The 110,013-nt window shown below is 38.5% G+C and overlaps 2 protein-coding genes across 6 annotated transcripts; one reads left to right on the top strand and one right to left on the bottom strand.

Moving 5' to 3' along the window:
- Nucleotides 1-2,876: 2,876 nt before the first annotated feature.
- TGFBRAP1 (transforming growth factor beta receptor associated protein 1) lies at nucleotides 2,877-39,003 on the top strand. 5 transcript variants are annotated; one of them, XM_085558324.1, is made up of 13 exons: nucleotides 2,889-3,006; nucleotides 4,569-4,697; nucleotides 5,612-6,313; nucleotides 13,040-13,234; nucleotides 14,180-14,334; nucleotides 19,806-19,888; nucleotides 25,382-25,723; nucleotides 27,087-27,144; nucleotides 28,355-28,498; nucleotides 29,459-29,605; nucleotides 30,899-31,058; nucleotides 32,636-33,069; nucleotides 33,690-39,003. In XM_085558324.1, the coding sequence occupies exons 3-13, from the start codon at nucleotides 5,629-5,631 to the stop codon at nucleotides 33,876-33,878; spliced, it is 2,592 nt and encodes an 863-aa protein (XP_085414450.1). In that variant the 5' UTR covers nucleotides 2,889-3,006; nucleotides 4,569-4,697; nucleotides 5,612-5,628; the 3' UTR covers nucleotides 33,879-39,003. The 5 variants fall into 5 exon arrangements, with proteins under 5 accessions (XP_021393840.1, XP_085414450.1, XP_085414442.1 ...); XM_021538165.3 differs by lacking the exon at nucleotides 4,569-4,697 and having other exon boundaries at nucleotides 2,877-3,006; XM_085558316.1 differs by lacking the exon at nucleotides 2,889-3,006 and having other exon boundaries at nucleotides 3,072-4,697.
- On the bottom strand, nucleotides 32,634-98,776 carry MRPS9 (mitochondrial ribosomal protein S9). The gene is made up of 11 exons (XM_031506188.3): nucleotides 98,695-98,776; nucleotides 91,855-92,034; nucleotides 83,434-83,496; nucleotides 83,314-83,344; nucleotides 81,022-81,101; nucleotides 74,703-74,785; nucleotides 71,920-71,995; nucleotides 69,094-69,262; nucleotides 67,571-67,679; nucleotides 66,589-66,758; nucleotides 32,634-65,211 (listed from the first exon to the last, which is right to left on the bottom strand). Exons 1-11 carry the CDS (start codon nucleotides 98,758-98,760, stop codon nucleotides 65,120-65,122), a joined length of 1,119 nt encoding a protein of 372 aa, XP_031362048.2. The 5' UTR covers nucleotides 98,761-98,776; the 3' UTR covers nucleotides 32,634-65,119.
- Nucleotides 98,777-110,013: the final 11,237 nt, after the last annotated feature.

Here is a 110,013-nt window from a genome sequence, read left to right as displayed (position 1 = left end):
CAGGGCTGGTTCTCCTGGCTGCCAGGGCACTGCTGGCTCACCTTCAACTTGCCACTGACCCCTGGGTCCCTTTCCATGGCACTGCTCTCCAGCCTCTTGCTCCCCAGTCTCTCCATACATCCAGGGTTGTCCCATCCCAGGTGCAGAATCCAGCACTTACTCCTGTTAAGCATCATACAGCTGGTGATTTCACAGCTCTCTAATGTTTCTAGGTTTCTCTGCAAAGCCTCTCTGCCCTTGAGGGGGTTAGGTGTTGCTGATAAGGTGAGGTCACCCCCCAGCTAATAGCATGGAACTGGGAGAACATCTGTTTTATTGTCATTCTGTCACCACATAAGAGTAGGAGAGCTTTGTGCTGCTGTATGCCAGAACTTTGCTATGAAATCAAACACGATCTCCGTCCTGCCCATGGTTGCAACACCCACTGGTAAATACTGCTTGATAGGCAACAACAAAAGTTGCTTTGTAATTCCAAAGTACAATAGCTGCCCGCCCATTGGAGGTTATTGCCTGCTTACATGTTTAAAAGCAGAATAGAGAATAACAAATGGTTATATGTGTAAATAACCATGTAGCTTTTAAAACATAAAATTACAAGTAATTTGAGGTACTTGATGCATTTTACAGAATTGCAAGGCACAGACAACAATGTAACACAATAAAGTACAACCACATGGAAGGAGTTGAAGACACTTGACTATGTCACTTTGGAGCCTACATATATGCTTCAAGAGGCATAAATTCAAATATCCAGTATTTAAAAATCATTTAAGTGTACAAGTAAGTAATAACATTATATTATATGGCTTCCTCACAAGTGTCTTCTGGCAGTATATACAATTTGTTCCCTTGTGTTTTTTCTCTTCAGGGAAGTTGCATCCAAGGGGAAAGCATGGGCTGGGTACCAGGGCTGCCCAAAGCCCCAGCTTTGTAGTTCTGTGCCCAGCAGGCACACAGCTATCGACTAGTTCTATTTTCATTTTCTCATTCATTTCTCACTTCAGCCAATTATGTCACAAAATCAACTGAACTCAAGTAATCTTGTAAATGAATATAGCTTCTAGGGTGAATGTTCAGCCTGTATTTTGGTGCTTATTTCAATGAATTAAATTACTTTCTTGTAAATTACATGGATCATCTCCCTCTTCCTAAAGTACCTTGCAAGTTCTGCCTCACAGAAACATATCCCTGCTAACTGAATTAGTTGTGCTGATCAAGACATTTACCCTGTGATTTTCTTGTTACTATTTACTTTGTAGGCATTTGTACAAAATTATAGTTCCTCTTTGATTACCCAAAGCATGTCCTCTCACAATAAAGTTCTGAAAGGGATGAAATGCAAGTGTCTGATAAAAATATACTATTTATTTTCCAATTGCTGTAAAAATAATAGAATTTTAATGATCTATGTTGTTTTCATGGATTTGTTGAGTGATCCTATTGCATTTCTTAGTAGTTATTTCTTTTGTATTTTTTTTGTTGTTGATGCAATAGGGTAATTTTAAATAAATTATACCAGGTATGGTTTTCTATTATTTTTCTTTTTAAGATTTTACAATTAGAAAAAATGCTTTACATCATTTTTGATACATTCCTCTTTACTTTGTTCGTTATCTGTATGTGTTGTCCCAAAATTGCTTCTTTCACCCAGTGTGCAAGAGGCCAATCCACACAGAGAATTGAGATATTTGAATTGTTTACGGTTCTGTGCAGAAAGATGTGCTGGGCAGCAAATCCACAAAGCCAGCATGACGACTATCAAAACTTACCATTTACCTATTTTAGCAAACAAAGGCATTAATGTTCATTGGCTACAAATTACATAGTTCTTTCAATAATTAGACTTCTATGGTCAATGATTCCCTCACTTCTCATGCTGATTAATCTGCACAGTTTTCCTCTTCTCTTGAGCCAGTGGCTGTGAGTCAGTGATTGTAGAGCTCTTCCTTCGGGAAATGCCTTTTATCTAGTTGGAGCTGATTCCAGCAGAGTTGATGGGAAGGCTTTGTTAGTTTCTTCCTTATCTTGGGAATTTTGCCAGATGTATTTGTGGCCCACAAAGTCTACATTCTTTGTGTCCACTATCAGTAGCACACCCTTCTCACCAAGCTGTGTTAACCTCCTCCTAGGTCACTGAGGCATGTCAAGCCCTAAACTTTAACAAGGAAATTCTACCGTTAACTAATTTTTTTTTTTTTAACATTTCATAGTTGAGAGTTTTATATATAAAAATGTCTATTTATATATATTATTATTATATACTAGATTATTATATATTATAATTATTATTCTGTATATTATATTGTTATATTACTATAATATATATAAATAATAGTAATAAATCTCTTATAAGAGATTTATTATAATATATATATAATATATATAATATATAAAATACTATATGCAAACAGCATTACTGTAAGTCTCATAATAGATATGACACTTATACTATTACTAAGTCAAATTTCAGTGAGGGCACTTTCTGGGAACCCGAAAAAAGCATTCCCAATATATCTATATATATCTATCTATATCTCTATCTATCTATCTATCTATCTATCTATCTATCTATATATATATATATATATATATATGTCTGTGTGTATGTGTGTATATCCCAAGGCTTTGGACTCTCTTATATAAGCAAATAAATATCATAAATATAAAAATATTAAAATAAAATTATTAATATTATGAATAAATAAACAATTAAATACATAATATATATATGTGTGTGTGTGTGTGTGTGTGTGTGTGTGTGTATAAAAGTATTCCTCCCTCCTCCCGGCCGCGAAGCCGCCGTGTTTCCCGCACGTGACCGGACGCGGCCCCGCCGCTGCCCGGGCCCGGTGACGCGGCCGGGGCGGGCCCGGCGCCGCACCGGAAGCGGCGCGTTCCCCCCGCCCGCCGCCGGCGGACCCCAGCGCGCCCCGAGGCGGCTCCGGCCGCCGGCACCGCACCGCGAGGCCTCGGAGCGGCGGGCCCGGCTCCGCCGTGCGGCGGCAGGTGCTGGGGAGGGCGGCGGGAGAGGCTGCGCGTCCGGCCGGGCGGAGGCGGGCGCGCCGGGCCTGGCTGGGCGCGGGGAGTGCGGGGGGACGGGGGGACGGGCAGCGCATCCCTGGGCTGCCGGGGGCTCCGCGCTCGGGGGAGTTGTAGCCGCGGGTTAATTGGAGCCCGCGGAGGGAGGGAGGCAGGGTGCTGCTCTCCGAGGCAGGGCAAGCACAGTGTAATGCAAGGTTATTGCCTAACTGCTAATTGCCTAGCTGCTTCCCACTTCTTGCAGGAAATGAGTGCGTGCGGGGTTGTTATTGCACTTAAAAATCAGTGTCTACTAGACTGATCGTTTTCTTGAATATTGCTTTATTTTTCTTTGACAGGAAAACATCCCCATTATCTTGTTTTCCGGGCTTCTTACATCTAAATGTAGTATAAAAATTACTATCTATAACTATGGGGTGGCCTCTTGCACTTCAGAGGAACAGCATGTTCTGCAGAACCTGTTCCTTTACAGTGCTCACTGGCCCCTAAGGTTTCATAGATGAGAACAAGATAAATGCTAAAAAAGACGTTATGTCCAGGTCATGCATGTTGGCATTGTTTATTCTTAAAAGCTTTTTCTCATATATTTTTTTATTCTATTCAATGTTTTCATTTCTTTGTAATCAGACTTATGTAGTACTATAGATCTATTGTTGTTTTCTGTTCAGGAGTCATGTATCTGTTAAGATTTCTTTCATACTTTTAATTTTCGTGAACTTTGATTTAGGAAACTCTTTTGGACTTTTTAACACATCTTGGTCAGGAGTAAAATTCTGCATTTCTCTCAGTGGCAGATATTAACATTTTTAGTTTGGGCTGCAGGAACATGAACCAAATCCTTGGCAACTTCATGTATGAAAGCTGCCTGTCCTCTGCAGATGGTAGTTTATCACTTCAGGCTACAAACGGGCTCTTAAGAGCTGTTGGAGTTGTTTTGGCAGTCAACCTTTGGACAGCCCTCTCTAAGTTAAAATGCTGTGTTTCTTTTGATCATGTGGAAGGTGGCTGTGTTGCCAGACTTGCATGATGATTTTACCCTCAGGTGTTTCTCTAGTGCTTCCTGGGTTTATTTGGTTAGTTGTTTTTTTGTTTGTTTGTTTGTTTCTTTGCTTGTTTTTTGTTTTGTTTTGGTTTTTTTGTTGAAGGTCATAACACTAATTTACACTCCAGGTGAGGATGGAACTTGAAAATGCCATGGAAACTCAAACTAAAATATTTTAAACTTCTGATTACAACCGAAAAAATGAACTCTGAAGTATTTGGTACTAACATTTACCTGGCAATATGGTTTGATTCTAGCCATAGTCTTAGTTTTATATAATTTTCTTTCATTATTACCTGCAAGTTGTGTTCCTCATCTTTTCTAACTCAGTTATAGAATTTTTTGACCATGGTTTTTACTCTTCTTTTGTAAAAACAAAGGGTTTTGTTAGATGTAGTAATGGAAACTGAATTTGTTTTGACTGTTTTAGTTTCAATTTTGCTTACAGGAGCTTTTTGTTGATGTTGGTTTCTCTGTTGGTCCACAGAGATTTCATTTGATGTTTTGTACCACCACTGTACATGTGGAGTAGAAGCAATTGTGTATGTGTGAGATGTTTAATGTTGTGCCTGTGTGGCTAAGTGACCATTACAGACAGGTCATGACAAATTAAAAGGTGATTAAACCAGGTCAGCAGTTTCTCATTTGCTCTTCTTTGGACAGTATTATCTGCTTCATAAATTGCATCTGTCTCTTGACTGTGCTTGATTGGAGAAGGGTAGGTATAATTTGTTGAAAAGTATTAGAAGTGCTGGTTAGCACTTAAAGACAGACATTTGGAATTATTGTGGTAGTGGAAAACAGAAACACTCTGAATTTCTGTGATACTGGATCTTGAACTTAGTGAATGCTTTATGGGCCATGCACTCTGCATATGTTTAAAAAAATAGATACAGACCCAAAACAACAACTTTTATTATGAGTTGGATGATACCTTGTGTAAGTTAACTGGCTTGGAAACTATGCATTTCTGATTGCTGGAGACTAAGGAATGTAAAATATGTGTTAATGAAATATACTTGAGATATTTTGTGAAAGGACTGTGTATTAAGGCCTACAGTGGAGTGTAAAGCAACATGACATGTTAACTAATAGCACTAAATGCCTTATAGCCTCTTAGGAAATCTAAGACCTGAAGCTTGTCTGTTTTCATGTACAGGTGATAGAAACCTGTGCATTATAGGTTTATAAGTAACTAGGTACTGGCAATAACCTCTTGTAGTCCCAGTGTCTGAGAGAGCCAATAATATGCTTGGTACTGGTGGAGAAAGCATCACTTAAGACTAGCTGGATGCTGTTGTGAATCTGTTTCAGAATAGGTTAGAAGTAGAAGCATACAATTTTATTAATTTCTGTGGTTATTAATGTGATTGCTCTAGTTTGTAGTTGGGTTGGAAATAGAGTATAGACTATTAAAATATTAAAATATGCAGTAGTTAAGTTTTTGTATCAGTGGATGTTAAATTGCTATCTCTGATATTTGATTCTATGTTCAGAGGTAAATAGTGGTGTTTTTTTCTCTTTAAGTAGATCACCCAGAAGACACAATGAGCGTTAAAGCTTTCAAGCTCGTTTCTGCTGTTGAGCGGGAGATGTTAATGGGAGACAAAAATTACATTAACATCGAGTGCATTGAGTGTTGTGGGAAGAACCTCTATATTGGAACCAATGACTGCTTTATCTATCACTTCCTGTTGGACGAAAAGGTATCGACAGCTGGAAAAATAACTTTTGCTGCCACCAAGCAACTACACAAATACCTGGGTTTGAAGAAGCCTGTGAGCGAGTTGAAAGCAGCCTCTGCCCTCACCAGACTGCTTGTGCTTTGTGACAACACGATAACACTAGTGAACATGATCAACTTGGAACCTGTCCCCACTGGTGCTAGGATCAAAGGAGCTGTGGCATTCACACTGAATGAAAACCCTGTGAGTGGGGATCCTTTCTGCGTTGAAGTTTGCATTATCTCGGTCAAGCGTCGGACCATTCAAATGTTCATGGTGTTTGAAGACAGAGTCCAGATAGTGAAGGAAGTGTTTACTCCAGAACAACCCTGTGCTGTGGCTGTAGATGGTTATTACTTATGCCTTGCCCTTACTACACAGTATATAATTTTGAATTACAATACTGGCGTCTCCCAGGACCTATTTCCTTATTGCAGTGATGAGAAACGGCCAATTGTGAAAAGAATAGGCAGACAAGAGTTTCTGTTGGCTGGCCCTGGAGGCCTAGGTGAGACTAAGGATTTTAATTTTTTGCAATTTTTATAACTTCTCTTTATTTCTCTGAAGTAAAGATTTACAAATGAAGTGTTATGCATAATAATGATGATTTCCTTCACAGGTCTGTGTTGGAATGCTGAGAAAAAAAGGGGGTTGATAAATTTTTGATACTTAATACTATTATAACTATACAAAACCACACTGGTTTTTTTTAATGCAGAAAATTTTGTGATTATTTTTATTCTAATAATGTGTTTTATTTTAATCAAAGCTTCACTGCATTGTATCTTGCAGTACCTAGCAAAAAAATTGTTGGGTACCAAGTGAAATTTCAGAGATTGATAGTCTCTAGTGACTAGAGGGACTGGGTTTGTGGACATTGCTACAAAATTGTTCAATTAGTGTAGATGAATTATTTTTGTCCTCAGTTGCTATTCAGAGGAGCTCATATGAAGTCCATTTAATAGCTTTTAACAGATTCACAAGAAGGTATGTTGTACTACAGTACAGTAAGAAATTTTAGTGGAAGTAAGTTGCATCCTACCTCCTATAATAGTAAATGCTGTCCTGACTGTAGGTGTTATCAGATACTACCCAGTTTCTGTGCTCTCATTTGCTTAATATTTTAGTAGTATTTTTCAGCTCTGTGTTAGAGAAAATGATAGTTTAAATATTGCAAAACCAAAGTTAAATAATTTAAAATCAAGCTCTTGTCTAAAAGATGACTGTAAGGACTACTGTAATCTATCAAAATGGACAATATGCTGTGAGGTCAGTAATCTTGAGCTTTTTTTGGAAAAGCTGTAATATCCCAGAGCTGACAGGCCACAGGCAGAATGCTTTCATGCTGTTTGCCATATGACTCTCCTTTCAGGGGAAACTGTTCATGTATTTTCCCTGAAACATTAGGAATAGTATGGCATAAAGTTCACAGCTATTTAGGTTCGTAATTCAGTTTTGGTTTTTTAATATAAATTCCAAAAAAATCGGTTGCTTGTACCGAAGTTTTGCTTTGTGAGTAGAATGCACATCTACTCACTAGCTTTTCTCTAAAGAAGTAGATTCTCACTAGAATTTGAGTTTATGTGAGTTAAAGATGTTTCTAGGTGAGCTTGGGTTTTTTTTTTCTGATACAAGGCTTTTCTAAGTCATTTTGGCTGTCCACTTCCTATTAAAGCTCTTAGTTATTTTAAATATGGACATATATTTTTGGACATTAACTGTGCTAGAGAAGTTAAAATTTGTCAATTAGCTGATTTTATGAGAAGATTCCATTCTTACTTTAATTTTTAATTTTTTTAGGCATGTCAAACCAGATGCCATTCAACTAATTTCTCTTTTCTTTTTTTTTTTTCTTTTAAGAATATAATTTCAAAAGCATAATTGTATCTAGTTAGGAATCAGAATTTTATTTAGCCTTTTGTTTTTGTCTGGTGTACTATAAGAGATATACTTGAAAGCTACTTATGAAGTCCAACATTCTTGTGTAAGTACAATGTCAGGTATGGGAGATCTTAAGCAAGGGTACTAGTGCTGCTGTAAACATGCTATAAACCACTCTTATCATCCTGATACAGGCAAAGTCTTTCTTCTTCTGCCTCAGAGACCTGTTAGAGTATTTGCTCTCAACTGTATAGTTTTTCCTTGCTTAATTAATCTTTTTTTTATCTCCTGTTCTCTATTCCCTCCCCACTGATGTTTTGATGAAGTATTATCCATCTTGCTGTTCTTCCTTGGTAGAATTCCTAGTGTCTTTAACAGTTGTCTCTTTGAAGTTATGAAGATGGTTGTGCACCTTTATAAGTAGATAAGTGTTGTGTATCTTGGTATTTCAGGTGAGGCTCTGCTGTGGATTGCATGAACTTGAAAAGGCTTGATGTAAATCTTCAGTTCTAATTTTATTTTGTTTCATAGGTCTCATTAATCAGGGCATACTGGTTTGGCACTTGGTAGAGCATCTATGCTAAGTTCAACCTCTTTTACAGAGGTGGAGATATTCTGCATTAATTTGGCTTTAGAGTGTTTGAAGTGACATTTATCTGTATTTATTTTCTTTTGAGTTAACACTGGAATTTAGATTGGCAAAAAGCAAGTGCTTAAAATTATAATCAGTGTAAAACATCTCTGAATTTATTGTGTATGTAACCTTTTTCTTTATCTGTACCTTGGATTTTAAACTGATTGTCAGAATTGTTCATAGCAGATCCTTAGCCATTTGGTACTTTGTTGTCTTGCAATTAGTATTTAGCTCTTTCTTTCTAAAGCAGGAGGAGCTTCATTTTTGGTGCTCTTCATTCTGTCTACTAATTAGTTAATTTACAATTGAAAATTAGTCCTTTCTGATACGTATGAAACTGCTTACCAAAATTCAGTTTTTTAGTTGTGAAGCTCTTGTTTCATGTTTTTAATCAGATTTCCTGCTGTACAGAGGTTTTAAGTGTTTAAAATTACAGCAGACACTTCTTGGTATTGGCATAGGATATGCTTCCCTGCACCAGCTGGAGCAACTGCCCCCAAAGGTCTGAGGTGTTGACTCAGGCTGAGCTCCCAATGGAGGGTGCAGCTCCTCACAGCTTGAGCTGAACAGAGTGCCTCCTGCCTCTTGCTGAGACTGGACCAAGGAATAAATATTGTCCTTGCCTGTATATGTGCTCAGTTGAGGATTTCTGTTGCCAAGTAAACAAGATACACTGGGAGGTCAGCAGAGTACATGGCACCAGAGATGGCAAAAAGGAAATTGAATCTTCTCCAGGACCCAGGCAAGCGGCTTCAACCTCCAGCTGTACAGAGGGGAAGGACAGGCTGGGTCTCTGCTGCTCTGTGATGGCTGACACCAGAAACTCATGACTTCTCCTAATGAGAAGAATTCTTTTCTGCTTGCTGATCTACATCTATATAATATGCTCAGTGCTTATAGTAGCAGATGGAAAGCAAGAAGTTCTTTCCAACAAATTATCAGAGCCTGTACAATGCAGTAGCACCAGGAGGAATTGGCAAATAATAGTAGTGGGAAACTCCCTTATATTGGAGATGAGGCTTTTCTCATTAATCCTGCTGGTAAGGAAACATCTTGAGGAGGAGTACCTGGATTGTGCAGATTGTATAGTCTGTGCTGATTGGTTTTGTCATTTAGGACTGTGGATCCCTGTTTAAGGAAGAGATGGGATCCATCAGGTCAAGTGAGGCAAAAGTGTTTTTGCCATCTTGAGCAACATGGTGAGTTGGATTTAGATTAGGCGTGGTGGTGGTGGTGGTAGCCTGTATTGGCAAACAAATCAGTGCAAGGTGGTGTGATGAGACTTCATAAGCAGCAAACAGACCTGAAGAAGTTCTGCTTCAGACATATGCAGAGAAAGAAATCTTTACAGAACATTGTAGTAGTGGAAGCTCTCTCATGTTTTCTGGGAAATTAGCACAGCTGTGTTTTAACAGCTGCAATGGGGGTTACCCTTTACATGGGAGCAGTAGAAAGATGTGGTAGGGTGCCTTGGAACACAGGAGGAGGCAGATCAGAGTTTATGGATTTGGGTTAGAGCATAAACTAACATGGGTGAGCAGACTCATTGTGGTGAGTGCCCGAAACAGACCACTTCATCAGGAAAAAGATGTAGGTAAGACCCTCTTTAGGTAACTGGAAGAAATCTACATTTGCAGGCCCTGGTCTTTAGGGTACATTTGAACCACTCCAGTACCTTCTAAAGGGGCAGCACAGCAGCAGACAAGGAGGCCAGGAGTTTTCCAGAGTCCACTGATAGTGACTGAGATGATGAAGGGGTGTGCTTTGTTGAACATCAATGTGTTATCAGCATTGTTCTACTCAATCCAAAACATGAGCTTCTAGGAAGAAAATTAACTCTGTTCAAAACCAGGGCAGAGGCCAATGTTCATCTGGCATTGACTCTGCTGAACACCATGAAAGGCAGCAAAAAGAGCTTCTACAAGCATATCAGCAGCACAGGAAGGCTAGTGGAAGCCTGCTGTTAAATGGGGTGGAGGACCTGATGCTAAAGGGCATGAAAAAGACTGAGGTGCTTAATGCCTTCTTTATGTCAGTCTACTGGTATGACCTTCTTTCAGGAATCATCAGCCCTTAGGAACAGTGGGAAAATCTGCTCTCAGCAGAGAAGGATCAGGTTATGGAACATTTAAATAAACTGGACAGACAAATCCTTGGGACCTGATGGGATGTTTTCATGAATGCTTGAGGGTGATGGTCAATGTCATTGTGAGGCCAGTTTATTATCTTTGAAATATCATGTTGATCAGACGATGTTTGTCAGAACTGGAAGAAAACAAATGTTTTCGCTCCTGCCTTAGGTGATCAAGAGAAAGGAACCAGGGAAGTACAGCTGGCCCTATCCTGATCCCTCAGGAAGGTGATCTGAGAAAATCCTGGAAGGTGTTTCCAAATATACAAAGGGCAAGAATGTGATTTGAAGTAATCCATGTGGATTTAAAAAGGGGAAATTGCCTGACCAGCCAGGCTTCTGTGATTAGAGGCCAGCTTGGCGAATGAGAGGAGAGCTGTGATCCTGCGAAGTTCAGCAGGGCTTTGACGCTCTCTGCCATGACATCTTTTGTAGACAAATGGATGAAGAATGAGCTGCAGAAACAGCTGAGGTGGATTGAAAGCTTGGCTGAAAGATTTGTAGTCAGCAGTGCAGAGCAGAGCTGGGGGCCAGTCACTAGTCTTGTACCCCAGAGAGTCAATTTGAGGTCAATACTAACCTCATTTTAGGTAGGGAAGGGCACACCTTCAACAGGTTTGCAGATGATACAGAGTATTGCTGTATCTTTTGGTGCTGATAACAGTGTAACTTTGTTTCAGGTAACTCTTGTGATTAGTGGGTAGCCTGTGCAATTTTTAATAGGGAATTGGTTGCCGGCCTCATTTCAGGTTTCATCAGATGCCTGTATTATAAAAAGGCTGTGGTTCCTGGTTGTAGTTACATTTATTATTGTTAGGTGAGAGCTGGATGAAGACAAAAAATGCATCATTCTGTCACAGAAGCTCTAGCTATTGAAGGCAGAGGGATGTAGAGAGACATGGACTGTAATGCGTATCTTTTCACTACCATAAAGGATTTTTGTAAATTACCTAAAAAGGAGCTTTTTAATTAAAAAAAAAAATTGGGGTTTATAATTATGTGTTAGAACATCAAAGAAATAGAAAAGCCCAAGAATTAGTCGTTCAAATATAATAAACCCTAAGTTTACTACTGGTTACCATGTATTTAGTACAGGTTTTCTCCCATGTTTTGAAGTGGGATTATATCATGGAGTAACAACTGAAAACCTTTAAAACTGGACAGTACATTTTGTCTGACATAAAATTTTACTGCTCAGTCGTAAGAATATCAAGATCTATAAAGTAAATTAGGAATTCTATATTACGACTTAGAAATTTTCTATAAGGTGGCTGTGGTTGAAGAGCTGATCAGTGTAGTGAAAAAGAACCCTTAGTCAAGGGAAAAGAGCTGATCATTTGAACGCCGCTCTAAGGGATCCAAAAGCTTGGTCTCTACACTGTAGTTCTATAAAAGTCTACAATATTTTGTTTTGTTTTCTCTGTTTTCCTTTTTTTTTTTTTTCCTTCCAAGAAGGTCCTTGTACCCAGCTCGCCTTGCCTCATTATCTTCTGTTTGGAAGACATTTTTTAAATTGAATAACATAATCTTTTAATCTCTTCTGTTCTTTAGAGCTCAGACTTATTCTGCCAGCTGTCAAGTGGCTCAATGCTGCCAAAGATCAATTTTCAAGGGCTTGTCTTTTTAATGGCATGGGAATTCTTGGTTTAAAGGGTATGAATTCATATTTAGAAGAGAAGTTTACACTGTGCTGGTAAATATTTATGGAACTAGGCCTGAAAATTGCGACTCAAATTTCTCTTTAATCAATGTCTCAGAATTGGGAAATATCTATATGAATAGAACCTAAAGCAATTTAAAAGTTTATTAAGCTAGGAGAGGAATGGGGGACAGAATAGGCATGAAGAAAGGTAATGACAAAAAACACCCTGCAAATTAACTGAAGCTTTAATCTGGTTATTCTGAAGACAGCATAGGCATTGTCATTGTATTAATAGAAAGTCTTTACACAGCCTCTGCATTTTTTCAAATGATTGGAAATGCAGATGCTTTACAGGAAGTGACTCACCACAAGGAGCTGGGCCGTTGTTCTTTGAAAAGGTTGGCTGTAGCAAAAGTGAAAAAGTGTAAGTAAATAATTGTGTCTACTAAAATGCTCTGTAGACATTGGACACTACAAAGACATTACACACTACAGGAACAAACACACCTATCTGCATTGCCAGATAAGTCAGATGCTGCAGGTCTGCAGCTCCTACTAAGGCAAGATTGTTTGAAAGCTGGATCTCAGCAAGTGTTACTGTTCTGGAATGAATTCAAACTATATGGCATAATTCCTTTAAGAAATCTCTTAAACTTACTAAACTTGAATAATTCTTGCTAGTTTGTTTCAGTAGTCATCTCTTCTCAGTTTTTGGCATTGTCTGTTCCCATGCTGAAGGAGAATGAAAAAAAAATGGAACTGAGTTAACCAACATATCTGTCAGGTCCAGGAAGGTGTGATGTGTTGTCATCATGCTCCCTTGATACTGCACCTGCTCTGAGACTTTGCACTGCTGTACCTTGATACCCTGCTTTGTGTTGGGAAAACAACAGTCTTTGGTCTTCAGCTAGCACAAGCCTCAGGCTTTGTTTTTCCCTTTTTCTAGGCATGTTTGCTACTGTAGATGGGATTTCACAGCGTGCCCCAGTGCACTGGTCAGAGAACGTGATTGGGGCAGCTTTGTGCTTTCCTTACGTGGTTGCTCTCGATGATGAGTTCATTACGGTGCACAGCATGCTGGACCAGCAGCAAAAGCAAACCCTGCCTTTTAAAGAAGGCCACATTCTACAGGACTTTGAAGGTATTAAGAAGGACACTTTGTTGCATCAGTAATTCTGGAACAACCACTGAAGTCGCTTTGGTTTGTTTTTTAAACAATCTAACAAATATGTTGACTGTTGAAACTTTTGTTGCAAGTGCTTTCCTCATTAGATTCCTTGCAGTCTGCAGTAATTCAATTCCCCATTTCTGACAAAATGTATGCTCTTTAAATGTGCTGTAATTGTCAAGTTAATTGTTGGGTAGGAGTCTATGGAGTTAGAGCTTTTTCTTGTAACTTGATTATTTCTTTCAAAGGAGCAAGGTTAATTTAATGCTACAACTTGGTAATTGTCCATTGACAATCCTGACAAAATTCTTACATATTAGAAAGGAATACAAAAAATAAATATTTTTTTAAATATCTGTGTAAGAGGTTTAAAATTGGATCTTTCACATAGAATTGCTACCAAAAAAATACAAGAATTTCTGTTGATCTGTTCTTCAGTTGGGAACTCTTAAGTGTGGAATATACTATGCTACTACTTTTTTTTTTTCCCAGAAAAACTACAAACTCTAGCACTGTGAACTGTATAATTCTTGCTAGATTTGATGCATGTCTTAAAATTTTCTAACATAAGCCCAGGGAAATACCTTTTAGTTAAAAGCCTACTCTCTGGAATCTGGACAATAATTTCAGTGGCCTTGCCAGCTTAGCTCATCATGAGTGAGTCTAACCCATTTCTCTTACTTTGAGTGGAAAAGAACCTGCTGTAACTGAATAAATTTACCATTATCTCTGTATTTTTGAGGTGGAATTAATTGGTAAACTGTACTGTCGAGTAAATGTGGTAGCAGCAAAGATCACTTTTGAGACCTTAACCCTATTTAAGTTCTTGTGTCTTAAATTGTGTATTTTAAAGTTAGTTCTGAAATTGCTTTTTTCTATACAGGCTGTTAATTGAATGTATCTGTTTGTCCTGTCCAGGAAAGGTGATTGTTGCTACTAACAAGGGTGTGTATATCTTGGTGCCACTACCTTTGGAAAAACAGATTCAAGATCTTCTAGCTAGCCACAGAGTGGAAGAAGCCCTTGTTCTGGCAAAAGGAGCTCGAAGGAATATTCCAAAAGAGAAATTTCAGGTTTGTTTTCCCTTTAATTTTCATGAAAACGTAAATTTCACAGTGGGGTTGTGTATTCCATTGGTCAAGTGATTGGAGAATGTGGGGGAGGAATGTATATTGCAGAGAAGTTGTAATACCTTTTATGATTTCAGCCTGAGGAAATAGGTGTTCTGCTAAACTGTCTTGTACTTGCAGAAGCTGTGACATTGGAAGGGTTGAATGCTATTGTTCTTCTGGGGTTTTGTTGAATTTTTTCAATTTGTAACTTGAGAGAATTGAAAACAAAGCAAAATCAGAAACTTAGTGGCAGAAAACCCAATGAATACTTCCTTGGTACTAGATTCAGTTCTCATTTGCTATTGCTGTTTAAAAATGTATACTTTATTTCACATTAGAATCTTGAAATTTTACTTTTTTTATTGAAGATTCTCACCATATCCTAGGTATATATCCACAGGTAGCACTTAACTTCAGAGTTAAGTTATGGGAAATCTTAAGCAAGTGCATTATGAGAAATCTTAAGCAAGTGCATCTTACTTCCAGGCTCTTACAAGTAATGCTTGTACTGCTGTGTAACTCAGATTTAAAGGTTTTTGTGTGGCGAAGTGTCTTACAAACTCTTTGATTACAGTGTGAATTAAAGATTTGTACTCATTCCCTTCTACCCCTGATTTATATTGCCTTACATATTCTACTGTATTTGCTCCTATTTAGAGACTTGTAAAAAGCAGCATGACATCTCTGCTCATGGAGTAGGTAAATTAATATTTGACTTAGTTTCTTTCCTATTGTAAAAGCAAAATTTGATCTGTAACCTGCAGAAAATCTATTGTTTTCCTTTTTTTAATATACTTTAGAGCATTTTGTTGCCATTAAAACAGTTGTTACTTTTGGTTTGTTTAAAAAGGTGTACATGACTCTGGAAGTTACAGGATTGCAATGGTTCAAAATTATTCTGACTGTCAGGATATTTTTTTTTTCCAAATTTCAAGAAGCTTCTAATTCCTTTTCATTTCAGTTTCAGTTAAGGTCTGAAATGCAATCATTAAATGAAACTTGTATCAGCTTTATTTTGATTCTTAACTCCTCTCTTAACTGAGCAGCTGGGAGACTGCTGGAACTGAAAACCTTGTTGAGAAAAGCATTCCCATCCTTTTGTGAAGGTCCAACTACCTGAAAGTACTTGAAGCTGAAAAGTATTTAGGCAAATACAGACTTCAGTTATCAGCACGATTTGCTTTGCATCTTCACTTCCTACTTTTCCCTTCCAATCTGTTTAAATAAGCAAACAAAAATCTTCCTGTGAAGGCAGGATGCATGATCTAAGCAATGTCTTCTATGTATGATGACCTATAATTTTCCAATTATTTCTTTACAGTTCATGTAGATTTAGTGTGGGAGATGACTTTCTGTATTATGCCACAGGATGAACTACACTTCATTATCTAAAATACATGATGTAGAATCTCATTCCTCCTCAGTTTTATTATATTAAGAATTTTTCAGCCTTTAAAATGTTGCTTTATTTTCATAAATATCTTAAGTGTGCAGGGTTGTTCTTCCTGAAATTAGTTTCCTAGAAGATTGGAAGTTCTTTCTAACTTAGTATGCTTTTAAGGGTGTTCAGTTACTTTAACTCAAGCATGCTTCAGCTGAAAACCAGAAAACATAGTACTTGTAAGCAAAATAGCTACTTCTGGGGTGTATTTGCAAACTGATATTAGCCAGTTATCAAATTCTTTAATTGAAGGAGTTTCCTACTGACTCCTACTAAAATGACTCAGCTTGGCCTAGTTGTTGAGACATTGCTCCAGGTTTTCAGAGCTTGGCTGTAGCTGGAAATGTAACATGTCGAGTTTGCTTTCTAAGGGGACTCTGATACCTGGTGTTGTCATTAAAGGTTTGTAACAGGCACATCAGTCTTGCTTTGCTGTAGTCTTGTGTAATAGAAGTCTGATGGACCTCAACCAAATTGCATGCCTTGCTTAAATTTTTGCAACATTTCTTTGACGTACTTTAACTGATCACACGGTCTCTCATTTCTAACTCCCTTCTGAGAGCTGTCCTTGGATAATACATATCTATTAGAAAATTGGTATTTTCTAATAGGTATCTTCTAGTATCTGTTTGCAGGCATTACTGAATCCTGAACAGCTCACACTTTCAAGGTCTTATTTTGCCATTTTGTACAAGCAGTAGGACGGGGTGCATAGGGTTGGCAGTAAGGTACTTGATCCAGCCACTATAATCTATCCTTTCATGACAGTGATTTTTATTGTATGGTTCATGAAGTATCGTGTTCCCTTTGTCACGTGTCCCTTTAGTTCTGCAGTTTGCAATGGTTGATTCCACCTTATGGGTCACTTGAGCTCAGGGCACTGCAGGGCAGATTTGAGGACTTGGGGTTTTTTTCCCCTACAGTTCAGTACTTGGTCACTGCATACATGGGTGCATGCTCTCTCTCTGTATAACAGCATAAATATATATATGTATACATGCTGGTAATGCAGAATGATGGTGGAATAGCAGCAGTGAAATACTGTACTCTCAGAATTATTTGTACAGTCAATATTTAGTTATTGAAAAGTAGCAGGTCACATCTTAGAAGCTCTAACCTGTTATTTAACTTGTGGTCCCTGCAGACTGCAAATTTAGCTTTGCCCTAACAGATGAAGATTTCTTTGTTTTTGAGCATCAGGAATTCCTGCTAGGTAAAAAACGCTAAGCCAAAGTGCCCCAAGGAGATGGCTCTGCTGGATGTAATTTTTGATGGAATACAGAGGCCTTTCTACCATGCTACCATGAAATGACTGAATACTACTTATTAATTTTTCAGGACAGCTGACGTTTGCAGAAATCATGGTTGATGGTAGTGAAGACCTTGGTTAGATTGACACACATCTTGCATAGGTATCTTTTTTTTTGTTTTCCTTCCTAATTCTTTTTAGTTTCTAAAAACAATAACTGCACCCAAATATGGCCAAAAGACAAAATGGCTTTCTATAAAAATTCCTTTGGACAATGTAATTGTTAATTCTGACTATTTTAGAAAGGACTTTTTTTAGCAGTTGGGAGAATTAAGGCTTTACTACAGCAATCACAGCTTCAGCAGTCATCTTTCTTTTTTCTATTGCTTTTTCAGTTGTGAATTAATACAAAACTTATGCCATGTTTTTGCAGCTACTGTTTTCTTATATGAATTCAGTCAACACTGCAGAATTTGCCTAAAGAATTGCAAGTCCTGTGGTGGTTCTTCAGAAATTATAAAGGACTAAACAATTTATTGCATTTTGTCTGGGTGTAGCTTAGTACCTTTTTAAAAGAAGCCTGTTACAGATCTGGAAGAACTGAAGGTTTTTTCCTGTCATAAACAGAATTTACTGTGTGTGTTCGACATATAGATCTAGCCCATTCCTAAAAATCTGTGACAAAGGGAATATTGGAGTTTCCATAATTTGCTCTATTTTCCTCCATAACCTTTACCCTAGGACATCCTTATATCTAGTGCTTCTACTGTCAGCTAAAAATCTACCTGGGTACTGCCTATCTCATCATGGCCCCTTAAAAAAAATAATAAAGTCTGTCTGTAGATTTTTGTTAAAAAGATGCTGTACAGACTAACCTCTGCAATTAAAGCAGTGCTTTCAGTGAAATTAAGTCCAGCTTTATTATAAAATCATAATTGACTAAATATATAAATTTTAGTGATCACTCTATCACAAAAATTGAAAACAGGCTTTGTGGGGAGAAAAATGCCAGCCTATGTACTTTTGATACTAGTCAGTGGTTGAGAAGTCATTCCCTGGAATGACAGGCTGGATTTTAATGTTTTTCTGCTGCCATAAGATGCAAATATTTGCAGAATTTAATCCTTCAGCAGTGTCATTAGGAAGGTGACCAGGTAGGTATTCACTGGTTCACAGGTTACTGTGTATTGGTGAAATTACACTGTCAGAAATCCAAAATATTCTGGATATTTGGTGAGTCAATCCCCTAAAGAAGCTTTACTTCGTAACTCTAATTAAATTCTCTTTCAGCTTTAGTTAACTCTATTTTTAATCATTGAATGTAAAGCATTAGTTAATATAAAGATGTCATGAATTATTGTTTGTTTAATTTTATATTATATTTGTCTGAAAAACTGTGCCTGATAACATTACTCTCTGTTTCCCCTTTTCTCCTATACACTGGGGAGGCAAGAAAAGGCTCACAACCTTACAAAACATTTTAGAGCTAACAGCAGAGATTAAATATTTCCATTAGACAAACCATTAGTAAACTACGCACAGACTAAATGGACTGAAACCAAGCTTTTCAGTTGGTAAATCCATAACCTTTAATCAAGGTGAAAAATCATCAGTCAGAGTATCAGTCTACTGTACTTGAGGCCTGGTGCTCTTCAGCAATTCCTTCCTGGAATATGTTCCTATTGTATTGTAATTTCTCTGGGAACTTTTTATTGAAAATGTTTTCTTAAGTCTGATATTAGTAACAGCCTTCACGTGCAGTGTGAACCATTAGAAAGCTGTGTATGCATGAGCAAGTTGAAGGGAAAAACTGAGGACATGAGAAAGTAGCTGGGTGTATTTGCCAAAATACCAGTGTTGTTACAAATGGGAATGCTCTGTAAAGTACAGTTTAGGTTCCTTGCTTTTAGTATTTCTCTTTTGCTGTTGGTAATAGTCTGAGAGCACAAGGATTTCATTTAATCTTGTATTTGGTTGACCATTCAGATTTAATAACTAGCTATCATTTAAAATAGTTTTTGTGTTCTCTTTCTACTGAGCTTTATTTAAACATTTTTTGTCTAGGTGTAACCTTAACAGTAAAGTTTGATAACAAATAACTTTACACATTATGGTTTTCTTGGTCTTTGACCATATTTTTATGGTCCATTGCACAATGTACTGCATATTAGATATGTTGAGTTGTTTTGGAAGAAATTTTTGTTTAAAAAAAAAATCAAAGTAGCAAAACTGGCAGGAAGTCAAAAATACGGCCAACAGCTGAGGATGACACTATGAGAATTGCCAGCAGTTTTGCCCCAGAGAGACAAGATAGGAAGGAAGTGTCTGTGTGTGGTCAAGTTGGGACCATCTTTATTTTTTGTGCTTACTGAATTGTGGGGAACTTCAAAGGTAATCATTGGCTTTTATGTTTGCAAATGACTCAAAAAACTTGAAGCAAGTCAGTGTGATATCAGATAAGTCATTATTTGAACAAGATAACTTAAACTTGCTGTTTGTTGACTCTGCTTTTAGTAAGTACTCATGAGCAGTGTTGTGTTCACACAGTATTTGTGTAAGAAATTAATCTGGGCATCAGATTCAAGATATGTAGAGGATAAAGGTTTATTTTGCTTGTGATTTGTCAGGTGTGGCTGAAGATCATTTGTTTGCTGTTAATGGCAGGTAGCTATTGCAGTAGTAACTAGCATTGCGTAAATACAAATATAATAAACCTTTTTTCCCCCTCCTTCTTTTTTATAGGTAATGTACAAACGAATCCTGCAGCAAGCAGGTTTTATACAGTTTGCACAGCTTCAGTTCCTTGAAGCAAAAGAGCTCTTCAGGTAATTGTGTGACAAGAAATTTAATAATTTTCCTTCTTTAAATAAGGAGTTAGTGTTCTTGGTTTGAAAAACTTAGTTGCTTGAATGTTTTTTGATGCAGATATGAGTTCACTGTAATAAGATGGTTTTGTTGGGTTTAAGAACAGAGTGACATTGAAACAACTTTTTAGCTGAAGAGTTAATGTAACTGATTTTTTTTTTGCGGGGGGGGGGATGCTAACACATAATGGCATTAAGAATTTGAGCGTTGTGTGTATGGAGTTTTTTTTTTCCTTTATGCCCATGAAGGTCAAGGCTTTATCACGGAGTCTGTGCTGTGATTTACAGCATGAACATTCCTTTGTTCTCTTTTTTTAATACTTTTAACAAAAGGTATAACTTAAACATTAGTTACTATTTAAATATTACTTACAATAATTGCACTATTTTGTATGAGGATGTTGATACTGAATTGGCTTTAACACTTGTTCGGTCAGACCTTTTCCAGAAGACAGATTTGTTCTTGAAGTCTGTACTAACCTTGCCAGTTTAGCCATTTCAGCAGTCACTTGTTTATAAATTGACCTTGATATTGCACTTTCATTCAGAAAATGCTGCTTGTTATCTTTATTCCACCTGATAATTTCATTTCTGCTAGCCATGCCTCATTCTGTGATGCGGCACTGTCTGTAGCTAGTGGAATGCATGCTGACCACATAAAATAACTCTCCTTGTTATCTGCTGAAATTCACTTTAAATCAGTTTAGAGTCTGTGGAATAGGATTAAGGTTAGAAAATGTTCAATATACCGTAAGCATATTTACAGTGTAGGAAAACAGTTGTCCTTGGATTTATGGAAATGCCTTGAGGAAAGTAAAGCTCTGAGGAATGTTGCTGTTAGTGAGGGGCTTTGCCATTTTTCTTCCTGCTCACCAGTATAGTGAGACACTGGGCTTGGATGAACAGTGTACACTGAGAGAAGATGTGGGAATGACAGAAAAGGTCTGAACAGCATTTAGATACAATTTGTTCTGGCCACAACCACTACCTCTGTCACCTAGTAATTGTTGTAATTAGTGAGAAACTTGCAGTCTTTCTCCACCCTTGTAGTCTTTCGGACACTTGTGTATCTGACCCCTGGGTTGCGGATCTGAAGCAGAAGTACAAGTGGTGCACAGTTAAGAATATTTTAAGAGCAGTGAAAAGAGAGAAATGTATCCTGTGAAGGGTTCTACCACCTTGTGGAAAGAGCCAGGATTGCTTATTGCTCCATCCAACTATCAGTCCATCTGACAAATAAGCTTTAATGAATAGAATTGCGGGAGCTCCTCTATAGCAACAAACATGCTTCATGAGAAAATGTGCTGTCCAGCCACAAATTTTGCAGCTCAGGCAGCATCCTAGGGTGTGCCCTTCCTCTAAAAGCTGCAACTCCAAAGCAGAACAACAGTTCTGCTGATGAATGAATTGCTGATGTTTGCTCAAGGAAGAAAGCCAGAATAAGTTTGTGTTTTTCTTCTGTCCAGCCATACATAAGCTTAGCAGATTATTCTGGTGACTCTGAACAAGCTTGTTATGGTAATTAGGTTCCTTGATTTTCAGCCCTGGTGGGCACACTGAGTTAGAGTAACAGCCGTGTGTGCCCTGATACAGTCTCAGTCAATCTTGTTTATTTTAAACTTGCTCCCAGGCAAAATGGGAAAGATAGTGGCAGTCTATGAAAACATGTCCTCCCATCCTAGTGTGTTGCTCTGCAAATGTTTCAACCTTGTCTTAGAAATCACTTCAATCTTAATGTCAAAGGGAGACTTGGTGCCTGTCTGAGGAAAGGGATTTAAGCAGTGAAGCAGGGTAGCAGCAGTACCTCAGAGATCTTGGTGTGATATGTGGGCCTACTTCTGGCTAAATATGAATTGAGATTGTCTCAATACTTGGAAAATATCTGACAGTTACAGCTTAGCAGGGGGAATTAGATTAAAGGTCTTCATTTTCTTGCATTATTGCCCTTCTTGTTAAGAAATAGTTCTATCTTATGCTTAAATTCATAGTTCTTAAAGACTGGAACTTTTAAGAGAATTAATTTGTCAAGTTCCTCCTGGCTAATGCTGATGCTTCTGAATACTGAATTAGGCTGACACAATGGAATAATGTGGTAGCTTTATTGAAACTCAAATAGTTCAACATAAGCAGGATCATTTTCTTCAGCTAGATTCATTAGCCTTGAAACAGAGTGAGAAATAACAGTAGGGCTTCTTTGGTCTGACAAATTCTGTTATAAGCAATAACAGAATTGTGATTGTGTTACATAGTTGTGATTTATAGTTATGCTATTCCTCATTGCTATCATCAAGGTTATACCAAACAGTGATTTTTAGGAGGTCATTTGCTGAATTTTCCATGCCTTACTGATATGTTTGGCAGAGGTCATAGGGAAACCAGTTCTCTTCAGTGTTTACTGGTTAGATATTACTTGCCTTCTGACCTCTGGATACTGGAACTTTTCTAAACTTTGTTCTTTTTAACAAATAAAAGTGTTAACTCTTTACACTGTATTTCTCACCTTGGGAAGCTGATAAAGAGAATTTAGGTATAAGTCTGTCCTACCCTGAAAAAAAATTGCTGGTACTTGTACTTGGAGAAATAAAAAATAGGAATTATGTAGGTTTTGCATGTTAAATGTGATTAAAGAATATGACCTTCCAATACAGCCAGTGGGATTTAGGCAAAATAGTAAACACTATAGGCTTCTTTGGCATCTCTGTTACGTGTAGATACAAGGGTCTGAATTTAGATCTAAGTTTCCTTAAAACTTGATTCTGCCTGTTGCATGGTTTATATATTTGAAGCCCAAAGAGAATTAATGCAGAATTGCTCAAAGGGAAGTTGCCTCACAACACTGATGTGTCAAGAGTTTGTTTTCTGCTGTGTGCTAAGTTCCTATCTGTATTTTGCTGAGCTTGAGATGCCAGAAGCTGAAGGCCCAGACATGTTTTTCAAAAGGGATGAGATGTTTTGTAGCTGCTCTAAAAGAGTTTTGTACAGATATGATGGCAAGATCCACTGGACATCCACAAATCCCAGAAGCCATAAGCCTTGAGCAGAATGTTAGCCATTTGTTAAGTGGGGTCATTGTTTAGTATTTTGTATTTTTCTGAAGAAGCTCATGGATGATATAGTGCTTTTAAGGAGGCTGCATGATTGCTGCTTACCACTGCTGTGGGGAGAACAAAACTGTTCAGCTGAGCTTGAGTCATACCTGCTGGGAGAACCACAGGTGATTCACAGCCCAGGCTCTGGGCTAGCCAAAGTTTGAAGTGGATTTTCCTTTTGGAAACAGATCATCATTGAGGCCAGAATCTGTGAAGTCAGAGGTAAGGTAGCTGACTACTTCCTTATCTAGGAAAACTTGGGTGTTAAGATGAAAGGACTCAGAAGCTACTGTAATTGAAAAATGTTTTGCAACTTATTAAAAGTGGCATATTAAATATAACATTTTTTAACATCATCTATTTCAATGGTCACAGTCTCGAAGTCAAGCTTAAGGCCATCTCCAAATATTTGACAGCATAGGTAGCAAGGGAATAGATGTTTATATTCTAATTTCTCCAGATTTATTTAGACTCCTTTTTTTGCACAAATTTTAAGCAGCCTGTGGATATTATTCAAATTATGGGTTGACTTTAATTCTAAAACAAATCAGGGAAGATTCGTTTGGATTGGAAGGGGAAAAAATCTCCAAATAGGATTAATTTTCTGGTGTAATGCATCTCATATAATATATTTTATCTTAGGACTTGAACTTTCAGAGTAGTTGCAGTAGCTAAAACTGCGGTTGGGTTACTGTGACAAGCTCATACTGAAGACTCAAATATTCTTGGAACCATCAGGTCATGCAACTGACAGAACTTGCTGCTTCTGGGTTATTCTGCCTCTTATCATAATGTAGATCTAAGAATTTCAAAGCCAAATCCAAAGAAGGATTAAAAGAAATTTCAACTGCAGAAATCTGTGAAGTAGACCTGAATGCTTTACCCTCTATTAGAGGTGGGCCTTTCTAGTGTGGAGCTGGGTTTTAGGCAGTAGGAATTCTCTGTACAAATTGGGAAAACCTGCTGTTCCAACCTCTCTTCAAAGGAAGGCTTCCCAATTTTGTATGTGGTTCTTCTCTATTGTCTGTGTTGCTACTCCTGTGCTTTGCAGTCACTAGGTTCTAGAAGAGAGGATGCTGCTTTTAAAATTGCTGTTGCTTCTTTCTCCCAGAATTTCTCTCTTCTGGTATAGATTTTTGTAGCCAAGGGACTATATTAACTTGAAAGCAAAGCTCTAAATGGGGATTGTCGTGGTGATGACTCCTACTAGTTCATATTTCCTGGATGGTTTTGGAATTGTCTCTGGCAAGAAGTGAACAATGCAGGGCATGCCTGTAGTGAAAGGATGAGCCTGTTTATGATAATCTTTCACACTTTATTGCCTGTATAAATCTGCTGTTTTTCTAATTCTGTCTTATCATTTGTTTCTTTTTGAAATTCATTCCAATCAAAGTTGTGAAGAGAAAGTCTTTGAGTTTGCTGATCACCAGGTAGAGAAGAATTATTTTTTAAAAGTTCTATTTGCAACAAGATAACTAAACAGGGCTTCTTTTGGAGCAATGTCGAGTTAATTTTGATTTTTTTTTTTCAGCAACAGTATTTTCTGTGCTTTAGTAATGTTAATTTTTAAATATGAATTCTGAATAAAACCTTTGACAGTAAAATAAAATATAAAATATCCTGATGTCTTGCCGTTCTTCTAAAGCAAGGCCTGTAAAGAGGGTTCACTCTAGCTGTGAAAATTAGGGATTGTTTGCTATGTGTGGGAAAAAATTCTTCTGTCACAACATATGTTCTTTAAAAGCTTGAGGAATTTCAATCTAGGCTGAAAGAAAAATGGTTTTTATGGCATATCCATGTTACAACTTGCTGCTGAGTAAGGATATAGGGTGTCCTTCACACCTGAAGTGGAAAAGCCACTCCAGAGGAGCCTCCATAAATGTAGACCCAAGGCCTCTGCCTGTACAACAGACTTACTGGTTAAATGGATGCATAATCAATATCTGTGGTTTGCTTACAGAACCTCTGTAAGAAGAGAGCCAAATTCCAAGAGGAATCTGGTGCTTTTCAGGCTTGGGGAAAATGTTTTTATCATGCATACACATGTTCTCTGAAAGCTTTAGTTGTATGGATGAAGTCTAGGTCAGTTCTAGGACTGCTGTAGGACTATTCAGCTGATTTTTGTATATACCAGAGAACAGCTGTAGAAGCTCAAAAGTAAAAAGCTGGCCAGTCTGAATTCTCAGAGCTTTCAATGTCTAGAGGAGGAAGAAGAATGATAAATAAAGATGTAGTAAAAAATACTCCAGAAACTGCCTACATGTTAGTGTCCTGACTCTAAGCATATGTGAGCACATTTTTTTTTTGTGCCTATGTATACTTTTTCTTTCTTTTTGCTTCATCTAGTTTGACACTGTAATTGCAGAAGCGGCCAGCTTGATGTCCGGGAGCTGATCTCTCTGTACCCCTTCCTGTTGCCTACTTCCTCTTCATTTATCCGGTCTCATCCTCCTCTGCACGAGTACGCGGACCTGAACCAGCTGACCCAAGGGGACCAGGAGAAGATGACAAAATGCAAGCGATTCCTCATGAGTTACTTGAATGAAGTCCGCAGCACTGAGGTTGCAAATGGCTACAAGGAGGATATCGACACAGCTTTACTCAAATTGTATGCAGAGGCAAATCATGAAAGCCTGCTGGATCTCCTCGTTTCAGAGAACTTCTGTCTTTTAACAGATAGTGCTGCCTGGCTGGAAAAACACAAAAAGTAAGTGGATTATTTTATTATTGCACCTTCTAGACCAAAGGGAGAATTGCCTTAGATGCCCTTGGTTTATTGAACAATGTGTTCAAGTACTTGTAGTTCCTGTGCTCACACTTGTCCAAAAGACAACTCAGTCTGAATTAACATTGTTAATATTTAAAAATGTTGGTGAAAAGCTATTGCTTGATAGTCTAAGGTAAAGTAAATTCATTCTCTTATCCTGTTAAATGCAGAATTCTACATGAAAGTTTCTGGATCCAACACAAAAAGAAAGAACTGGTACAAGTTTGGGAGAAGAAAACTAAATGAAATAATGAGATAATGGGAGAGTGGAATGGCAGCAGTAGTTGTACACAGACAGAATGAAAAGCTGCCTTAAAGCATGTGCTACCTTAGGTAAAAGCTGTTAGCCAGTTAGTGGCTTTAAAATTGTAGTTGCTTGTTCAGGGAAAGAACTCTTACTTCTGCATTGCAAGCTTTCTATATTCCACTGATTGACCAAAAAGAGGTTCCTTAAGATGACTGCAAATGGCTTGAAACAAAAAAAGCCAGCAGGCAGAGAATTAATCATTAAGCAGGAAACATTAGATAGTAAATGTGTAAAATACAAACTCCAGCCTTAGGTAGTATGTCTATTTTTGTTTTCATTTCTTTAGCTTTAAACTGTTTGGTGCAGTAGTAGCAACTATAGTGGTGAGGAAGATTCTTTAATCGTGGCTATATTTGGGGTGATTTCATGTATTTAACAAAACAGGTTTTGTTAAAACCTTTGGTAAGTGTGGTTTGCATGGCATACTTCTGCCAGTGTGAATTGAATGAATGCTAGAACATTGTTCCATGAGGACAGCCATTACAGAATTTCGCTTTATTTTTCTTCGAGTACACAAAAACCACTCTGAAATTGCATTATACAAAGCTCTTCTTTGCCTGACCTGACACCATGTCATAGTAAAGAAAAAAGTTTCTGACAGTAAAACAGAGTTTTAAATAAATACATAATAAAATATGATTTAACAACAGCTGATGAGCTATTGGAGGAATAGTTCTTGGAGGTGTGTGTAATGTCTGTACATGAAATAGACAAATTGACAGAACAGCATGGGAAACACTTCTAATTGGCCACATACTTGGTGTAAGTTGGATATGGTAACTACAGACTGTCTTGGGGACTCGCGTGATGGAGACACTTTCAGGGCAGAACTTCTCTGATTCTTAAAAACAGTTTACAGAGACTTGTTGAAGTGTAGACTTGGCCATGTACATGTCATTGTAAGCCATTATTTGTTGTACTCTGTGCTCATCAGTCTATAATGAAATTAGTGGGAAGGTTCTAGCAATTTTAATATTATCTTCTCTTTCTTTACAGGTATTTTGCACTTGGTCTCCTGTATCACTACAACGGTCAGGATGCTGCAGCACTTCAGGTTAGAATAAAGCTTTTAGTGTCACCTGAAAACCATTCCAAAATACCATTTTAGCTCTGAGATAAAAATCTGAGATCTTAATTTATATGTTTGAAAAGTTGTGATGTGTGTGTATGTATGTGTGTGTTTGTAAGAAATTTGAAACTTATGCTAAGACTTTCTTGAATAAATTAATATGCTAGATGTGAAAAGTCTGAGGAGCTTATTGAAGTTGACAGCTATTTAGATGCTTGTATGATCCTTTTAAAGCAAAACTGTACATACCAGAACATATGTTTATGCTCCTGAAAGATGGACAAAAGTGCTAAAATAATCAAGCAATCACTTTAAAAGATATTTATCCCCTGTGCTGATTGATCTTTATACACACAGGAAAACAGCATTGTATTCTCATGGCAGACACTGACAGCAACTGAGAGTTTGCTTACCTAGTGATGAAGAGTGAGCACATTCTGCAAGATCTGTGGGTTTCAGATGAGTTAGTAATCCCTTTGGGTACCTTCCATCTCATGTCAGTAATACTAGCAGTGGCCTGGACACTGCAGACTAAATATCCAGTATCTTAAGTTTGCCTTATTCTGCAGCTTTTTGAGCACATTATCAGGTCAGTTATATAAATAGTAATCACGGCCTGAGAAGAAAACAGGTAAGGGCAACAAAACCACATTTGTCATGTGCAAGAAATCTTGGAAGAATTTTGATGCTGCAGAAAACAAGGTTTATTGCTAAACTGGTCTGCTAGGTGTAGCACATTTTGATTCCAATTATAATGTATTTAAAAATAATATCACATGGCACTTGTAGTTCTTCAGTCAAAACGAAAGAAAAGCAGGAAAACAATTTTTTTTCTAATTTGCTTGTATAATTTGCTTTTAATCTTGCACACACAGAGCACATGAGAAGTATACCATGCATTGGAGAAAAGGACTTTTCATAAAAACTTTCTTTGTGATTAGTGTACCTCCTTTAGTCACTCTCAGAATGAGAGCCCACATTATATGGGGTCTGAGCTGGGTGAATATGGCAGGTTCAAGAGAAGGGTGTGATGGCAAAAGTGAGTGACCAGCAACGTTCCTTGCAATTGGTGTTATTGTCAACTCTTTCTAATTCCACACGCCTTGGACTAAGTCTTTTAGTAACTGACATAAATTTTGAGCTGGAAGAGCTAGTACATGTTTTAAGCACTTTAATCTGTGTATTTTTGTTGCAGTTATGGGTGAAAATAGTTGATGGAGACATTCAAGATTCTACACGTTCAGATCTCTATGACTACATAGTAGACTTCCTTACATTCTGCTCAGACCAAGAGCTAGTGTGGAAGTACTCTGAATGGATTTTACAAAAAAATGAAGAGGTTTGTGGTTGATACACTTCCAACAGAATATCAGTATTTCCCTGCAGTGGTGTTTGGGTTTTCCTTAATGTTAGTTTTTCTTGATAACTGATTGGACCTTTTGCAGAATATTTAATGCCAGTTAAATAGTATCAGCAGAAGAAAACTTGGAGGTTTTTCAATTCATCCAAGTCCCTCTATTAGCAAGTGCTAGTGATAATTGCCTCTTTTTATTCTGAACAAACAAACAAAGTTTAGGGTATGAAAAATACAGCATATCTTCTGTTTTCTTCATATTGAATAAGATAATTTTCAAATCTTAAATAAATCACATGGCAGGTTAGCTGTTGCTGCTGCTTCTTATTTTAAAGAGGATGGGTGGTGTCTGTACTTCAGGACATAAAATAAATAGCCTCCATTTAAGACAAAATTTCATTGCTAGAAGAATTAACTTAATTTGCCAAAATAAAGAAAACAACAAATTCTGTGATGTTTGATGCTGATAAGACAGTCTGTGCTGTTGGAACTTTTCACTGCCTGATTTATATTAATTTAAGCATAACTATTTTGTGCAGTGGCAGATTTCTAAACTTTTGGTACAGAAGTCTCTTGCTCTGTCTATATCATCACATGTGAAAAGGCTTAGAACATTCTGGTCTCTAATTTGAGCTTTCCTGCTGAAAAGGCTGAAGTTTCGTGTTCTATTGTGCAACTCCATTCAATATTTCTTGTGGAAATAGTGCCCAAGCCAAGGCTTATAGGTTGGACAATATGTACACTACAAATTGAGGTAGTACAGATAGGAGTGAGTGACATCAAGATAAGCATATGGTATTGTAATCCTGTGGTGTTGAGCAAGATTTTGTGGGTTTTATTTTCCTGAATAATGTATTAACAATAGTGCTATTCCTTTTTTATTTTAAATATTTATTTAATAAAATAGTTGCCACTGAGTTCCTAAATGCAATAAACTCTTTCTAGGTTGGTGTACAGATTTTCACTAAAAGGCCTTTGGAAGAACAGGAGAAAAACAACATTAATCCAGATGATATTATCAGTTGCCTTAATAAATATCCTAAAGCACGTGTCAAATACCTAGAACATCTAGTACTGGAAAGAAAAATACAGGTGAGTTCTGTGAGGATGCTAAAAGTAGGGATGGGATTTAGAATGCAGATTATGATCAACAGGCCTGAAAATAGGCAATGTCTGGAAGGCATAGGCATAATGAAAAGTCTTTCAAGTGTACTCAGAGCAGAGCCAGGAGTGTTTTTAAGATTAAAGTGAAAGATGAGGAGTGGATGCTTTCATTATTTTGAATTTTTCAGTGCTTTTGATAGCAAAATAATTGCTTATGTCCCCTCAGACTTAAGAGGTTTTTTTTTACATCTGGTTATCGCATACTTTTCTATTTCACTGATGAGGCTCAAACCTTCTTCTGGTAAGATCATAGAAAATGATCAACAATAGGTTGAGCAACAGCTGATCCTATTGCACTGTGGCAGCAATACATTAAAATTGCTGATTCAGTATTTTACAAGAATGTTTTATTCTTTCTAGAGAGATTTGAACAAGCAATAATCAAATCATGCACCCCTCACTAGAATTCCAAACCACTCTTGATGCTGAATGCCCAAAAAATGCATTCACAAGTCCTAAGTGACAGGGTATTACATTTTTGGGGGTTTTAGCTCAATGCAAAAGCAGCCAAATGTTATATTTGGATATGAAACATTTTAAGCACAGAAGTTCTTTAACCCAGAAATAAAGCAAGGAAACAAACATTGAAAGAACGCTGCAGAGCTGATGGTCAGTACACTAATTCACATTCTTCAAATGCACATCAGATCAGTGTTTTTCCCTTATTGGTGTTGCAGGTGTGTTACACCATGACTGATGAATATACTTGTCTCTGTCATAGATTTTTTTCAAACAAACATTTTGAGTTAAACACAGTACCTTGTTAAATATTTGTGAAAATATTTTACAATTAAATCTACCTGCTAGTAAAAGCTGCATTATAAATCAGTTTGGTCTTTAAGAACGACGAGGTTATTGTGAGTGATTTAATGAGAATGTTTAAAACAGATCATCAACCTATTTTCATAAGCTTTCATTTTTTGTGGATAACAAAAACAAGTGCTGTGCCTTCAGGGTGCTTTTCTACCTCTGGTGGCTCTCTCAGATTTTATTGCAGAAATAGAAAAGGTCAAATAACATATCTGAATATGAGGAATCCTGTATTTGCAATGTAGTTTGTGAGGCTTCTCTGAATTAAATTATCTATCCATATGGACAAAAAACTTTGTGATGAATTCAAATGATATAATTACATATCTATGTAATTAGGTAAATATTCACCACTGTTATTGCTGGGGCCAAGAGATTTGTAAACTGAGCTAACATTGTTCTTCATTGTAGAAGGAAAAGTACCATACTCATCTAGCTGTCTTGTACTTGGAGGCAATACTTCAGCTAAAATCTGTGACCACAGATAATTGTACAGAAACGACTGAACTGCTGTTGAAACTTCGCAGCCTGCTTCAGAAATCTGATCTTTATAGAATTCGCTTTATTTTAGGTAGGTTGCATGTTGTCTGTTATAAATGCTGTATGTGATTTCCAGCTGGAAACAAAATCATAGTCCTCTCAAGGATAGAAAACTAGAAGATCTAAGGTTTCTGTACAGTTTGTTTAGTAGGCTGTTTTTCTAACAAACACAGGTTAATTTAGAAGGCATATGTATTGGTGTTGTCCTTGGTCTCCGTAGCTCCAATGGCATGTTTGCCACTGCACCAGAGACAAAATACCAATTAGCCAGAACAAATACCTGCATACAATTTTCATAATAGTCACCTTCTTTTTAATGATGAGCATGCAACTTGTGCATGACATGACATGACATAACAACCTTTTGCAAATGAAAGACCTGCAACTTTATTTTTTAAGCAGCCTGCTTCTAGTGAACAGAAGTCAAACTTTGAAGAATCTAATTGCCAAGGACTTGTTAGCCATAACCGTGAAACTCACTCTGGAGTTCATGTTAAATAAAAATAGCATCTTTTAAAGTGAAAAGTGCAACATACATGTTACTGTTGGTATTAGGCAAGCAACAGTTGAGCTAAATATTTTCCTTATTCAGTTCTGATAATGGTTAATTTTTAATGTTTCATCCACTGGAATGCAAACAAGTGCAATTAAGCAAGCCAAGTGTTTAAATCTTCTCTGGTATGGAGGATTATGGCTGAAGAATGATGGAATAGTGGATGAAAGGGAAGTGACTCGTTATTGAACTGAAAGATGTGAAATGATTTTTTGAAATTCAGTGGGAAAATATCCAGTGTAAGTGGAAATAAAAATTGCTGAGTATCACCTAAAATAATTTACCAAAGTTTAATGTTTCTTTCCCTTTTCAGGCAGCAAAATGTTATGGGATGGATACTGTACAAATAGAGCACAGTCATTGAAACACTTGTTCATATTTTAGTCAGTTTTCAAACAAATTTTTCCAGGCAAGAGTTACAAAATGGATTATTCTCTTGAAATCCATGTTCTCCAAAACAAAGCATTTCTTACATGACAATTCTTATGTTACATGAAAGTGAGATCAGTGCAAGCTACCCGTTTTGGTGAAGAAACATTGTATTTCCATGCATTTTACATAGGCCTATGCCAAATCTTTATCACCTTTACAGTAATTAGATTATTTTCTACTTTATTTTGAAATGCCAGATGAACTTGCCATTCTGCCTGCCTATTGCCGACACTTAAACTGGATTAAGGTTTTGTAGTGTCCTTTTCTTAATGGTAGGTACTATTGGATTTTTATTGTATTTTATGGAGTTTATTCTGTGATCTCCTATAACACTGGGGAAAGTAGAGGTTAAAAATATTGCAGCTTCATCTTAACAGGTTTTTGTACATGGTAGGAGTATCTGCTAGAATTTAAAAGGTGTCAGTGACAGTGGTTGATCATCTATTATTTAGTCTTTTTTTTGTCCTGTATTTTGTGGTGCTCTTTTGTTAGAGATGTTTTTTCCATACATCTGAGCATTCCTGTATTTACAAGCATCTGCCTTCTCTGTAGTTGCACTGGCTAGGAGAGGGAGCAGCTGTCTTCTTCACTGAGCAAATATTGCCTTGTTTCTCATTTAACAGACAAAATCCAGGGCACAGACCTTCATATGGAAAGTGCAATTTTATATGGGAAACTAGAAGAACACGAGAAGGCTTTGCATATCCTTGTCCATGAGTTGAAGGACTTCCATGCTGCTGAAGAGTACTGTGTGTGGAACTCAGAGAGCAGAGACTTGCAGTACAGGCGGAGGCTGTTCCATATGCTGCTGTCAGTGTATTTAGCTCCAGGCTCTTCCGACTGTGCGCTCGTCATGGCTGCTGTGGATCTCTTGAATAACCACGCCACGGAATTTGATGCAGGTCTGGTTTTGCAGGTGGTGCCTGACAGCTGGTCAGTGCAGCTCCTGTCCCCATTCCTGGCTGGAGCAGTGAGACAAAGCCTTCACACAGAAAGAATGACTCAGGTGGCACTTGGGTTAGCACAAGCTGAAAACTTAATCTACAAGCATGAAAAGGTAGGTTACAGGAGTGCTTTTAAATAAAAGCACTTGAAAGCTTTACAGTTGAGTCCTTTGATATACAGTAATCAAAAGAAGTTGAAGAATTAGTACAAAGGCTGTCTTAGTGTCTTTGGCATTTATTAGGGTTTTTTTTTTGCCATGACTACTAGATTCAAAATTAATTGTATGTTTTCTCTGTAAAACAAAAGGGAAAGCAGGGGCCTTGAAATAGGAATAACCTTGGTGAGCTGCTGGGCTGAATATGAAGTGAATCTGGGATTTGCAGATTACAACAGTTCTAGCAGAAACTTTAAAAAGTGTCAGTTAGCATTTCTTTCACTAGGAGGGAGTGTCAGAATTTCTAATTCAAGTTTTTTTACAGTGTCACCTGTCAAAATTTGTTTAAAAAATTATCCAGCATTTAGTATTAATTGAAGCTGGTTAGTAGATTTTGTTAATGGTAAATTCAGTTGTGACTCTTCTATTCCTAGCTAGGACAGTGTTACTTAGAGTTCACAACAGATTCTTAAAATTATTTTTGTTTTATCCATTTGGTATAGTTGCAATTATGCTCCATCATTTCCCTTCCTTTCTTGTTAGATTCACATTTGGAATTCTTCCCCCCTCTCTTTTAGGTTAAACAAACAGGAGCCCCAATTCCTCTTTCAGACAAAAAGGTGTGTCAGGTGTGCCAAAATCCTTTCTGCGAACCTGTGTTTGTAAGATACCCGAATGGGAGTGTGGCCCACACGCACTGTGCTGCAAACAGACATCTCAATTCCAATGTGACTCATCACTCTCCCAGCTCCAGCAATCAGACTTGAAATATTCCCACAGCTCCCGTGACTTATACCCCATTGAAAGTGGGCTGGAGAGAAAAAAGTGCAGCTACTTTAAGTATAAATTGAGATGGACAGCTAGGTTTTGGGTAATGGGAAGACTTCCAGTAAATATAAAATACTGCTACTTATCTTTTTGATTTCTAATGAATGTAGATAGAAAAGAAAATTCACTACCACACATGGAGAGGTGCAAATATGGCTCTTCTGTGAATAGGAGTAAACACTTAAGAGAAAAGGAGCCTTTTCTTCACAGTGAGGATGAATGTTACGGAGTGAAGGCAGTCTTTTTTAGAATTGTCACTTTGCACTGACTGTGGTGTCGATAAATTTGTGGAGGGGAAGATGGTATTTATTGGAGTTGGAATTCTTGAAGAGTGATGGGACAAGACTGGCATCATGCAGCTTACAATGAAGACAGAGATGTGCATCGATTTTAGAGCTTGCTGCAGCATGTCTTCTTTTGGGCTGGATTATCTTCCACAGGATCACATTATCAACTTCCAGTTTTTTGCTCTACAAAATGTTGGCTTTTGATGCACTTTTTAGTACCTCCCTCCCATCCATCTGCTACATGGAATTTAAATGTAAGCACTGCTCTGTTAGGTTTCTGCTCCTCTGCAGTTACTGTAATGTACTGAGTGGAAACCAATAACCTCAATCACACAGGTGAGCTTGGAAGAAAAAAGAAAGTTTGTCTGGTCAGACTGTAGTCACTTTTCTATGGGGAAGAGGCCCTGACTTTAATACTGATTTATTTATTAATATGCAAATATGCTGTACATACAGTTGAATAAATTGATCTTGTCATTCTAGCATTTCTTTGGAGGATTAAGATGTAGCTGCTACATAAGTGTACAGATGATGTGCTAAGTGTTTGCTCTAACATAACTTAGGCAGGTTGGAACTCCACAAAAATAGTTTTTAGTGCTTATAGATGACTTTGTGCAATCAAAACCAGAGAGAGAAGGTATGAAATGGTAAGAAGTATACAAAAGTGCACTACAGGGGTACTGGGTTTTTTTATTTTCTACTAAATATTCTATGAACTAAAATTTTTCAAATAACACAAACCCCTTACTTAACTGCCCTCATATGTATTCACATTGCTCCATTCATGTATTCACATTCACCATTTTAAAGAAGTTGATTTAAAAGATGTAGCTTCCCCCAAGAGAGGTTAAAAAAATGACAACTTTAAATAAACTTAAGTACTGCAAAGTGAAAGCATTTCTTTGAATTCTGTAAAGCTCTAATAAATACCAGGCTTACTGACCTGCATGCACTTGAGTTAGTATGGCTGCCCCCTGTTTCAGAATTCCAAATCAGTGGAGGCTTTCAGCAAAATGTAGTGTCTGCTTGGTCCTTTCTGGAATCACAGAATAAGCTGAATTGGAAAGGATGCATCAGGATCATGGAGTCCTGGTCCTGGCCCCACACAGGGCGCTGCAGAGTCACACCATGGGCCTCAGGGTTGTCCTGATGCAGCCTCCTTGCACAGAAAGGCTGGCTTAGGAAGCTGCCTTCTATGTACAGTGCTGCCTCCAAGGAGGGGCAGCCAGTGCTCATCCAGGGGCAGAAGATATCCATCTCTTCTTATCGAAACATGCACTGGTTTGGGGTGACAGGGACCTTAAAGACCATCTATTCCAACCCCCTGCCATAGGCAGGGATACCTTCCACTAGACCAGGTTCTTCAAAGCCTCATCCAACCTGGCCTTGGGCACTGCCAAAGATGGGTTGTCTACAGCTTCCCTGAGCAACCTGTGCCTCATGACCCTCAGAGTAAAGAATTTCTTCCTGGTCTCTGATCTAAATTTGCCCTCCTTCAGCTTAAGACCATTTACCTTTGCCCTATGACTACATGCATCTGTACAAAGTCCCTCTTCAGCCCCCTTGCTGTCTCCCTTCAGGTTCTGGAAGGTGCTGTAAGGTCTTCCAAGAGCCTCTCTCCAGGCTGAACAGCCCCAGCTCTCAACCTGTGTTCACAGGAGAGGTGCTCCAGCTGTGATCATCACTGAGGCCTTACTCTCGACTCATTCCAACAGTTCATCTTTCTCGTATTGTGGGTCCCAGAGCTGTACTCAAGGTGTGGAGTACTTAGCTTTAAAGCAAAAGACCTTTGAATCTTTCTCCTTACTGATTTTGAAATTCAGAAAGTGTAACTGTTGTGCAGAATTTTATTTATTTTTGAAAGCCCAAGTAAGGAATTTTGTAATGCCTTATACTAAGACATGCAAGTCACATTTAGTGAGGCACTTCAAAAGAAGTCAAGTGTGGGCATTTCTGACTCAGTTCTGGCATGAGTGATTCTTATGTGGCACTGGTATAAGCAGATTATATTGTAGTCATGGATTTGGAACATTGTGTATACAACTGGCAGTAATGGTACAGAAAAATTTGTAGTCCCCTGTCCTCAAAATAATTCCTGATAAGGGTGGAAGCGATTTTTACAAAGACCCTATAAACCTTTAGTGTACACTAGCATGCATTTCTTAAGAAATACTTTCTTTTACTGCCAGCATCCTAAGTATGGTCTTTTTTTCTATTTAGTAAGGGGGTGCTAAAACAGACCCCTCTCCATAATTTAGAGCAATTTTAGCCACTTAGTAGTGATGAACTACTGCTGCAATGAACAAAAATCATATCATTCCAGACCTCAGGAAAGTTCTCAGTTGCTATTGCAAGAAAAAGTATGTCTATAAAAGATTAAATAGTTCTTTATTAATAGTCAATATCTTTTTGCAGATATGTACTTTGGCTAAAATGCAGCAAAACCAATAATTTTACATACAGAACAAATATAGAAATCAGAATAAAGCAAGTCAGCATTTTTGCAATCAAAAAATGTGATTGATATTTAAATTGGGAGCATCTTATTCTTTGAAGCCCAGTTCCCCAAAAATGTGGACTGGAAAATGGATACATTATTACCTGTTGCTTTGTTAAGTTTTATACTAGAACTCATTTGAATGAATTAATATGTAATCCCACAGTAACTAAAGGAAAAAGCAAAGAAAGCCAATGTGAGGCTGAGGCAGAGCAAAAGCTCAGCAGGGAGGTGGTTGGTGGATGATGCTGTTCCTGTGTGTGTCCAGCACATGAGCAACTGGGAATATTCCCAACCAGAGAAGATGTCAGCCCACATCAGAGTGCTCTGTGGTGTTCTGGGCTTTGTCACCAGGAAATTTATGAAAAGCCTACATTCAAATTTTCTTAGGTGGGACAACTGAACAGCCCTTGGGCAAGAGCTTCAAAGAGCTTCATTCTGGAGAGCCTGAGTTCAATCCTTCTTTTGTTTTGGCACTGTCAGTTTGGTGATTCTTGGCTTATGTACCTGAAATCCTGGGCCAGCATTGCTACTGTGGTAAGTTATGGCTGCAGCAGCACAGAGGGAGTGAACAGGGAAGGAAGCAGATTTGGGTACTAATTGCTGACTGCATATGTGAAGGAGGAGGAGAAGAATATTCCAGGAAAGAGGAATATTTCTCTGACCATTCTTCTAGTTTGGAAACAAATGCTTTTTGGGAGTTAAAGCTTGATGTGATCTTTTTATCTCCAGTCAGGGAATGTGGTGTCTAAGACCTGCCCTTGGAGAGTGGAGATTCTGCCAGAATATGTATCCTTAATTCAGCTGTTGCTAAATTATTTGAAATTCATCTCCCTCACTTTTTCCAATGAGTCTCCTTCAACTTTGTATGTGTCAAAACTGAAACAGTAGTACAGATTTTTTTTAAAGTGACATTGTGTCTGTGGTTCAGGTCATAATATATGAGATTAGTCTCTCGCACTGATTCCTCTGCAGATATCAGGACATGGTTATCTAACATGTAACCTCCAGTTACTGAAATATTGCAGCTCTGACCTTTTTTTTCAGTCATTCACTGCTACAGATGATGGTACATACAAAAAGCACTTGTTAAGCTTTCTTCTACACTTTCATATCTCCACACTTCCTCACGTAAAAATGACCTATGATGTGTGTATGTCATCATATGCTATTTTTCTCTCAGTCAATAAAAGGAAAAATCCTAATTAAAAAAATTACTCAGAATCTGGCACTTTGCTCAAAATAAGATTAATGGCTGTATAATCATGAGAAAGAATTCAGTTACATCTTAATTTCTTTTGTGTAAGTGGATAAATTGTCACATTGAGGTCAGTATTCTTGTAACATTGTGAAAGCCAGGGGAAGGATAAGCATTTGGGGGTTGTTACACAGTGCACACCAGGGATACCTATGAACTAACTTGTTTAGGCAGCCCATACTGAGGTGGCTCAGGTGTGCACAGGATTCCAGGTTACAATGAGAACTTGTCTCTTTGCTCCCCTTGCTCCCAATCTCCAGAAACTTTCCAGCCTTTGTTACCTGATTGTCACTCTTCTAGCACTTTACTGACATGGCTACAAATCTTGAGAGGTCTGGGGGACTCCTGAGCAGATCTGTCTTCAGCAAAATGTCACTTTATTACTCAGCCACACGAAGCCCTACTAATGTGAGCTGCGGAAAGGTGATGGTAGGGGTGGAGTATGTGTATGCTTTCTGAGAACTTTATTACATGTTTAAACACACAAGCATTATCCTGACTGCTTAGTCTTTATAATAACATCTGTTCTTCACAGGACTTCTGTCCTGAATGACATTAAAAATATTTTGTTTTATACAGGTCTATCAAGAAGTAAATTTTTATTTTATAACTCTTCCTGGTTTGCTGCAGTCTCTATTCAGCATGGCTCTAAGTGTTTTATTAACATCCTGCTGTTCATAACAGGCAGAACTAATACATTTTCATTGTGAGCTCTCTTCCTATTGCCTATATTAGCTAATTAATTTTTCTCTTGCTGTACAACACTTTGGGGCTTATGCCTTGTGAACACTGGTAATTAAATGTGCTGCTACTTTTTAAGGGAAAAGATGAAAAGTTAATAACGTTCTGTAATGTATGATTGATTTCAAAATTGAAGCTCCCCTGCAGTAAATTTGTTCAGATGGAAGTTTGTACCGTTAAGGCTTTTCGACTTAGTGGTTATATTGGTGAACATACACAGCAGTATGTGGAATGTAAAAATGTATAAATATGTCAATTTTTAATAAAATCTTTTAATTACATTTGTTATGGATTCATAGATACATAAACCCTGGAATGTGAATGTCCAAGTGAAGGGAAAAGTTTATCTATTGATGAATAGAGGATTCATCAGGGTGACTGAGAGAGGGGTCAGATCCCTGACATGTGGGTCTGGTGCTTACATACTCTGCAGAAGGCAGCACTGTTGGTGTTCCTCATCTTCCTCAACACTCAGGACTAATGGCCCTGGCTTCGGGGCCAAAGGACCAGCTGCTCCCCAGTTCCACCACAGTGGCACTGTAGGATAAGGAAGCCCCAGGAAAGGAAGGGTGGTAAGGGCTGGTAAAGAGTGTGGTAAGCCAAAGAAAGTGGTGTGATCTCTGAGGGGAGTGAGAGGAATGCAAAGGAGAAGTGCAGAAAAGGAGTGTTTAGGGCATGCAGGTGTGACCTAATTCAGCTGCTCTCCAGCCCCACTGTGCCAGGCAATGCAGGCACTGGCAAGGCTGCAGGCATCTCCTGGAAGCTGAGGGCAGGTTGTGTGCACAGCTTAACTGGGGATCCAGCAGGGAAAAATCCAACGCAGTCAGAGTTGCAGGGAAGTGCTCTTGTTTTTAAGTTCAGGTGTGTGATCACTTGGCAAGGTTTCTACAGCCCTATCAGGTGAAGTTTGTTCCTTTGGCTGAAGTGAAGGCTGTGGGAACATGGGTGGGTGCTCAGAATGGTCTCACAGAGGGTGTTTGGGATGCAAATATTGAGTGCAGCATGATGCTGGAAGGAATGAAAAACTGACATGCATTACTTGAACAACAAACATGACTTTATTAGGTCAGCCAGCAGGAAATGCACCCTGAGAGCTCTGGTTTGCATTTCCCCATCCATCCATCCATCCATCCGTCCATCCATCCATCCATCCATCCATCCATCCGTCCTTCCGTCCTTCCGTCCTTCCCTCCCTCCTTCGAAAGGTAACACAGAAAGCATTAAGCCCCGAACCCAGTCGTGACTCCAGCACCATGGGATTTCAGCTAGTTTTGCCTCTAGACAGTGGTTAGAAAATGGTCCATGATAATCATCCAGATGGCAACTCCTTCCAAGACAAATAATCAATGGAGTGTAGCTGAGTTTAGGCAGAAATGAGTCCCAAAGGTCCAGTTAACTGCAACAACTGTAGCTGCAGGACAGCATAGGGTCAAAGAGGCCAGGGCTGCCAGAGGAAAGCTGATGGCTTGAACACATGGCAGGATTTCAGTAGATAACAAAGCTGATTACAGTGCCTAAAAATCCAATAGCAGTCATGAACATCATTACCAATGCCTATAATTGCCAATAACCCCCTGAAGATATTGTCCCATAACCACCTGGTCAACATGGTATTTCCATTGATTGGGGCCTGACCATCCCAATGCAAGTTAAATCCTAGAAAAATCTAGGCTGGTTGGGTTCTTTGGGGATGGCGTGTTCCAAGCCCAACTTGATGCAGGATTGTCCTGTGTCAGGTTATTTACCTTGTTTTAAACCAGTAGACAAGCTTGAAACCAGATTGGCAAGGGTCCAAGTGTCTTCTTAGCATGTCTTTGCCAGAGGTATGTATTGTTTAAACTTCCAAAATACTCTCTGTTAAAGGTAAAAGGCTAAAAGGTACATTTGTTTTGAATAAATAGTTTCGTTTGTATTGTGGTTTGGTTTTTTTAGGGGTTTTTTTTGGTTGGTTGGTTGGTTGGTTTTTTGGGTTTTTTTTTGTTTTTTGTGGTTTTTTTTTTTTTTTTTTTGCTTTTGTTGTTTTGGTTTGGTTTGGTTTTGGATTTTTGCTGTTTGTATTGTTTTTGCTTTTGTTTTTTGCAAATATTACAGAAAGACTAAATAAGCAGGGAATATCTAAAAACTAGCAAGTTACTGGTGACAGCTTCAAGATAATGTACTTTGTGCCTCTCTAACCTGGAGAAGTATATTCAAATAAAATGCAAGTTCTTGATATCTGTTTGAAAGTCAAAGCAGGCAAAGATATTTCAATCCCTTTAGTCCCTCTAACATACAAGGTTACTCTGCAGTGTCATGCCAGAAAGCTCCCAGAGTGTGACAGAAGTAGGGGTTTTTCTACTTGAATCACAAGCAGTTGAAGATGGGGAGGGAGGAGTACAGGATGAATTTGTATCTGCTTTTTTAAAAGATGTCATTCACTGGGGATTTGTATTTGCAAAGCAAAAGAAGGTTTTCATTCCTGTCCTTTTTTGATCCATCTTTAGGTTTTAACTTGTCATATCTCATTTCAAAGCATCTCTGTGGCCTTTTGTGACATGCTGATTTGTCAAGCAGAAGTTTTAGTGTTCCTGCTTCAAAACCTTCCTGAAATCTCTTGTTCTGGATAGCAACCACTCAATACATCCCCTCCAGATACTCCAGTCAGCGTCAGGAGTACTTCTACTCACAGCTGCTCATTCTGTAATGTGAATGGCCATACAACTGTGCCATACCACTGTGCTGGTGTCATGGCTTAACCCCAACCAGCAGCCAGCCCCTGTGCAAGCCCTGCTCACTAATAACAAAAACATCTCTGTGTTATCAACCCTGTGTTCAACACAAATCCAAACACAGCCCCAAACCAGCCTCTGTGAAGAAAATCAACTCTATCCCATCCAAAACCAGCACAGATGGTCAAAACTAAAAACTACAAACTAAAGAAATTTCAATCCCGGAGGAGGGAGGAGTCTCTTGTTAAGCTGCTGTTAATTACCAATGCCTCAATACCCTATGCTTTCGTTTTTCTCATCTGCCTCATACCAAATCACAAGAGTGTGCAGTGTATCATACAAATAATCACTTGTGCTGATAACTTTTCTCCCTGTGGAGGAGAAAAGGGGAAGATTTTCTTGATTGAAGCCATGCCATGACAAGATTTGAAGGCAGCCAAAAAGAAGACCTCACAGGGCCATTTTCAAAGCAAGTGCCCTTAACAGCACCAAGTGGGCTCTGAAGGCACAAGCCAGGTTTCATTAAATCATGAACCAGAACAATTTTAAAATGGAAAAAGCTCAGGAGTTGAGTAAGGAGAAAGTTTTAGAGGTTTGCAAGCAAATTCCCCACCTTATGTCTTATCAAGTCAGGTTTTGACTTCTGTCAAAGCAGAACAAATATCAATGATTTCTTAAATTGCAGAGCTCCCTCCACCCAGCCCCTTCCATGCCTTGGAATGAGCCACACTCCTCCAGCTGTCAGGGGCTGCCAGGCTGCTCTGTCCCCAGACTTCTGTGGGTCCCTGTCAACCTTCCCTTACTTGGCCATACCCTGTTCTTCCATGTCTTCCCAGCTGCAGAGCTGTGTGGCTTTTGGGACAGTGCAAGTTGAGCCCTGCCTGGGTTCAATGAATTTTCCCCTCCAGTCTTGTATCAACTTCATACATTTTGATATTAGGCTTTTGTAAAATGCTAGAAGATAAAAATGAGGGAAAACTAAACAGAGATTCCTGACTTTATTAAACAATGTTGCATTAAATAAAAGCAAAGCAACAATTCATGGTCTCTTAACTTGGTAGCAATATGGTTTTGTTTTGAAATGTTTTTATACACCCACTACTTTAATGAAGTCTCTATGATGAAATTTTGCCTTTAATGATTTTACTAAGAAAGCAAGATCTAATACATTGACTTACTGTTTTAATACCAAAAAGAATCTGAAGGCATTTGTAAGCAGTCCTGTCACATTCTGTCCAGCTCTGCAGAGGTCTGAGGAAGCCAAGGGAACGGCCCTGTTGCCTGTGGACTTGTATCATACAATAAATACCAAGTCTCTCTGGTGAGGGTAATCTGGGGACTGTGGAGGAAAAGATGAGCCCTATCCATATTTATTCATCATGTCTTATCTAGGTACTCGAGCGCTGCATAACCCAGCACCTAAATGTTGTGTACTACCTGCAGCACCAGGTCAGATCCATCCCAGAAAACTGATAAAATGCCTTCTTCAGGTAGTCTCAGCAATGAAAATCATAAAAACCTAGAAGCTTTGATATGCTTATTTTATGCATCACTACCTGTTATAGTTTTACACAACTGCCCTCCTGCTGTCAGAGCACTGGCAATGGTCTGACATACAAAGATTTTTCCTGTTCTTTGTAACATTTAAGGGGAAGAAAACTGTACCCAAGGTAGAAAATTCCCTCATTTCTCCTTGAATACTGCCATGGCTTACCTGTGAAGTGATAGTGGTGGTGCTAAAACTGTGCTCCCACTGATTGTGCTTCCCACAGTGTAAAGAAAGCAGACAGCACCAGCACAAGTGTGAGTTCTCACCAGTATAACCAGTCCGTGCCAGTATAACCAGTTCTCTCCAGCATAACTTTGCTCCCAGCAGATGCTGGGTGTTGTGGAGAGAGTGAAGCAGCTCCAGCACTGTGGTGGGCACAAAAATGAGAGGCAAACATTTCAAGCTGTGCAGCAAAACCTGCTGGTTCCAAGGCTGTCCTTTACTCGTCCTTTTCCAATGGAGGCTTTCTTTGGCCAGGCCCAGCAGCAGGTGGGAGGCTGGGCACCCCAGAGGAGACAAGTACAGTACCCACCCTGCTCTTCCTAAAGTGCAGTGACAAGAGATGCATCACAGATGGGTACCAACTTTAGTGCCACACACCCTACAGCAGAACAATAATATTATTTAAAAAAGAAAGGCCATTCAGCATTCAGCTTAACTTGGTGATGCCCCAGACAGCTACTCTTGCACTTGAGCTGCTTTCACCATCAAATTACCCAGCCTGGCCTTAGGAGCAACACGTGTTGATGGCATCAGTGAAGGTCACCAAACAAATTCACAAAATAAAAAAGATGGCAGTTTTATCTTTCATGGCATAAGGAGGCAAGTACCACATAGAGGCAATATTTATTCAGGTCATGCTTGTCACTCTCTGGATTCATACCAGAAAATTTTAAAACCTGAATATGTTCCCCAAAAGATGAGTGCATTTTTCCTCTCATATAATCATGGAAAATAAATTTCCAGCCTTAGCTGGAAAAGAGCTCTAACACTGTGGACTTATGCTAGCAAGAAACCCCTCTTCTTGCTCCTTGCTTCTTGCCCTAGTCACCTTTTGGGCATTTCTATTCCATTTGCTGTCTCCACTACCATATTTTAAAGTGTGTGGTCTTGTAATAATGCAAGTTGCATTCCTGCACAGTCACACATAAAGCTAATTAATTCAGCCTTTCTGAAATTATGCACACTGCAACAATATAGTGTTTCACCCCTTAAATAGTGTTTTAAAAAAAGGTCACACTACATTCTCCCATCAATAGTACTTTAGAAACTCTGAAAGAAACCCCATGCCCACAGAAAATGTCAGGGGTCTCATTCAATGCCCTGAGCTTACAAGCCTGAGTTTAAAAATGAACTTGTACCCTAACAGTTGTCAGTGCTTTAAGTAGTTACATTTATTATTTAAGGTTCAGCACAATTCAAGTTGTTCTTTACAGAGACAATAGAGGAGAACAGCCACAACAGAGCAAGGGAAAGAAAAGAAAAGGCAGGGGAAAATTAAGGTTCCCTTGGTGCCCACTCAGCTTTTAGGACTACATTCAGGGCTGGAGGCACCCACGTATGCCACCAGGGCATGGAGAATGGTGGTCCAAACAGGCAAGTGAAGCCTCTCCCCTCTTTGTCTCCTCTCTTCCCCTTGGCTCATCCCATCTGCAAGTCTTGGGCTGCACTCTCAAACACAGGGATCCATCCTCTTGTCCCTCTGACCTCTCTGTGCTGGTGGCTGGGAGGGGACAGGGACCATACCTGACTCATGACATTTTTGTGCACAGCCACAGCAGCACCGTCTCAGTGAGATGGCAAAGTTATACCAAGCAAATTGACTAGAAAGGTGACTTATTTACAACTTTAAAATATATACAAAAAGGACAATAACGAGTCTACTTAATGATCACGAAACAGATTTAATGCCATTTAATTACTGCACCTGTATGAAAAGGCAGAAGGAAAAATATAATTAAACTCCAGAATTAGGAAGAACAGGAAAAACAGTCTAATAATAGCTACTTCACCAATAAACATAAAGGTTATAAGTGGAATCCCCAGAATTTCAAAGTCAAAATATATTTGTAAAAGTGAAAAGGTTAGAAGGCAAAAAAATAATCAGGCAGCAAAAGGTAAATAATCCATTAATCATGCACATCTGCTGCAGTGACTGAGCGAGCAGGATGCTCAGGCTGCGGGGCAGGATGCTCAGGCTGTGGGCAGGATGCTCAGGCTGCGGGCAGGATGCTCAGGCTGCGGGCGGGATGCTCAGGCTGCGGGCGGGATGCTCAGGCTGCGGGGCAGGATGCTCAGGCTGCGGGCAGGATGCTCAGGCTGCGGGCGGGATGCTCAGGCTGAGGGGCAGGATGCTCAGGCTGAGGGGCAGGATGCTCAGGCTGTGGGGCGGGATGCTCAGGCTGTGGGGCGGGATGCTCAGGCTGCGGGGCAGGATGCTCAGGCTGCGGGGCAGGATGCTCAGGCTGCGGGCAGGATGCTCAGGCTGCGGGCGGGATGCTCAGGCTGCGGGCGGGATGCTCAGGCTGTGGGGCTGGATGCTCAGGCTGCGGGGCAGGATGCTCAGGCTGCGGGCGGGATGCTCAGGCTGCAGGCAGGATGCTCAGGCTGCGGGCGGGATGCTCAGGCTGCGGGCAGCGGGCGGTGCCCAGCAGCAGGGAGCGCATCCAGCCCGGGAGCGCCGCCTGCCAGGGCAGAGAAACTGAGTCACGAGCAGCAGGCATGGAATGGCTCCTGCGGGAATGCCGCGCTCGCAGGGGAGAAGCGTGTGGTAAGAGGCAAAACCCAGCAAGCTGCACCTGCACAGATGCCTGTGGAAAATCACGGGTGGTGCAATGGGAAAGGCTGCAGGCAAAGGAGAGTTACCCAGTGTCATGGTTTGACACTGGCACAATGCCAGTGCCCCTGTGAAAATGTAACTTTTCTATTGAATGCTGTGAAGTGGAATTGAGAACAGAGCAAAGCAGGCCCAAGCTTAATAACAGGAAAAAAAAACTTCATTAAGCTACTACTACAAAAGAAAAAAAGAAAGGAAAAAGGAGAAAAAAAAAAAAAAGCACACAAAGATCAAAATGAAAACTTTGTAAAGCATTCCTCCTCTCACCACCCAGCTCTAGCAAACCACAGCGAGACACAATCTGGACCCCAATCAGGTTTCCCCTCTCTAGACAATTGATACTCAGGCCTTCGAGGGAGAGAAGAGTCTCTCCTGTGCCACAGACCCCGCAAGAAAACACAGCTGGAACATCCTGTGTTTCCATGTCACACATGGCACCGCCCGGAAAAAAAAAGTTTGCCATGGTGACTCTTCTCCTTTCCATGCACAGTGCTTTCACTAGCAATGCATGGATGGACAGACTGTTTTTAGGATTTTTCTTTTCAAGGATGCCCTGCCAAGAGGGGAGAAAACAACAGTTCAGTTTTTTATTTTTTGGGACTACAGTCTCCCCCATTTTTCCCATTTCCTCTGGGGCCGAGGGTCCAAGAACAGAGATCTTCTTCTCTTCTCTTTCCTTTGACGACAGGGGGCACCACCACAAACCCCCTAACTTTTTCTCTGTTTACTTCTGTTTTTCCCCAGCTGAAGCAGGCCTCTTGACTCACTGGCATCTTCCTAAAATACAGTCTCTCTTGGAGGAGAAGATTGGTTCAGTTTGTGGCCAACATGGAAAAGTCCAGCTAAAAGCCACTCCTTGTCCCCCTCCCATCTAGAATTCCTCCTTCTAACATCCCAGGGTCCAAGGTGTCCCTCTTCCTCTCTTTCAAACCGAGGAGGGGAAAGAAAAAATTCACAAAGCTTTCATTTCTCAAGGAAGGGTTAAAAGTCCAAACTCCCAGGATGACTCGATGCCCAGACTCCGGCAGCTCCCACATGACTGGGCACCTTGCAGCTCCCCCCGCACCGCTGCTTCTCCACTGCCGCTGTCTCTTTCTCTCTCTCTTTCTCGCGGGAGAGAAACTCTGGGGGGGAACGGAGACATCCCAGATTTCTTCCACCCTTCCATCTGCAGGGGGTTCCAGCCCCTCCACCCTTGGGCCCACCTCAGTCAGGCCATGGGCCTTCCCCTCCCCACCCAGCCACGGCCGGGCAGGGGAGAGGCTGCACTGCGGCTGACCGGAACCAAAGAGAGCGAGTTCCCCTGGGAATTCTGCTTTTAACCCCTCTGTGTTCTCAGAGGTGTGTCCACCTTCAACTAGTCAATATCCAAATTAACCTCTTCCTTCTGGAAAAAATTCTTTTTTCCATGTCAAACTACGACAGCCATCCTTTAACCACGGCCATGGCAGCTTCACTCTGCCACTCACCTCCTTCGGCTTCCTCCCTGCAAAAACAGTTTTGGGTCTCGGACATGCATGAAAAGAAGGGTGTTTTCTTTACACTGAGGTTGGCAGCTTGCTGCATTTCCTTTGGATACATTCGGGCTTTAGGTCTGTAAAACTCAGTGATCCCTGACACCTTGTGCAGCATGGTGCCAATGGGCAAACCATTTTAGATCCATGAAGGAAAACAGACTCCACTGACTTCATGCCTCAGCAGAGCATTGTCTGGCCCCACAGCACAGGCAGGGATGGGCACAAAAATGAAGCTCCCATTCACTTCCCACACCTGGGAACAGCTGCTGCTCTGATACCCACATTACTGCATCCCTGAGCGGTGACCGCCGGGGTTATGTGTCTGTTGAGGCACATCTCTCCTGAAGTGGTCCTGAGGTTGTGAAGGAACATTTGCTCCCTGGCCATTTGGATAACTGCATGTCTTGGCCCAAGGTATGGAATTGCTGTGATGTTCATTTTGCTCTGTGCTTGGGCGCTTTCCCCGGCAGCCCAACTGACTGCGCCACACCCTGTTCTGAGGAGGTTTGCAGATCATGTGCTTCACTTTTGGATGTCAGAAGGGATGAGATGCCACCACAAGCAGGGACCTCCTGATGCAGTAGGGCAGGAAAAAATGTTACCAAAAAGGATGATATTGAACAAGGAGTGAAATCAGGTGATACCTGGAAGATCTTGCTCACTAGGTCTTAGAGAATAATGCCTTTGGATGAATTAGAGCACATTTACAAAAAATGCTTCCTTGTGCCTATTTTTGGTCCAAACTCACAGAAGAAGGCTGATCCTTTCATAGAACTGCAATGCTGAGGTGCACAGAGGACCCTGGTTTAGCAAAGCTCACTTACATGGAAAAGCAATGTGATTTTACAGTGTTTTGATAACCATCATGGAGATTTTTCTCAGAGAGAGGTAAAAATCTGAACTTGGGAAGCAAAGGTCTTTGGCAAAAGGGCACACTTTGGCAAGAGGGGCTATTTTCCTGCAGAAAATAGCTCCTTTGAGTACTCCAGACAATGCAGAATAAAATATTTTTTCATCAAAATTCTCTGGACTCTTGAAAAGTGAAAAATGTGAAGCTGAGTTTCATGCGAGTTATTGAGCTGAAAATGTGCACAGGAAGCCATTGAGAATCATTTGGAGGAATATTTTGAGCTTAGACTATAAAATAAACAAAGAGGAAATGGGTTTGTTTCTCGAGGAAGAAGGAATTTAGTAGTTGTCCTGTAATTCTAACTGCACAGACAAGCTCCAGGACAGAACCATTCCACTGCAAGGACTCATACCAAGGCTACTCAAAGGCCCACAGAAATATCTTTAATTTTTCTTTTTTAAAGAAACTTAAAAAAAAAAAATACTTTAACGTCCAAGCTATTTGTAGTTTCGACTAAGCAGCCTGAAAATGTATCAAATTAATTGATGACTGCTAATTTAGATCCCTCTACTAGCACACAGACGTATTTGTTCTCAGTCTAGCTCCTGGATATTCTCCCTACCAATGCTTAAGGCAAATCTTATTATTGAATTGAAAGCTGAAAAGAAGCTTCATTTTTATCTTACAGATTAAAAAACAATTTGTAACCAGGAGGTGCCTCAATTTATCTACATTTCATCTTCAGTTGCAAGCAAGGCTTAATTAAACAGCCATCCTAATTCAGGTGACATTAGAAAAATTATTTTTGAAAAAAAAATAGTTCAGATGATTTAGAACAAATAAGCTTACCTAATTCAAGGAGTTGATACATAAACTCTAATAAATGGACTAATTAAAAAAAAATCATGCTCACTACCTTGAAAGTAAGATTGGTTTTTTCCTCTGTATTAGCATTGAGGTCCTAAGCTGGTTCTCCTTTCCAGAGAGGTGGAGCCATTGGAGGTTATTATTAATTAATAGTTTTAAAATATTTTAAATTGAAGATTCAGAATTAAAAAAAAAATCTATAATTTATTCAAAATACAGCTAGGAAATGCAGACCTGTGATGCAGTTATGTTAAAATTGCCATTGTTACAAAGCCAAAGGGGAACCTTTGATGTTCCACTCTGCTGTAGGGTGGCAAAGGTGCAACAGTGACCGTGGCAAAAAAAGGCTGATAACTGCAACAGCTGTGGTTTTCCTGCAAGCTTCAGATGACAGCTTCACACACAACTCCTGTGCTGCAAGCAGCAAAGTAGGACAGCGTGCACCTGATGTGCCTGTGTGTTCTCCTTCCCAACAAATTAATAGAAAAATATGTGCTGAACCAATTTAAGAGGAATCTGCTCCTCACTGAAAAATTCATTCAAATAACGGAAAGTTCAACACAAGCAAACTAACACGAAGAACTATTTTTTTCCATTTTCAAGATCACATGTCATAAACAGTTCACATGATTGATATCAGTGTAGCAGAAACTTGTTTCTATGGTGCTTCACTAGTACTCAACCACTACAATTTTATATTTAATAGTAATTCCTAAGCCTACTCCTCTACCTGTGAAAACACAGCAAGTCTGTTCTTGTAGCTCTGGTTATCTCTTCTGCTTCCATTAACTTTGCCCACTTTCCTATCACTTCTCTCCAAGTCCTTTGCCTCCGATGCAAATAATTCCCAGTGGAAGATGCCCTATGATCAAAACCAGCTTTCAATCCCTGAATAAGGGCTCATGCAAATGAGATGCTCAGCTAAATAAATCCAACCAGTAAAATAATGTAGTGGAAACAGACCCCCATAACCTGCCTGTGCTTTTACCCACCACTTGTCAGACATGATCACAACAATAGCAAATTAACTTTAGGGGAAAAAAAAGCCCTAACAGGGCAAAGATACTTGGGCAATATTCAAATGAACCACTTAACCTTTTGGAACTAAAAGCTTCCTGCAATAATGACACATTAGTCATTAACTCAATATGTGCTTTGTTAAATATTAGACAAGAGCTCACATTCAATTTAGCTCTCACATATACTCAGCAACAAAGAGCCATCTGTTCTGACTACAATCTCCAGGATGGGAAGTGTGCTGTGAATGGCACTCCAGCCTAGTCAAACTCTGCTGTCCTGGGGAAAAGTACACAGCAGCCAGTATAGCAGGGGAAAAGGTGATCCAGAAAGGAGAATAATCCTCTTCATGAGGCTACTCGCCCTCCTCAGTGCTACTGATCCTGTGCAAGCACAAAGGAGAACTGAAATAAAAGAGCTGAATGCAGCTCCTGGGCAAGCAAGGAAAAAGCTTTGCCCAAAGCAGGGCACTGCCTGCGATGCCCCAGGGCTTCACCAACAGGCTGCATCATCTCATTCCTTAAACTGGCAGCTGCCACTCACCAGATCACTGGATGGCACAAGCATCATACCAGAAGCAGTGCTTGCATGTGTCCTTGGGGCACTGACTTCCCCTGAAGCTGGGGAAAAAAAGGAGAAGAGAATGATGACTTTAAAATATTTGCCCAATTAAGTATGTAGACAAAAAGGCTGCATGATGGGACCTATATATAAAGTGTTTTGAGTTCCTCCACAAGTAAAGGAAAAAAGGCAGAGTAGATTTACTGTCTGTCAAAAATTAATTTTTGTCTTCTTGTGTTCAGTGCAGAAAATTGTTGTGTGCCCCCTTACCCTCTGGCTTTCACTTTCTTAGCCCTTCCTTGCTAAGTCACCTTGACTGATGTGCATTTGTCAGTTGAGAGATAAAGTCAGCTGGGCTCCATATCTTCTCCTATGCTTGACATGAGGTGAAAAACATTGTGACAGACCTCTGCTGGTCACCTGATGTTAGCCCAAAGCACACTAGTAGATTCTCAAACAAAAAGTCCTTCGAAATACCTAGGTCTGAATTTCATTTACTGTATGATAAAAAAAAAATTCAATATGAGCTTCTGGGCTATAAACAACCCCATTTCTTTGTTTTAAACATTTGTATTTTTATTTATTTATTTACTTATTTATTATTACCTGTGTTAAAATAAGAAATACTAGTTTTATGTCACCACATGTGTTTCAACTGCCTGAATTTTTCTTCTTGTTCCAGAGGAACTCAGGAAGTGCTTTAGACAGCTCCTGACCAAGACACAGTACAAGTGTTATCTTGTTTAGCTTTAATGATATTGCTCTGGGCAAGGTCAGATATTTCGTATTGTTCTGTCAAGAAAAGAAAACATATAAGCAATAAGATCTGAAAGGTTTCAGGCCTCCTGGGAATCGTCCCTATAAAGATCACTGCAGCAGAACCTCAACAGGAACAGCAACAAAAATATATAGCAAGAGAAACAATGTTCCACAGCATAAATTTATATTTTCAATAATTTCTAAGACTTTATAATCAGAGGAATGTTTTTACAATTTCTACTGATCTTCTATAGAAGGCTTCTCAGCAGCACTTGAACATTCAGAGGATTCTTCAACTTTACAAGTTCCTGGTTTGTGACATATATCCAAACAAAGTAATTCTTATTTGAGCAACTCTGTTAAGTTTCTGGAAGTGATCTAAGTTCACTTAGTTAGATTTGCAACTGAATCCCTCTACTGTGAGCCATGATTCTGTATATTCTGTGTGAGTTAGCTGCTCCTTTCTTTCCAAGGACAGAAACAAGCTCTATTGAATCTTGGAAAGTCTGCAGAAACTTTGCAGTTGCAGGCCATAGAAGTTTTCAGCTGCTCTCTTGTCCTGCTGGAAGATGTCCTACAGAAACACACACGTTAAAAACAACTGAAAAACAGCAGGAGATCTGCTACAATTTGTTCTGTATTTACTACAAAGATTTTCTCAACTACTTCTCTATAATATCTTGCCAGACATGGTGAAGAACTGAGAATACACTGAATGCCAAAACATGAAGCTGAACAGTTCTTGTCACAGTACATTATTATATGATTATAGTGCTTTTTCTGAATTGTTCCATTAGAAAAGCTATTCTAAGGGGGAAAACTTGTGGTTAGCAGTCAAAATATTAGGAAGAATTCTTGGTAAATGACACCTCTAAAAGTCTACTAGAATAACTATGGAGATTGCACACAAATGGGAAAAAAACCCCAAAACCAAACAGTACCTGGGTTTGACTGGAAGAGACAATCTACATTAGCACTGTATAGGTGAACAGGAAAATATATATTTTTAAGAAATATTTATGGATTTGGACAATAATATACAGGGTTAAAGGTAACTAATACAATTAATCTGAGGATACATGCTTATACTGAGAAATATAAGTAGTCCCCAGCCTGATAATGAGAACCTGTGGAAGCATCAATCCAGCTTCAGTCAAAGCCATTGTATGGTCTGGAAACAGGACCTGAGACAAATGTTTAACTCTAGATTACAAATGAGCACAGTGAATTTTAAAAACTCACACCACCTCATGCCCCTGAGAGGTTATTTTGGTTATGGTGACTGGTTTTAGACACTGGTTTTTTAGATGCACAAGTCTCTGCTCCCTATTACCATAGCACCTGGCATTAAATTCAGAATCACAAATACTGAAGTTCAGTAGCAAAGAAAAATCAGATCCCAACAGATTTCTCTTCTACCTGCAGATAATCTCTCAAAGAAAAGCAAAGCTGGACTGTCAGAGCCAGCACAAGATGGCTCTTGCTTGGAGAGCTACCGCAGGTTCAGATGCCAGGGGATCCACAGACACCATCCCTCCCCATCGCTAATCCCCTGCAAGCTCTCATGGGGCACTGCCAGGCTCAACGTTAAGGTCTGGTCAGGAGCTTCAAGGGTGTGAAACACTCACTTGGAAACTGAACAGGGGGCAATCACTGCACAGCACTGTCCCACCACTGTGGGATGTTGCTGGTCAGCCAGTGGGGCTGGTGCCCTACCATCAACCCTCTTCATTCAGGGTATTTCAATTGAGGGGAATGAATCAGAATTCTGGTTCTTACTGAGGGTCTGGGCACTTTTCCCATTTAGCAAAGCAACACCCCTTATATGTGTGAATTGATTATGGTATGAAGGTTACTATCTCAAATCCATAGTTAAGTCATTATTATATTTACAATGAACCATATTGAATAGCTTTGTAAATGTTAAAGTACTCAATGACTAAGTGCTGCTAACCCCTTTTGCAACCTTATCTTTGCATCCATATCCTTGGCACTCTTCCCCCTTTTGCATTTCTAGCTTCCACGTAAATCATTCCAAATTGCTTCTAATTTTACTGAACTAAGGATGCTGTAAATTGTCCAGTAAGTAATACAGTGAACCTTGCCATCAAAATTTGTAAGTTATATTTTCATGAAGTCATATTAAACCCTGCTTTTGCTGATACCTTTGATAGTATTTCTTTAAGCGGCCAAATCACTCAATTGTGATAAAAATTCACCACAGTAAACTCAAACAGGCCCAGAGGAGGATTCCAAGCAAGGTTTTCCACAGCTTTGCAATGAGTTTGTTGCTCATTTCTGAGCTGCCCAGAGGTGGTAACCAGCACCAGCTGCTCCAGTGGGGACCTGCTTCCCTTCCCTGCACCAACACCTTCAGGAAACCTGGCCAGGACCACACCCAGGGAGCTCTGCTGGGCATCACCAGGGCCCTGGGCTTGGTGAGGGATTCCACAAGAATCTGCTGGAGGAAAGCAAGCTTGTCTATGTACATAACTACATATGGCTGCACGGGACATTTGGAAAGGATTTTAATCTACCTTGGGACATTCCTGCTAGTCCTCAGATCTTAAAGAGGTGGGTTTCAACTTTGGCTTAAATATACACTATGTATTTCATCAATGAATGTGCAACACATATATATTGTTTTTTATTTGCTTGTATATATATATGCATATGCACCTATATGTATATATACATATATACATATTTTATTTGTTTATATATATATATGTGCATATGCACCTATATGTAACTACAGAATTGTCATTTTTAATGACTAATTCCTATAGAGAAGCAAACAAGGCATCACGTGGATGTCTCATATAACTGTAACAAAGTTTTTCCAGATTTGGGGAGGGGGAAAAGGGGGAGAGGAGAGGGAAGGAAGAGAGAAACTGCATGTGAACATTTTTGTTTGGGGGGATTGAAGGCATTTAAGGGACCTTTACAAAAAATCACATATAAGAGACCTCTCGTTCATCTTGCAAATAGTACAAGAGCTTGCAGGAAATGATAATTATCCCTTACTACCACTTGCTGGTACACTATAAAATATTCTTTTAAAATATCTAATGCGTTGAGGTGTGTCAAGTAGCTTTTTCACCACATGATGTGTGATAAACAGGATATCTCTCGTAATCAGAAATCTAAAGCACGCGGGATGTAAAGTTTAAAAGAGCAGTGTTTTTCCTTAAATGAATGTAATCAATGTGCTTATTAGTTTGCTGCGGCAGAAGGAGGGAGTGGGTGGGTGTTTCAGAGTTGGCACATGTCTATTTGGCAACAGTGAATAGCCTGAGTGTTTATAGAGAGAGCTCTGTGGAATCCCTAGATTCTGCAGATTTTCTTACCAATTTTGTCTCAGATAATTAAGGATTTTAAATAATAAAAGAAAAAGTTAAAGAGGAAGTATGAGCTCCAGCTGGATCAAATAAAAAATAATAAAAAAGAAAGAAGGGTGTTTAAATTCTCAATATTGCCTTAAAACTAAAAATCAGCACTAAGGCACAATTTGGCTCTTAAAACTATGGAAAACTGGCACCTGCTTCCTCAACAGATCTCCTCCCTGGGTGTATCCAGAGATATATCTTCTTAAACTAGTGATTTTAAAAAGCTTCTACAGCTGTTGGACCTGCAAGACATAACCCATAAATGGGACAGGACTGAGGGAGAGATGCCCTGGTCCATACCTGGCTGAACCTCAGCACTTCACTGACACTGCAAGTAACAACCCCAATGTCTCAAAATCCTACCCTCTCCTGCAAGTAACGCTAAAATGTTACAGCAACCCTAAAATGAAAAAACATACATAAGTTTGCAGAAATGCAGTCAAGTTGCTCTCTGGTCATGCCTGGGAATAGCTGGGGCAGACCTCCAGCCGGACAAAGCTTCTCTTCCCTGCCTGCCGAGCAGGAAGCTGAGGCTCAGGCATGGCATCACCTGTGGGAGGATAGTTCTTGGGGAAACAAACTGGCCACAGTGCTAGTGCCACTCTCATGCACACGAGACCCAGCTCAGGCACCAGTGCTGACATCAAAGAGGAGGGGAAGACACAGAGAAAGGATCTAATTCAGTTTTGAGGAATGACACACCACACCCCAAGCAGTGGTCACTCATGGTGTCTCCAGCGTTCCTAATGGCAGCAGAAGCAAAACGTCTGACCTGGCCTCCTGCCCCATCTTTCCTCCTTTCTGTAGCTCAGCCTCTCATCCCAGAAACACAATTCTCTTTCATTTACAGTTTCAAAAAGCCATATGCCAGTTTTGATCACCAGCTAAAAGCTGTGTAGCCATTTAAAGTTGACTAAGTTCTAAAAGCCAGTTGAATGGAGAACTCCCCTCGGGGCTCTTGTGGCAGACTTGGAGCAGGTGAGGAGGTTGTGCTGCTCTTCTCTGAGAGCAGCACCTCTGGTGTCATCAGACACAAGGACTTAGATCAGGACACAGCATGAGGGCTAGAGCAGAAGCTGCAGGCTGCCTGAGAGCAGCCGTGAGGATGGACAGACAGGGCCAGGGTGACTGACATTAGCATGCTCATACCTGGATTCTCTTCTGAAAACTTGGCCACTGTAATGAGTAAACAGATCTCTCACCATTGCCTCTGTTCAAGTATTAACAGACCCCTGCAGGTCATGATCAGGCATTAAGCAATTTTTCCACAGTCACATACAAGCTCTGGAAAGGAGCAGGAGCTGAACTATGTGCTCACCCAGCATCGTAACAGCTACCCAACTGCAACTTTATTCTGAATTGTTCCAGTCCTTATAGCTAAGTCGTAACCACAGCACAGTTATCAAACTACCACGAGGAATTATTTATTTATTTAAATCAGAAAGAATTACGTATCTTCCCTAGGTCTAATAGATGTAAGTGTGCAATACCTGGATGCAAATGTGTGTTCATGTATACCTGCATACAATACATGATCAAACATTACTTTATTATTAGGTATTAACATCTGGTTGACCACAATCTGTTTTCTGCTTCTACTCTGACTAAAAGAGATTGATACTCTTGGGCAATTTATTCTTTTGACACTTATATTAAATTAAAAGCTAAGTCATACCAGCAACTCAAAACAGGGAAAAACCTGTATATTGTAAAGATGTTATACCTCATTTTGTCCAGTCACTGGCTAAACAAATTGATGCTATTCAATAAAACAAAATATATTTCTCAAAATGCATACCTACTAAGTGTAATTTGCCCTTTTTTATTTTTAAAATTTAATGTTTAAAAGTTACACTGAGCGACTAAACCATTTAACAACAAGGCTATGTGTAATCTTAATTCACATATCACAGGTCTGTGCCAGATCCCCACAAGGGAGGCTCCTGCTATCATGAAGGCAGCTCATTCTCAAACATTGGCACCCTCCTCCTTCCCCCAGAAAAGAAAGATCATGTGTTTTTACACTCTCTCCGAGAGCCATGCTCATGCACTGGTATCAGACCCAATATCCAATGCCAGCTTAAAGTAATTTTTGCTTTAAAGGCATTGCACTGAGGCCTCCCTGCCTTAGAGGCATCCTCCCACCCAAGGAAACACTCTCAGGGACCCAGCAGGCAACCCCAAAAGGCAAGCAAGGCTTGCAGCTCTCTCAAGGTGTTCAGTGCTCCATGCCGCTCAAAAGCTCCTGAAGCTTTGCTAGCTCTCACAGCCTCACCAGACTTTTCTGATCAACAGCTGCAGAGTATGGAGGAGCTTCTTGGCTCAAGATATTTCTATCTGGTGTATGCAGAGAGAGGAGGGACAAACCTTCACTTCATTCACTCTCCAGTGAACTGGAAAATTTGAAGGAGTGTAGCCCATAAACCACACTGTGCCACAGGTATTGACAGGAGTTCAGTAGAGGGATCTTAAACCCTTAAAAATACAAGGACCTGATGTAAAGGCTTCCACTGACTTCAGATCAGGTCCTGAGAGTAGCACACAGTGGGATATTATCCTTAGGCAAGTCCACAACAACACTGATCTGCAAGAGTCAGGTTGAGGAAAGAGGTGTTGCTCATCCTGAGCTGTGGGGTACATCCAAAGCCCCATCCCACATTCTTTCTGAGCACACACAGCATTTGGATGGAACATTTTAAACTGTATCCTTCAAAGCACTTTCCCAACTATTCAGCTTGGGCAGTGACCATTTTCTCATGAGATTTTGATTGCCTCTACCATTTCCATGACCATCTATTATAAATAATGGCCATGCACAGAAGTGTGTAGGTGAAGCACATTAATTTTGATACTGCTCTGTGATGGGAGCATGTGAAGCTGCTTCTTTGGAAAGGTCCCTCCTCCCCTCCTATTTTGATTTTTCTGCTTCTATACTTGATGACTAGCAATAAAAATGTGTAAACAAAGATCCAAGGGAAATGAAACTACATCTGCAGAACATTCAGAGCCAAAATACACAAGGTGGATAATTTGCATGCTGTATGTAAAAAGTAGTTATGCAGCTTTCTTCCTACTCTTTACATCTCCATAAAACATAATAATAGATTTCTAATTATACATCCAAATAATAGGCAAGCTGCAAGATGCTGGGAGAAAATTAGAAAGGGGGAAAGAAACTAACCAAAGGTACAGATGTAACGAGGGTAGTGACATTTCTATAAAGACGCTTTAATGGTTGTTAAGTAGTCATTTTGAAACTGAACATTTTTAAGTGTCCTAATAGTTTTCATTTTCAAACAATTTGCTCTGCAGTTAAGTGATGTCAGACTACAAGCTGCAATCTACTACAATGACCAAAGAAGAGCTGTTTTCACACCCATCACAATATATAATTGATTCCTAAATTGGCTTTCTACAAAAGAAACCAATCAGATTTTTGCCAAATTTAGGCAGTGGGTGAAGTCTTGACTTTTGATGTTAAACATCTGACAAACTTTATGCTAACATAACATGCTACATTAAACAGTAAGTTCCTTAACATAAAAATAAGCTCACAGTGTCCCCTTTTTATTGGCAAATAAAATCAGCTGCATTGCTGTACAGAAGGGGTACATCCTCTGCCCATGCACAACATGAGAGTTCCAGCCAGCAGTTCCTCCCTCCCACAGTGAAACACTTTCCTGACTTTGTCCCGCCAGCCTGAGAGCAGCCCAGGTGCCAGGTGGAGCAGATCTGGAACCCCATCCATCATGAATAAAGGGTGACATCCTAAATAGTTGAAGCACTAGACACCATCAGTGCATCAGTCAGTACCACAGCTTCCATACTGACCAGCTATTCACCTCCTGAGATGGCTCTTTTCCTAGGGCTTTCCCAGACTTCAGCAGCTGGCAGGGTTGGCCTGGTGCTCTTGGAAGTTCAGTTGCCCCTGACTCCCTGCAGCTGCTCTCAGCTGATCTGTCTCCTGCCCAGTTTTTGTTTCATATTTTGGAATATCTTCATGGGGCAGTTGTTCTGCATGTTCCTGGTCTGAGGCACGAGTCTTCCAGAGGGTGAAGTGTATGTTTTGCACAATCAGCCCATTAGTATCAGCTTGATCAGCACACCTGGTGCAACCAGCTATCCCTGATGAATTAAGGCAGAGATCACACAGAAATCCGGCTGTTAGAGAAACAAAGAAGCAAATGTTTTACTAATGAAATTTTTCAGAGATCGTTTTTCTTTCTCATTTGGCCTTAGTCAAATAAAATCATTAAGGGATCTTCACAACTTGAGTACAGATGAGTCTTTCAGCTTTGGAAGCATGACTTAGAGAAGAAAATAATCTGCCCGCTTGCTCAACCTCTGAAATTATACAGAGTTCAGAGGTAATACAGGGGGAGGAATTAAATAGGTCTCAAAGTGACTTTCTCACAGGGAAGGAAACTCTTTGAGGGAAGCTGAATATTAAACCTGTGTCAGCTCTCCTAGCAGAAGCAATAGCTACCAGAGGTATCTCAGATGAAAGAGGAGATATCCCTGTAGCCTTGGCTCAAAAAAATCCAAGAGATGCCAGCATGCATGTCAAGGTTTCACTAAGAACATGCTTTTAATTCCTAACAATTTAACTGCAGCTGAGCTAGGAGAAAAGCAAATTCCTCACTACCTTGCAGGTGATGTAATCCGTGGGCAAACTTTTATTAAGTAACAGCTTCTAGAGCTCTACTACACGAGCAGGGGCAGCCCTTGCTTCATTGCTGGGGTCCCTCCCCAACAGAATACTCAGCCTCAGTGAGATCTTTGTGAGCCTCACTTCCCTCTCACAGCAAACCCAGACAGCAAACACACCAACAGCATGCCTGAACTGCAACACAGCCTGCAGCAGCTGCCTGGGGCTTTCCTCAGCTGCCCCAAATTTACCACTGAGATGGGAGTGTACAGCTCAGGTTGAGCATGACAGGTGACACGTAGCAGAAAGGTGTAAGATCCTGACAGCCCAGCTGCCCTATGGCTTTATTTGTGAGCTGAGCAAGGAGGATATTGTGCAACCACGTGCTTGCATTCTCCTTTTGCAACGAAGTTGAAGGAAGCAGATGTTTTGTCTCACACAGCCCTGTCAGTATTCATGTCACAGCCTCTCGTTCATTGCTGTTCCTGCCTAAGAGCACTACGTGAGGCTTTTGCTGGCTCCCCTCACACTTGCAGCAATGGGCATGCCATGTTCACACCAAGCATGAAAAGAGTTCTGTAAGACAGAGATACAGGGTCCTTTACAAAGCAATGATCCCTTCTTTCTCTGTTACGCAGTCTGCAACAATATTCCTACCATTTTATTGCTGAAAATGGATAATCTTCACTCATTCTTTATTTGTAAAGTATTTTCCTGTAAAACCTCAGTTGAGGTTAAATGAATACAAGTTTAAACCAACAAAAACATATTGCTGATATCTCCACCAATACAAAAGCATTACAGCTGCCATTGCCCATATGCAATCTAATACTCAAGGAATTAGGTAAATTTGGCCAAAGTGCCATCAATCCAAATCTGCAGGGCTACTCTGGGACTTGAAATAAGGGCTGTACCTAGAGATGTTGTAATTTTTTGTAATCAATTCTGCCTTGGTACTGTTAGTGCAATCAATTTTTTCTTAGCATTATGTCAGTTACTACAGTTACTGAGGTAAAGTATTACCAGGCCAGCAGGAAAGTGTCAGGACTGGCTCTGGGCCTCAGAGGCAAATCAGCACTTTCAGAAAGACTGAACCATCTTGTACCTCCTGCTAATTATCTCTCAGTCTGAAATTACTTCTGTGATGTACTAGTCTGCTCAGGACATTTGACAAGCACACACTACTCTGCTTGCATCGTTTATTATATCAGTATCATCAGCATCTGAGTGTGCCATTTATTGAAATGATGAAGAAATAGTCAGGACACACCTTGAATGCCTCAAAGATTTAGTGTGTGGAAATACACTGTGCTGTGAGTGGAGCACTCAAGGTTTTCTTCCTTCCTTCAAACCGAGCAAGTCCCCAGCAGAGCAGCAGAGTATCCATCACAGCTGATGGGGCTGGTAAGTAGGAGAGAAATGGCAGGTGGACTGGAATTGCCCACCAGAAAGACTTCAACATTTGGGTATTTAATACTGAGAACTAACAGTGGAGGTGATTTCTGACACAGTGTCTGAGGGCAGATACTAAGCACCATGAAATCTAAACCCATTACTGCCCATTTATTTGCTTGTTTTGTTCTGCTCCCACACTGTTTATGTGGGCAGGTACACGGGCAGTGATTTATGTTTACTTGTTTGTCTGGACATTTAGTAAGATACCACTGTATGTTAGCACAGCATTAAAAAATGCTTTCAATTCCAGCCCAAGAAATTTTATCCATATAAAATATCAGAGAACACTCAGAAAATTAATTCAAATATTTACAAGAATTTTAAGAAACTGTACAGATAAAACAGTTTCAATAACAAATCTCCCTCTCCTTACCCAGAACTGATTTCTGGCACTTTATTTAAAAAATTGTATTTATTTTGTTATGTACATGTTTGGTATGAGATTTCTAAGGGTAGATTTAGGTTGGACATAAGGCAGAAACTCTTTACAATGAGGGTGGTAAGACATTGGAACAGATTTGCTCCATAAAGCTATGGCAGCCCATCCCTGGAAGTGTTCAAGGATGGGTTAGATGGGGCTTTGAGCCATTTGGTCATGTGGAAGGTGTCCCTGCCAATGGCAGGGAAAGTGGAATTAGATAATTTTTGAAAGTCCCATCAACCAGAACCATTCCATGATTTTTGATGACTGGCACAATGCTACAGTACCATTTCTAAACTTCAAAGAACAGCTGGCATTTCTTAGCATAATGCACTATTAATTTGAAGGTATTACTAACATATTGAAAACAGATTTTTATTATTTCTCACTAAAACCCTTTCCCTTGTCATGAGAAACGGAAGTCCTGGAAAGACAATGCGATGATGCCCTTTTGGAAGCCAATGCACTTATTCTGACATTAAGCTGCGGCTACCGCAGCAGCGCCCATGAGGATTCCTCCTTCCCTCCTCCCAGGCATCCTCATCCCGCGGCGGGCTCCGCATTCTGTGCGGACTGCGCCACCTGGTGGCAGCGCGGCGGCACTGCCCGCCCCGGGGACGCGCAGCGCTCCCCGCAGACCGAGGAGCGGCACAAGCGCCAGGACGCGGCGGCACAGGCATCTTCCACTTGTCTCGCAGAAAATTCTGCTATCTTACAGCAAAAACATCCGTTTGGTGGAGACTAGCTAAACAAAAAATAGCCTGGATGAACCACAACATACATTGCCCAAAAAGCATGGAGGGCTTATTTCTTTTTGTCCACATTAAGAAAATATTTTAATGTTCAGCGTATAAGCACCTGTTACAGGACAGTAAATTATGAAATCCTGCTGGCGAGATAGGTCGGTCCACATTGCAAATGTTCAAAACTGAGACCTAAGAAGCCTGGCTTGAACACAGATGCCACGTGTTCAGGGCGCTTCTCTCAATAACTTTGGAATTGCAATGGAGTAAGAGGAGCAGGATGTTAAAACAGATTATTCACTGATGAATTGATTCTACTGCTGTGCTTCCGTCACAAGCAACAATTAACAACCCTGATAAATTTGGGTCTCCCACATGATACTTGTTCTGATGTCTGCAAAAATGAGTGAAAAAAAGGTAGTTTCACCTTTTCATGAGCTTTAACACTACAGATCATAGTAATCTTTCTTATTAAAACTATTTCACTTCCTAACTCCTAAATGTTGACACGTATTACAGATAATTGAGAGGAACTTCAGTAAAATGAAAAATGAAAAGAAAAAAAACTGTACAATCCTTGGTTGTTTTTTTTCTCTCTTTTAAAAATGATTTTTGCCTCACTTTCAGATTTAGTTGAAAACCTGAGCTGGTAGCTATTAAGCAAGTGGCCTGGCTACATCACACTAACCAGTATTCCTAGTGATTTCCCTAAAAAGTTGTGGTAAATTCTGAAACTTAATCTCATTTTCTTTGCTCAGTTAAAACATTAAAGGCCATGGCCATACTTTTTTGAGAGGTAAAGCACTAATAATTCCTTTAAAACATGATAAAAGAATTCGCATGTTTTAAATGCTGATAGGCTGCCGCACTTGTAGCTTCTTGCCTAGCAATGAGGCAAGTAATGTGGCCAAACTGATCAATTCTCATTTGAGAAGATGATACAAATTCTATTTAATCTTCTTCAGAATCTTCTTCAGCTAGCACCTTCAAGACCATGTGATTATGTTAATTTCATTATGTGACCACAGCAAAAGAATCCTTAGGTACCTGTCTCAGCACGGATGAATGTTTTTACTACAAATCACAACTTCTACTGATGTATGACATAGAGTTATTTTGCTATACACAAGCAATTCAGATTTAAATTAAAAGAAATGCTAGTTAAGCCTTTCTGTATTTGCTTTAGTGTAGAATCTCATGTAAACCCCATTTGCTTTTCAAAAGGACAGGTGAATGCCTCAGCTGTTGAATTCAGTTAAACCAGTCACAGAATCTTCTGCATTGGAAGAGACCTCTAAATTCAGAGTCTGACCATTTACCCAGCAGTGCCAAGTCCACCACTAAACCATGTCCACAAACACCACATCCCCATGTCTCATAAATACCTTCAGAGATGGAGATGCCACCACTTCCCTGGACAGCCTGATCCAGTGCTAGACAATCCTTTAGGTGATGAAAGTTGTCCTAATATCCCATCTAAACCTGCCCTGGCACAACTTTAGGCAGTTTCCTCTCATTCTATCACTTGCTACTTTGGAAAAGAGGCCAACACCCAACTTACTATAACGTCCATTTGGGTAATTTTAGCCTCATGTATTCTGATTAAGATGAACTACCTTAGCAATGAGGAATTTTGTCCAAGTTTACAGAGTATTCTCATGGAACAGAAGTTAAAAAGAAGCACAGGCTTTGGGAAGAGGAATCACAAACATGTCTGTCAAGAATGCATACCCAATTTCTGACCTCTTCTGTTTTGCTCAGCTGATGAGGTCTATTTGTTGCTTGGGAAAATAATGACCTGTACACATCACTCATAGTTGCTTATCACCTGCAGTGACCTACTGGCACCTTTTGTGACCTCTGAGGTGTGGATTTTGACCTAGAGCAAGTTAAGAAGCAGAGCAGGTACCCTACTGCTTAAAAAAAAAATCTGGCTGGAAGAAAGAATTCAAAGTACTGAAGTGTTCTATATTAAAAGAAAACTGGCAAGTGCCCTGTTGTTCAAACTACTGAGTTGTATTTTTCTGCTTTTCCTGGTGAGATAAACTTTATCTTCTTTTTTGCTGTGACCCACTTCCTACAGGACAGATGAAGGATATGCTCTTCCTTGAAAGAATTTGACCTCTGTCCCAGGAAGGAAGTTGGCAATAAACCAAAACCTAAAGCTTTTGGGTGAGTGCTGTAACCACTAATCTATTTTGGAAGGCTACAGTTATAGACAGGAGGTGGGCAGCACTGTCATCACCTCCTGCTTCTGAATTTAAAACAGAAAAGTTATGACTGTATTTGGCAAAGAGTCCAATGCTATCTTTGTGCATTAGCCATATTCGGAACATGCCTCCTTGAACAGGCCCCTTGAGATGTAAGGGGTGGAGAAGAGTGTTCCCAAAGACAGCTTCAGCTTAATCCCTCCAGCTCTATCTGCATTTGGAGGAAGAACATAAAAACTGACTCCTCCAGAGGATGATTCAGAGAACCTAAATTTAGGTACTTGTTCTGAATCACTCCCTACTTAACCTGGGGAAGCATCTTGGAGACAACTGATTCCACAGGCAAAGGTTATCCTCTGTGACAGTTCCTCTCTCAGCATCCCCTCAATTGTCAGTACTATCCTCACTGACTTCTCAACTCCACCACAGTTTAGGTAGGAAGTTGTTGCTTATCCTCAGATACCTGCGAGGCACAAAGGGAGGCACATTGAAGATGTCCAAATACCTGGTTAGGAGCTGCCTAATTTCAGAATTTAAATTGCCAAATCATTAAGCAAATAGACTGATTTTTAGAAGTTATAATCCACCAACAGTTTCATAAATTGTTATTGACTTCACTGGAGTTAAGATGCAAAGTTGACACTTGGTGACTATTTTAGATTTAGCATTCCATCAAATTGCACCATGATTTTCCTCAATTTTAAATAAATTTAGAGTTGTTTGTTGCTTTTTAAACAGAAGACATAATAATTATAAAGGGGAAAAAGGTCTTTTATTACTAAATACATTCATACAACACTTTTAAATCATAAATCAGGATGTTTTGAAATTGTGGTAGCATTTTGTCACTCTTTAAATACTCGAGACTTATCGCTTTTTCCAGGTGAATTTCCGTCTGGGTCCCTCTTGACCAGGCTTTTTTCGTTCCTTCACACGTGGGTCAACTGTTAGTAATCCAGCTAAAAAACACAGAAAAGCACCCATTTATTTACTGCTACTATTTAATATTACAGGTATGCTATGTGTGAGCATGACTTCCACTAACAGTATGATCTGCGTGATTTAGAGGGCTAACAAAATACTGAAATGAGTATCATCAGATCCTCTAACATTTTAACTTCTTTAGTAACTGAACTTCATTCATACTTTCCTTTATACACCACTAAAATAACCACCCAATGTTTCTTATCTACCCATATTGATTAGGGCCTGAAAGCAGTGGTCTCTAAACTTTTTTGATCATGCAGTCCTAACAGTATTTTTGAGCATGTACCCCCCAATATATGTATTTATTCACTTTTGAATTATATACAGCACATTCTTACTGAATCCCGATGGATCAGATGCTCATTCCCCATTCTGAAGACCACTGTTATGTGGCATATTTATATCTAAGTACAAATACATTTATATATATATTTTAAAGTGTATTTGGTAATGTCCCAAACATGTTCACAATTACCTGATCTCAGTAAAGATACCAAACTCATTATAATTATTTACAAGGGTTTTCCTAGCAAGTTATATTGCCAGTGTTGAAAAGGTACAGTCAAAGAAACTTGTTGCAAAGTATGAACACAGGTTTTGCTTCATGGCTGGCAAGAGAGTGAAAAAAATCACAGCTGTTCTGCCACTCATACAGGCAGGTATTCTTGCTACTAGTCCAGAAAGAGCATAGTTAAAAGCTCACCATTCATAATTCTACTTTTGCTGAAACAGCACAGATATCTCATCACTGAGAAGCATCAAATCCTGCAGTTATCTAAATAAATTCTATCTTATCCTAGGTAACTTGTAAACACTAAATGGTGCAAAAGAGGAAAGAAGCTCCCTCGGTTTGACTAGTTGCATGCAGTATGTTGCAAATTACTCTTTCTTCAAAGCCAACATTGCTCTTTACTCTCTCTTCAAAGCCAACCCTCCAGCGTTTATGTTGGAGAACAACATTTTTTAAAACATGAACAAGATGCGATCAATGAAATAAACCAAAACTCAGTCTCGGTATCTTACAGCTCACTAATGTTTGATGCAGATTTATTTAGTAGTGAACACACATTCATGTTTTGTGATTCTATGTTGAGGCAATATAAGCTGGTTAAAAGACCTAAAAGAGGTCATGAATGGATGGAAAAATGCTTGAGAATCATCCAATATGTACACAAAGGATGCTAGGAAACAAGTGAAAACAGTCTATAAATCAATGCACATCCCTTTCATACAATACATAAGGTTTCACTGGGATTACTTACTCAAATCTGATCATTAATGATCCTTGTATTAATTCTGTTAATTACCAGAAACACATTATGAAACATGGAAATAATTTCAATTCCTACCTTGCCTCATGAATTCCACCTCCTTTTCTGTCACAAAACTCCTTAAGGCTTTTGCAGAGGCTAAACGTATTGCACCAGCCTGTGCAGATCTTCCTCCACCAGAGACTGTGCAAACCATATCATGTTTTCCAATTCTGCCAAGAAACTGGAAAGGGAACAATAACTGTTCCCTAGGGAAAAAAAAAAAAAAGAAAAATTTGAAAATTCATGTGCATAAAGTTCTATGCTATACAAATTTCTTATCATTGTCTATACAAAAATATAGTTAACTTTTGGGCAGAGGCCTAGAAAAGCATTCATATCTCATTCAAATCAATAGGAAATTAGCAGCTAGGAACATATTCCAACTGCCAGTGGTATGTACACTCAGTTTTACAACTACTTTTATTCCACTACTCTAAGGAAGCCAAGATCCATCAGCTCTGGATATTGAAACTGAGAACCTTTCCCTTTAATGTTGAGCTTAAAAATCACAATATAAAATCACATTAAGAATAGAAACTTTATGTCAGCCTAATGAGAAGTCTTCTCTATATCAGACTGTGCGCATCCTCCAAAATCTGAAGTTTTACATCAAAAGCCTCACCTTGTTTGCTTCCACAATGTTACTGCATACTGCATGCATACTGCATACACATGCATGCAATTTGCAAATCTCTTGTGAAACATTTAAAGATAATGTTTATTATTTATTTTTAGAAAAATTTCAAGCCCTAAGGGGACTAAAATTTGAACTATTAAAACAGTCTGTACTCTTAGTTTTTGCATCCCTTCAGAAAAGGTGAGGCAAGGAACATCAAGGTTTGCATATCAGTAAACTCCTGAAAAATAGGAAGAAATGTAAGACACATTTTTATGAAATAGATAGTTATACAGAGACAAGAACATAGAATCAACATAGCATCAACACATAACTGTATGGCAATACTTTTGCTGGAATAATTTAATTACAGTAAAATACAGCATTTCATAGTGCTCTCACCTGTCCTGCAGCACTGGGAAGTAATGTAAAATGTCTACTCCATTCACTGTAATTTTTCCAGTCCCATTGTCATAAACTACTGCAGTAGCTCTGGCAGTTTTTCTTTTACCTTAAAGGAATTAAATCAAATCTTTTTTGAGGCTTCAATATTCCTCAGAACTTCAAGTGCCCAAGTAGTTAAACAAATCTCATCACATTCATACAGTGCCAGCTGTTTGGTTTTACAGGCCGAGGTACGAAAAAAAAATGCAAAGAAAGAACAACTATCTTTCAATATATTTCAAGCAATGTCTGTTAAGTGGGGGAGAAGTGTGTGTTGGGAAACCAATCTCCTTCAGCTCAAAGGAAGCAATCATTCTGATAAAGGAATTATGAAACAAGTAAGACATTCTTTTTCATTTTGGAGGTGATGGGGCACAAAGAAGACTAGTTTTGAACTTATTAAACCTTGTGGCTTTTCTTAAATCACATAGATTGCATGCTCATCAAACTACTCATTACTACTACATGCTCATCCTCATAATTTACTACTGTTCTGAAGATACTACTGAAAACCAGTGCAAATTAAATAATGGTTTACTGCTCTCACATCTTTGTTGTCATGTAATCTTGAAGACAACCCAGGCAAAGCAGCTCTCTAGCCATTCTGCCCCTCAAATTCTGTGACCTTTGTTCTTATTATCATCTGCTGCTTGCTGCATAATACCCATCATCTCTATGATTCCTCTTAAATGTACAGCATAAAGTGTGTGCACACATGGTTTGTCCAGAAAATCATCAGCCTTTTCTATACATGTTGTTGTCGTCACATTTTTTTCTATGTAATCACTCATATCCTATATCCTGTATTGCTTTCCAACTGTGTGTCTCTCCAATGAAAGCGTAACAGCCTGTGTTTAGAAGGTACAGAGACTCTCATGGCTTTTGTCTAACATCCCCTTAATCTCAGTATGAATTATCAACATTCCATTATCCATCTGTCCCATATTTAGAAATTTCCTCTTCACATTTTCCTATGTGTTTGTAAATATCCAAATGCCTTGCTATTTATTCCTTGCATCTTCAAAGCTCCCCTTTGCTGGATTACCTACAAAAGTCATGATAAAGGTTACTCACTAGTCTAAGCATGACATTTTTATACTAAGCAACAACAACTGTTACATCAATGGAACTATTAATATAATTGTTTGTGCAGTCCTCCACTCTGTATGTTCATCAGTTAGCTCTGCCCAAAAATCATTTTGTATCCTACAACCTGTAACCCAATGGGGTCCTCTCTACAGAGTTATCACTGTATAGAAATACATATAAAAACCAGATTATAGACATTTGGGCCAAAAACTTGTACTTTCTGACCAGTCCTTGGCATTCCATAACATCACTAACAGCTATACATGCAGTATACATATATATGAGCATATAAAATGAACTAGTGACACTTTCAGCAGTGTTTTACATACTATAAGAAAGCAGTGTGAAGAGGAAAAAGTCTACATTGTTACAAATCAACTTGAAATGATTACCTTCTCCAGTGCTGAAGGCCACTCCTCGCTCATCATGCTGCAAGGGCTCAATAATCACCTTCTGCAACTGCACAGGAACTTCTTTGGAAAACTTCTGTATATACTCCTCCTCAATGTCAGCACATGGCAATGCTACCAATTTTTGTAAGAGTTTAATAAATCTTGAATACTGTAAGACAACAAGACTTAATTAAAGTATGTAAGTGTAATTGCATTTGTGAAAACTTTCTATTTTTATTTAATGGATCTTTCCTACTTCTTTTATTGATGATTTCTGACAAGATGACACTTTTGCACCTACATGCTGATTTAAGAACAGCATGCAGTTGCATCATTTCTGTGTGACTAAAGACATCTAGTTCTTTCTTCAGAAAACAGTGAAACTTTACTCCAAAGTATAACCAACTCCTTTTTAATAAATGAATGAATATTAGAATGAAGTTCATCTCATTGAAAAAAAAAAAAAACACATTGGGGGATGCCTTAATTCTTCTACTGTTTTATTAAAATAGGAACAGATTTTCACCTACTTTTTAATAAGTCAGGATATTCATTGATTTGGAAATAATTTTATTTCACTGAACTGAATCTCATAAATTATTATATTTCATAACATATACAAAAAATGCCTATCTTTGGCTGTTCAAGTTGAGTTACTTTAATGTTTATGATTTCCTTTAAAACTGAACAATCAAGGTATTTAAAAATTCAAGAGATACTTGACTTAAAGGGCAACCTCTTGAAATAAATTATCCTTTGCTACTGTGTGGTTCTCCTTCCCCCTTATACCTCCCTCCAAAGTTCTTCAACATGTGATTATACACCAGTGTGTTAACCCATTTGTGCAAAAAGTGGGGATGTCCTGTTACCAAGTGTTACTGGCAGGAGCTCCAGACACCTGTCACCAGATATAAAGGTATTATACCATCAAAAATTGATTTTTCATATAGATATCTTAGCTTGATTTTTGAAGGTTTTTTTACTTACAAGCAGCTATTGTACTCTTTTATTTTTATAAAATTATTATATATTATTATACTCTCTTACCAGTCTTCTCTAGCACCAAATTACTACTTTTCTTGTAACTTAATAATAATCCCTGGAATTTTGACATCACTTGGAAACTACTTTTTCCTAAAATATGACACAGATTTGTGATAAAGCCTTTGATGAGCAGAAATATGCAAATAAAAACATAGAAATTATAGATACTATAGAAGTAGAACTTGCACTCTCCAAGTTTTCACTTGGAGAGTGCAAAAGAAAAATCAATAGCTCTGATTTTGTTTAATAATGTAAACATCAGTGGCAAAAGGTAAGAATTTGAGCAGGAAAGACTGGAAGCTTATACTGAGACATTTCAAATATATTTAAACAATGTATTTCACCACAGACTCAGGCTTTGTGGTCTTACATTGGAGAGGCCAGTATATAGAAGAGTTTAGTGTAGGTTTTGGTGTTTTTTAAGTTTATTGCAATGTACATTTATAGATGTAAAGTGGAGTAATGTACAGAATGTACTAAACCAAGCAGTGAAGAACACCAAGCTGTTTGGTTATACAAGACCTGGCACTTGGAGAGGAAAAATAGCCATTCCAAATGCAATAGCTACTGAAAATACTGAAGTCTTCATGGCTTCTACTGCAAGTAAAGTAGAGTAAGTCTCCTGGGTATTATCAGGATGGAGAATTTACAACAACTACTTCTAACTTATGCTTATGGACCACAATCTGCTCGAGACTTTTTTACATCCCCCACACACAAGGAAGCCATCACATGCCACTGCTCCAGATGACAACTGAGCAAAGGGCATGTTTGCTGCTGTTATGCTATTTTTGCAAAGCTGTTGTTCACAGGATGGACAAGATTGAGGAACACTGCTTCTAGGTGAGAAAACTTGGAATGTTCAAATAGAGTTACATTCTCTGGTACTGTCATATTCAAGCTTCCATAAACTGGCCACATAGACTAAACCTGCTGTTACAAAATCCAGTACTTTTCAGAGGAGTGTAGGAAAAAGCTCTGAGTGAGAAAAAAGTGTATGACTATTAGGATGTATAGTCTTATCCCCAGAGATAAATGTAAAGGACAACTCCAAACCTACAGAGTGATACAGTTTTCAGACACTGAGGAAACTGAAAAATTCTCCTCTCTTGCACCATACTCATACCAAGGAGAATGTAACAGGAGATATCTGTATCAAACCACAGATCTGTACAGCTTTGTGTCTTGTTTCTGTTATTTGATTTTTTAGTCAATCACTAAGAAGAAGGACTCCTTATTTCTAGTAAGCCCTCTGTGATTTTTGTATCATTACAATGTCATCCTTAACATTAAATAACTTAACTCTGTGCAAGTTTACTATTGTACAAATCCATTGTATTTCCCCATGTTGAATATTTATCCCTTCTCTGCAATTAGTAACAGCAGTTCTAGCCCTATTTTTCAACTGTAGCTACAATCAATGACTACTTATTTCTATAATAAATTCTTATAACCAATTCCTGACCACATAATTCAGTAACAAGGAATGAGTGCCCTAGGTCTCACAATGTTGCCAGGAGAAAAACTAAATTATGTTAATAACAATGGACAGTTCTTAAGAGTTCTGTATTGTGCTAGATAAAAAATATCAACACAAGTCACCTCAAAACAACATAAATGTGACAGTGCTGTGAACTGTCTTTGCAGACTTAATCAGAAGACAGAAAACTCTTTTGAAGAGCACCTCCTTCGAGGTGCTCTTGTCCAGTATCCAAAAACATACCCAGAGTCCATATTTTTAAGATACAAACCTCCTTGAGACTGGGAAGATTAATTACTTACATCATCATCTGACACTTTTTCTAACAACATTTCTTCCAATTCAATCTTAGTCAGCCATCTGCTGCCAGCCAGGTTTCTGTTTAAAATATCATATATATTCTTCCTTTAATTAACCATGCAATTAGAGTTACATCACAAAAGACCATACATACAGTCAGTCTTCATTCAGAAATACATTTTCCATTACAAATGAATGCAGTTCACATTCCTATAGAAAACATGAGAAAGCCTATGTTGATTTAAAAAGATATGCCTTTTGAAAGGTATGGTAACTTCATGTATTGAATTAACCATATGAGCATTATGAGTATCAGCTATGCATTATTTATATTACTGAAGTCAGAGATTGAAATAGAATAATACTGTAATAGAAAGTGATCTTCCCCACAACTTACAACTTACTTTTAAAAGCCTACTGCCAGAAAAATTTGGTATATTAGCAGCACATAGCAAAATCAAAGGCAGAGTGTTAATATCAAATTCTTTTGCCACTGTTCTTTTCTAATCAATATAAAGAACAGCACTAGCAGTAAGCATACTCAAAGTACTAATGTAGCAGTGACACCCTGTGTTCTATCTACTGGCTAATCTTGAGCTGCTCAGCAGAGTGACTGCACTGGTGATAGCAAAAGCAGAGATTTCTAAGAGAACAGCCTCATACAGAGATGCTAAGGCAAAGAAAACCCAATGTTTGAAGTAAATATATATGATATGAAGTGACCAACAAACAGCAATAAAAATAAAACATTATAAAGTAAATTTAAGGCAAACATGTAACTAGCTTCTTAAATGCTCAGGTTTTTTAGAAACATGCTCCTTTCAGCAGCATGAAGGAAGCTGTGATTCAGTAAAACACTCCTTCTGAAGGTGTTTTTAAGGAGTACTACTTCTCAAGCATGCATATTAATGTTTTTCTGAGTCAGGACATGAGAAAGGATTTAGAGACAATGCAGATTTTAATTTTAAAAAGCTTCCAATCCTGACAGACTCAAGTATATACTTGCATTTATGTATTGTTACTTGCTACTTCCATTGAAGCTGGAAAAAAATTCTTGCATCTGAAAAGCTAAAAACTTGAAGTAGTTCAGATCAGGTCCTAACCCTACAGTTAGTATTACAGAATGTATTCACAATAGATTATTTTCTGGGGAAAAAATCCCAGCAAACTCCATGCCTCTCAAACCAAAAAACAACCCTTCCCACCAACCCTCTACCTATACTTAGGAGATAAATTATCCTATCCAGACTAATCTCAGAGGAAGTACCATATCCAGAGTGAGAAGTATCAAAAATTCTTTAAATTCTCCGAGTGTTACAAACCTAACAGGGAAAAAACCTTTCATCTCTGGCTAGCTTTAGGTTGTTTTTCACATCAGTAAATCCACTGGCTGAGCTCTGTAAGGAGTCAGGCTATTTCTCAGCAGGATGCAGCAAGAAACTAAACTCATTTGTTCTCTTGTCTGCTCAGAACCTAACACAAATCTATAATGCAACATTCTGTGGGTCACAGAATGCTATTTATATCATGAAGAAACACAAACTTCTGTTATTTAAGAAATTGAAATAATCTCAGCAAATTAATCCATTCTCTTCATAACATAAAAAACAAATGGCTGAAATGAAGAAGTGACAAACCAACACGATGTGCTCCTGGAGTAATGCATACATTTGGCTAGAAAAAGCACAGCAAGAACAAAGATAAAAACAACTTGGGACTGCAAAAAAAGTAACTATACCAAAAAGCAGTAAATGCCTAAACCAAAACTTCCTAGCTGCAGCCATTGCTTTTTAACACTTGCTTAACTCATTTTCTAATATAAAATCCTTGCAAGAAATATCAAAAAAATCAAGACTACAGTCAAACAGCACTTAAAAGCATATCCTGACTGGGCACACTTAGAAACCAACAATTGTAGATTTCCCATAGCTTCTGGATGACATGGAGCTTTTCTGTCCAGTGGCTAACTAGATGAAGAGCTTGACCAGAGAAGTTAAACAGAAAAAAAGAGACCCTAAATTCAATTACTAATAGTGGCGATAATCAAAGAAATCCAGCCAAATGAGCTTTTGTAAAATTACTAAGTTTTGATGATTTCTGTTCAAAGCCATTAGAAGAAAAATAGTGAAATTAAGTATTTTGAGGATCTTAAATTTAAATATTGGTAAGTTAAAATATTCAAGAACTGCAATTAAAGATTTTTAAAGAGCTCAACCTTAGATCTTGAGATTTTAAAAGCAGGAACAATGTAGTTGGTACTTTAAAATCCCTTGTTTTTTTATAAAAAGTTTACCTCTTTTTTTCAAAATGTTTTAATAAAAGACATAATTAGAAAATTCATACAGAATACATGTTTTATATATGTATTAATTAATATATATGAATATACATATGTTTCATACAAGAAGAGAAAACATTCATATATATGAATATACATATGTTCCATACAGAAATGGAATTCTGGATATTTTTTGTTTATTTTCATATCACACTTCAGAACTTTTATAAAGCAAAGAATATTGAAAAGAGCAGAGAGAGTTTAAAGAGTATGAGAAATAGAAATGTCACTTCTAACAATGAGAAGTGAGTGCTCCACACATATCTGGTAAAACTTTTCAAGATGAAATTACCATACACATATTACACAAGGAATAGAGCAAAAGCCGGAAAATCTGTTTGTGAAATAGAAGGCAGGTAGCATGGGGAACTACCAGAAATGCCAAAACAGAATATGAGAGCACATCAAGAAAACTACTACCAATATTCCTTCTAATTGGAAGCTTACCGTTTTTCCTTTTGTAGAGGAAGGTCTTGAGCTATCAGTTGGTCTTGATGTTTCTGAACACTCAGCAGCTTTTCATATGTTTCCTTAAATGTATATGGAAGAAGTATTTAAATAGATTTTTTCATTTAATATTTAAATTTTGCTACTGAAAATGCATGTTTAAATGGTTTTACTCTTCAAACATAAAATACAGAGGTCAGAAAACAAGCAGAGCTCTGACAAAAAAAAAATCATGTGCAGTTCAAAATTACTGATTTTGAATTCTGCAGCAGTGTTTTTTGCCTTCTTACATATGCTTGTTAAAAAAAAATCTCAACTGTATACAGAAAGACAACAACATCATACATTTGTATAATGAATGCAACTCCAAAACACACTGCACAATAATTTCATCACTACATTCACATATTGTTTGACTTCCTCAAAATACTGACAAGGTTTAAGAGATATTTAATTTCATTTAGTTAGGATTTTTGTATATGTAGAAGTGTCAGATTTACTGGTGGTCTGTATCAGTCACAATTTCTTACCCTGACATGTCTACATGGACAGAAGTTTGCACATTTACCATAGTAAGAATTTCTGTTCTTTCCACTGTGTGCAGATGGGACTTACTCTGGATTTACAGTATTTTAAAATAGTTTTCTCAAAATTCTTAGCTATGTTATTATTTTCAAACAATGGTGTGACAGTGATTTAGTACTTCAAGAAAAAAAAAGGGGGGAAAACACTAAAAAAATCAGAATAAAAATATTACAGAAGAAACACATTTTAAATAAAGTATTTTTAGGGTTTTTTTCAGATCAGAAACTTATAAATACTACTTGTTCTAAAATATAACCCCTAATACTCTTAATTACAACAGTGATCCAAATGCAAAGGTAAATAGGAGTATTTGGAGAAATAATTATAAATTATATTGAAACAACAGGAGAGTTGTACTACAACTAAGTACTTCTATGTCAAATAATTTACTTTCATTTAGGAGTGAAATAGAAAGCTTATAGTCACTTTTCTATACCATACTAGTATGAGTTTCAGCAAATACTACAGAGAAACAACAGTGTAAGAATTTGTGGGGACAAGAAACAACGGTTTGAGCATTTTTATTTGTATTACTTACAAAGAAACAGTAAAGGAAGAAACATGAGACAGCTCTGTGCTGTCAGATATTAACTAATGAAATACTTGTTCTTAACATAAAACTGGGATTTATAACAGGATGCAGTAAAATATCTGCAACAGCTTAAAAATAACCACAGAATAGAAGCCCCTTGCTTAGTAATAAACACCTACTGTTCAAGCTTTTTTCACTAATATAAAATACACCTGCACATAACACTAAAAATATTTGTACTTAAAATGTATGAACAAAGAACAGATTGTTATCTGAGCTGTACTCAAAGCATTTAAATAGGGACAAATTACTTAAATCGCTGACGCAGGTCACTGATTACATTTTTAATGGCACAGTGGAACAAAATATTTTTTAAATAATTCCACAGCTAAAATCTTGAGGTACAAAATCCTTCACTTTTGAGACAGCATAAGAATTCATATATTACAGTAGTAGTTATCCTTTCAGAAATACTTTATCTTTTGTGGGGTAACTGTATCAGATAGGAGCTAGGAAAAAATAATTTCAACTTAAAAAAAGTTTACTTATCCTCAGACACAGGCAACATTACATAAAAGAGCTGAAATCCTATTTTCAAGTATTTCCAAACCTCACAAATATAACCGTAGCCCTCTAAGGAAACAAGATACAGTATTACTACTGTGGGCAAGATTTATGCCACATCACTCTAGTAATCTTAACAACTTCATTCAGAGCTGACCATTAGGCTTCAAAAATTATTTCCTATACATTAAAAGCAGACACAGTTTGGGTCAGAGAGCATGAGGTATGCCTGCACCAAGCAATTTTTAGGTATCTGTAGTTAAGACAAGGTAAAGAATGAGTATGGAAGCTTCTGCTTGGGACCACAGAGTGAGGGGAAGAGACAGGGAATGAGTGCTGTGCCTGTCCCTCAACAAGCTGGGGAGAGTTCAGCTGGAACAGTCAGAGATTGAAACTGATGAGCTCCATGAGTTTCTGCATTTGGAAGAAGTCAAGCCAGGCACAAAGATGATACTTTGATACCAGATGCTTAGAAGATGTACTGGTTTATTAGGTCTTATAAATGTGTATGGACGCTTTTCACCTTACTGCTACTCTTGACTTACCTCTTGCCTTCAAAGACAGAGGGTGTCACCACTCTACCTGCAAAAGCAGTCTCCTGTCTGCCTCCTCACAAACACCCCTCCTCTTCCAATACATTCTGACATACATATTTATTTAGCAGTATGGTCAGCAAAAATACATGAACAGGAGCTCAACACAGCTACAACACAGTTCCTTTAAAAAGGACACAGGGAGGCAATCACAGATGTGACCTTAAGACAGACTGACTACAGTCAGAATAGCTTCTAAATAGCAATTCAAGTACTTTCAACTAACATGAAACAAGTTAGAAGAAGACTTTAAGGATTTTGTCATATTTGGAAACAACTGATAAACACAGGCAAATAAAATGAGATATGGGTTACCATCCACCACTTTCTAGCCTCAGAAATTAATTGTCAGTTACAATGACAAAAAGGTTAAGAACAGCAGCAACAATAAAATTTGCCTGAAGACCCTCCCTAGGTAATCCCAAAGAACACCAACACTCCACAGCCTGTTTAAGTTTTAAGAACATGCACTTTTAAGAATTAAAATTATATCTTTAAACTGTTCTAGTTAAATTACAGCAATCATATCTATTCAGACAAAGAACCCTTTACATGGGAGATGAAGTCAAGCAACATTTTGAAGTAATTCCAAGTGTAAGAGAAATGTTAAATATAATTTCCTACATATTTCTGGCAATGAAAGTGGACTTGCAACTCTTATAAAATTTTGGTGTGAAGTACTTAAAAATTGATGCATGTATCTTATCTCTGTATAGAGATAAAGCCAACAGACTGAAAGAACCACTCACGTGTGAAGTAATGTGGATGAGCCTTTGGAAAATCAGGAATCACATGTAATGCCCAATAATTTATCTGACAAATCTTCACTCCCCAACAGCTAAAGAAAGCTTCTGAAGACACACTTGCTTTTTCAAAGCTGGCAGGTGAAGATTTTACTAATCACTTGAGGATTCAATAGTCCAATTCATGACTGTACACATCTGTGTGTCTTGTAAACTCAGCTATTACACAATCAAAATAGCTGATTTTACAAGACTGACTATGTACTGAAATGCTTCCATTTCTAATAGAGATCAAACTTCAGATCTCTACAGGACACTTAAAATAATAAAAAATTATTTTACTCTACATTAAAAATGGGAAAAAAATCAGCAAATGAATCCCTAAAAGAGATTTTTATGGGTAAAAAATTCTATAAACATTATAGTTAAGATATGCTGCAGAGCTCACATTTTACCTCAGTTTGCACTTTACTTTTTTTCTTGTGTTTTGAGTTCGGTATACACTTTGGTTTTAAGTTTTGGAATATTTTTGAGAGTTAAAATGCTCAATTGTTAGAGTATTTACCTCAATCCATAAGCCCTGATATTTCTAAAAAATATACAAGAAGCATGATTACATGGAATTACTATTTTCCTGTGCACAATGGTATGAAGGTACCATTTTGTCTTGTTCTGCACATTACAAAAATGTTATTATTCTAAAAAAACTTTTAAGTGAAATCATCAAATACACTATCAAACATTTGCAAAATGGTGTTTCATGCAATAAACAGTCTTTTGTGTATCAGAAGAAAAATAAATTGTTCTTTTCCCTACAGCTAAACTTTATTCAACAAGCAGAACAAAAACAATAATGCACGTAACAAATATCTTGTATGATAGCTCATTTCACACTGAAAGAGAAACATTTAAATTGGCAATTATAATACATACAAAGATAGTTGTTTTTCCGTAAGTGGACAGTATTTTTTATAATCACTAACTAAAGAATAACACTGGCCAGTTATATAACAACTAACAGGTAACAAAACTCAAGTTCCACATGAGTTTATGTAGCAATTAATAGCATAAAAGTGTAAGCTAAATAATATGTTTATCCTGTTTATTAGATTTAATGTAGCAATTTAAAAGGCATCTTCAAATCGGATTGATTACTTACACTAGGCTGTATTAACATACAACTCTTCTGGACAAATTAATTAGCTTTGAGACTTAGGAATACATTTTTTTAAATACACATTAGTTTAATAAGGGGTTAAAACAATGTTGGGAATTCCATGCAGATTTTGCCTTTCATTTGGCCAACTCAGAAAAAAACCCTGTTAAATCTCACTTAATGGATTTACATTGATATAAGCCTATTTAATGAAAATATTCAGGAAGAGTTGAAGAACACTCAAGTATCCTATACTAATGAAAAATGCATTTGTCAAGGCCATTTGTTTGAAGGTGGTTGCCACACTCTTAGAAACAAAACACGCACTATACTTTCAGAGATTTCCAAGGCAAGCTTGCATACTCTAACTGCTAGGAAGAGCTAAAAATAAACTTGTGCTCCTTGTAAAATTTGTAATTTCTTCATTATGATGGAATGCAACAAAACATCTTGCCCTTGGGTTGCTCTGTTTCAGCCAAAACAAATGCAAATGGCTTGTCAGATGACAGCTGTTTGATAAGGCTCCTCTACAAGACCTGCATGCTTTACTTTTTTCCGTGAAACTTGGGATGAAAGGCAGAAGGCAGGAAGAGAATTAATGTAGCATACAGTCTAAAGGCAATGCTACAACCGTGATTAAGTAGAAAAGTTAAAAGGCACAGATTTTCCACAGCCTTGCTGCGTGCAACCCATCCGTGTAACAAGTTGACAGGCCTAGCGCGTCAGCTCCATCATCCTCTCCGACAGCTAAAACGCAGCATTGCATCCCTTTTCAGAGAAAATTTGCGTCTGCACCATGAAGCGTTGTACATTATTTCTTAGCACTGCAGGGGGCTCAAGTCCATATGGAACCCTCACAAATATTACCACAGATCAAACCAGCGGCGTTTCGAGGCAGATTTGACATACCTATTTAAATGAACAGCAGGGGTCCTCGGGCTGCCTCGGGCTGTGCAGCAGAAAACCTCTGTGGAAAGCCTATGCTGCAGCTCCATTACTCAGCAAAGACACTCTCTACATTTATCATTCATTTCATTTCTGCCAGGGCAAGAAGCTCATTTGCCCAAGGTCAACAACAAACAAAAAAAAGAAAAAAAGAAAAGAGAAAAAAAAGTGGGGGTGTTTTTTATTCTCCCAAAGAAATAAATGTACCTGACAAAAAGGGATTTTGTCCTTTGGGTACACAGAACTCAAATAAATATCAGATCATTCTAATAAAAACACTATACTCAGTAAAGCTGTGCACTGAATTTGTGACCATAAAGTTTGTTTGTTTTTCTGACAACTGACTAACCATAGAACTAACTTCTTAAAACTGTCTAATGAGGAAACAAAATCTGATGTGAATATCCAATTAAATATTTCTGCATTATTACATTGTTAATGCTTTTGTCTTCTATAAGTACATGTAAGAAACATGATTATCTTCCCATAGTCTCTTCTAAAGACGCAGATAATGCTTGTGCTACTGATGGTCACAGATATGAAAGGTCTGTTCAAAACCCATATCAAGACTCAGGGTCTTGTGGTACTCTATTAGACACAGCTTTTTTCATAAAGGTAAAAGATGCAGATCCTTTACTCCTGGAACTATATTAATCAGAAAAAGCCTTAAGTTTGCATGAATGGAACCATCTTAGAAAAATCAATTAAGCAGTTTAAATGCAAATTTTCTTCACACTAAATGTCAGCACAAATAACATTTCCTATAGCTTTGCCCTTCACAGAGGAAAAAAAAGGAACTATTTTTTATTCTACAATGAACTTTGCTAGAACTAGCAAAGTTTTTGTTGTATGTGCATTCTCCACTACTAATCTTTTGTTACTAACTAGATATAGCCTACAAAAAAATGTTCAGACTAGTCAAAACCAGTCCATAGTCAAAACCAGTCCATAGCCAAAACTGTAAAATGAACCAAAAATTAAAGGAAGAACTATTACATAGTGTGTCCTCTTAAATGTGACATATAAATGCTCATAATAACGAATACTGTGACACAAAAATATACATTGCATATAGCTTCAGTGGTGATATTATGGCCTACTGTGAAAACATAACTAAGCTCAGGAGCTCCTGAGTGGCACCTCTAGAATAACATGCACTTGACTGGGAGCTGACATTATCTATTACAGATAACATACTTACATGCATTAATGAATAATACGACTGCTTGCCAGTATAAAAGAGGAAGTGAAATGGTCGGCCATCTTCTCCCCACTGGATTTCTAATGGAAGGCAAGATTAGACAAGAAAGCAATATACAATCACTAAAAAAAATTCCCTTGTATCTAACTGCAGTTATAAACCTCTTTCACAATACTGATTGTCTTTTTAAATCAGAGAACAAAGACATTTTTCAGGTGCTCAATCTGCCTAGAAATCTTATAGTTTAGACAATATTTTTTAAAGCTAATCTCCCTATGCAGTTATAATCAAATATTTAAAATGATAGTTGTAAATAACATTTGACATAAGGAAATCCTTTGTGTACTACTCTAAAAGACTGTATAGGTGGTATTACAAATAGAAGTACACATTTTAGTGCAAAAAGAAGTACAAAGTAAGAGACAATTGAAATCTACATTGAAAAGTGAAAGATGAGCAACTCTGGAAAAAACAGTGCTAAAACAAACAAGGTTTTTATTAGCATGATACACCTAAGCTAAACTAAGTATGTGTACAATTGTCTTCTGTGGGCAACAACCATATTCAGAACTTGGGTGATTTTAGAACTTGTCTTTGTTATTACATTTGGAATACTTAAATACAAATACCTATCCTATAGTTTACATAGTTAGTTCAGCAAGAAAACAAATGTTCCATATTAATTCAGCATATCCAGTCTGTTTTATTCATTACAAAATATTATTTAAAGAGAAAATTCAACTCTGGAGAAAAAAAAAAGGCAAACTTAGGTAACATAAAGATATCTTTTAAATAAAGAAAAATAACAAAAATAAAACCCTGAGCTTTTTACAAATTGAACTGTAGAGAAAATCCCAGCCATTTTATACAGTGAAGTTAATTAAAGCTATTTGTAAACTAAAGGCAAAGATAAGACTCCAGAAACCTGTCTGATAAGCACAATATATACTGGACTGGAACATCAAAATATATATACATTCAGAAGCGGAATGTAGATGCAAAACTTAGCAGAAAAGAAGGAAGACAGGGGACTTTTACCCACATATACTACTAGGGTGATTTTCCATGTATACAGTTGTGAAACCATATTTTGTTGAAAAAACTGTTCTGGAAACTTACCAAAGTATAAATTTAAATTTTGCATTTCAAAGTTATTGAAGATGCAATACATAGACAAGACAAAGCTGCCTTAAGAGATACTTATTGAATATGTTATTTTTAGATACAAATACAAAACTACACACTTATACTAATTTGTTCTTACAGTCCTCAGGATATTGCTAGCATTTCAAAGAATGCTTTAGTCCTGAAAGCATATAGAATAGTAGCTTAGTTCTTCCATAAAACAACCCTTGGGTTTTAAAACTACTTAATGATTAACTCTCTCCTACCCTTTCACTTTCTACTTTTTTAGTTCACAAGAAAGCGAAGCTGAAAAATGATACCATTTGAAAGCTATAAATCCAAAATTTCATATAGTTTAGACTGCTTTCCAAAGACACAAAGTCCCCAAAAAAACAAGTATCAATTATTTCAGCAGCAGGGAAAAGGAAGGAAAATTTTAAGATTTTAATGATAATCAGAAATGTTTATCTGGGACCTGGTAACTCAGTGAATGTAGAATTTCACACCCATACTACTACTTCATACTAAATACTAGTCAAAACTGTCAACAGGTTTTGACCTTATCTTTCAAACGTTCTATTTAAAATTAAATTGTTGATTTTAGTGAACTGACCAACTTACTGGCATATCACTGACATCTGGGACTTTATACAGTGTCTCAGGAGCAAGACCAAAGACAATATGGACAGATATGGAGAGATAGGGCTTTAAGGTCAAAGAACTGATTCGGAGAGGTACTACTCTGCCTATTACTTAAAAAATTCAAAACTGTAATTTCTAATCTTCTAGAGCAACAAAGTTACAAAGAAAACTTTTGGTTTAAAATAGTATTAATGAATATTTTATGGAGGTGATAGCTCTGACAAAAAGCTACTGAAATTAACAAAAGGTTTTCACATGACTGCAAGAGATTCTATGCATAATTCTATTTATTGCTTATTTTTAAACAATGAAAAACATTTCTCTTAGTCAGTTAACACAATTTCTGCGGCACTCTGATAATTTTTCATCCTAAACCACAGAATATCAGAATAGACTTTTACTGCTCATGTCTTAGCAGCCATTAGAAACATAGGGAAAAGAGCCAATCCATAAAAATTAGAAATCCTACACATGCAACAATTCTAATACTTAGAAATAACAAATTAAGTATCTAAGACCACTTACTTCTCTGCTCTGGAAAAATTTCAGTAGGATGCTGCAAATAAATGAAAAATATCAGCAAAAGGAAAAAGTTATTCAAAGTATCATGCTACAGTTATTCAGAAACGTAACAAGAAATCCTACCTTCATCACAGGTCTGGCTTGTTTGTCAAATAAGCCAGAAGGAAAGAGGTAGGCAATAGCTCTCTGAAAACAAGAAGAAAGATCTCATATGTGACTTTTTTCCCACAAAAGCATAATCAAAAACATTTCTTATGTACTTTCTTATGTAAAAAATAGCGTAACTTTTGTACAGTGGGCAACCAAATTGTTAAGAAAACATGACACATAGGTGATGTGCTGAAAAGAAAAACAGATAATTTCCTCTGGAATCCTCAGAAGAAAAACCTCGTTCTGAAGGCTGTACTCTACTGCATCAGAATGACTGGACTTTCCTCTGCCAAATTTAGTTTTTACAGAATGCAGTTATCATAACTTACTAGAACTACTAAAGTCCAAAGACCCCTTTTATACACAATGATTTTCCAGTAAAATTTCAAGTGTTGTGACTTCCAGAGGAAATAACAACACTTATCTATTTATCTTTCTGAAATTATCAGTGCTTGCTCAAATTGCCTACTGACAGACCAAGCACAGAAATTTTATTTAAGGCAACAGGAAAAAGCCAAATTTTAAACATTTGGAATCCCACTTTCTACAATTTCCAGACATAGTTTCGTCAAGTCTATAAAGCTATATTTGTTGTGGCAGTAATAGCTATTTTACATAGCCTAAATAAGCATTTTATTGAGCACTACATTTGGAAACAATTGCGAATCACTAAAATCTTTGCTGAACTTGAACCAACTGCCCAGAGAAGAAAGCCTCAAGTGACATCTTTTTTTCCCCTTAGATACCTGAAGGTTTGATAAAACACTTTAGGAAAATATATCGTATTTATCACATTAACAGTTTACTGTTTTCACTCATTAAAAGGTACAGTATTTTTACTTAATATTTACCAATATTTGTGATATATAAAACAAGCATTATTTGCCTACAACAAATGAAATTAATGAACCAATATTCCAAACCATTCTGGCAAACTGTAAGGCAAAGCACCTTACAAAGTTAAGCCCTGGCACACATTTCTGTTCAATATCATCTTACTCTCCCTCTTCAATGTAACTAAGCCATAATTTAATAATGCAAAAACATGCATTTGTCAGAGCTGTTTATTCTCATTTGTTTTTAAAAACAAACCAGAAAAAGCTAGCCACCAAAAGCTCCCAGATGTAGGAGTCTGGCAAGTGTAGCAAACTTCAGACAGTGGGTAGTAGAGCTCCAGACAGAAATATTGTGTTTGTACAGTAAAATGGACCAACCAAATAAACCCTTCTGGCAGTGGTCTCATTTATATTTCCATTAGACACTACAGAAAAGTAGAATTACAATAAAATCTGAGTTTAAAATCTTCTCTCAGGAAGAATGGTTCTTTGTTAGTTAGGCTACCTTAGGGCTATTACTCGCTGATAATTTTTTCCATAGACTTGGAGTGCTTTGTCAGTGCTTCAACAGATTTAATATGCATGGAGTGTAAAAAGACCTAACCTATTACTTTCTTTAATCCCCTACTGGCATTCTGAACAGAAATTTTCAGAATTCTGAAGCAAACAAAAGGCTTAACTTGATTTTATAAAATGGTAATTTTGTTTCTCTTAGTGACTACTGTATTCCCATTTGTTAGTCAATGGGCATTTTATGCATACACACAGTAGGTGAACACCTATTTATGAGCTAATGGGGATTAATTATGATGACAAGAGAGAAATCTACTGTGAGCCAAATGATGTTAAACCAACACCTTATATAATATATTAAAAGAAATTATTACAGGATCCTGAGACTGACTTGTATAATCTTTATACAAGCATTTCCAGAATCTCAGCCAAAACAGTTACTGTAACTATGACACCTTAATAAATGCCAAACACAACAATTTAACATTTACAATGAAAAAAGTAGCTGCCATCTGAGACCTTCTATTTCTTGGAAAATGTATTTTATTGTTAAGTGTATACTCGTGTTTTTCACACTACAACATGAACACATCCTGTATTAAGAAATGCTAACATCTACTTTTAGATCTCCACACAACAGCTAACCAAAGAAAAATGGCTCATTTTATAAGCTTCTTTTTTTGTTGCTGCCAAATGGAAAGAAATAGTCTTCCTGACTTCTCTCTTTTTATGGAAAAGTAATCAAGGATGAACTATCCTGGAATGCAACAGATTCCAGTTCAGCTTTATTCTTCTTAATTTTACATAGCTAGGTTCTCAGGCTGTACTTTACCAACTACATTGAAAGTCAGACTCCCTCTTGGGAACTTCATCTACAGAAGCTGATTTTGTCTATGCAAATGTTTCATTTTTGTAGGAAAGAAATATTTTTAAAAAGATTGTACTAGCAATATAAAAAGATGGTGGATCAATCTGAGGAATTACATCAGAATTAGTTTCTCCAAACTGCAGCTGAAGCACATAACCATGAAATTATTTTCCTGATCTTTTTAAAATGTCTTCAGATATGGAACATAGGTTTCCTTTCACAAATCTCCAGGTCTAAAACCAAAATTCCATAGAGAATTAACTGCATGTTAGCTGCATTTTCCTGAACAGAAAAAGCAGGTGAATGCCCCTCTTAAAACTTCATAATCAAGGTGTAAATGCTAGCAGTAAAGTTCCCAAGAAACCTTTACATTTAACTGCAGTTTCCCATTCCAGAAGTGGTTTTCACCTCAAGTGTCCTGGCCCGTACCCTTTTTTTAGTGCTGATTTGGACTTGAACTCCAGATTAAAGAAACTTTGTGCTGAATATGAAGAACTACTTTCTCAGTGTCATCACGTCAGCTATAGAAGATATATTCCCCGCATTCTAGATTCCACAGGTTCTTGGGCTGCTATTTCACATTCTGTGTTAAATCTCACTGCTGCCATTGTTTTTGGAAATAAACCACAACTTTCTAAAAATGAAACATCCATAATTATTTCCAGCAGAACCACAATTAAAAATCCTGGTACCTAATAACACAACAGTGTTACCAATAATAACTACATAAATTACTTGAAAAAAGTGGAATGGGTACAGTCTGCTTCTGCTACGAGTTACTAAAAAAAATTTAGCCATGTTTTATAAGGATTTTAAAATCTTTGGTTTTGAATTTCACTGTTGGTCCACACAGAGAAGAGGAAAATAGCCAGTAGCCACACCTTTAAAAACAGCACATCATAATGAACACGTTAGTAACAAGATAGTTTATATCTGACATTTCTTAAACTGCAGTTGTGAAACTTAACTTTCCTGTACCAAACTAAAAGAAATTTTGTTATATCATCATTTGTTGAGGAACCAGAAGAGTCAATATACTGCCCACAAGACCAAAATGTCTTTCACTTGCAGCTTTAAGTTTGAATTCAAGCCAGTTGGAATAACAAGTACAACCCTCCATCCCAATTAAGAAAAAAACCCCAAAACAAGAGAAACCCAAAAAATCTGGCAGCCCTTCAAACACACAAACCAATTAATTAAATAATCTGTCCAGCACTGCATGTGTATGTTGTGTAAATTCAGTGTACCTGCCACATCCTCACCTTTCCACTTCCCTGTGGATGTTGCACATCCTGACTTTGGATTGTCCTTCCCTTCCTACAAGCCAAGAAGTTGCTTACTCATTTTCTCGCACATCAGAGACTAACTCTGAATCAAACAAGGTCAGCTGGGTCAGTAAGACTTGCCTTCCCCCCCCCCCCCCAATGTCTTAAGAAACTAAGAATTCAACACTTTAATTCAAATAGAGTTGACTGAGTTATATTGGGATAAGAGACTTCAACACTTCAGTTCTTCAATTATCTTGCCCATTTTTATTGAAGCTCAAATAAAACATTCCACTAATTCCCACTGCTCAAAACATGTGCAAAGATAGTTATCTAAGTAACATCCAGTGAAGAAAGGTATTTTACGGAAAAGGAAAGAAGAAAAAGAATTCTAAAAACCAAACACCAGCTCTACCCTGGGGCTCCTTTGCAGCAGCACCCTTTTTGGCAGCAAGCTCAAGAATCCAGCTCATTCCTTTTTAAATATACACGAAATTTTAATCATCAAAACACTGAAGTGAGAAGTGACACTTTATGCCATAACATTTTAATGAAACACCTGAGCAAAAGCTGTTTCAGCTTCTACTTCTCAACTTGATCATAAGAGAGCCACTTCCCTTCTTAAACTGTGCCTCTTGAATCACATCATTTAGTCACTGTACTTCATCACCTCTCAGACTGAGATGTTTTCTGGAACAGCTGTTTTCCTTCTAACCACACTAGCAGTATTCTTTAACAGTTTTCAGCATCCAAAATCTGGAATATCTGGGGTAAACCCAGGAATGAATGAAACAAAAATGGGACACAAAATGTTAAGTCTGAAATATTTTTTTTTTATTTAACAGGACAGAAAAGGTTAAGAACAAAACAAACCACAACACCCCCCCCGCCCAAAAAAAAAAGTGACACGACAAAGTTTACATTGCAAAACAAATCCCTCCTCTAACAAGTAACTCTTAAAATGTATTGAAACCAACCCCATCACTGCTCATCTACAGCTAAATTCTAGCTTGTACAGAAAGAAGTTTCAAGTCAAAAGTGACATGCCATTTTAACTCTATCACTTGAAAAAAACCTAAACCAATCTACAGCCATTAAAAACTCTACCTTCTTTTAATATTATTTTTATACTATGTAATAATTTTCAAAATGAAAATTAATGTCTTGTCACAAGCTTGCAGAGAAAAAAAAAACCCAAAAATCTGTTGAAAGAAACAGTCTTTATTTCTATCTTCATTTCATTTTTTCAAAATAAGGAACAGTATTAGAAAGAGTAAAAAAAAAATACAGCAGTCTTCAGCTCAGATTGAGGCAGAAGTAAAAAAAAATACTGATGCAGAGTTTGCTTCCACTGGGAAAAAAATAAAAAGAGTTGAAAAGAGCATTCTAGCTTCAACTATTTAAATAAATCCAAATTTCATTATTTTTCTGTAAAGACAATGCTGGACAAGACACTCTTCTTGCAGACAACAGGCAGTTCAAAAACACATTTTGTTCTGAAAAACATTTCTGACATTTCACATTTGCCAATATTCACTCATTTCTAATACTCTGTGTTGCTAAAATTTGAACATTATTTAGAAAGGAGATGTGCTGAGTCACCTTTACAAGCAAGCTGGATACAAGAAATTTTTCATGAAAGAAGCCTTATTTTTTTGAAAGAAACCTGATGAGGAATTAAGTCTTTCAGCATTTAACATTTTCACAGTTAACTACCTTACTGGTATTTTTCCAACAGTAAAAATGCTAGTAGAGGAAAACATATATTTTATGTTCAAATTATTCCATCTGCTTGACAACAATCTATTAGGTAATAAGACAGACAACAAGCAAAAATGAATGCAGATCTTTACCTTTTGAGTTTTAGTAACTCTTACAGGGAAAGAGTATTGCTTTATGATGAGCTTGTATCTGAGAGAGCATTTACTGACTGCATAAAAATGATTAATAAAAATACTGGCATATAAATAGGTCACGAAGCTTAAGACACTCTTCATGTATTAATCTTACTTAGATTTCTGGGCTTTAAAGTGGAATATCACAGAACTGACAGTGGAAAATGGCTGTGGGCTGTTTACTACAACTGCAAGTTAGAAGTTAAATCACAAAATAAAAGGATTACAGACTCAAATGGGGAAAAGCACTAGGTCAGGACTGCAATCTCTATTAATTAGGTATCCCAGCTGGGCAGTGGGTATGCAGCTGTTAACTTGATCAATGACTTACCTAAATGTCATCTCTACTGATTCGCTTATAAATTACCAGCAAGTGAGACTAATGTACAGGTGCTAATTTATTTAAACTGTTCTCTGCAGTTCTACATAGCTTTATAAACTGCATCTGGCACCTAATGTTAGCTGTCAGTTGTACTTAGACATGCCTGTCCTAACGACTCTGTTCATTAGAAATGAGCACAAATTATGAAATATTGTGAAAAATGATACATCAAATGGAATGGGCAAAGCAAATCAATTAGAAAAACTTCATAGCACATATTCACACATAGGAGACTAAAACATCCTAGCTTCAGAGTGAGGTCTATAATACCAATTAAAAAGCAATTGGTAGACTTGTGCAGAGTTATATATCAATTTGTTGGATTTTTTTTTTCTCCTCAAGAAATACTGTTGTAATGCACAGCTTAACTTTTCATTCCTAAATAAAAGCATCAGTAAGAGGCAATTCTGCTTCCACAACATCCAAGGATTAGCAAGTAAGTCAACTTACTTTCCTTTTTTAAAACTTCACAAGGTTTAGCTTTTATTAAATTCTACCTAAAACTCCAGTGAAGGACAGAATCCTAGGATGTCTACTTTTGAAATACACTGCAAAGACTGATTAACAGCAGAAGACATGGGGGTATATAAGTACTCATCAGAAAGAATTACTGCTGTTCAAAATGTAAAGCTTGGTAATTCTCCTGCCAGTGCTTAAGGAGCTTTTATATTTTTATAACAGAAAATTAATTATGCATAGCAGACACTATTACACACGTTAATTACTTCCCAATACCTGATGGAATATGAAGAAATCAAACCACAGATACTTGGTATCACTGAACAAAACTACTCTTTTGTCTCCACTTCTCCATTATTTCAGAAGCAGTCTGCTAAACAGTCCCATACCTGTCACATTTTTAAAAGCTAATTTCCAGAATGAATCTGCTTTTACTAATCGTGGAGCTTAGTTAATGTTGTGCAAATGATCACAGTGCTATGGCTTTATAAAGAAGAAACCACTACATAGATATGGTCATTTTGCATTTCTTGCTCTCTAGAAGCCTTCCTCCTAGACCCTGTCAAGGAAGGAAGGAAGCTAGACTACAGATTAATGCATTTCCTACCACTAACCTTCCAGGCAAACTGAACTATCAGCATCATCATTATACTGTATTAACACGGGAGGTATTCTGACATGGTAATTTGGTGCATGTTTAGTTTACAAGAAAGGAACTCAAAAAAATAAACATCATTAAAGGTAAGAAAAAAATACACCTGAAAAATACATAGAGAGGAAATTTTACAGCTTGCAGTGAAATAAAATAGCCAATGTTAAGAATCAGCCTGGTATTACTGCTGACCTTAATGAATACTTTTACTTTGACCTCACCCACTTATACCTAGATGGCAGGGTCTCTGCACTGGCACTTGCTTGTAGAAGGGCAAAGAGATTCCTACGTCTCTATGCAGATGCAATATCAGTGCAAAGCTCTGCACTCACAAAGCTTGATTTCCTATGGATTTGTGACCTGAACTCAAGCTGCCTTTATGGATTTTCTGATACCTGATAAAACTCATTTCAGCCTTTTGCTCAATAGACCATTACTCTGGATCGCTTTACATTGCTGCCTATTTCTATAACTTAGTTTTGAAGCCTGTCAAACATGTTTGAAATGAGCCTGTATCACAACCTACATATTATTTCTTGGCATAAGTACACTGCCAAGACATTTTAAATGGACACAGACAGAATTTTGCCACTGAGAGAGGCAACAAACAAATCTCCTCGCCCTGAAAAAACTAAACCATGGGCACCTCTTGCTTTGCACTTACACATCACTACCACTATCCTAAGGGCCCTGCTGGCACACTGGGCTGCCTTGGCTACAGCAGTAGTGTTACTGCTGTGCAAAGGAAACTCCAGCCATGAGACTTCACACAGCTTCACCTAAGAGTGAATGTCACCAAATGACATTTCTCCCTCCTACCTCTAATGTATGATAAAGTAAGATAGATATGACAGAAGTGAAGGCCAGGTGAGACATAAAAAAAAAAGAAAAAAATGAAACATCCATGCAACAAAACTTTTTTTTGAGTGAAAGGGAGCTTATCTTTACACAAGCCTAAATGACAGAGAGAAAGAGGAGGCCACCCATCTGCCAGTCATGAGAGGGAATGACAATAAAACAGTATGTTTGGAGATATTGATATGAGCTTAAATTCACATCTACATTAAAATCCTCAAGCTAAACCAGTGTATCGGTTATAAAATATCCTATAAAATTTAATATACGTTACCAACAGCCACTGTATCACGCAAGAAAACCCTAAATATACACAGCAGGTCAAATTGTGAGTAAACATTTTGAAATGCTACATAAACCTTCACAGTGCCTCTTATAACCTGAGATCAAGGGGATTATCCATTAGCACTTTTAAAAAGAACCTACTGTGCTTTAACAAGATATAGCATACAGCTCTATACTGGGATGTCTGACCTTACATAGTAGCAGAAGTAGAATGTCTATTCACAGTCACAGTTGCAATGTTTGCAATGTATCGCAGCATTCTTGCTTATTCTGACAGTTTGATTAAAATTCACAGAGAGCTGAGGGGCTCATGCTGAAGTAAAATGCTTTCAATATCTGAAACTCTAGAGTAAATTACTTCTCCAACAGAGCAACTGTACTTACATCAATATCCTCTTGGGTAAAAGTTTCTGGATCTTCTCCCATCATGTTGGCTAAATGTCTCTTTCCTAGGTTGAATTCTTCAATCTGTTTTTTAATAAATGCCTCTGTGTACTTTTCAGGTCCTGAGGCTCCTACATTTTTCCTCTGCACTGCTGCAGTGGTACAGATCAGCCTTAATGTCTAACAGAAAAAAAAAAGTGAGAGATTTATTTTACATTTCTGGCATAGTGAGCTCTAAATAAAATGAATACATGAATACTATAGCAAGCTATTCATACCTATAACAAGATTCAACACATCACAGGACTAAGTTAGGAAAAGCATTATTACTCATTAAACTATTTTCTTCCAATTGTTTAACTGTCCATGAACAGATAAACACATTCTAAAACCTTCACATTTTCACACATTACAATTAAGTTAGAAGATTCTTTTGATGGAAAGAAACATATATATCCTAAGTCAGGAACATTCAGCATAAGCAAGGAACGGCACTGAACAACAGATCCCATCACCAAAGACAACAAAAACCATCAGCAAATAAGCAGGTTTTGCCTTCACCTAAAGGCATCCCACAACAAAGTATGATAGGAATATGTCCTTAGCGGCTTTTCAGAAGCCATTGACCAAATACTGCTAAAACTCTGGAAAGGCCAAGGTGTGCTCCTTCCTTGCTTGTGGTGCCAAAATGGTTCTTAAGCTACTTCACCGTCTCAAGCAGCCCAATTATAAAACTAGTAGGGTAGTCCAGCAGCTAATACTACTGAGCACTGTACCAGCTCAAGTCATAACTCAGAGGGCATTTACCTTCTCAGGCACAGAAGTTTGGTCTCACTTCTATCAAGACAATCAGCTGTTAAGATGACGAATGTCATGGATGCTCTCTGCCAGACAAACAGGAGCTTCGCTGACAGAGCTATAATGTCTCAATTTTGGCCTAGTGTCAATATTATGCACTATTTTGGCTCTTAAACATTAGTATTAAAGTCCTCTGCAGCTTAACTAGTCTACAAACTGAATGAGAACTGATTATTTGTGTGGTCTTCTGTGGGTGGGGGGAGGGAGGGAATCACAAGAAAGAAAGCAATGTGAGACACAAAAGCAAAGACAGAAAAATAATCACTTCTGATTCAGAAAAATGCCAAGTTTTGTTCATCACACAGTACCCTGAAAGACTTCACCCCCATCCCTTCAACATGCCACGGCTAGGCTTTGTGAGGAGACAGTGCAGCCTCACAAGGCAGAGAGTGCCCATTGCACAGCTCACCCCTGCCAGCATTCTTTGCTCCACTCCCTTTACTCGCCTGTGCCAGCTCTGGCACAGGACTCCCCTGCAAGCCAACTCAGCTGCCTATATGGGGCAGAACACTAACTTCTGCTTCATCCCAATAAGAAGGCAATTCTCAGCCAAGCTGGTAAGTCTAAGCAGTTCAGAGATCACTTTTCAGAGAATTACCAAAGCTGCAACAAGGTGGCTGAAACACTCAACTGGGAGAAAGAAAGTAGAGGGGGAGTCCTTTCTTTACTTTCATTTCCTTGAGCAAATTATTAAATTGCCCCTGATGCTCTGGCAGCTGCAGCCTCGGCCTATCTTTAGCAAAACATTAAAAATCAGACACATGTGAAGTAGTTAGGGTTCTGATTACAAAGAACAGAACAAAGGTAGTATTAGAAATGATTCAATGTTCTCTTAAGCCATGAGAATTGTCTTCAGAGCACAATTTAGACATGCTGAGAATTTTGATGGATTTCACCCCTCTCAGTTCAGCAAGTACAAATAAACCACTTGCTACCTTCCTGTAACTAACACAAATACAACAGTAATCTCAAAACCCAGTTATAAGCACAACAATACAAACACACGTCCCATCAAAACAAGATTACATAAATGTATTTGCAAGGCAGTCAGAAAAACAGATCAAATTTGTACCTTCTGTTAGCAACATCAGTTAGCTTACAAGAACTTCTCCTGTGACAAGCTTTTGGTGTTCTCTGTTACATGGTCAAGTCATACATTAACAGGAAATGAAACACAGCTCTTTGTACTTTCACAGAGCCCAGCTGGTATTTTGGACATCTGGTAGTCCAGGAAAGACTTATCCAACTCATCTAATTTGCTGCACATAAGTAAAGCTGTTCATGACCAATTTACCCATCCATGCCTGTGTCAGCATTCAGTATACAAAACGTAATAACTCGTCTTGAAATCTCAGTTTGAAATGGAGACCACACTATGCAGCCTTAAACCTGTATATAGCCCATGCCTGGGCTGCAAGATAGGTCCCATGAATTCAATCACGTTTGATACAGAAGGTAATCTTTGAACAAGATCACGCGAGTCAGAAAGGACTGACCCACTATGATGATATGAACCTCAGGAAAGTAACATATAACTCTGCTAGAAAAGATTTTAAAACAAGTCAAAGGTAGAATTTGATGCTGAAGGGGCTGTTGCTGCTTCATTTTCTCAACAGCTTATATGCAGCACTAATCCTGGTATGTCTCTTCCTTTTTCTTTTCTCTTTAATATTCATGTTTCCTGTGAGGAAACACTGACATACACAGAATTAAAAGAAGAACAATCAAAAACTTAAATGCACACATTTTCCACAGGCAAGGCTCTGGTGATTTCCTTATAAAGCAGTGAGGAGAGCAAAGGTATCTCCACATATTCCCTATTTTTCTCTCCTAGTCACTCCTCAGGAAAGAATTCAATTCATTTTCTGTCTAACTTGTCTTAATAGTAACTAATTATTTGTAATTCTTGTTAATGAACATATGATTCCTTATTACTTGGCCCAAAATAGCTTTCTCTCTGGTATGCTTTAAACAGAATACTTTAAAAAAGATTGCTTTCATCTTATTCCTGTCAATTTCTGTTGTAATTTTCTCATTTTTGTCGTTCTTCCCTCAAGCTATTCCTATTCTTCCCTAGTTTCAATTCATCACTAATCAAAAGTCCCTGGACACACAAACTGTTCATAATTAGAAAACAGCCTCTTATGTAAATTAATATCTATTGTATTGGGTACCTCTTCTGGGATAAGAGCACTATTTCATGGGTGGCACAGGCAGAAACTGCAAAGCACAGCTAAATGCTTCTGGCATTTCAGTCAAATAAGAAAGCATGCTCCTCTACTTTGTAGAGGAAACAACAGAGGTTTGCATTCACTTCTCACACATTTCATAAGGCATTACTGAAGACAGCAGCCTAACCATTTTTAAAATAATATTAATGCTTATTAACATTATTAACAATGGTCATGAAATAACCTGCTCTTGCACCATAACATGGGAGAAGGGAAAGTCTTTATTTCTGGACACAACTCATTGCGATTAACCCTTCCTTCCCAATTCCTTTCTGAGCAACCTAGAATTAAAACTGTTTGGCAAATCCTGACTTTACAGGGAGACCATAAACTTATAGAAAATCAGCTTATGTTAAATTTGCCTTAGAAAAAAAATTAGCATTTTCAGACAGCGTCAACTTCTCTGGCCTATTTTCTTCCAGGAAGAGAAGGAACTAGGACTGTATTTACTCATCCTGTTAATTTTGCTTCACTGGAGTTACACAGATATAAACCAAACCAATAAACAGGGAAGTCAAGCTTCCTGTACTTTTGTATTGGGAGGAAAGGTGGACTGGAGTCAGGAGATTTAAACTGAAGCCCGAAAGTTGTTCATTTTACAACAAGACACAGTAATAGAGACGGAAGATGACACCCCATGACATGGCACATATAGTGTTGCACCATTTTCATGATTCTTCCATGCCCTAAACTAGCAGACTTCAACCACCTCCTTTTCAAAACCCATGTAGTACACAAACAAATTTGTACCAAGAAGTTGGGGTACAAGTTGGGGTAGGACTTCACTAAGGACTTCACTACGTGGAATGAGCTGTATAACCACATCACTATGCACTAAAGCTGCCCAGTGTCCAATACTCCAGCTTCTGGCACAGCTGATGCTCCTGAACCCAGCAGACATGCAAGCAGTCCTCTGTTTACTTGTTGCACAAGAAAAATAATTTTTTACATAGCAATTATACAGAATATAAATGCTCAGAGCCATCCCAATTTCTAAAGAATTGCTTTTTCCTCAATAAGCAAGTTTTGGATTTCTAGAGTACTGTTTCACAAATATGTGTTTTAATTGATTTATTTAAAACAACACTGATATAATCTTAGATTTTAGTTAGCCTACAATCTAATTATATAAACCAGTATCAGATGGATGTCTCAGAAGCATTTTGCAAAGCACATCAGAAAGCATCACAAGATGTCAACAAATATGCATAAGTGATTTTATGTTATTTTTTATACCTGATTTCACAAAGTATTTCGTCAGAAGATTTTTTTTTCAAAATTAAGTCCCTTGGCAAGTAACCATAGAACAGTATCTCACCTGCTCAGAAAATCTGCTTTCTTTAAAGAAGATTTTAACCATGTTTAAAAAAATCTACATATTAAATTTTGCTATACAGCGGGGAAGAAAAAATAGCTCTTAAATGCATCAATGCTGTATATAACAGGGAACAGAATTCAGATCTAGTTGTTTTTAGGCTCAAGTTTTCAGGTACTAAGAGGCTTTTCAGTTGTATCTTAGTTAACAACTGCAAAAAAGGCTTCTCTTACAGTAAAAGTATGTATTTCTGAAAGTCTGTCACCAAAGTACCATAATCTCTTTCTGATATTGGTACATATAACATCCACGGTGATTTAGATAAAGTACTCAAACCAGTCAAATTAAATAGGAACTCTGAACTCTTCTGCTGAGACTAGCTATTCAATCACATCAGAGTGAATGATAGAATAGCTATCTAACTAAGCTAGATCATTTTTTCTTTATAAATAGTACTACATCTCTGTTGTTTGCTTTCTGGAAGAATAGGAAACTACATTTGTTGCTCAGGGAACTGCAATTACAAAGTTCCTCTTCCATTTTGCCTTTCAGTGCAAGAAACTTTAAAGTTAAGAAATAAAACATTTTCTCCCACAAAGACAAACAAGAAGTAATGACCTAAACAACTGCAAGACATTTGGAGGATAAGCATCATAAAACAGTCAGGACAGGTAAGCGTTTAATGTAAGAAATTGTTATAGCAGGTCAGAACATGGATACATCAACTTATACACTGCCCATATGAGAGGCACAAGGACAAGACAAACAGGTAGTGATAATTTTCCCAGGGCATTTGCCTGGTTTCCAGCAATCTGTACTTCAGGCATGCCACTATCTTCTTTTTTAAGTGCTCAGTGAATGTTCTTCCAAGTTTCTCAACTTGATTTTTGTATTCACATAAATGCTTACCATCCTGAACATTCTCAGCAAACAGTTCCACAAGTTAACTACACCAAACGGACAAAAGAGTCTCTAAGGTTTCTGGGCTCTGTCTCCCATTAGTTCTCTTCACATTCTTTGGTTCACAGACAGCTAGACAATTTGTGTATAGCCACAGGCTTAGGTACTGATCCCCTCTCTAGGGCTGAGAGGAATAGATAAATGATCCCTCAAGGCCCCTTCCAGTCCCACCTTTCTCTGTGACTCCTCCTTTGAGAACATTCTCTCATTTACAATACAAATCTTAAAACTTAAGGACGTGCCTCGCCAGGAAAACCAAGTTACTATCATAATCATACTTTTGACACAAGACAACCAAAGCAACACAGACTATTCCAACTGAGAATGAAAACAAGTATTAGAATATTTTCAGCTTTATTCTCTTTGTTATTCCTTGCACACCTTAAGAGCATGTATTCCTGATTGCTGCATAAAGAACTACCCACATGGGCACCAGGTCTTTATCCCTAATGGGTAAAGTTAATCTAAATGTAACCAATATAAATAGCTCAAATTGCTCCTTCCGGTATTACATTTCATTTTCTTACTGTGTCTTTCTTCTGTTACCCCATGGCTTGGTTTAGTTCAGTCACCAACAGTTCTTCAGCCCATATTATCCTAAATTACTTTGTAACTTGAAAGCATTACCAGCAGGCCTTTTTATCCACTTGCTGGTCACTGATTAAATATATATACAGGTGTATCAAATACCATTGTACAAACAATACTGACAGCAGCTAAGCTTTTTAATTAAATGGCAATCAGCTGAACGCCCCTACCCCCCAAAACAAAATGATTCTGTTTAATCAGAAGTTACCTCACTTGTGGAGCACGTTTCTCTCTCCACTGCAGGTATTCAGAGACTTGTCCTGTGCAACCCGGTCTAGGGGAACATGCCCCTGCCCATGGCACTAGGGGTGTTCTTCAAGGCCCTTTCCAACCCTAATCTTTCTGTGATTTTGTGCCTCGTGATCTACTCACCTGCTGACCGAATATAATTTACAGAATCCCAGCATTATCAGGGTTGGAAGAGATCTCTGGAGGTGATCCAGTCCAACCCCCCTGCAAGGCAAGGTCACCAGGAGCAGGTAACACAGGAATGCTTCCAGGGGGGTCTGGAAGGTCCCCGGGGAGGGGACCCCAGTCCCTACCAACATCAACGTAAAGTTCTTCTTCACGTTGAGGTGGAACTTCTCGTGTTTCAGCTTACTATTCAAAATTATCAACCTAAAACCTGCCATCTTTTACGCTGGCTTTGCTCTGTATGTCACTCTATTAATTCCAGGCTTAACCAAGCGTCTTCCTCTTCACATCAAGGGAAACAAACACAGCTCACGGAAACTTGAACGCGGCGCCAGCCCTCCCCATTCCCCACGCAGGGCTGCCTCAGCCCCGCCGGCCCAGGGGCAGGGGCAGCGCCGCACCGGGGCCGTGTCGCCGCTTGGGGCCGTGCCCGGCGGGGCCATGCCCGCCCCTCACCGCCCGCCCGGCTCTCACCTGCGCGCGCGGCCCCGCGCCCCCGCGGCGGCACAGCCGCAGCACGCGCCCCGCGGCCGCCGCCATCACCGCGGCGCTCCCCGCCCATTGGCGGGCGGGGCCGGGGGCGGGGCCGCGGCTGCGCGCTGCCGCCCCGGCGGAGCCTGCGGCCGCCGTCCGGGGCCGGCGCCGGCTTTGGCTCGGCGGCGCCTCGGCGTTCCTGAAATCCTGCCCCGACGGGAGGCCGGTGGCTTTTATACCTGGGGTTACATTCACGGTGGCCACCAGGTCAGCAGGAGACCCCCGGCGCGGCCTCCTGTCTCGGAAGGACAGCGCTGAAAGCGGGACTCCGAGTACGGAGCGCTGGGACTTGCAGTGCGTCTGGGGCAGCAGCGCTGCTCTGGAGATTTGTACCAAAAAACAGATTTCACCTTGTTTGGATTTTTCCCATGGGGAAAAAGAAATCAAGGAATTGCAGAATCAATTATGTTGGAAAAGACCTCTGAGGCCAGCGGGTCCAACCCGTGGCAGTCACCGCCTTGTCAGCTAAACCATGGCACAACGCCACGTCCAGTCTCCTTAAACACCTCCAGAGACGGCGACTCCGACACCACCGCGGACAGCCCATTCCAATGTCTAATCACCTGTTCTGTGAAGAAACTAATGTCCTCTTGTCCTGTCGCTGGTTGCTTGGGAGAAGAGACTGACCCCCACCTAGCTACAGCCTCCTTTCAGGCGGTTGTAGAGAGTGAGAGGGTTCCCCCTGAGCAGCCTCTCCTCCAGGCTGAACAGCCCCAGCCCCCGCAGGTGCCTCTCATAGGATTTGTGCTCCAGACTTTTCACCAGCTCTGTTGCCTTTCTCTGGATGACATATTTTAGACACAGAGAAGTTATCTCTTACTGAGGGGGGGTTGATGTCAATCCTGTCATCTCCCAAGGTGATGACAATGTCTCTGGATACTGAACCTTGGAATTTGAGAATGTTGCTAGTTGCTCTGAGTTACATGGGATATACATTTATAGGTAACTGGATTTTGTCAGTAGTTTTTTCTACATGGGAGTAGTGGAAATTAATTAAAAAACTGAATTTAAGAAGCTTTTCTTTAGACTTACAGGGACCTTCTTTTTAAGAGGAGTTACTATTTCAGAGGAAATTCTGGAAATAAATCTCTGCTTTTCCAGGTTTATTTTTTTGTTAAGTTTTTCATGGGTCGCCATTGCTTCCCCCATGCAGATGAAAGTATGATTTCCTCTCTGGGTTATAAAAGAGGTTATAAGAAAACTGGCCTTGGCAAAGGAAGTCATCCATGTGGGGAGGTGAAGGAGGAGCTGCCTGGAAAGGTGCATTCATTCTTGCAGTTGCCAGCTGTGAAAGTGAAAAAATCAGCAGTTTTACTGACATGGATACATTGCAAATGATTGCCATGAGCACTGCACTGAAGGAGAGCAGTGAAGTGTCTCTCCTGTGCACACCTGGCCAAGCGCTGGGAACTGCAGCCACGCTTTGCATCACAGGGTATGTTGGGATGGCATTTAGTTGCTAACTGTTTCTCAGAAGAGAAAAAGGGGAGTTGGTTCAGGGTCACAGTCCCACTGACCCACCTCCTGGAGCAGCCAGCAGAGCTGAAGGGGTGGAGAATGCCAGTGATGAGTATGGCCTCTTCACGGCCTATGGTGAATCCCATCTGCCATCTGTCGCCCTGCAGCTTGGCTTTGTTCAGCAGCAGAGGAGCCCTTCAGTCCTCACTGTGCTCAGCAATTGTTACTTCTCACCCCTGGCAGCTCTACAGAAACAAAGCACCACTGGAGTGAATGGGTTTTATTCCCCACATATAATTAATCACCAATTAAGCTAGAGGAGCAGGCCACCTATAAAATATTGCCCACTTATTCTTGGTAACTAGTTGATGTAAATACAACTTCCTTGATTTCCTACATTTTTCTAATCCTATGCTCACCATGGAAAAAAATCCTAAATGCATTTGCAATCTGGAGCATGATTTCAAAGACATTGGGGTTCATACATGGTTTCAACTGGAGGTTACAGAATTGCTCTTGCACATTGCTAAATAGAGACTGTGGTGTATATGAAGTCCAGCAATTAAGGGCTATGTTATGTTTCTCTTTGATCATTAGAGCTGTCAGCCCTTAGAAACTGATGGCTGCCCCTTCAAGGTGGAAGATTTTTGCACAAATTTCAGGTGTATTTCCCAACAATCCTGCTTCTGCCAAAGAGTTTGCTTGTGCTTGCTTGCCCCTAGGAGACACTTGTACAGAGATCCCTGAGTGACCATTTTCTAGACTGATCAGGAGTGCATGTAGTTATTATTTGGGATTTTTGAAGGAAATGTACTTCTGTGGTAGGCATGGCTAGCATGTTCCAGAAAGATTCCTACTAATGGAAAGATTCTGCTTCTGCTTGGGTGGCTGGGGTCTGCATTTGCCAGTTCAAAATCAGTTTTTAGCACAAATGAAAGTAAGATAAAAATGAGCGGAGTTTATTTACATGCTCAACCACCTGCACCCCATCCCTCTGTGAAAATTTGTTACGGCAGGGGTGAAGGGAAATGCAAGAAAACCATGTTTAATCTATTTATCCCAAGATTAACTCCAAAGGGCTTCTCTTTCTGTCTCTGTGTTTACTTGACAGACTGTAGATGCTTACCTAATCCATGCAAACTACCCCAATGCTTCACTAAGCCCTCTGAGGAACTTTAGTCACTTGGTGGCAGGGATGTCCTTCTTGAGCCCAGCTGGGCAATGTTCTACTCTGGGGACCTGTTTCAATTGTGAGCCTGATTACCCTTGTCCTTGTGTAACCTGCTATTCATGCTCTGTTCAATCACAGAACTGGGGACTGCTGCCTGCAGCACATTACCTGCTTTTGTTTTTAGACTTAGATAATGAGGGGTAAGCATATCATTTGGGACTATTCAAAGCTTTGGGGTGCCGTCTTTGAGGATGGCCTGACATAAAGAAAAGGTTGCCTCTGTGTGGGGCTTGAGGTTTCTGAAGTGAAAAATTACTGAAAGCAGAATAAGGAAACCAGGCTGAGCCTGTCAAGTGCATGGGTTGGGGACAGATGGAGGGGTATATCTGTAGTATATGCAAATTCTTGAGCACAAGCCTAGGGTTGAGCTCTAACCCAAAGTTGCTGATTGCTTATGTTACCAGCCTACATGCAGACAATCCTGAAATGAGATCTGGGGTGGTTTTTTGTAATCAGAGATGGGATTGGTAGATAGCATGAGTTCAGGCTATTAGTATGGGTAGTGTGAAAACCAGTTGCTTGAGGAACAGGTATCCCAGTGGCAGTGCTGGAGATGTATGGCTCTCCAGCTCACTGCCTCATTGAAGCAGTCTGAAAATTGACAAGGATCTGGGGCAGCCTAAAGGTCCATTGAGCCTGATGGCTTCACTCTGTCAGTGACAGGTGCTTACAGAATCACAGAATATGTTGAGTTGGAAGGGACACATCAGAATCATCAAGTCCAACCCTGGTCCTCCAGAGGACCATTGCCAAGAGTCACACCAAGTGCCTGAGAGCATTGTCCAAATGCTTTTTGAACTGTCAGGCTTGGTGCTGTGACCACTTCCCTGGGGAGCCTGTTCCAGTGCCCAGCAGCCCTAAGGGGAAGAACCTCTTCCTAATAATCAACCTAACATTCCTCTGGCGCAGCTTCCCTCCAATCTTGTCACTGGTCACCAGAGAGAAGAGATCAGTGCCTGCCCCTCCTCGTCCTCTCACAAGGAAGTTGTAGAATGTGTATAAAGACAGGGTAGATATACAGAGCAAAAGTCTCATTGGTAATGAGATGAAGAGTGTATTTTAGGCTTAGATAGGAAAAAACCCACAGAGGAGAAGAGGTCAGAACTTAATGAAGCAAGATCTGCTGCCTTACAACAGAACAAGATAACCTGCAGCAGACATGAGGGACTCCATCCATCAGAAGCAAAAGCAAATAGTTGTAGGAGGGTTAAAGTTTTGCAGGATGCCCTAATCCAAATCCATTTCCACAGAGATGCCTAAATTTTTATGTTTTCCCTAAACAAAATAAAAGAGTAGATTTGTTTCGGAATTCTGAACTAAAGTTATTCTTCTTGTAAAGTGTTTTCTGTTCTCTTTCCCCTGTGCCTTTCTTCTTTATGCTGTAAGTACTTTGGCTGAAGTTCTGGGGCACATGTGCTAAAAGGGACAGCAAGCAACAGGGGCTGACTAAGTGACAAAAATCTCAGGATGTTACAGTATCCACATGCATAGGACACTTCTCAGAGCCTAACTAGGAGCACTTGCTGGATTATCTTCGTGCCAAGGGAAGTTTACGAACACCCACATCCAGTGTTGAACAAAAAATTGGAGATTTTGTCTAAGGAGAGCACTAGACAAGAGTGCCTTGACAGAAAGCTTTGTGTTTCAGAAGCTGATCAGTATGTGTTTGAACAAAAAAAAACCAAACAAAATGAATTCAAAAATGCAGACAATTCAGGTGTATTTTAACTCTGTTCCAGTTAAGTAATTTCCAGATACTTTATGACATGTATGTGCTTTTTGACACAGAAATTGTTTTGCATTGATCTTCCTCATCACTATTGAAAGGCTTGAGGCTGATATATCCAGAAGTCATGTTTCTTTAATGCAAACATATAAATTCTATTTTAAAAGACTAATAACAACAGCTATTTCATTGCACCTACTTTTCTTCCGATGTGGAACGAGCACATTTCATTTCATAGACTGCATACACCAGCTACCTAAGGGTTGTCAATTACGTTACGCTATAAAAGGCACAGCACTTAGGGGGCTGTCAGTCAATTCTGTAGTGAGAGAGATTTCAAGCACCTTTATTCCAACACTATCAAATATAAAAATAAAGCAAATTTACCTGACAACACCAAATACAGAGGCATCCTATTTCATTTTATAGTGCAAGTGGTTTGGACTGAGCACAGAATTAGGAAAAGTGAATCAAGAGTAGCCAGAGACCTTTACTTGTAGAGTAGTGCCCCCTGTTTTGTTCCTTACCACAACTTTCCTTCTCCATAAAAGAAGGTGCTACCCAGATTTTCATTGCACTTTGGATCACAGCCCTGGATCTGTTTTCTTTATGGTCTGAAGGTTGCTGGTTGGGGTTTTTGCCCCCCACAGTTTATGGATATCATTGAGCACTGCAAGGCATTTTGGGGAATATTCTTTTCTGCAGTATGATGTTCCAGCTTTGTCATAATTTATGTGCTTGGGAAGACCCCATTAAATTTATAAACAGTTCCAAGAAAGAAAGAGAACTTATATGGATGCAATTAAGAGGCATCTGAAGATAGTTTTATCCCACATGAATGCCAGAGTCAGTCCAAAGATAATATAAATGCAGTGTCTATGCTTATTTTTAGTTGACATGTGCTTTTAGACTATGTAATATGTCTTTGTCATTTGTCTACCATACACTTTGCCTCCGTATGTTTATCACTGTTGCTATTGCTGATTCAGTATTTCAATAATAGAATCATTTGAAGCTGTTCTTTAGACTAGGGTTTGCATCAGACTTTTTTGTCTCAATATAATTAGACTAAAGTCGTTGCTGATCCTTGCAACATCCTTTGAGCCAGAGCTGACATTATATCCAGAAGCTGTACCTATGCTTCTAAATAAAAAAGGCCTAAGGTCTGGCCTAGAGACAAAGCGACCTCGAACAAGTCACATAAGCATTGACTAGGGCCACCTTCCCTGTACAGAACAGCTGCTTGGAAGATTCCAAAACAGAACCAGAAATACAAATAATCTCACTCATCTGGACACAGAGCAGTGGTAGTTTTATCTCTTCATCCCACAGAAGGAAATATATTGCTATTTCCATTCCTGAACCTATTCAGATTTATAAACTTTTCATTATTGATTCTTTTAAGGTCTAGATGCAAACATATATTCAGAATAAACCGGTGAAAGCAGTAGTTTTTCAGATTGTGTGTGCTTCTCAAGATTCATTTGTAGGCAGGGAGTAGACACTGTATGTCCTGTCTACCTCACCAGATAATAAGAAAATACTTCTCAGAGCACGCCCTCCTGGGACAACAGGAGGAATTGGCCATTCTACAATTTATGGATGCTGCTGGAGGTTGTGAGCTCTATCTGTATCTTTGTCAGACTGACAGCTCTCTTTTGTTTTGAAGGTTGGCATGTGTCTTCCTGTGGCCTCACATCTTTCCTGATGGACTGAAATTCATGCAGGTGCATGATGGTCAATGACCAAGCCCTGTCCCATAGAGTGCTGTGGTTCCAGACACTCAGCTGATCCTGCTGAGCAGACCAGGTTGTGGAAGCTGTGGAAGCTGTGGTCACCTTGGCCACAAACTAGTCTAACAGAAGACTACATTCACCTTCTGAGAACTGGACGGGAGCTGAACAGCTAGAGAGTAGAAATGGTCTTCTCAGTGTCTCTGAAGTTCAGGAAATGGCAGATCCAGCATCTTGCAGTTTTCCATGCTTCTTGGAGATGTTCTAAAGAGGACCAAATGGTTATTCAGAACTAAATTTTTTTCTCCCCTCAAAACGAAACTAATGACTAAAATACCATCCCATTCGGAGCTGAAAAGGAAGCTTTAACTTCACATTAATAGGCTTTGAACTAGTCTCTGAAATAATGAAGTATAAGAAATTATGACTTAAATTATTTCAGGTTTAAAACAGCTGTAGCAGCAGAAGCTTCTGAGTCATCAGGGCTTCCACAGAAAAATCTACAATGCATCTTTACCAGAAATAACAAGGAAAGAGAATGACAAATTTGATCTGGATTAAGAAGAAAAAAAGAAAAACACCGCAAATCACTGTTCTTACTTTCTGACCATTATATTCAAATAACAAAGAAAATAACTTGCAGTTGTCTGCCGTAAAACTTCTTACAGAAACAAGCAAATCATGTGCCTGTACTGAATCTATGTCAAGACCATAAAGGACCAGCAAAACCACCTATCTAACATATTGCACATGTCTTTCCCAGATGTTCTGGGTAAAGAATTGATCATTTTTGGCTGCTCTCTTACTGCCACAACAAGGCACTACCTACAGTCTACCCTGTGGGTGCCAGTACTGAAAACCCAGTCAAAGTGACACCTGGAAGTTGTTCTGCTGCACAAGTAAAGATCTTAATCCACAATAACCTTGTGTGGATGTGGTTGGAGAGGGAAGTAAGCATGCAAAGCTTCTTTAGCATTCCACATCAGTGCAAGAGGTAACCCAAATACAGAAATAGTACTCTGCTCTTGGAGAATTAAGCTGGCACCTGGAAAGTAGTTTTACTAACAGGTGCTTTATGCCTGCTTCTGGAGAACCATGGTGACCACTTTGAGCCAAGTTCCAACTGTGGGAAATAATCCTGAGTAGAGTAGGAAGCACTAATGAATACTTGCTCTTCTCAACCTGACCTACAGCTTGAAAGGCAGTTCCTGTTTTGACATCTCTTGCTCTGCCATCTTTAGCCATCAAAGAAAGCACTTAAGAGGGTGAATTATACAGTCTGGATCTCACTCATGAAATAGCACATGTAATTGAGATTATTGTAAGTATCAGTAGAAACTGTCTGAATCATCACCTCTGTGCATGTGAGAATCTATATTGCATGACAGCCTAAATCTGAACATCTGCAGCTAGCAACTGTATTTCTCTTATTATATGAGAAAACTCTGTTCTGATATAGAAACTCTGTTCTTAAGTGAGAGGTGAAACAGTAGAGAAAGTTTGCAGATTTTGTGGGGGGAAAGAAAAGGAAACTCCAGCTTCTGTGATCATAGTCACAAGCTGACTGATTTACTTACTTATTGATGACATAAGTCATGTGTCATTTATAATGTGCTGCCACAATCCAGCTGGACATGGTTGGCTGGCAGCAAATTATCCTGAACCTTGTGGAGGTAAGTAGGCTCCAGCATATTTTAAAGATGCCAGACATTTTGTCTCTTTGGCCAAGCCTTCTCAGTCATTTATAAAGTTACATGGAAAGGTCAATCTGTACTTATAGATACAATATGATTTAACCAGATTACATTATTTCCATTTACTTAACAAAATAAATAAAATTTTAAAATCCCAGCAAAATAAATAAGCTTGTTAAATATCTCTTGAGAAAGGACTTCACTGTCCCCAGAGATATGCCTGCTAGTTTTCCACTCTTCTGAATACATTAAAAAAAGTTACTCAGACTGGAATTTCAGTAGAGATTCTGTTGGAATATAGAGGTTCTGAGCAAATACAGTGTTTTAAATACAAAAAGGCTTCAGAAGAAAGTCTATTTCTTAGTGAAGTTGTCAAGGAAAATGGCAACTATTCAAAATAATACTATTCAAAATAAAATCTACAGTTTCAAATGCTAAAAATAAAAGGGGAGATGAGTCAACTATATGTAATTCTTCTGTTGCATGAAATTAAATGAGGAATTATTTGGTAAAGTACATAGTACACAGATCACATTTTAAACACCTTATTGGAGCCTGAAAATAATTGATGTTGCAATGAGGAACAGGCTTGGGGGAACAAAATTTGGTTTGCCTTTTTCTGTTTTAAGTTTCCTGGAAATGATAGGTAGTTTAATTATTACTCTAAATTGCCTATTTATGTTTATTGAAAGAGGGTTTTGCACTCTAATAGCATATGAGTGTTAAGCACCTTCTAATTATTTTGAGGATGTTTGCAAACACACATTGGTCTTCAGATTTTTTCCCAGATTAATGCAAGTATTTGATGTACAAAATCGGAGTGGTTTGAAATTCTTGAGAAAAATACAATTTTTGTCTTCTTATGTTCATGCTGAAAATTAGAGGGTGTTTTGCTTCTTTAGTAGAACAAATCTAACAAAATAAATCAATGTATCTGAATTAGTCTTCTGCTTTCAAATATTAGAGGACTTCCACAATTTCTCAAACCTTCTATGCAATATTCAGTTAATCTCTCAGTTAAGGTTTAATTCTAGATGGTGGTGTGTTTTAGCTGATAGAATACATAGAACAGCTTAACACTATCACTGAGTACTGGCAGTGCTGTGACTGGTCAGGAGCACAGTATTCACCAAAATGTTAAATTTAGGAAACCTCAGAAATTAAGGTCAGTGAAGCAAAATAATGAGAGTGTAGGGTGGAACATTATAAGAAAATTGAATGCAAATAACACTGCATTTTTTGAACCTGGATATATTTGCAAAAATGGGAGGATTCCATTCTCTTGAAATTAATTTTAGAACTGAGCCAAGGCCAGGTTTTTGCTGCCATATGTCTTTAGAGCAAAGCTGTTGCCATAAATGGCACACTATTCAGTGCCATGAACCACAAGAGGGAATTTCAAACCAGGTCCTAAGAATTTCCATGATCAATTAATGGACTTTTTTCAGGCCAGGGGCTTTCAGCCTGTGGTAGAAGATGGCAGCTCTGCCATGCTGAGGGATCATCCTCAGGAGCCCTGGATATTAGCCTTTTCCCTGTGTCTGATACTTGCCTTGCTAGCAGAAAGTCATCAGGAGGACTTTGGCATGATGGCAAGCACACTAGTGATTAAGTGTTAAATCTACCTACCTTTTGTGGGTGCTGGCCAGTACATGGCTGGGTTAGAACATGAAGGCAGGCTTGCAACCTTTTTAAGCCCTGCTGAAGATGTCTGGAAAAGTTGACCCAAAAGAGGAGCTGTGAAAAGGAGTGGGCAGGGAAATATCATCTTTCTGCTTGAAAATTTTCTCCTTACACCAAAATATATAGTGTTTGTTTATACTAAAATAGGATCATATTCATAAATCAATGAAAATAATAAAAAGAATAATTAATATTCTCCCTTTTGTACCTGTTCTCTGTTTGCTTTATAATTTGTAGCAGATGGAAGCCAAATGTTTTTAAAGAATCAAAACTAATTTTATAATGAGATGGTTCATCTTTTCAAAATAACTTCTCCTTAAAATGCCAGTTATCCTTTTGATTTTAATCTATAAAAACATTACTGTTGGAATATGATAATATTTTTAGTAGCTCCAAGTGAACCTACATTCTTGAGCTTTCTTCCATAATCCATGTCTGAAGATTCTTCCTTTTCACACCACTATCTCATTGTTTTATTTGTCTTTGGAAAAATCTAGAAACTTTGGTGTCACAGCAATATTCTCACTGTCTGCTAACAAGCTGTTATGGTTCTATTTGTGGTAGATTTTCTTGATTTAGAACAAAATCTGTTTTTTAAAATTTATTTTATTGCATGGGCATATATAGTACATTATGAGCAATTCTAACACAGACCAATAAAGAACTCTGTCTTTTTTCTTAGTTAAGATTTAAATAATTTCTAAGTCAATATTTAAAGAAATATAAGTGAAGATATGGCAAGAAAATAAACAGAACTGAGTAAAGCAGAACAGAGAAGGACGTTGACAAAATATGCTTTGTCTTAAGTGACAATTCCAAATGTTCATTTAGGAGTAAAAATAAAAGAATTATGGTGGTGGGAGAGAAGCGTGTGGCAGAAAGGAAGCTATAGTGTGTATCCAAAGCACCTAAATAAATAAGACTGAGAATAAAAGCTCTTATTCTTAAATGCAAAGGAAAATATTCTTAAATACATCCTTAGGTTGCTAAACTGAGGATTCAAAACATCTAATATAAAAAGTACCAAATGCAGATGAATTGCTTTTAATTAAAAAATACAACTCAACATTTCAAGTGCAAAGATTATCTTAAAATTTCCAGCTATGATCTATCTTGGTCTTTCCTCAACTAAATATCTTGAAAAAATTCTGAGGAAAACCCAGAAGTTTGTTTATAGTGAATTTCTGGGATAACTTATCAGGTAAATAGGCTACCACTGCATTCTTTCTTGGAAAGCATTAAATCCATCACTATTACTGGGAGTAGCCCTGGTATGTCAGTGCCTCTGTTACAGAGACAGCTTCTACCTCTTAAAGATAAGTCAGGAGAAAGTCAGGCAAGTTGAACAAATGTCTCTGTAGGTAGGAAACTTGTTTGAGAAATTTCTATACATGTAATCTCCAAAATAAAAGTTTACAAACTAGCCTGTTAAGATGATTTCAGAAATTTCTCCAGGATTTTTTCTAAAAATTGAATACACAGTTTTTGAATGGTTGCTATCATGAAGGAAAGGTTTATAGCAATAGCTTTGAAGCAAAAAAAATGTTTTCTCCTACTTTAGCAACAGATTAGAATGGCTAATGTTAATGTAATTCCCTGTCAAAAGTACAAAAAGTGCACAGATCTAGGAAGTAGGTGATGCTACTCTTAAGCTGTGAAGGAAGGCACATCATGTGTACTTTGCACTTCACATTTTATGATGCCAGAAGTTAAATGCATAATATAAAATTTGCA

This window comes from Lonchura striata, chromosome 1, assembly GCF_050655825.1.
Source record: "Lonchura striata isolate lonStrDom1 chromosome 1, ASM5065582v1, whole genome shotgun sequence".
Taxonomy (NCBI): domain Eukaryota; kingdom Metazoa; phylum Chordata; class Aves; order Passeriformes; family Estrildidae; genus Lonchura; species Lonchura striata.
The sequence above is the reverse complement of the archived record's forward strand: the minus strand, read 5'-3'. Positions and strand labels throughout refer to the sequence as shown.

What these genes read in the sequence shown, in the direction of transcription:
- TGFBRAP1 (XM_021538165.3), top strand. Translation starts at nt 5,629, where the DNA reads ATGAGCGTTAAAGCTTTCAAGCTCGTTTCTGCTGTTGAGCGGGAGATG. An exon ending in TTCCAAAAGAGAAATTTCAG is followed by an intron (nt 14,335 to 19,805) that starts GTTTGTTTTCCC and finishes TCTTTTTTATAG; the next exon opens with GTAATGTACAAACGAATCCT. An exon ending in AGGATGCTGCAGCACTTCAG is followed by an intron (nt 27,145 to 28,354) that starts GTTAGAATAAAG and finishes TTTTTGTTGCAG; the next exon opens with TTATGGGTGAAAATAGTTGA.
- MRPS9 (XM_031506188.3), bottom strand. Translation starts at nt 98,760, where the DNA reads ATGGCGGCGGCCGCGGGGCGCGTGCTGCGGCTGTGCCGCCGCGGGGGC. An exon ending in AAGCCAGACCTGTGATGAAG is followed by an intron (nt 83,345 to 83,433) that starts GTAGGATTTCTT and finishes ATTTATTTGCAG; the next exon opens with CATCCTACTGAAATTTTTCC. An exon ending in TTCCCAGTGCTGCAGGACAG is followed by an intron (nt 66,759 to 67,570) that starts GTGAGAGCACTA and finishes TTTTTTCCCTAG; the next exon opens with GGAACAGTTATTGTTCCCTT.